The following is a 144,179-nucleotide window of genomic DNA, read 5'->3' on the forward strand; positions in this document are numbered from 1 at the left end:
TCCCCTGCAGGTCTCCCGAGAGAGGCAGGAAGAGGGAGCAGCAGAGGGGAGACAAGAAGGGTCTCCTTGGGGTGGGGGTGGGTAGGGGGGAGAAAAAGCGTTTTGCATGTTGTAGCAAAGCCGCATTTTGCAGCGCAGCACCACGCACCGTCCGCTTTCTTCCCCCTTCCCCCCCCCCGGGGGCGCTCCGCGGCCGCGCAGAGCCGCCTGCAGCCTCGGGGCTTGCGCGGCTCCCGTTTCTTGGGTGCGCGGAATTCCCGCGGCTGCACTTGCGCGCCGAGCACCCCGCCTGCCTCAGTACGGCTTTAGGGACCGCGGCTGCAGGGGGGGGCGCCTTCTGGGGACGGACGGGGTCCGCAGGGTGCCCCCTTCCCCGCGGCTGGCGCCGCCCTCCCCGAACCGCGGTGGTGCCGGACGCGGGGCCGCGCAGTCCCCGCGGGTGTCCGCGCACGTCGGCCAGCGCTTCTCCTCCCGGCTGCGGGTCTCCGCTGCAGGGCCGAGAGGCTGCTGCTCTGCTTGCAAGCCGCCCTCTGAGCAGCTTTGAAAAGAAGAAAAAAAATATAGATGTGTGGCTTTAAACATATATTTACCATTTCATATATTATGTATATTTATGTGTATATATAAGATATGTTTTATTTCCCTCTTCGGAGAAAATAGCAAATCAATGCCACCCTTTCTCCTAAGCATGTTTTCCTTCTAGTAAGGGAGGCTCCACCTCTGCTAGGGACGGATTCGCCCAGCAGTTTTTAGGATAATTTATGGAGCAACCTGATGAGCCTATTGGGCGAGTTGCTCGGTCCTCGCAGAGTGGGTTCCTACCTGTTTGGGTGTTTTATTTATTCCCCCCCCCCCCACTTCCCCTCCCCTCCCCCTCCCCTCCTTCTGCCTGCCGTGTGCTGGGGGGGGGGGGACGGTGGGATTGACAGGGTCGCTATTCCCCAGCCTCTCCGGAGAAAACTCGGGGAAGGGAGAGCGCCTTCGCGCTCATGGATGCGTGGGGGGGCCCGGCGCCCCGCTGGAGCCGCCGCCGCGGGGCCCGGCTGCTGCTGCTGCTGCTGACCGTGCGGTTGGGGAGCGGGTGAGTACGGCGGGGACCCCCGCACCGGCCCCGGCCCCGGCCGCCCGCACCCGCCCGGCGGGTCTCGGCTGACCTACGCGCCGCGCCCCGGGCTGAGCTCGGGGGTAGCCGGGCGGGCTCGGGGAAGGGGAAGGGGGCGGGCTACGCGCCGCCAAACTTGAAAGCCCCAAAGGTGCCGATGCTCCGGCGGCGGCTCCCGGGGGCGGCGGCGGGGGGAGCCGGCACCGGCGAAGTAAAACTTCAGCCGCATCCCACTTGTTCGCTGAGCGAGTTGGCGAGTCCGGGCTCAGCTCGGTGCCGGAAAAAGCGCGTGTCCCCCCCGGCCGCAGGGGGCGGCCCGGGGCAGCCGGCTGGCGGGGGTGCCCTGCGCCCCGAGGAGGAGCGGCGGGGGCTGCCGCCCGGCACAACCAGCTGCCCGCAGCGCCGGCACCTCCTCGCCGCCGCGCCCGCCGGTTGCCGCTGGGAGAGGAGCTGGATGTCGGCGGCGAGCGGCTGCGCTGCTGGCGGCTGCTTCGGGAGAGCCCGGTCCGGCAGCTGGCGGCGGCGCGGGGGCCACCTGGTCGCGGCGGCCCCTCGCTGCGCTGCCCGCGGTCCGGGCGCCCTCGCCGCGCCGGCCGTGCCGCTGCGGGCCTCGGCGTGGGGCGGGCCGCGCCTGCCTGGGCCGGGGCTCTGCGCCAGCCCCAGAAGTTGGAAACGGGCGTTTGAAGGGAGAGTTACATCGGAAGGGCTCCGAGGCAGCAGCGGTGTGGTGCTGCTGCGTGCATGTGTTATCGGTACCCGTAACAACTTAACGACGAGCAGTCTGATCGTTCAACTCCATTAATAAGTCAGAGCTAACCGAACCATTCCACAGGTTATGCTCTCGTAAAAATCACAGAGCTGTACTGAAGGGGTATTTGACTGTTGCCCAGCGTGTCCTTCTTTTTAATGACAGACCAAATTATTATTCTAAGAGGATGTACAAATGTGTAGTAAAAAGGCTAGCAAAAAAAATAATTAATAGGTCTGTTAAACAGTTTTTAAGTGCGTCAGACTCCAGACCCCTTCCCCATACTGAATGACGATTTACTAGCCTGTGAGAAGTGTGTTGATCTCATTTCATCTCTCATCTCTCATCTTCAGAAGGCTGCTGTGTTACCCTGGTCAGAAACACCACTGATCATACTTTTCTTAATCTGTGTCTTTTCAAACCTTGATTTATTATGATAATGTTTTTCAAAAGCATTGATAGAAATCATCCCAGTGCAGTTGTGCATCTTCAGAATGTTTCCTAATGAACGATGAATATTGTACTTCAGGTATGGAAGAAATTATCAAGTGGTTTGAGAGAAAATATGCATGCTAATTTTGCAGTTCAAAGACTTAGTTACAAAGAAGGAGGACTACCTAAAAAAAAATTTAAATTTTTTTTGTTTGTCAAAATGTGGTTGTGATTGCAGGACTAGATGTAGATTATTATGTATACATCTCATTAACAGTAACATTTATAAATAAGTTGATAAGAAGTCTTCCGTGAAAAAAAGAGGTAACTTATATGCATTATTTTATTTTGTGTTCCAGAACATCTCAGATAAAATGGAACCTTTGTATAAATATCCATGTATCTGAATCAACTATTTCCAGGCTTGCCTTTCATTTAGAGGCTACATGGGAAAATGGTGGTTGAGAGTTTTTTCTTTTTGCCTTTTATTTTTTGACCACCAATAGACATGTTTTCAGATCCTGATTCTCTGAAATGTAGTGCATGACAACTCGGGGGGCGGGGGGGGTTGCAGGGAGCTCAGGAGCTGTAGCGCCCTTTAGCAGCCTGCCACAAAGTAGGGTGGAAATACTATTTCTGCTTCTCTGGATGTCTTTCTGTAGTTTCAGCCCAAGCTTCTCCTTGAAGTTCAAGCTAAAACAGAGAAGGCATGCTGTTCTCAAGAACAGATCAGGTTGCACCAATTCTGGCTGTTTTTCTCAAAATATCTTGCAGGAGCCAACACACCTTTTCAACATACACTTTTAAAAGGTTGCAAATTGCGTCACGTTTAGTATGCATTTATGCACCAAGTAATTATTTGTGCTGAGTGAATAAAGTTACTTCAGGTGTAAGAAATGGAGCTAAAGCCTAAGCAAAGACATGGGAAGTTGAGTCCACCTTTTTTAAAAAGAGTTTATTCTTTTAATGAACTGCTCCAAAGCTGTAGTATGCCAGTAGACTGAACTTCCTTCGCCAAAGGGATGCATTGCAGTTGAATGCTGTCCCATAAAACAGTTGTTTCCCCCCAGTTCTGCATGTGCAGCACAAACAGACCAGAACGGCCAATGCACTTGCTGTAACTTCATGTGACAGTATTTTGAAGGACTGCTTTTGTCAATAGCTGACACCTCTTCTGTAGCAGAAACTGGGCTGTGAGCCTTTCTATAAGGTATGTGCAGGCAAAGAGTAGTTACCCAGCAGTCACTGTAGCTCTAAATGCTCGGCAAACCCATTATTCTTCTTGAAATAAAATAAATAGATAATTCATAGGGAAAGCATAAGAGCTGACAGTATAATTAATATTATTTCTGTAGTGCTAACCATACAGGTGCAGCCTAACTAACTTTTTTTTTCTAGTTTATAATGCATTAAATGGTATGTGCTGGTCAACATCCCTAACTATATTGCAAACTTAACTTAATTTTGACCATATCTTCCCTTCAGTTTTGTAACCCGGTGTTCTAAAAAGCAATTCTGTATGCTGCATTGCAATGTACCTGTCAGCAGGTGCAAATGTCAACTAATATTTTCTTTTCCATTACTCTTATATAATACGGCCTACGGTTTCTTCTCATATAAATTCCTGGATCAGAGTTAAGCCTGTCATAACAACATGGGTTTCTTAATGCTTGATAATAGTGTTTTACTGTTTCATTTGAACATCTGTGGTGTTTATTCATTATTATCCTCACTCTTACTTGCTTTGTTCATGATGTGACAGTGAAGAACTGGTTATTTAGCAGTCCCAGTGGTTTAAAATATGGTTTATTTTACTAAAAGTGTATTAATATTTTTTGTTAGTATAAAGTTTAATGAGATATAAATATTGAGAAATATTTTTTGCACATAATTTTCTTACAGTGGATTCAAAGAAAACCTTCAAACTATGGCAATCCAGTAAAAAAAAAAAGGCACTCATAGCAAATTGAACAACTTTAACTTGCTGTTTGTAAATATGCCTGATGTTAAATAAGAGCACCCTTGCTACCAACTCAAGCCTTTCTGAGCTGGATAGAAAAGGTAACAGGTGAGCACTTGTCGGCTTTGGTCACCTTTTTTCTGGATACATGAGTTTGGCTACAGAGTAAATTACAAGGGGGTTGAGGGTTCTGTGTTTTTTTCTTTGAAGCTGTAGAGGAATTGTAATGATCTAGGTTAAATACAATACCTAGTTTCTATGGCCAGTAGGTAGGACTACTTAAGTGGACTTGGCATATGCACTGTTTGAAAGTGAGTTGCCTTGGTTTGTGCTATCAGGTGTATATACTAAAAAAGTAATGGTTGAACTCACAGGAAAACAAAGGTGAGCATCTGCCAAGTTGGGCAAAGAGCCTTTTTTATAGTACCATTTATGAAAGAAGAGTACTAGGGCTTTTTTAATTACATGCATAGCCCTTTCTTGCACTGCGTACTAAACTGAGTGCATATTTAGGTGAAATAGCGGTATCATAACTTATTTGGTAAAGAGCAGTAGAGAGAAACGGTAATTATAAATGACAGAATATAGCAGACTGACAGGAACCTGTCAAAGGGTAGAGGATGACAGTGACACTGAATTCTATATTTTTAACAATTTCTCTGAATGGTAATAATTTGTAAAGAGTAATTCAGGTGCAACTGAATTAAATTGGAGATGACACAGAAGTCCCAATTTTGCATTTTTCACATATGTTTTTAATAAAGTTGAAAATAGTGTGGTGTGTTTAGTGGCCTACCAACCTATGTAAAAACTTGATTCTACATATGTAAGCTTAAAATGGTAAATCATGCAACAGCACTGAACTAGCAGAGGTAACTTGAGCGACTAGAAAGGTCATCAGGAGCTGACCAGACCAGAACTTACTTCAAGGAAGAGCAAAGTCTCGGTGATACAGCAAAGGTGGAAAGAAGTAGTTTCTAAAATAGGCTTTCATTGGTGGGTATTCAAGCCAGTAGGATCTGTTGTGATAATTCAGTCTGATACCAGAATAAACAAAACTGGAGAATTTACTCTGTCTTTTGCATCAGGTTTGTTGCTTCAGTAGAACAGTTCTAAATTTCTGCATAAAGATTTGACGAGAAGAAATCTGATGAAGTATTGTACAGTATTTCCAGTTTGAGGTTTCTCTGGCTTCCAGCCAGTGGATCTTCTGCCTTCTACTAGCTGAAAAAGCCTGATTTTTCCCCAGTGCTACCTGCTGCAGCTGGCTTAGCCACTGGATCCTACGTGCAGCTCTTTGTGGGGAAATCTAGGCCATACCTCTGGTTCTGCAGGGCAACCTCAGGGTGCAGACCCATGGCTGCAGCTGCTTCTCAGGAATGGAGTGCGGTCTGCAGCTCTCTGCTCTTCCACAGGGAAAACAGTCATCAAAGGTCTTCATTGCCCTGTGTGCCTCTGCCAAGTTTTGCCTTGATAAGAACTTAAGGCACCTCAAATGAATCCTGAAAATTCTTAAAGGAATCAGCATTTTGGTCAGAAAACTTCCTGCCGCCTTGCTTTTTCCAGCCTAGTGTTTCATGATATGTTGTAGATCATGTGCTCATAGAAACCTTCTCATCTCTTGGAGACGAGGAGCTGCACTGCAGTAGTATGCCTGGCAGTTGTTGCAGGATGAATGGTCTAGTCCAAAATGAAAGTTTTATACAAATGTATCACAATTGGAGATACTCTACACAGAGTGGAAATTTCCATTGAATTGGATTTACCCGTGCTACAGTCATGCTAACTACTGTTAGAAGTATTTCCCTGGTATATGTAGTTTAAGAGGCAACTTGATAGCAGCTTACATTTTCCTCTCAGGTAAATAAACTGAGCTGCTTACATTTCTTCAGAAAATACTGAATTATTTAACCATTTTGTAAACTCTTTCAATTTTTTCTTTGAGTAGCAGACCTCAAAAATGGGTAGATCATCTAAATATTAGCCTCATTAATGGAAAACACACAGAGAATATTACTTCCCTACTGCTACTTCATAGTTAAGAGATACTCTATCCCAGAATTAGCTCCAGTACTGTTCCAGTGTACCTCATGTTCTCTTTGCTTTCTGCCTTGATCCTCAGTTCCTTTTCCATGTCACTGCATTTACGTCTGATGAGGTATGAATGGCTAATTCTGTGTTTCTAAATTTATATGCAGTTATTTTTCTTATTTTCAGGAAGACAGACAGACACAGTGAATAGGAAACATCTGACGTAACATGAGATACATCCCCTTTGGATTATATTATTGAGGTCTTAAATAGATCATTAGTCCTTTCATTTAATATGGTTTCCTTCTTATTTACGGCAGTGTTCCATGCGGGATTAAGTCTTATTATTATTAATGTAATACTATGATCCAATTTATCTTTCAAAACAAAGTTCATCTGGATGGAATTTGTATCAGCAAAAAGCTGTAGTATTAAGTACTAATTTAGGTGGAAAACTCTGTCACTGTAAGTCAGAACAAATTTTTTTTTACTTCATTTTCCGATGCCATATTTACATTGCAGAATAAATTTTGTAGATGTTTTTTAAAATAAAGTACCTCAGTGTTTTCCCTAGGGGAGAAAAGTACTTGATCTCTCCAGTATAGAGCCATTGAATGTGTGCTGGATTGTATCAGACCTGCTGCAGGTGAGCTGTGGACCTGTACCTTAGGTTCTTGCTCTGCCAACGAGGACCTTCCAGCTGATGACCTGCAGCTTGCATCCAGCAGAGGACGACCCTGACAGCCATAACTTTTAGTCACCATCTGACAAGAGGTGCAATACTCCTGTTGTAAAAGATAAGTGCTATATTTAATACGCAATAAATTACAGTGGAGAAGACATAATTTTGCTTGCAGAGAGAGAGCGAGAGCGCAAGCTTTTTATTAGATGGTTTAGGTATTTACATTAGCCCTTATGGAGTATATTCACCTCTTTGTACAATTATTCATTAATTTAATTGACCTTTGGGTTAGTCCATAATTGCCTAATGGCAGTTACACTGAAATTTCAGTGGAACACATTTGCCATATTTCTCCTGGGGACATGTTATCATTGCCTAGTTATTGTAGTTGTATGGCTTTTTCTATGATTTCAAGCCAGATTCATCTGTATGCCATGAATATGGTACACAATTCAGTGCAAGTCTCTAGTTCTGTGGCTAGTTCAGTCTATAAATATTTCTTTGCCTCCTGTAGGAGTAGGTTGATACCTGCTTACATGTGTACTAGAACTTGAAAGTATTTCTAGCAAGCTTGTTTTTGTGAAATGCTGTAGTAGATTGGTAGTTACATGAAGATTTTGCAGGAAATATGCAACAAATTGTGTTAGAACAAATGTTCACATGAATACCAGAGCTTAAGTGACTGAGAATGTCTTATAAAGAAGAGTGCATCTTAAGTATTTCTTGAGATGCTTGTGACATTTTAGAGTAGAAATCTTACAAAGTTGACTTTGCAATTTGATTAATGTTATAATGACTGTGGGATGGCATTTAATTGGAGTAACTGCTTTTTTTTGAGCTTATAGTTCTCAGCATTCATTTATGTTAGGTTTAAGTCTAGTTCCACTATGGGAAGTGTTTCTTGGATCAAGGCACTTGACCCATCAACAATATATCAGTTCATTCTGAACTTGATGACAATTAACCTTTCATCAGTCAAGTGTAGATAGACGTCTGTGGTCTCTTGTATGGGGTACTGACATTTGGCACACAGATTTATGTGTGTCTGCATGTGATGATCCTAGTCTGAAACTCCCAGGAGACCTGATAGTGCCATGGTTAGTACGTTTCAGGTATCCAGAAAGGTGATGCTTTTTCATCATCGTGTCCTTCCTTGGTAGTTTGAGGTTATTTTGTCCTTTATTTAATACCATTTGTCCCTTTTCAGTTATATCTGTTTAGGCTCTATAATTTGCTGTCGTTATCCTTTTATCTCCTGTTCTCCGAGTCTTCATTTATTCGTTGCTGTTTGGTCTGGATGATCAGTGGAATATGGCTGTTTACATTTCAATTATTTGATTGCATGGTCTGGCCAAAACCCACAATGAAGGCAAAACTTACCAGCTGAGAAGATAAGACTTAGCAATTTACATTTCTAGGTTTCATTCAAATCTATTTAAAATAAATCACGCTAAGAATTTTAGTAGGTTTCAAATTCAGTTTCAGACAAGTCCATACAGTTTATGCTAAGACCTGCTTTATCTTCCTGATATTTTTTTTGTTGTTGTTGTTGCATGCACAAACTGGAAGGCTTTCCTTAGAAGACATCTTGTAGAGGAAGATGAATATAGATTTGTCTAAAAATTTTACAATGAAAACATGCTCTTCATCTCAAAGATTAAATTATAGTTGGCATGAGGGCCCCTACTAATTTTTCAGCTAGCATTAGGGAAGTTTGTGCTAGAAAAAAGAAAGGACCTACTCACTGAAGGTCTTAGGTAAAGAGCTGCATTAAGGTATTGTAGTAATGGTTTTCTCAGAACAGAGGATGAGGTGTACTTACACTGCAAGTGTGCATGCTACACTCAATAAGTTACCTGTTTTTTCTAAGCCAAAACAAAACACACAACACATTCTGCAAGTCTGTAATCAGAATGTGGAAGAATTGATGTGAGAAAACAGAAGTGAGAAGTGTGTCCTATTTCCTTGCTTGTCTGTGGTGAAATAAGAACTGCTGAGAGCAGCAGGAATAACATTTGCATAGCCTTTCCTGGAGACAATTTGTTTTTTTCTTTTATGTTGAAACACTGTTTTTTCCAAGTTCATATGTTTGTGGGCAGGGCTGCTGTTCAGAGGGAGCTGGAGAGGCTGGGGGAGTGGGTTGACAGAAGTGTTAGAAAATTCACAAAGGATGAGTGCCAAGTCCTGCACCTGGGTGGGAAAGCCCTTCTCAGCAGGATGGGCTGGGGACTAGCTGGCTGGGGAGCAGCTGTGCCAGAAAGGACCTGGAGTTCCTGGTGGACAGCATGGCACCTTGGCAGCAAAGAGCCTTGGTCTGTGTGGACAAGTGCACACTCGGGAGGCTGAGGGAAGTGATCATGTCCCTCTGCTCAGCACTTGTGAGACTGTATCTGCTTTGGGTTTAAACTAGAGGGAGCTCAGCAGAGGGCTACCAAGCTGGTCAAGCAGTTCTTGCCCTGTGAGGAGAGGGCAGTTCACCTTGGAGAAGAGGTGACTTTGGGGGACCCAACAGCAGCCCCCAGCACTCATGGGGAGTTGATCAAAGAGACAAAGGTAAGCTCTTCACAGTGGTGCATTGTAAGAGGATGAGGAACAACGGTGGTGAATTGCAACAGGGGAAATACCAACTATGTGTAAATAAAAAGATCACTGTGAGTTTAATTAAACAGTGAAACAAGTTGTTCAGTGGGATTGTGGGGTCTCTGTCCATGGAATTTTCAAAGACCCGACTGGACTGTTCTAAACATCCTGGTCTGAGTTCAGTATTGGCCCTCCTTTGAGTAGAAGTTGAATTTCCCTTGTAAATTGCATGATTTCTGCGGAAAACAGCAGGAATCGGCTTGTTTGTTGGTTTTGGTTTTTTGTTTGTTTTGGTTTTTTGTTTGGTTTGTTGTTTGTTTTGATTTGATTTTGTTTGTTTGTTTGTTTTTTAAAAGTATGATTTGCTATCTTACTTGTGCAAGGTTCTTGCTCTCTATTGTATAGCATAAAAGAGAGGGCTGCAAAACCAGGTAGCTGTCTCCATCGAGATACAAATCTTTTTGTGACCACATATGGAGTTAAAGAGCTATTTTTACTAGGATGGTCAGAGTAAGATCACTATAATAATCAAGCTGAACATGTTTGAGAATCCAGCAGCGCTGAACTGGCACAGAGAATTACCTGTACTTGTGCAGATAGTTATGAGGAAAAATTTCAGTTGACTTCTGGACTGCAACTTGGTAAGAGTAGAGACGGCAATTATACTGGTCTGAACATATCAATATTTGGATGAACTTTCAAGGAGAGATTAACTCTATGTTGTATGAGAAGACTGATGGATAAAGAATATCTGTGATGCTTTTTGTTCAGGTGATACATTTTTTTGAGATCTTTAAAAGCCATTTGAATTAATAACAAGTTTGACCAGTGTAATTTCAAATAATATGTAGGATTATCTGATAGTTGACTTGGAGGAGAGCAATATGTGTGAATCTCAGAACAATCTTCTTTTTAAGAACACATCTGTAATAATACCTGTTGGTTTTAATGTTAAAATTCACATATCTATAAATGTTCTTTGCAGTCAGGTTGTGCCTTTATGAAGTGTTCAGAGTTAAGTCTGCTTGTGTTGTTCAGTAATTTCTCTTCAGATTAGTTTTTGTTATATTAATATAACAGAGATGTTGAAAATCATTTTATAAGAAATGTGATAATGCCTTTAAGTGAAAGGCTTGCTGGGACTAAAATTAATTGTACTGAACTTACTGTGTGGGGGAGAAAATGTTTCATATCTTTCAGAGAAGTACTTCAGAGCTGTCATGACTCAAAAGAGCTTGATCGCCTGATGCTTATGATGTGTATTAAGATATCACAAGTTTGATAGCCTAAACACTCGTATATGTAGGCAACACTTTTCATTACAGGGAATGAACAGCAGGGGTACCTGCTTTTACTCTGTTAGTGTTATAAATGATCGTTCATTTTATTTTAAACAAAGTTTTCCTTACTTAATACTAAGTGAACTTATGCAGCTTATCCTAAAAAAAAAAAAAGAGTTTTATCTATGTAAGAATTTCTTATATTTTTTCCACACTTTTCCTTGATAATTTTACTGCTGACTTAAGGTCCAGATTCATCCCTTCAGTAAAAACTCAGGAAGGAGAAGAGGAACAAGAAACATGTCAGGAAATTATAAATAGCCAGACAAATAGGACGTTAGAGAAGGTGAAGAGCACAAGACAATGTGTGTATCAAAAAGAATAACCCACCTAACAGTATGTGGTCAGCATACTGGAAAAAAGATGTAGGGAATAAGTAACACATACTTCAGTGGGAGAAATACATTTTGACAAGAAAAGAATATGCCAAAGTCTGGCAAGGCAGATGGAGGGGGAAATAGATTGATGAAAGCATCTAAGATGGAATGGGTGAGGGAACAAGAACAGAGATTTTTGTCCATAGAGTGTCTAAACCAATTTAGGAAGGACAGAGATGAAGGAATATGACATCAGTAACTCTGTATTCCACAGGATTAAGAAGAGCAATTAATGCTTTCTGGAGAGAGTATTTTCAGCACCTGCATTTCTTTGTTTGCAGTTACGCTTATTTTCCTGAATGTTTTTGCAATGAATAAAGCATATCAGTGAAGAAGCTGATGATGAAATGTAAAAGAGAGTTAGTTTCTGCAGAAATGTAATAGAATGGATGAGTATGAAGTCAGCCATCAAGACTGGAAGATAAATCTTGAGAGATGTTTAAACCATCCACTACTGACAGCTGGCAGTGGAAGTAAGCTTTCAAGAAAATCTTTTGAAGAAAAATGTAATTGTTTCCTATTCTAGCAGTCATGACTATGTCATCCTGCTGCTGTTGCAGCTGCTGAAAATAAGTAATATTTGTGTGTAAAGATACTACAGTCTGCCTGATGCCCTTGGTTTCGAAAGATTCAAGGAAATATGTAAACATGTATTTTAAATTGCTGACATAAGAGTAACTACTAATTCCTACCATGTTGAAGTTGCATTTTGCTCTCTCTGTAAGGAAGTTTCTTCTGTTTTAGGCACTGCTTAAACTTACCATCCTCCTAGAGATCAGATTATGATCTGGACCTGGTCCTATGCCTTGGTGATTCATGTGACACATGCCTAAGTACTTGCTTTTTTAGATTCTTTATTAGAATAATCACCAGCCTCTGTAAAAACATCTGACTCTGGATTTTGGGTTGTCAGTGACCATATTTTGTGTTTCAGCAATGCTTTAGGTCTTTTTTCATGTGTGGAATTTGGCTAGGTCAGATGACCTCTGTACCCTCATCAATGGGGCCATGAAATACACTTCTTTGCGACATATAAGCATATTATGTTTGGTGTTCTGGAGTAAGCTAGTATTTGGTTAGATGTCTGATGAGTTGGAAACCTTCCCTGGAAACCTTATCTGTCTCAATTGACTTCTTATGAAGCATTGTCTGGTTAAAAGCACTATTTTGACAAACCTCTGAAGCTGTATTGTTCCTAACAAAGTAATCTCCCGTGCTTACAATTTGGGAAACATTACCATTGGGTTTGAAAGTTGAGAGAAACAGTAACTATTATTTTTTTTTTTTAGTACTGGAAAATAAAGGTTAAATTGTATTATACTTAGGCAAAAGGCATAAATATGTTGAGCTGGGAATAGTAACAACTGTCTTTAATGCATGTGTTGTGATTCAGGTAAGTGTCACTGTGCCCTACCCCTGTACCAGTAAAACTCCCAAAGCAACTGCTTTTGTCTGCTGTTGGAGATCTTCAACCAAATGCAACAATACAACCGGTCTTACTGTTTTCATTCGCATGCGTAAGGCAAAAAGGAAAATTGTATGTCTTTTTCAGCTCTTTTGGCATATAAATTATCTGGAACACTGATGTTCCTTCTTTTTTATTTATTAAATTATCATCAGAGTATTTCTTGTATGAAAGGATCACTTTATCTCCAAATAGACAAAGCCACTGTGCAGGGTTGTTTAAACCTCATGGCCACTGAGGGCTTGATTGAGTTGCTTGTGCACAGACATGAAGTGTTGGTGGAGATAACTAAAGTTCCCTACCCAGTGTCTACTGTTTCTCCATATGTTTCTCCAGATTCTCCTCAAAAATCATCTGCATTTCAAGGACTGGCTACCCTTGGGTGTGTTGGGTAGGAATAAGAGCCTGGGAATGGACAACTAAATTTATCCTTAGCTGTGTTTAAATACTCCCTCCGATGCTGTGTGTGTACTTCTGTGTGTAATACTTTGATACACATGATGCAAATAGCAGTAGGACCGTTCTCACTATATCCAATTTTTTTCCAGTCTATTACATAACCTGACACATATTGATTGGAACTTAAAGTGCATGCGGTTGGTTTTTCTCATATGTAAAGAACAAAGACCTATGATACTAATGTCTGAGGATGAGCAAGTTGCCTGATGTTGGAAATACTTAGTCATTAGTCACTTGTGCTCAGGGATTTATTACTCATGGTAGTGTCTCCAATTAGTTGAAGGACAGAGAGTGTAATGAGGGCACTTTTTGCTTAATTACTGTTAACTGTATATGTGCAGTTTACTGTTGAGTTTATGAGGCTGGCTGAAGTGTTACAGCAACAAGTGTGTTAAGGAGTGGGGTTTCTTTCTTGTTTATAAAATCAGGATTAACACCTGCAGTAATAGACGGGAAATAGTGTCGTGCCATGGAATAGTGATGTTTTGATGTTTGATGTCATATTTGTGTCCTAAAACACCTCTCTAGACATTGTGGAAAAGACCTACTAAGTGAACTTTGTGGAAGACAATATATTTTACAGTAAATAGAGAAACGATCAAGTAGTATGTTCTGTGTATAGTGAAATAACCTTTAGATGAACTTGGAAAGGAAAAGAATTCCTCTTTAATTAAGTTTGCCTTTCTTCCTGGGGTTGTGAGATAGAGGGGAAAGTGCTCCTGTTAAAGTGAGGGTGGCGTTAATTGACATTAATCTTCATGGGTTTCTTAGATTTATTTTAACTGCAAAGAAGTAAAAAGGTGCTTGGCCCAAGTTAACTCTTGCTAAATATTTGAACAGCATACCTGAATTTAATGTTTTATTTTCTGGTTTGGAATGAAGTTTTTTGTCTTCTGTGTTTCCTTCTACCCCATTCCAAACCCTGGAGAAAAAGCTGGACTTTGCAGTGTGAGACAGACACACAGAAACTGGGGTCAACAGTTTTGAACCATCTTGTTTTCCAAAGTGAATGTTTGTTTAAAGAAAATGATCTAATAACCTCAGTTAGAACCTGATAACAGAGTTCAACCGATCCTGCTGTGTAAATCTGAAGGGATTTCTACCTTTGAAACAAAATAGTTCAAATCTATTTGGTATGACAAAGATTAGTGATTCAGATTCCTAGAAATGAGTATGTACACAGTGTTTGTCCTGTTGCCTTTGTGTATCTAGGTGCTGTTTTAGGAGAGCTTTGTGCAACTCCCCCAAAAACATCTGGACTGAGAATTCAAGTTGGCAAGTGTTGTGTGTTCTGCTTCACTGGAGAGCATACAGAAGACTTTCTATATATTCTGGTCACTTCCTTTTTACAACCAGCATCATCATTTTCTTACTTCAGTCCTGTGGCTGTGCATCAGTGGCTACAGCTTAGGAATCAAAAGTGTAGAACTGGGTGCCATCAGCACTGCAGAGACATTATAGTCTTTGTTGCATGCTTAGTGGCCTTGGGCACAGAAGAGCTAAAGAGATGGTATTCTGGAAGAGAGATGGGTTAATCACAGTCAATCACCTCTGAAAAGGCCGGTAAGACAGGAATAGAGAGAGTTAAGAATACCTCCTTCCACTGTGTATAACAGTGATAGTCCAGTTAGTCCAGTTCCTCCACATTTAGTTATATTAATTTCTGATCTGTGTTAGTTCCTTTGCTGGTTTAGCTAATGGATTAGTGAGCCACAAGCTCTTCTTAATTTAGTGTACTGGTATGGGAGTCTAGTTTATTTCTTTTCTAGCAGCTGGTACTTTTTTCAGTCTACAATACTTTCTAGGTAAAGCCAGATAGTTCCTTGTAAGTAGTAGGAAGTGTGTGTTTTAAACAGAGACTCTTGTCAGATGCTAAGTAAAGAAATATTGTCTCTAATAAAAGTGCCTCCTTAAATGGATTTGCATAAGAGTGGCTGGAAAAGCTCTCAGATGTTGGGAAGCAATTTTTCCTTCTCCCCCTGGAATTTCATTAACAGCTTTCTATAAGCTACCAGTGTCCTCATCTGTATACCTATTTGCAGTTCAGAGTTTTGAAGTTGGGGGAGGACCAGAGGTCCTCCAGTCAAGCAAGATAGAAAGTGAAAATGTGAAATGTATTTGTATTTTTTTTTTCTTGTTAATTTCAAGTTTATTTACATATAGTAAACAGCAGAAAAGAGAGAAATGGAGACCAGGTTGCTCAGAGAGGTTATGCAGTTTACATCCTTGGGGGTCTGCAAGACCCAACCTGATCAGGCCCTGAGAAGCCTGCTGGGACCTCAGAGCTGGCCGTGCCTTGAGCAGGAGGCTGGACTGGAGACCTCCCATCATCCTTTCCCACCTGAGTTGCCCTGTGAATCTATACAAAAAATTAAGAACTCTTCAAAATGTCAAAATATTCAGGTGACTGTGAGTGAAGGTATCAGGGTTGTAACTCCTCTGGTGTTTAGGAGGGAATGGTATGACCTCTGGTACTTTGACTAAATCTATGCTGTTCTTAATAACTATGGGGAAAGGATATTAAAGCAGGGCAAAACTGTGTCATCATCACTTAAAATTCTCTGCAAATAATTGGGCTGACCCTGAGAGTTAGTTGCTTTGGGTCTATACAGAGCTCTGTACTTTCTGCTGTTTGTGGGATGGAGGACAGAGAAAGAAGAAAAGGTCAGTTTTGTGGTGGACATGTCTCTTTCCTTGGAGAGCTGCTTATAAATTAAGTTTTACTCCTCATCATCTTAATGCCTCTGGGGAAAAACTGGGATTGGCTCTGCATTCTTAAGAACCATAAGCAAATTTATGTGGTAACTAGATGGCATAAAGTGCAAGCAGACCAATAAATAAATAAATAAATACATAAATAAAAGCCGCATGGTAATGAAACATGAAAGAGATGGCAATAGGTAGCTTTGAGGGAAAAAGAGTGTACATTTACAAAACTTAGCTTCCTACTTCTTTTAGTGTTCCCATTAGTGGCATCCTGCTAATGGGAAATGATAAATATTTAATATCTGACATTTCTATAATGCCTGTGTAGTGCAGTAAAGATTAAATATTTTACAGTGCATTTCGATTTAAAAGAATGAAAGCACTTTTAGACCGTTACGGGGGAAGCTGTCTGCGAACCTTGTATTTAGATTGAATATTATTTTCAGCTATAATAGACTCTTGCAACGTGTTTGCAGCAAGCTAGGTATGAAAGTCCCAATATCCAAGCAGTGCCTCTTGTTCATGCTCTGGGAACCTGCTGAGCTGTGGCAAGCTCCCTGTTGCACTTCCCAAATTAAGCAGGCATGCCGAAACTACTGAGCAGTTTCCACAGCCGTGATAGTCTTGATTTTCATTAAGACTTGCTAGTGTTATCTGAGAGGTGATGCAAGGTCTTATGCATACAGACTGTTTTGGTGCATTCCCACAAAGGAGTGCAATAAAAGCAAGAAGTGCCTATTCCATCTCTGTCCTTTCCTGACTTTTTCTTTTCTTTCCTCCTGAAGGCTGGTGGTCTTCATTCCTGTAGGAAATTTACTGAAAAAATCCACCATTAGTTTAATATAGCCAATTGTTTTGGTGTACAATACAAATTGTATAAGGACAATAATTTAATTCCTTTCTTTTGCTGGAATATCTGTGCTTCTGTTAACATTGGAGCTGATTTATATGGATTGCATATGTTCTGTAATAATTGCTAGCCAGTGTCCATTTGTGAAGATAACGTTGTGTGACTGTTAGAGTTACTGCTATCAGTCTGATGCACTTTGCTTGACTTGAAGCCCATAGCAGTTCCCTGAAATAAGCTGGATGAGTAATGTAGATTGCAGACTTAAGCACTGGAGGAATACTTAGGTCCACACTCATTTGATTCAAATGAGAAGAAAACTACTTCCAGGCATTCCTTGACCTTTTGGTGATATCTGAGTGAATCTGCAGATGCAACCAAGGTATTACGAGTTTTTTGTAATTACTTAGTGATTGACTGTATATTGCTGCTTATCTAATTAAAAGATAGGCAATAAATGAATGTGTGTTTTCCTTGTACATTTGTTTCATCTTGATAAAATAGGTCGTTAACAAATGATCTTCTTAACTGAAAGGAATGGTACAGCATTTTAACTGTACCACGTATACATGCAGATACATAATTGACACATGACTGCAGCTTCTGTGAATGTTTAGTCGTAGCACATGGATACGTTTGTTTGCTTTCTTAAAATCGGAATAGAGCTGAATGAGTATACAAGTCTTATTTTCTTTGTATCATAGCTAGAATGGAGGCTATTGGGAAGGAGACACTGTTAATGTTCTTAACGCCAAGATGTATCTATTACCATGATTAAGCATCTCAGAAATATTAGTACCATGATTTGAAAATAAAATACATGTAGGGCAAAGCTTAGGAATTACATTTTTTGTTTTAAAACAGGAAAAGGCTGACAGTGAGAGGATGCCTACTGCTGCTTTATGGGTTTGACTCATGGCTTCAGTTTTGCTGTATGGGTGATGTGTTAATGCCTCTCTTGACATGTTTATTAGCTTACTCTTTCTACTGCCATAAAAAAAAAAAAAAGTTGGTGTTTTAAATAAGGGCCTGCCTCTTTCTGTTGGCACTAGAATGCATCTGGATTTTTATAAGGTACTTTAAATAGTATTTAATATTTTATCAGTTTCTTTTTCACCTCTTGTGTATTCAGTTTCACTGTTCGTTTTGTTTTTTTTCCCCTAACCTTGTTTGTTTTATTCACTCACCACAGAGCTGATAAAGCAGATGATGAGGATGATGAAGATCTAATGGTGAATAAAACATGGGTTCTTGCACCAAAGATTCATGGTGGGGATGTAACTCACATACTGGACTCCTTACTTCAAGGATATGACAATAAGCTTCGGCCAGATATTGGAGGTAAGCCCATAAAATAATTCAGTAAATAGAAGATGTCAACCAGAGATGGTGTGCATTTAGTTAAAGATGGTAAAAATCTGCAAGCAAATTATAACAGCAATAAAATGCAACAGTGTTCTGGAGCTGGTGAAAAGAATGGTATATGGCAGAGTAGATCTTTTAATGTTTTATATACAATCTATTTTTCTTATGTAAAGTATTGCTTTTTGGGGACAGTGGGCAATCTAGAATAAATAATTTAAAAGCAATTATATAGTTTGCTTTGTTTAACTAAGATCTTCTGACAGAAAGAATTGTAGATATAAACCAGCCATGGTTATTTAGAAGTCTGATCTTGAGTCTGTAGGAGTTTATTAGAGAATTATTCCTAGATATTTTTACTCTTACTGTAGAAAATGGATTGTAAGTGTGTATTTTGAGCAAACTGAACTCAGTCTGGTTCTCGTCTTTCCTTAGCTCAGATTTTGAAAAAAAATGATAAGAATCTAAAAATGGAATTTAGGACTATACCTTTTCTAGAGGAATATAGGAAGGAAGACTGCATTATTGTAGATTCAACTTCGCAGCTAGTAGGAAGGCAATTTTTTCTTTCAATAGTCAAAGCATCAATTTGTATAAATATTAAGTGTAAATATTTGGAAGAATCTTGTGTTGAAAACATGGAATACATGAAACCTTGCCAGCTTTTGTCTACCACGTGCATGCTGGATCAAACTAGGAAAAATACTTCATATTCTCTGAGTTTGTTTCCTGACCTGTGAAGGGAGAGGTGGAGGACATAACTATTTGTTAAATACTTGGCATTCCCTATCAAAGGAATGCCACTGAAAGTCTGTGAGCTGCTTATACAATAAAGAATACAATAATCTAGACTTGTTTCATTTATGTAGAACAGAGATGCAATCTCAAACTAAGTACGTTCTTTTGAAAGCTTCTGACAAATTGTTTTCTTCCCCAAATTTCTTAGTTTATTTTATTGTTGACTGTTACCCTGAAGGTGTTGAAAAGCAATTTCTCTTTCACTGTCATAATCACATGTGAATCTCATGAAGTTTTTTGTAAGTCTTTGCCTTCATGTTCATTAAATTGAATTACTGCAAACATTTAGACAAAAAGAAAGATCTTCCAGCATATTTTTCCCTAAATTCTCAGTGTATAAGAGATGTATAGCATTACTTTTTTTGTCCCTCTGACTGCTTGATACAAAAACAGCAAAGTAATTATTAGAGAATAAACTGTCTCCACTAGGATTTCTTCTAATGATTAGCTGGTGGGTGGGGGTGAAAGAAGAGAGAATTTTGTTTCTCTTCTCTCCCCGTAAAACTTAGAAATAAATGGTGAGAAAAATAGAGGAAGATGAGTTCATGCTGACACATCAGATGGATTTAGATGAGCATGGAAGAATTTTGGTGTAATTCCTACTTTCACATTTCTGGTTATGTGCTGAGTCTTGGTAGGGCAAGAACTCTGTCTGTGAGTTAACTCAATGTACAGCTTTTTGGAATCCAAATATTAGTTCCTGAAAGAAGGAACTTGGTTCAAGTTTCTTTCACATAAATGCCCCCTTTCTTTTTATTCTTTGTTCTCTTGATGCAATACTTCTGTACCAATTGACCTTTACTGTCTGGGATCTGCCTCCATCCAATATATTAAAACATAAGGTTCATGAATAATCACCCAGAGTGATGAGAACAGGAAAGATTTGGAAGTATTCATTTTGTTGCCAGAAGAACAAACGTTAAGACTGACTCTCTTCTGTATGGAGGGGAAGGTGCAGGCTTCTGCCACAAGGCAGAGATTTTGGACAACACAAGGTGAAATTTCCAGCTTCAGGTGAAGACATCATATGCTGTCCAGTTGCTTGGGAACTGCAGCAGATATTCAACAGAGAGAAAAACAGAACTGGGCTGTAGTTCATTCACTTTAGTCTGCTTCAATTACATGGATAAAATCTGGTGTCAGAATCCACATCTTCAGAGTATACGTCAGTACTTTTACAAAAAGGTTGTTGAACTGAAATTCTAATTATCTTTCAAAGCAATAATGTCTCACAGAACATTTTTACTATTGAATTACAAATCTCAGTTATAATAGCAACGTTCTTTTGTTTAGAACCTGGACTTTTTGGGTTTGAATACCAGAGCAGAATTTTCTTTTCTTCCCGATGTCGGCACAGAATTTCAGCACCTCAGAGTGAGATAAGGGGTTTCATTGTTAAACATGGAGTTAGTCGAGGGAGATGATGAAGGAGAGCCAAATGAAAATTGAAACACCAGAGGCAATACTGAAATTTAATAGGAGAAAACCACACTCATTTTCTGTTTGTCTCATTCAAATATCCACAGGTTGTAGTGATTTCTTAACTGCTACCCTTACTAGTCTTTAATTCAATTTATGTAGTATACTTTGAGGTGTTTGGAGCGTAAAGAAACTAGTATTAAGGTAACTTCTGCTCAGTATGAAGTAATAGCAGTTACCAGATGAAGTCTCTTATCTGTAGTATAAATACCATTAATTACAATCTTGGAATATTCATATATTAATCAAGCAGTACTCTCACTGCTTGGTACTGTTACTGTTTGGCTACCTGATTTTATAACCACACTGTTTTAGCTTCAGTCTTGCATCAATCTAGCTGTTGTTTTTCAACTTCCTGTTTTTAAAGGAAAGAATTCTGGTGGCACACTCTTACATGTTAGAGATGCTGATATATTAATATTAGCTTATCAAAGTATAGCATATTTTTTTCCAGCTGTCTTATGCCCAGTGTCATGTATTATATGGCTGAAACAACTGATCAGTCTGAAAGTCTAATTAAAAATAGGGAATAATCATCACATATCTATAATTCCAATGAAGTGTTTTCAATCAACGGTTTGAGGAAAGTCATTACTGATAGAGTTTTTAAGAATAGTGAGGATGATTGCTCATGGAGGTAGAGAACTGAATACCTAGAGAAATTTGGATAGTTGTAATTGCCCTATAAGCAGGGCATGTGTCAATAATTGCATCTTCACGCACTAATGTGAAAAGTCACGTACTCAGGGATATAAAAGATACATGAATAAAAAGTGGACTTTCAAGAGACTAATAGAAGCACTTATTCCAAAAAGATAAGGATATTAGGATGATATTTTATCAAACAGGTACTCTTAGTGTAACACTGATGAAAAGTTGATATAGACAGGAAAGGAATAAGCCTGAATAAGCAGGAAAATAGCAAGTAAAGGTAGAAAGGTATGTATTCTGAGCTGAAGAATATTTTATAAGAATTGAAGAAATTGAAATACAAGAGCAAGATGCAGAAGAGCATATGCAGTGAATGTTACAGGTACTGGATGCGTGCACCGCATAGAAAATGATGGAAATAATAAAAGTGGTATGGTAGGAGTATTTGCTAAAGAAGGGTTTCTTTTAAATAAGAAGGTAAAAAGAAGCATGGAGAACAGGGCTGTGCTTTCATCAAAATCACTTTGAAAAAATTCTTCAGAGATGGAGCTGGAAGCCTGCTGTAGACACTTGAGGCCGAATTTTCAATATAGATAGCTGTATAGGTAATGCTCTTAGATAACTGATTGTTGGAAATGTATTATTTCATTAAAAACTATTACAAATTGAAGGCTTCTTTTATTTCTGAATGTGGTAGTTGTCTAATTTACTTGCTGAATAACTCCAAGAAGAGATGCTTCTTTAGGCAATTAATGAGGTGTTATAAAAAACATGCTCAAAGAAAATAAGCCTGGATGAAATTATCAAGAGTGGTCTTAGTTTAAATTAAATAGCATGATAAGTAGTAATAAAAAAAAGGTGATATATCATAGACCTTCATTCCAAAGTGGTGAATTCTGGTAAACTACAGGAGGTGGTTAGTGAATTTAGATGGACTAACACGCTATTGGGTAATGCTGAGAATTGTAGTAATGAAAATGGAGCAATATTAAGCAATAAAAAGTGCAATGTTCTGCACTTTTACAATAATGATAATAATTTCTGTCAGGAGAGGGGGGTTTACAAACTGAGAATAACTGATAAGGAGAGCTTTTCAGTGTAGCAGGCAGAGATATTTCAAATATCAAAATATGAAAATTAGGCCTGGATAAATACAGGCCCCAAAAGAGGCACTTCTGATAGCGAGAGCAATTACTAAAGTAGTTTTTCAATGACTGAGGTAGATTTTTATCACTATGATTTTTCTGATCAAGAGTAAACATTTTTCAAAATACAGATTTTGCTCAATCTGGGGTTCAGAATATACCTGTGTGTTGAGTCTGGGTGGCAGGGTTTGGTAGCCGGGGGGCTACAATGGTGGCTTCTGTGAGACGCTGCCAGCAGCTGCCCCTGTGCCCGATGGAGCCAGTGCCAGTGCTCCGGGACGGACCCGCCGCTGGCCGAGCCCGAGCCCATCGGTGACGGTGGTAGCGCCTCTGGGACAGCGTATGTAGAGATGGGGGAAAGCTGCTGCACAACAGCAACTGCAGCCAAAGTGGGGAGGAGGCTGTGTGAGAGCAACAGCCCTGCAGCCCCCGGGTCAGGGCAGGAGGGGCAGGGGGGCTCCAGGCGCCAGAGCAGGGGTTCCCCCCCAGCCCATGCTGAAGCCCACGGTGGGGCAGGCTGTGCCCCTCGGCCCATGGAGGCTGACGGTAGGGCAGATACCCACCTGCAGCCCGGGGAGGGACCCACACCAGAGCAGGTGGGTGCCTGAAGGAGGCTGTGACCCCGTGGGAAGCCTGTGCTGGAGCAGAGGCCTGGCAGGGCCTGTCATCCATGGAGAGAGGAGCCCAGGCTGGAGCAGGGTTGCTGGCAGGGCTTGTGACCTGTGGGGGACCCACGCTGGAGCTGCCTGTTCCTGAAGGACTGTACCCCGTGGGAGGGACTACCCGCACTGCAGCAGTTTGTGAAGAACTGCAGCCTGTGGGAAGGACTCCTGTGGGAAAAGTTCACGGAGAACTGTCTGCTGTGGGAGGGACCCCATGCTGGAGCTGGGGCAGAGTGTGAGGAGCCTCCCCATGAGGAGGAAGGGGCAGCAGAGACAGCGTGTGAGGGACTGACCACAGCCCCTGTTCCCTGTCCCTCTGTGCCGCTGGGGGGGGAGAAGGTAGAGAAAATCAGAGTGAAGTTAAGCCCGGGAAGAAAGGAGGGGTGAGGGGAAGGTGTTTTTAAGATTTGGCTTCATTTTCTGATTACCCTACTCTGATTTGATTGGCAATAAATTGATTTTCCCCAAGTTGAGCCTGTTTTGCCCATGACAGTAATTGCCAAGTGATCTCCCTGCCCTTATCTCAGCCCATGAGCCCTTCATGGTATTTTCTGTCCAGCTGAGGAGGGGAGTGATCGAGCAGCTTTGGTGGGCACCTGGCATCCAGTCAAGGTCAACCCACCACAGCCTGGGGGTTATGCAGCAGCATCCCTTACTTCTAGCAGTGGTCCATGCCTGCTGAGAGTTGTCTTTCCAGGTCTTGCTCTTTGTTGTGAAGGTCATTCTTGCTCTTGAATTCCAGGCACAAGAGTAATTCGCTATATTTATTTCTGGGACAAGCTGGTCCTTAGCTATGTGCTTGTGTTATGATGCTCAGTACCAGTCAAACCTTTTGAACCAGAAGAAAAGTTTAGTCTGATGAAGAAAAAGTGTCAAAGCAGGAAACCAGAAAGTGTGAATAGATCCCTCTGAATCAGCTAAGCAAACAGGTTCCCTGTGTGCTTCAGTTTCCTTAGGAGCTGATGAACTAGTCCCTGGGGGCAGCTGGCCCTTGGTGCTCTTCTCTCTCTCTCTGTTGAGTATGCAAACTAGTGTCCTCTCTTTTTCTTTTTTACTCTAGCCTGGCTCATATTGTCTTTCAGTGTAAATTCTTAAGGTGTGCAAGCCCTTTCTCCCCATCCATAGAAGATTGTGTAAGTTTACAGTGCTGTTTTGCACTTCACACAGGATGTGTTAAATAGCCTTCTTCCTACTTGTAGTGTTTTCAAGGCTGATACCAAATTTTTGAAGTAAAATGAGAAGCATTCACAGTAGAAAAATCTTCACAAGCCATCTTCTGCTGTTAGCTCTTTGTGGAGTAAATTATATGGATGTCAAATCAGTATCAAGAATGTATTTTCCTCCAGTGTTTGTAATTTTCATGGACTCGTATCACTTCTAGTTCAAGAACACAAGAAGAATGAATTCTTTCCCTAATTCACAGAAGTACTTCGCTCTGTGCCATACAGAAGAATTAAGGTAACAAAACAGCCTTTTCCAATCTTTTTGAATTGGATCTCTTTCTCTGGATCATTTGGGTCAATTAAAATAATTTCAACAGAGGCAGATTTTCACACTCTTCACGGGCTCTTAATAGGTCTAATAATCTTACTCAGAGCAGTATGGAAAAGGCAAATTGAACTCCGTGGCACATTACAGGAGAGCCCTTGTGGCAGATCAAGTATTGCTCACTGCAAGCTGGAATTTCATAAAATTGACACAGCCCCCATTAAAAACTGGCTTGCTGACAGATCTCGAAATTTAGTTGTTAGTAAGGAAATATCAGTGGCTGGGCTGTCTATAGTGGAGTCTCATAGGAAAGTCTTGATCAAGAATAATGATACTTTGAATTATTTCAGCAATTAATTTTTGTAGTAAAGTTGGCAGATGACACAAAGACTGTTGGAAAGGGAGAGGCTGTATCTGCAGAGTAATCAGCTCCTTCAGTAGAACCGGAGATACAAAAGAAAAGGAAGTAGCGGGGAGGAGGCCTGTGGGTCATATTTCAAGGAGAGAGATTCTGCATAGTAAAGCAGTGATTTAGGGGACAATGTAGATATTTTGTGTAGTATAAGATCTTATCTGTGCAACCCCTGAGCACTGTCCTGAAAGAAGTTCCTTTTTGAAAATCAACACAAAATCTGGAAATGTTCAGGCAGCACTGACAACACTTACAAAAATTTCCAGTTCTGGTGTCCACATTTCAAGATGGATCTGGAAACAACGGAGCAAGTTTATGGATTAAATCTGAACAGATTATCTGTAGGTTGCATTTACAGTATGTGGTATGAGCCGTTCAGCATACTGAAGGCAAGTTTCAGAGGTGACCTTAATCACTGCATGTAGGTGCTTGTGTCTGAAGAAAAGGTTTGATATATGGCTAGGCAGTACCGGAAGCTGGTCAAATACTTGAGCCTTAGAACAAAACAAGGTTTCCTAACACTAAGAAGAATTAAACATTTCCTGCTAATATGGGTAAAAAGTATTTGGTTCGGCATTGCTTGACTGATGAGGCAAGATGCACTTTGATCCACCTTCTTGTGTTCTAGTCTAGCAGTGGGGTTGCTGTTACATAGACAAATAGGGTTGTAAAATTAAAGGATATCTGTCTGCGAGATGTGGCATATGTAAAATATATTATAGAGATGTGTAAATACACATATGTATTATTTTTCTTTTTTTCTGTGGATATGAGTTTTTATCCCCAGCCCCCTTCCTTTATGAGTTCTGCAGATACTGAAAACATCTGCAGCTCAGGAAGTACATTTTTTCTTCAGGAAATAAATTGGTTTCCAGAGTCTGTTTAAACTTTCTGTGAAGCATGCTGGGGACAGGATGGTGATCAAGTGGCTGTGCTCTGTGGTTATACAGAAAATCCTTTGTGCAGCCTCACTGGCGTGTCTTGCTGCCAGGGTCAGGGTCAGACAAGTAACAAGATTTGGAATCTGGGAGAATTTCCTCCCAGGCAAGATTGGCAGGGAAAAAGTATCTTAGCATATTTAGGCAATGTATCTTGCCTGTCATTGCAGCTGGCAAGGATGTTAATGATATCATGTTTCTTTTAGTGTGTCTGTTGGAGTTCTAGGTTTTTGAGATTTGAAAAAATCCTCTTAAGATTTTAGGTTTGTTACAGAGCACTTGGACAATCTCTGATCTGCAGTATAAAGAAATAAAATCTGATGACCTAGGGTCCCTCTCTTACGAAATCAAAGTGTCTTTTTGTTTGTACCTTCCTCCTTTTCCATCTGCAGATGGACAGACATGTTTCATTTTAATGTGCCAGAACATGAAAGACCGACCAGCACAGCTTTATTATTAACCTTCTTAATTTCACTGGGGACTGGGGACTAAGACATATGTCCCCTTGTGTCCCTATTCTGGCTGTCCAGTACAGGCTAGAAGAAAATACTTGGTAAACTGATGAAACTAAAATGTATCCTGGCCTCTTCTGTTTGTACCTTTTCCCCCTATAAACCAGATAGAAGGAAAAAAACCTGAATTATCAGTGCCCCTTGTACTTCAGATGTGACTCTCATGGGAAGTCACTTAGATTTTGTGCCATCCTGTAAGTGCACAAAGTAAGAAAGTACATTCTGTGGGAGAAAAACAACTAGTTTTTTTGACTGCCTAGTGAGATTTGTTTCCCTGTGTTTTTAAAAAAGAGTAAGTTTGGAAATGTTTAACTTTTAAATGAGATTTCAATTTGGTGTTTGAAGTGGTGTGTTAATCAAGCTGATGAATGGACATTAGCAATCCTTAGGTGTGCTATAGTTGCATGAATTGAAGAAATAGGTGGCGAAAAGTTACTTTACTTTTGTTACACATTTTTGGTAGGAATTGACAGCACTACATGTTGATTCCTTATAGCTGATAAATACATCTCTCAGACCTCATGTTTGTATGAGCAATTTTTTCAAACTTTTTTTTTCTTTTTATGATTAAGTTTTATGTAGGAAGACAGTTTTGGGTTTGGTTTGGTTTGGTGTTTTTTTTCCTTCCATTACGTTTTCCACCTTTTATATCTATCTTAAATCTGTTAACAAATCACAGATGAGGACTGCAATACAATGTAAAAAAATTATGTTGATAGTTCTAACAATTCTTATGGAATAAGGGAGCCAAATTATATATGAATGAACAAACCAGGGATTTAATTACTCTGAATCTAATAAAAGAATATCAGATTTGTTGTTGTTTTAGTAAATAGGTTAAATTACATTAACAATGTACAGAGTTAATTAAATGTGTAATTATTATGGTTACTGTTTTGTTTAGTGAGAACTACGGTAATTGAAACAGATGTCTATGTTAACAGCATTGGCCCAGTTGACCCAATCAATATGGTAAGTTCTGATTACTGACAGAAAACATCTGAATGATGCTATGGTGTAATATTATGAAATAATTCTAATCTCATTGAAATAAGTTTCTTTTTTCTTACTGTGTATTCTTATGCTATTAGATATGATTGTGGTTATTGCAGGAATGTTTAGACTATTCGGAATTGTAAGTTTTACAATACATTTCTTCTTTAAAAAAAAGATGAGGCTACACAGAGGATGTCATATCAGGTCCTCATTTCGTTAGTGTTGAACATTTTCACTATATTTGTTTATAACTGGTTTATCTCTGGCCCAGTATAATTTCCTGGAGCTACTCTTCGGAGGTTAAGAATAATAACAATTGACCTAGCAGTTCAGTGCAATGATTTATTATTGTTATTCAAATTCATAGAAAAATTTGAAAGTAACCCTTTTGACCTCCTTTTTCGATGTCTTACTTAGTCTTACAGGTCTTCTTCAATGTGTGTGTGTGTATGTGTGGACGCATAGCTGGTTTCTTCAGAAGTTAAGCAGTGCATCTCATCTAGTTTCTGGTAGACCTGTTGAGATCTGGCCTATCTGTATGTTACTGACACTGAAGTAACAGTGCTTACAAGGAAGTTGAGTCTGTGGCCTTTTCTTAAACTCCTTAGATTTTCTGTCATGATGTACATTGTACGAAATGTTGATGTTGGAGGTGTTAGAAAGGCCTTGTTGCATGATTCCTCCTGGGGACCACTGCCCAGGACTAAGACTAGGACTGGTCCTTGGGCAGGTTTGTGTTCAGCACCCTCCTGCCTTTTTCCTTTTCCTCCCCCCTACAGAACTGACGACAGTATTGAATTTGCATGGCAGAGAAGCGTTCAGTCTGAGGCTGGAGTGTGCCAGTGCAGGGGGCTTCTGAGCATTTGATGAAAATACAGCAATTCTAGATTATTATTATTAAGGATCTTGTGGTTTACGTGCATGTCATCATGCTTGGGTGTGGAATACTGACTTTCAGAGGTGGAAAGCCAAGCAGGAAAAGCAGTGTTACTTAAATACTATGGATAAAGATGCCAAAAGTAAATGATGCAGATCTGTGGCAAAAGAAATTCATTCCAGGATAATGGTCTAACAAGCTTAGAGTTGCCATTACCTGGGGCTGTGGCAGGGAAGTCCACGTCTCAGGCCAGGGCTATGTGTGAGGAAATGCATGCAAGAGCAGAAGAGTGATGGGGTGGGGCAAGCTTATCAGTTTCAGTGTCCAGCATAAGTGGTGTCTTTGGTTTTGTCTGTCTTTCTACTGCAGCCTTTCTCTTTTGCTTCTCAGCATCCTATCCTTTTCTGAGGGAACTTACTGTGGGAGCAAAATGTGTGGACAGGCAGCTACGTGTAAGGAGGATATAGCAAATGGTAGAGGCTTCCTTTTCCAGTAACTAATGTAAATCCTTTAGCCTGTGGCCAGTAGGTATTGCATACGCTGGAACTGAAAATGAGAAATGCTTACAGCTTCAGTTTTCCAGTTTTAAAGAACCAGCATGTGGCTGGCTTTGCAGGGTAGCCCTGCCCCATTTCCCATGCCCTGTTCTTGTCTGTGCAACCCCTGGGAAATCTCCCCTCTGCTGTGTACCATCGGGCTATTTCATGTTACTCATGTTACTCCCCACATCTGCTAGTGCTGTCCTAGAGCTGGGTGCTGATGCTCTTGTCATGGCACTAAAAAAAGCCAGTCAGACTGGCTCGTAGTCCATGGTAAGGATAGTACCATGCTGGAAAGGCATATTACTTCATCAGAGAGCAGGATCCTGATAGTTATAATCTGTATCAACTGAATGTTTATGCCTCTAACCTTCTGTTTTCTGTTTTTAAAAAAAGAAAGAGAACAATGAAGCATACCATCAAAGGGTAATAAGGTAAATGTCATTAAGACATACAACTTTAAGAACGATTCTATGTTTTTTAAAAATAAACAGAGAACTACTTAGAAATTCATATTGTAGTCTAAAGGCACTACGGCCATAAAACAGCATTTGCTTTCACTGGGCTTGGACTGCAGGAACCTAGATCATGTGAGCATCTAGCATCACTACAAAGATCAAATGTTTGTGAAAATACACACACACACACACACACACACACACACACACCCAAATATGCAAATAGTTTGGTTAAGGTTTCCAAAACAGAGGTCCTTAATCTGGGGAAAAAAAAAAATAGAAAAAAAATTATTTACAGGTTTGACCCTGTAAGATCTCTTTATGTGAGCTGTTGGTTTCATTAGGAAGGCTCTTTCCCTGGAGTCAGTATTGTTTGAGATTTTTTAACTAATAACCCAAAACTTGCCTCCATTTCAAGGGCTGTCCTTAGCTGTTCATTTGATCGCTTAATGTGAGAACACATACCTGTGATTTCCCCATTGCATTACTCATTTGCCAGATACGTTCCTTGACTCTGGCAAGTGATGTCCTTTAACTGTTTAGTTTGAATACAATATGGCATGATTTAGAGGGCATTTTTTCTAACAGTGATGCTGAAGCAACGTATCAAGGGAGTATGTTTGTCTGAAAGATTCAGAGAACATCTATTATGAGAGGAAATGGATTTATTTTTATGATTCAGTCTATTTTCCTCTTGCTATCTGATAGACTTTCACTTTCATAAAGGGAATGCTTTAAGTGTATGTATGACATTCATTAGAATTTGTTTTTGAAGGCTGTTGTGTTTTGGCTTTCACTAACAAAGATCTACACACAATTCTGGACGGTATAGACATGCCATGCTTAAGAGATGTTTTTCTACAGCGTGTGATCTCTTTAAGCAACTGCAACCTGAGCAAACATTTTTAACGAGCATCTGGATCAGTGGAGTGTTTAGGCTTCTAATACTCATTAAGTCTAAAGATTTTTGAATCTGTCTTTTAGAGCTAACCTGTGCTATGCATTGTGCAACAATCATGTGAAATGCAGCTAAGTGCATTTTTATGGGCAAAGACTTGATCCTCAATAGCTCTGCAGTGGTCTAGGGATTTCTTAGCAGAATTTAGACACGTGATGAATATTTAGAGCCTGGTTTTTCTCTATGTGGAAGCTCATTCAGTTGAGCGCTTAATGTGGATACACTAGGCTTTTACTGCCTTTCTCTTTCCTTTCAGACTAGGGCCAAGATGAAAAAATGCCACTCTGGTGGTACAAGTAGCAGAGTGCGGTATACAGTCCCTGTGTAGAAATGCATGTTGATCCATGTTGCCTTTGGGGCTCATTAGCTTTCTCTGCCCTCTATTCAGCCCCCAAATCCTGTGTGCTCATATATACATAAGGTTTGGTTACTAGTGCCCCAAGGGGAGAACCACACCAGTGCCACAGATTTTGTGGTTTAAGAAGATTGTGTGAGTGTGCAATTCAATGGGTTGGGAAGGGCATGGCAGCCCTCCAAGACATTTTTAGCTTCCATTATATAAGAGAATACCCGATCTTGTAATTTCTGTTTGATCAAAACTCTCATGACAATAAAAGACTGCTACATCAAATGAGAGCAATTTTTGGAGAAGTAATACAGGAGCAGTTCCTCAAGTGAGCAGCAGTATTGCATTATTGCATAAAAAATGAAGAGCGATTAGAGAAGTTTATACTTTCCCTGTCCTTAATGCCTATTGAGTCAAGTTTCATATAGTAAATAGTGGAGCAATGCTTAAGTAACAAAAATGGGGAAAGGGTTAGAAAAAGGCAGATAATTTTTGTAGAGATGCATAGATGTCATTACTGATAGATTAAAAACTAGCCAAAAGAAAATGCTCTACTTGTCAGTCTATAGCTGTCTGTGTATAAGTGTGTACATGTATAAATATGTAAGTTTACAGAAACTAAATTACATTTTGAATTTCCTTTGATTTTTCAGGTGTTTCTAAGTCATGATTTGACATCTTGAAATATTATGATATTGCTATTTTAGTGTGTTTGAGGGCTACAGATTTTTTTCTTCCCTTGCTGTGGATGCATATGATGCTCTCTATTCAGATTTTGTATTTATTAATGGAACTCAGTATTAGAAGCTCCAGACTGAAAATTCCAGGATAAATTTCTAGAACTGCACTTCACGGAAGCAGTTCAGTTTCCTTGTTATTTTCCAATATTTCTGTCTCTTCTGTGGACGATTTAGCTTTGTTGCATGATCTTTTCTAGTTATCCATTGATGACTACTGCGACCACAAGCTGAAAGCCATACTTTGAAGCCTAGCACTCTTATTTTTAACAAGAGAACTAAATCACTGAACAGATCAGATAACTCACAGAATATGCAATGTGATGCTGTGGTACACAGACTGCATGGTCTGGAGACTGTTAGGATACAATATTACCTGTCATATTGTACGATTTGTGACATTTTGTAGAATGTGCTGATGGTGAATTTTAAGTATCCTTTGACTTCTAAATTCCACTGCATTCTCAAGTTGAAGTAAATAGCAGCAGATTTATTTCTTTTTTTTTAAGGTATTCAGTGTGATCAGTATCCTAATGCAGATTGCTCAGTTTCATTGTAATTTTGGAGGATGCTTCATGGTCAGCTGTGTCACTGTACTTACTCTACTAGTCACTACATTTGTATTGAAGGCTTGAAGGTTTTGTACTTATACTTTACAGTGACAGGTAATTTACATTAAGCACATTAGAATGTAAGTAATCACGACCCAAAGACATGTTATCTCAAGCTATCTTGAAATCCAGTACTCAAAGATGCACACCCTTTGTGTGCATTATGCTGTAAATCAGTGTATTTTTAACTCCGTTTTTGAGTGATACTAAATGTTTTGTTACTGAACAAATAGTAACTAGCATAAAGGAAAGATGAGGCTTAGAAAGAGGCAGAAGAAGATACTGGAATTAGGAAGCCCCTCATCCTTGTGATACCTAGGCATGTACTTTAGTTTACATGGGTGAACCATGTCACATTGACTTAAGGATTTAACAAATACAATAGGAAAAAATCCAAAGTAAGAAGTGTATAAAAGGAAAGATATGAACTCTCTCTCTCTCTGCCTCCCTGTCTGTGTGTTACAGAGAGCTGTGTGTCTAAGTGAATGTATTTCCATACAAGAAGCATAAACACAATAAATCACAGTGCTATCCAAATTCTGCAGTGTATAGTAGTATTACAAGACTGGGTGAACACTGCTTGAAAAGGCTTGTCGTGGTTTGTGAACTCCATTTGAAGCTCTTCCTGGAGGTTGGAATTGCTTTCATGTTTGAAGAACACCATTTTGAGGAGGACCATTGTCTCTATGAGCTTTATGATGACAGACTGAAAAGAAGAGCATGAGGGATGCACTTCTGCCCATATTTGGAATTTATGAGGTTTCCTAAGGTTGTGTGCTTTCAGCATCCAAGCACTGGAAATTTTTGGAGAGTCAAGCGTGTGCATTTTATGCAAAATGGTTCAATTCTCTTTCAAATAGCAGGAATATTTGTTCATAAATCAGGACAGAAGTACCAAGTTGTCTTTGAATATTACCTGATTCTTATTGTATGGCAACTTCTTTGGAGTAAGCTAGAATAACAAATTTCTTCCCAACTTACTCTTTTTATTTTGGTTAGGAAAGACAGATTCCCATCATTTTGGTGCCTGTCAGCACTGCAAGTGATCAGTTAATTGACTGTTACTTAGATGAGTGTTTATTTACAGCAGCTGTGTAAATATTCCTTTAGTAGGCTGAAGCATTTTTTTTTCTTTGTTATGAAATATATTTAAGTGTCAAAACCCATATGCATGTTGGTATTTCTTATTTCACCAGCTCTAGGAACTTGAGTAATACTTCACAAGCACAAGTCCATGAATGGTCTGTTGTTTTCTGGAAAAAAAATAGCTTAAATTGATTAGTCTGGCTCTTGCAGACAGCTATTGCAAGATAGCTCTAAATTTGCACTGTTTGGTTTCAGAAGAATTGGCCAAGTACAGGCAATATTCTGCTCATACAGGCTCAGCACAGCAGTTCCTTTGTCGATCCCAGTCTCTGTGATCATTCTGAAGGGAATGGTGAAGGGTGAGGGGAAAAAGGCAGCCATTGTATGACAGACAAATGTTGCAGTAGCTTTCTGAAACCAAACCAGCCCCCACTTTAGACAGCATTCAATACTTGTCCCATTTTCAGCTGCAGTTTACTGATTGCCCCTTAGTAGATATGAAGTCAAGACAGGCATTTAAGGTTCTACACAAGACTCCAGAAAAATCTGTGCTCTGTGCTGTAAAATATGGCCTGATTTCTGTGTGCCGTTTAGCAATGCTGTAATCTAAGGCTGCAGTCTTTTTATGCTGCGGTGTATTCATAAATCACAGAATGATCAGGGTGGAAGGGACCTCTGGAGATCATCTAGTCCAAACCTCTGCTAAAACAGGTTTGCCTACAGCAGGTTGCTCAGGACCATGTCCAGTCGGGTTTTGAATGCCTCCAGAGAAGGAGATTGCACAATCTCTCTGGGCAGCCTGCGCCAGTGCTCTGTCACCTGCAAAGTAAAGACATTTTTCCTCATATTCAGATGGAACTTCTTGTGTTGCAGTTTGTGCCCATTGCCCCTTGTCCTGTTACTGGGCACCACTGAAAAGAGCATTTTATGCAAACCTCTTGGTACTCACCCTGAAGATATTTGTATGCATCAATAAGATCCCCTCTCAGTCTTCTCCAGGCTAAGCAGGCCCAGCTCTCTCAGCCTTTCCTCATCAGGGAGATTCTCCAATCTCCCAATCATCTGAAGACTAGTTCATGCTTTAAAAGATGCTGGTTTTGTATAGGACTGTGGTATCACTTAAGCCACAGTTGGCATGGTTTCATTATTAATAATATTAAAAATCTACTTTGACTTCACTCCCCTGACTTCAGTAGAGTGTGCCAGCATACTGGTTGGAAATCCAGTTTGTATCATCTCAAATTTGTAGCATCCACAGCCAGAGAAATAACCAAACTGCCTTTGAAGTATCTGTGATTTCAGGTGTTAATGCTCTGTATTTGCATAAGGCAAATTTGTTAAAGAAATAGCAGAAGTGCTGAGCTGTGGACATGGTTGGGGTAGAAGGCAATTCTGAAAACTGTCTTCCTTTTTATCTGTTGTCACTCTGCCAGTGTGTTGTTGTGAGAAAGTCCCTTAATTTTTTGTGTTCCCAGTACTTCATTTAAGTGGATGTAAATGTACTTCTTAAAGCTCTTCCTTTAGTACCTCTGTACATGATGTCTTCCATGGTCACCTTGTCTTCTTCTGCTCTAAACTACTTCTTGGCAGTTTCGTACACAAATTCAGCAACCTTTCTGTGCCAGTTGTCTGATATTCCCTGTGTCTCCTTTTGCCCAATCTAAAATACTGCCTTGTGTCCCTCATATCTCTTCACAGGGGTTTAGTTAGATCAATGTGTCTAAATCATAGCTTTAAATCTTCACACTTTTCATCCCTTCTGCACTCTCAGTTGCTGTGGATAATCACTACTCTGTACATCACTGAGGCCTGAAATCCATTTTTCTATGACACGATGGGTCTTAGGACCAGGAGTAAGGTCTCAGTTGTGTTCTTGCAAATTCTGAGTGAAAAAGGGTTTGGTTTTTTTTTTTTTGGTTTTTTAATCCATCCATCTCTTGTCCAGACTGCTATTGTTACGGTAACATATTTTTGTAACCTTTCCATTTGCAGCCTTGCTCCAATCATACCATCTAGAGATGTGCGACAGAGAGAATTTTCCACTATTTCTACTGAGTCATTTCTTGCTCAGGTTCTTCCTCTGTGTTCTCTTTCATCGGACCTCACACAAAACCAGTTTCCTTTCACTTTCAAGGCACTTCAAAGCCTATCCCCAGCCATTTATAGTTGTTTTTTTTCCCCAGGAGGCCACTTCCTATCTCAGATCTCACTAGTTTCTGCTCCTGTCCTTTCAACTTTTCATAATACTTTCTCCCAAGCTGCTCTTTATGCTTGAAAGAAACTTGCCATAAATGTCTGCAAAGCTGCTTCATTGCTTCTCATCGTGCTCCTATATAAACATTTTTTCTTTCTTTTCTTTCTGTGGAGGTTACAAAATATCACAAACAATTATAGTTTTGTTGTGCAAAAATCAGTACATGTAATTCTGACTGTTTTTGGGTACTTTGTTTTGTGTTGCTTGTGCCCCTGTTATCTTTCCAAATCTTGTCTTTTATGTTAAATTAAAATCATGAGCTCCTTGCAGAGGATGTGTATCCCATATACGCAGTATTGAGTGCCTGCACAATTCGGTTGTGATCTGAGATGATCTAAGCCAAGGATAATGTTAATATAAGTACTACATAGTACTGCACTATTCACTAGTGCTAAAGCTAACCCAAACAGTTAACTCCTGCTTTTCCCTCAAAAAACTGTACAGACTGCTTGACAGCTCTGTCATACAGCTTACTGTTACTTCCAATGCCTTAATATTCTCCCCAAACACCTTCTGTCCACTTCTGCTGCAGTTGTCTCCCTTGTGTTTGCCGATGAGACAAGCTATGTTTAGTTCTTTGGCTTGTACCTCTCATCTTTGTGTCAAATAGATGATAAATATTTCGAAGAACATTACACACCTGTTCTTTCTTATAAATTCCTAATCTGCCTGTCAATGTGGAAATTTGTGATGCTGCCTTCCAGTTGTGGGAATAATTCTGCTGGCCCAGATTTGAACTGGGTTTCAGGCAAAAAGGCAGGGGTTGTGCTTTGATTGTTACAACAGTTTGTAACAGCTTGTTGCAGTAGAAACTGGCCTTGGCAATGGCTCCTACATTGCAGGTTTGCATTGCCTCCTTCACTGCTGTGCTCCCGAGGAAAGCTGCTGTCATTTACTGGCCCCTACGATGGCTGGTGGCAGGACCTGTGCTGACACTGCAAAACCTCATCCTCTGTTAAAAGCTGGGCAGCTACAGGAACAGGATTTTTCTGCTCACAGTGCATGCTGTGGGAAGTTCACTTTACAAGGCAGGGGAACGGTCTGGAGTAGCAGACCTGCATTTCTTGCAGTAGTACCTCCAGGCTGTTTACCAGGGAAGTGGACCTGCTCCTGGGAAGTGTTGCCCTATTCCTTATTAGTAGAGGTGACAGCGCTGACAAAATAGCTATTAAGAAATGCAGTGTGCTTTTGCTAGCAAGTGAATGTAAATTCCCTGCCTGATGATCTTGGCCTTCATTATTTTTATTCTGTTGCGTGATTTTAAATTTTGTCAAGTCTCATATATTCTGGATGGTATTTCAGTCTAAACCACTTTTTGTTGGACTGTTTTGGAGTTTGTCATTCACTGGCATACAGTAAGTGCTGCATAAGATTTCACCTTTTTGAATAACAGTAGTGTCTCTATTTTAGAAGGTTACCCCCACAGAGGGTTATGTCCTTGGGGGCAGTAAGTAAACAGAAACTCTTTTAGGAAGTTCTTAACAGTTGTCCATGCTCTTATTTCTTCAGTGCAGCAGATGATTGATATTTGGAATTGCATGACTGCCTCATCAACCAGAAAGCTAAACTGAAAGAAGGTCTGTATTTCATGTAGGATCATGTATCTTACAGGAGCTGCAGGGTAGAAACCAAACCCAGATAAGTCTCCTTGCCATCAGTGTTGGGATTTTGAAGCATTGCAGGAAAAGTATGGAAATGAAAGAGCAAACAGTAACCGTGCAATTAATCTTGCTTTAAAAACAGTCACACCTTACTGAATGGTGAAGTATTGTGTTCCAGACTTCATAGCTTGTTTATAAAAGGGAACTGTAGAAAACTGTGTATGCTTGAGTAATGTGCAGCTTTGCCACTCAGGTTGTTTGTGGGACCAATTTTGACTGCTTGAGCCTCTCTAGTTACATGAAGGTAGTTGTAGCTGCTGAATTTAGAAAGTACAGTTAGCGGAGTTGATAAATCACTATTGACAACCTCAAAGCTGAACCCTTAATCCATACCAGTATTCACTCCTGGGTTTTTAATATATAGATATATATTTATGTCTTGATTTAATTTTTTTTTTCCTGAGTTGTCTTCTCTGTTTTTTCTGTAGTTCAGTGTTTGTTTATGACTGGCAGCAGCTGAAATGTTCAAGTTGCAATTCAAAAGCAAAATAAAACCTTTTGTATAATTTTCAGTGTGTGGATGTATATAGCTGATATGTATATCCTCTACTTCCTCTCCTTATGCTCTCTTCAAATGGCCAAAATACAAGCTGATCAAATAAAAGAAGAGATTTTGCTGAAGTGCTTTAGTTACTTCTCTAGCTAATCTTTTCACTATTGGCAAGATTTTAATTATAGTTTCTAATCTACAAAGCATTGAAATAAATCTTGCCTTTTATTCATATTGTTGTTTGCATCTGTCACTTTGCATGTTCAAAATAAGGACTGCATAGGCACAGATGCCAAATTATGATGTGAAGAGTGATAGATTTTTTTCTGTATTGTGACTATGTAGGTCTCACTGTACTCCCTCACCTTCTGTAGATACAATTTGCCATATTTCCACTTACCCTGTGCATATGTTTTCATAGCATCCTCCAGTGTGATTATCTGTACAATTATAACAATCTGACTGGGTAAAAGGCTCTGGGAGCAGATGCTGTGCACTTCTGTTCCATATATTTCCTGCAGCTCCCACCTCTTCCACAGCTGCAGTACCATTAGTGTAATATTACAGGTACCTGTCAGAACCATTGTGATTTGTTGGTTCTTTTAGATCTCACCCTAAGGTTACTTGGTTTGGATTGCTCTAGTGAGTAAACTAAAATGATTTCCCAAAACAAGAAATTTTACTTTTGCTTCAGTCCTAGCCGTGGGGATCAAGCTCTGAAACCATTGCTGGCCCTGAGGCAGCTCAAAAGCCTTTTTAAAAGGCTTTTAAAGTAATCCACGAGGGAAAGCAACCACATTTTAGACATTTTGTTAAGTGTAGTTATACATCAAGGATAGGTTAAGTATTATAATAAATTGCTTAATAGCCTCTTATTGATGTGCAGACATATTTGGGTGAGGGAAAAGGTAAAGGTTACAAGTATTTATTGGCAGCACACTGGCAAGACGAAGATAAATTGGCTAATGCTTGATGCTTTATTTGGTGTTTACCTCTTAGGAAAGCATGTGGTCACCAGTTTTGTCTATGACTTTTTTGTTGTTTAAACCTCTTAATCAGCATACTAAACTGAGTCTTTGATATTAAATCACGTCTCTTAATGTCAAAGCATACAGGTTGGTAGAATGCTTTCTTTAGTTTCCCATTCTTTTTGTTTTCTGAAAAGTTCCCTGACTGCCTCATGTTGAGTTCCAGTTTAAGGAATCAGAAAGCTGGATAGAATGAAGAAACGTAAGGAAAAATATCTTGAAGCTGAGATAACTGAATAAGGTGAAGTCATGTCACACTTGGTAATTGAACTGAGTTCAGGGGCTCCCTATGAAACAGATTTCTGAATTAGCTTGTTGCACTCCAGAAAACTCCAGGTGCCCTTCAGGTGAAATTTTGAATCTGGGAGAGAAGTGGGGTGGGTTTCTAAGCAAATACTACATGACAAGAGTATGCTTTTATTCATTTTTCTCTGACATTCACTGGTAATGAACTGTACTGCAGGCTTGTAGTTTGCTAACAGTTTTCAGTTCTGAGTTCGGTTTTGGGGCTTTTTATTGCTTTTATGTTTGGCCCTGGAAAGTGAGGCCATTTTTTTCCTGTTCTCAAACAAAATGTGTTGCATTTAACATAATCCAGCCAACAATTTAGCTACTCATTGCTTGACTTCTCCACATTTTTTACTGTGGAGTATCAAATCAATTGTGATGCTGCCAGACAAAATATCCAAGAAAAATGTTTTTCCTGCTTTGTGAGATTTTCCCCATTCTTATTGATATTAAGTTGGAATTCGTGGGATGTGATTTGCACTGAGAAACAATTGCGTAGGATGGTATCTGCCTCCCTTTCTTTTACAGTTTTCCAATAAACCCCCCAATCTGCGGGCCCGTTTTCATGTCTGACTGTAATTGAACTATGCATGACAACAAAACTGATGTTGAGGATTCAATCTATTCCCATACACTAGCTGTTCCTACTTTATTTGAAGTAAATGTTTTTCTTTTTATTAAATGATTTTCTTTCAGACTATACACCTGCTTGTCAATATTCAGTTTGTTCATTGCCTGGCCCTTTAATGGTAATCTCTGATTAGTCACCCTGTTCCCAGCCTTTGGAGTTTGTTACGATCTTTTAGAGAGGAAAGAGAGGGAGGAGGATTGCATTTATCTGTAAATAATTAGGCAGGTGGGCTCTCTATGCCAGCTGTGCAAAAAAGAGTTCATTGATCTAATCAAATGCCAAATATGAGCTAACGTGTACCATGGTTATTGAACCCTGCGAGGCTAAATATGAATAAGCATGCATTTTGCTATAGCTGTGACTAACGCAGCCATAGATTGATGCCATTTTATTCTGCATGGCTATTTTATCATTAGTTTCTTTTGAAAGAGAGAGTAGTAAACCAATTTCTATGGTTACGGAGTGGCATTGAATGGTGAGTTTTATGAAAGACTAATAAAAGTAGTGATAAGAGTGTTAATTTTACCTTTTTGTGAGAAAAGAGGGAAAACAAAATAGTTGCTCAGAAAGACTTGTTGCACTGAAAGAATATTATATAAATCTGGCTGCTGTTGTGCTTGCTCATATGAGATACCTAAACAAAGATAGGGCTTTTATTCATTCAGTTTTGGAAACAAAGTACTCCCAGAAGAGACAGTATAGTAATTTTTCTACCTCATTTTCAATACATTTTAGGGACCCAGATTTTTTTTTCTTAAAAGGGAATATGAAATATTTTAGGAGGTGCAAATTCAAGGGAATTCAGTGTATGAATATATAAAATTTGAAAATTTCAGGCCCATTTCAAAACTACATTTTCAGAAAAAAATCCAACTGTTTTGATATGTGCCTAGCATAGTTTCCTTTTCATAGATGCATTCCCTTTTATAGATGCTCCCAAGCATCTATACTGTCACAGCTGCATGCTGCCAGACTCTTTAGTTGTCTGATCATCCTGTATGCTTGCCTGTGCTTGGTGACTGCTTGGGATCTATTTGAACCTATGCCACCTGGCCTTTTCTGCAGGGAAACTTGTGTTCAGAAAGGAGGCCAATATATATTTGAGTCCGATTTTCACATGCCTTGCACCTCCACAATGTGAGTACATATATGTGCTTGGACATTATGCTAAAGTTCACTTGAATGAAAGATTGTATAGATAAAATGTGTTGAAAATGTGGTCCTATGTGAGATGCATTGTGTGAAGAATATATGCAGCCTCAGGTTGTATTATGGAGACTCAAAGGCAGAGGGGTCTCAGGGAGACACAGGACAAATAGATATGCTGAAGAAGTAGGCAGTAATGTCCACCAAAGCAGATGTTATAAGTGGAATAAATGTTCTTGGGAGAAGTCAGAGGGCACTGATTCTGGGTTCCCTGCTGAAGAGAGGGGTGAACTGCTGCTGCCACCCACCATGAGGCTGCAGTCCACATCTTTCAGGTGGGATGAGTAGTAGTAGATGGTGGGATGCCTTTGGCTGACTCCTGAAAGGAGAGGGTGGTATCAGCTCACAAATGGAGGAAAATCCTCTGCAGGTATGTGTGACAAGGGGCTAGCAGTTTGGATCTCTTGTTTTACATTCAGCAAGCTACATGGAAACAAGTAGTTACTAATTTTATGATGTTAAACTATTATATGTTAAATTATTTTTGAACAGTTATAAACATATCATAAAGGATTTTAACAAAGTTTCTTTTTTTTTTTTTCTCCCCAAAAAGTTCTTTAAACAACTCCTGTAATACATGGGTATGATAAAAACTTGCACATTTAATACTGAAAGGTAAGAGAATACAAGCATCTGGGTCCACTGAGGCTGTTCCTTTGCTTTGTGTGTTCAGAATAATCTGTGAGCTCCTCTTCCTTTTTTATCTTAATTTGTTAGGGTGGTTGGTATTCTATGACAACCTGAGTTTTCTTGCTCTGGGTGCATTTGACTGTGATCACACTTTGATAAATTTCTTTTTCTTAGACAATACAGTGCTACTGTGAAGTGGCTGCTTAGAGTAGCACATTCAAACTCACATTCTACTCTTTTCATACATTTGGTCATGTCTGTGGATTTCACTCACTGGCTTCTTTTTTTCTCCTATTTGTACTCTAAAGGCAACATGTAAATCTTTGTTCATTCTGTTCCATTCAAGGCCACTAAAACGCTTCTCCTCTGCACTGCCTTGGGCTCTTATTTACACTACAGCAAGGCAAGTTTCCTTTCCAGTTGTAACCACTATAGATGAGCACAAAAATTTGAGGTTTAAGGTTAAATAGGCCCTGGGTTTTCACAGGTGTCTTGAACATTGCTTACAGAAATGAAATAATCAGGGACTTGTTTTGGCCTGCAGAATCTTCCCCTGATGACAGTGCTTTTCAAGGAATAAGCAGAGTTTTAGAGCAAAGTCATCTCTAAAATGCAATTTTGATTACTCCTTTTGTTCCTTCTGTCACCCCACTGTTTGCCTCACACACTAGTTACTCATAACCTTTGAGAGCCACTGAGTTACCACAGTCCAGGTGGTAATTCATCTGCCACACATCACAAAGCAAGGGCAACCCTCCCTCTTGGTTATGTATTTCTGGAACCTGTTCTTCTCCCTCCTGGAGAAGTGGGAAAATTGAGAGAGATTTAGGTAGTGCTGTAGTATCTGCCTTGACACTTCTCAAGGGTGAAGCACCAAATTTCACAAACTTTCCTGGAGGATGGATGGTATCAGTTGCGGAAATGAGTGAGAAGCCTGTAACTTGTCCAGTTGGCTGCTGTGATTATTTAAAAGTAAAATGAACACACGCACCCCGCAACCCCAACCAGCAAAGCCTTCCACTTTTAATTTATTTAAAACAAGAATTGGCTGTCTGTACTGTGCATTTTTATTGACTAAGTAAACTGGTGGTGAGCCCTTTGCCTCAAGCAAGAGTTTGAAACGCTGTCTCCTCTCTTCCCCCTTCCCATTCATCCCAAATCTGAGAGGCGAACAACCAACAGCAAGTGTCTACGTCTGCTCTCCAGCTCTTCATCCTTCAGAAGAGCTGCCAAGTTGCCCATTGGAGCCCTCATGGGGCAGCCATGCAAGAAGGATCAAATCTTCCATCAAGTAGAGAGGCTGTTGTTACCCTTAAGGTCAGAGTTGTGTGGTCTGGACCTGTGACAAATACAAGAGTTTCAGAAAAGGCTGCTGCTTTGCTCCTTTGGAGTGCAGGAACCACTGGCTGGATTCTTTAAAAAACTGTTATCTCGTTGCCTCTGTAATGTTTATCTCCCTCAAGTTTTACTGTGTCAAGAATTGCCTCATTAAAAGGCTGTGGGTTTTCCTTTTATTTGTTTGTTTGTTTTATTTTGTTTTTCAGCTTTCTTTTCTGGCCATAAGGCTACTGAGGAGTTTGACTTTCCATCACCAAAGAAGCTTTCTTGAGGCTTTAATATGTAACGTGGAATTGCTTTAGAGAAATTTCCTTCTTGGTTATGATTGTGTGTACTTTTGTGTGTATGTAGGTAGATGTATGAGGCAGATGGTAACAGATAGTTCTGCAAACTGTGGTGTTTACTTCCCGCATACTCATTATTTTTTCAAAATCTGAAATTTCTTGAAGGATCTTAAATTTCATGGTGTAAAGTTTGGTGGAAGATCTAGAAAGTTTGTTCAGCTTGCTTCTTAAGATATGTAGAATATGTCTTAAAAAAATTGTCTAGCCCTGAGGTGTTAAGGTTGCTCTTAAATTTCTGGCTAAGGCCCCAGAGATGAATGCACTGTGTGGGGACCTCCAAGTTACACCAAGCTCCCATCATGTCTCCTCTTCTGTAACTAATCAATGTGTCAGAGGAGGTAGGGGCAGAATGCTGTATGCATCACTCATCAGCCTGTAATGTCACAGTTTGGGGTAACAGGCTGCTGTGTACTCTGCAAATGGTGATACAAAAAATAATAGAAAAAGTGGCCTCAGATTTATATATGAATTAAAAATTGTTGGCTTGCAGACTTTGGTAAACCTATACATAGATATGGTTGTTTCTCTGTTTTTAGGAATACACTATAGATATAATTTTTGCCCAGACTTGGTATGACAGTCGTCTAAAATTTAACAGCTCAATGAAAGTGCTTATGCTTAATAGCAATATGGTTGGAAAGATTTGGATTCCAGACACTTTCTTCCGGAACTCAAGGAAATCTGATGCTCACTGGATTACAACTCCAAATCGTTTGCTTCGAATCTGGAGTGATGGAAGAGTATTATACACTCTAAGGTGGGTTTTTATTAAGTCAGTAGAAAAAAATAAAACTGTTATGACCAGGAATATGAAAATAATGAATATGAATCAAATACTTGGCAGCTCTTTTGTTGTGGACCACAGGAATTTGCAAGGAGTTTAATAAAGGGAAAAAAAAAAGATTATTTGATCATGAAAAGCATGAAAATAGTAGTATTGAAATATATTGCCTAGATAATGGGGTAAAGACGATCGAACGGGTTAGCAAATTTTAATTTCATTTAGGTACAAGCAAGATTAAAAATAGATGTTATATAGTATGTAGCACCATGGTGGTCTGTCACGAAGATACTGCAGATCTAGTCATAAATTGTTTTGCAGACTTTCTATTCTAAATAGTTCAGTATTTAATTTTCACCAAATTATATTCTGTAAGTTAGATACAAAATGCTTCAGATAATAAAAATCGTAAGAAGTTTGATTAAAGCTAAGGCCCCAGTCCTGCATATACTTCTTAACATGTTTACCCTCCCAAGCTGTTAAAATCAACAAATCTGTTCATCCAAATTAAGCATAAGCAAACATGTTGGTGATAATTCTTCTTGGCAAATGGGGGATGCTTGGGCTGATACTAAGTTTTGAGCCACTTTTCAAACAGTTCTTGAAAGGCTGTAGTCTACAGAAAGCATTTTAGGGTCATCTCTCAGCTGTATTAAGTATGCCTAAAAAATCTTGCAACGAATTAGAAGCTGATCAAGAAGCAGTCCATGCAGAGGATGCCATAAATGTGAATATTCTCTTAATGACTCACCTTTTAACTGCTTTCTTTTCATTCATTTATGCTTTTTCATATGCAGGCTAGTTGTGTTGTATGAAAAATTTATAAAAGTCTTCTGTATCAGAAGTAAGAAAATTTAGAATGTTTTAAAAAGATACTCTTTTTTAAAGTATTTTTTCTTAGTATGTTTCATTTGAGAGCATACAACTGTCTCTGCAGAGCACTTTTTAAACAGTTAATTATGCTGGTGTTTATAAAAATCTCTAGACAGCCTCTTCTGTTGACATACTAATATTTATTTTTTTTCTTTTTGTAGCTAACAATTCTAAAGTCATACTTGGACTTTACCCTTTTTTTATCCATTCAGTTTCGATATACAATTTTTTTTAAACAGGGTCTAAGTAACACAAAGAAACAAACAGATGCAACAAAAAAAAGCATGTGAGCTCTCCCAGCGCAGTACGTTAGAATTATTGTGCTAGAGTATGAGATTTGAAGTGCAATGAGCTAGTAATAAAACAGCAGCACAGATATTCACCCAGCACTGCAGTGTGCAAACATCTGTATAGGTGAGGATATGGCCTGAATTTGGCCTAAGGTAGAATAACATCGAGAGGTTCATATGTTGGTTATTGAAGGAACAATAATAGGATCTGACAGTGCTCCAGGTTCATGGGCTGCCCTGTGCCACCACTCTTTCCCTGCTGGTAATTCAGGGAGCAGACGTGGTGATTCTGTTAGTTAGGCTTACTAAGTCTCCTTTAAGGCTAGTCCTTGTCCATCCATTGCACTTATCAGTGATTCCAGGTCTAGTTGTGCTGGTTTTAGTAAAAGTCTGGTTTTGTTTTATTTTTCTTTAAGCGTTTGACTATCCAAAGGTTGAAAATGGAAAGCAAAGGCAATAAAGGCATATACCATAGCTGGCAAATTTGAAAAGCATCTTCAGAGAGATGCAAGTGTTTTATTTAGAAATATGGTGGTGGTGGGGTGTTTCTTCTTTTTCGCCCCAGTATATGGCAAGAAATACACTTTCTCTTATAAACTTCTCTTTTGCCCAGGACAAATTTCTAGAAAGATCCTAGTGACACTTTGTGTAGAATAACTACTTTGTTCACAGACTTAGAGAGCTTTCTGGCAGCATGTGGCAGAATCTTCCTTTTCCCATCCCTTTGTGTCTAGTATGTAAGTACTGCATACAGTCAAGTATGCAAGTGTTATGTTTATTTTCAAGTTGATTTTAAAAGATATGCTGACTTTCTTCACAGTCTTACCAGCAAAGGAACAGGAATTTTAAATGCAAAGTAGGCAGTTTGGAGTCTAACCCCTTACTCCAGCTTCCTAGTGAAAGTTAGCAGAACTGGGTTTTGTATTGGTTGCTTGGAAGCTCTTTGGAAATCTGTGATTAGTATTTACAAAAGCAGTAAGTGATTCAGCTGATACCCTTACAAGTCCTAAACCACTTCTAAAATGTGTGTGAGTTGTCTGATTACTTGAATGCCTTAGACATTAAATGAGCAGAAATACCAAGTCTGCTCTTTCCTAGACACTCTATTGTCTTCACCAGAACTGCTTCCATGAGTACAGAGCAAGCCCATGTCCCCCCTGTGCCCCCTTTCTCTCTCGTGTATATAGCCACCACATAGAGTTATGCCAAATGCAATTTGATTTGACAAATGTGTTCTCCGGAAACTTCCATTGTTTGCTATCATAAACTCCCCTCCTTGCCCTGCCTTCAGTCCCTTCTTTTTATCCCCTAGTTCTGGTAAAGAGTGGAGAGATCCCCCCAAATCAATTGAAATTTTTGAAGTGGTTTGAAATGCCAGTCAAAACGATGCAGGTTGTCAGGTTGCATATGATGATAGTTTTTGTTCTTTGGTGGTGATGCTGCATGTTTCTTGCAGATACACAGTTGGCTATGTGTAACATCCATTAATTGGCAAAATTGATATCCGTACTTGTTCTTTACTATCTAGTCTGAAGTGTCTGGATGCTTGAATATAATCTTTTTTCTTTTTTTTTCCCTTCCTTTTCTAATTAGGCTGACAATTAATGCTGAATGTTATCTTCAGCTTCATAACTTTCCTATGGATGAACACTCCTGTCCACTGGAGTTTTCAAGCTGTAGGTGGTAAAATACTGGTTTTGTTTTTTTTTTTAATCTTTACTTTCATTCAGGCTTTAAATTTCCTTAAATTCTGGCAGCAAGAGAGCAAGTGTTTACTTTTTAAAGTGTTGTAGTGAAGGAAACAACTGACCTGTTTATGCTTTGGTTAGATTTATTGCATTATTTGATGCATTATTAAATGCAGTAACAACTGAGTTGAATTACATGCATTTCATTTAGGTGCAACTTTAAAAATAATCTGTTTGCTTAGGATCTGATACAATGCCCATTCCAGTTAATGGAAATCTATTGCCTTGGAAGAACTTTATTTTTTATGCCTGCCAGACTTGCCAGCTTTGAATTAGTTCCATCTGGTATACTTAAAAGGAAAAATAAGATCAGTCTTCTTCAACCTGTTCCTGGAAATGCTTGATCAGTCTTAAGTCCTCCTCCTTTCAGTGGGACTTATTTATGTGAGCAAGAAACACAACTTTCAGGCTTCATTTCTTTAATATCAAGTATATATTATTTAAAAAAAACACAACAGTTTCTAAGGGAATTGTACTATTACTGGCAAAAGAAACCAAACCCACCTGAACACAGCTAAATAAGTAATTCCTAAATATTAAGCCTAATAGGCAATGAAATCAAACATTAGTGATGCTTTTTAAATTACTGTTTTCATTGAATACTTCCTTCTTGAGTGCTTGCAGCTAAGTGAGCTTTGGTAGCTCCATTGATTAAATAGTAGTGCCACACCAGTGAGTCTTGCTTTATTTCATTTCTGCCTTTTCTGCAAGATAATGTGGGGCAACATGTGAGACACATGAAAATCAAGAAGGTTGCGTTTCCTTAAAGCTGAAGTACTAGACAGTGAATCAGTCCACAAAGATCCATTCTGGGAATGATATATAAAGAAATTTTCAATACACATCAACAGGAATTTTATAAAGATACGTACTAAAAAGTGTCTGTCCTTTTAAGCATTTTTTGGTTATTTAATGATAATGTATAGTACATTTGTGTATTAATTCATAGTCATGATTCTGCAGCAGTTTTTCATATCTGAGTTCCATAATATTGTGTAGATATTTCCTAAACATTTACATTGTTTTTGATCAATCATACACTTAACTAGGCCTAAAACTGAGGCTAGATATTTTGTGGTTAATTTTTAGAGTGTATCAGGTGGATTATAGATTGGCTTTCTCTCTGATCAACTTTATGTATAGCCCTGGTTTAGTTTATAAACAACTTAAGGGATCACAAAACATGCTTTGGTATATACTGTGGCTGAACGCTTGATTTGCTCTGTTTTTTTCTAGATGGATATCCCAGAAATGAAATTGAATACAAATGGAAGAAAACCTCTGTTGAAGTGGCAGATCCAAAATACTGGAGATTGTATCAGTTTGCATTTGTAGGGTTACGAAATACAACTGAAATTTCTCATACCTTGTCTGGTAAGGCAAAATGTTAAGTTTTATTTCATGTAATGTCTTTGTAGAACAAAACTAACAGATGAAGATACAACTGAAAACTATTTTAAAGTATTTTTTCCTTTTTTAAATTATAGGTGATTATATTATTATGACAATCTTCTTTGATCTCAGCAGACGTATGGGATATTTTACTATTCAGACATACATTCCTTGTATACTCACAGTTGTTCTTTCATGGGTGTCATTTTGGATCAATAAGGATGCAGTTCCTGCAAGGACTTCTCTGGGTAAGAATGTCTTTTATCAACCTTGAAGGGTCTGGTACTCCCCAGGAATACAAATCTGCACCAGACAGTAAATCAACCACAGTTTATTCCCCTTCAGATTGTGACCATTGGTCACCTTTCTCTTGAACTGTAAGATTAAGAGTAGGAGGATCCTGCTGTGGGTGCACAGCAGGGCTTAAGGAGGGAGTATTGAGAATGGAAATCTGCAAATCCTGATTCAAGCCTTGTGGATCTGCTGTTGTTCACATGATACAATTTTTCTCTTTTATGTTCTTTTTGTCAGCTCCAGGGGTGGCAATATGGCAGTCATTAGTCTGACAAGTATGATTAAACTTCACTTAGCATCATAGACTTACAGAATCATTTAGGTTGGAAAAGACCTTTAAGACCATCCAGTACAACTGTTAACCCAACACTGCCAACCTGTCACTAAATCATGTCCCTGAGCACCACATCTACACATCTTTTAAATACCTTCAGGCGTGGTGACTCGACTCTTCCCTGAATGTATGTGGAATAATGTGAAATGGTTTTGTCATTACTATACAGGCGAAAACTGTGAAGATCTTTGGTTGGTTGGTTGGTTTTTGTTGTTGTTGGGTTTTTTAAATAATACAAGTTTTTCTTTTAAGCCAAGGATAGGATAGGAAATTTGCAACCAAAGTTGCACTGCAAGCAGTTAAGCATATACCTCACAAAAACTTACTCACTGTCCTGCTTTTACTACTGACAGTGCTGAAGTATGTTGCAAGTTCTGCTACAGAGATAATTCTGTGTTAGTGTCATCTTGGCTGGCTGGTTTAGCATGGTGTCAGTCTCCTGTGTTTGGTTAGGATTCATATGCTGCCTTGGAGAAGAGTTATAGTCCCCACAGAAAGAATGATAGCTGTGTGTGCAGAGGATACACACTAGCAGCTTCGAGCTTAGCAGTGACAGATGCTTTTAGTGAAACTGGTGATGACCGATTCCGGGGGGAAAGTTCAAGAGCTGGGAGTGCATCTTAGGAAGTGAGAGAAGTGAGTTTATTTTCCTCATCCTCAGCTTATAGGATTGTGAAGACCCCATTCCCACATTATAGGAGTGTTCCCTACTAGAAGGGTGAGTCCAAGCTTTAACTCCCTGCCTTTCCCACTGAAACTGAACCACCTGCAGTCAAGCCAAGAAAGCAAGCAAGCAAAAATGAGCATGGCTCAGTAGGCTAATGAAAAGGTAAGGGAAGAAAATCTGAGTCTTGTATCTTTATGCTATTCAAAAGTACTGCAAAGTTTAGTGAAGTGAGCCTAAAATCTTGAATAAATAAGTGAAACTGTCTCTTTGTAGTTTCAAATCTTGATTTAGAAATTTATGAGATTTCTTTGACTGACTAATCGTTGAACATCATTGTGGGTACCATCTGGAAAGATGCTAGCTATAACAGGAACTGTTGTATTGGTAACCTGCTAGTTCTGTATCCAGTTTGTTGTTTTTACAAAGTACTTTTTCTCTGTCATGAACCTAGCAAATTTGCCTTTGATCTTATGGTTAAGCTAGAGTTCTCATGCTCCCACCTCAGCAGTACTAACCTTTATCAACTTGAGATGTACTACAAACATTTGCAATGTCATATTTACAGCTCCCTGCAGTTAACTCTGAGCTCCTTTTGTAAGAACATTCAGAAGCCATCATTTGACAGATTGTAGGATGACTTTTCTTACATGCAGATGTTCTGGTGAAGAAGAAATAGAATACCATTCAAATAGAGACAATTTTATAGAAGGTCTGAGAAATTTAGACAAGAAAGCCAAAACTAAGCAAAGTCCATCATGGCAGGCAGGCGTGATGTGGAAGGTTTACTCCCTGTGACAGACCCCTGTATGCCTTTTGCGTAGTGGAGAGGACTGGAAATGTCCATGTCTCCCTTTGCCCTCTCTGAACAGAAGTCAGTAAGGGGAATGGTGGGTGTGACCTCCCACCTGGAGGCTGTGCTGGGGTCTGGTACACTGAAAAGTCTTGGACCTTTTTCTTCCATATATGTTGAAAGATCCTGACAGATTGTGGTTTCCCAAAGCAAAAGGTTTTCGATGATCGAAGGTGTTTGGACATTTCACTATGCAGAGAAATGCCTCACTGATTTTCAAAAGCATCTAGTGGAAGTGAAGCTCTTTTGGAAAACTCTGTGGTGAGCTGTTTGCCCTTTTAGGCATGTAATTTCATTGGGAAGTCTGTTGCAAAATCAACACCGCTTTCCTGCTGCAGGATCAGTCAGTCCACAGTGAGCCCTGATTCCATGCTTTGACTTAAAAGCCATAGACAGCCATAGACTGGTGTAATGCATTTTTTGCAATCAGCCTGTGCATGTAAATAACAAATTATTTTTGTGTTCAAGTATTACTTTCCAAAGGATAGGTCACATCTTAATTTTGGACTACTATGAAAAAGGCTTTGCATCTCCCTGAGGCATCAAATATAAGAAGAAAATGTTAATACCTCCTAAATATTAAACCAATGAAGAGTGGTATAGTTGAGATTCTGAATACATCATTCTTAAGGCCAGCTTGTTCTTTTAATTAACTTGTTTGTAAGTGAATTAAGGGAAGCATTTTCTATTACTTAAGACACAGTATTGAAAAAATATTTAGTAACTAAGAGAATGACGTAAGAAAGGCCATGAAGGTCATCTAGTTTGATATGCTACATGTCAGAAACAAATAATTGAAAACAGTATTCCTTTTTCTCATATTTTCTGGAAGTTTGAAATAATTGATAAATAGCACACCTTTTGTTCTGAATGTGCCCTTTTGTACATTTAATAATCCAAGAGCCAAAGGACTTTTTTTGTGTTTATAAAATGTGCATGCTTATTTGTACCTGTTTGTCTATTGAATTACACAGATTTTCTTAGTGTCATTGTTTATTCAGCGCGTGTTCAAAATGGGAGAGATATAAACTGAAGGTGAAATGTGCTGCCTTCTGTATGATGGCTGCTGGATCCATAGGGATAGATTTTTGCAATAGCACTGATGTCTGTGGGTGTGATCAGTGGTGAACCCTGCTGTGGCTCAGTTCTTGTATGCCTTGTGAATGAATTAGGGGCTAATTTGAGGACTTTTTGTGACTATGATTGGATTCCTTATACACTTCTCTTTTCCTGTCTTTTTTATGTTCTTTCTCAAACAGGCATTACAACGGTGCTGACCATGACAACATTGAGTACAATTGCTAGGAAGTCACTCCCAAAGGTTTCCTATGTGACAGCAATGGACCTTTTTGTTTCAGTTTGCTTCATATTTGTGTTTGCTGCCTTGATGGAATATGGCACCTTGCATTATTTTACCAGCAACAGAAAAGGGGACAAAGGAAAAGAAAAGAAGGCAAGATCTAAGCCATCAGTAAGTTTAGCTAAACAAGGGGGGAAAAAAAAAAAGCAGAAGCAAAGCAGAATGCTCTTTATTATAGCATTAATTTTGGAAGACTCGTTCTTAAGTAGAAAGGCTAATGTTCAGACACTAATAGTTATTTTGTCTGGTTTTGTTGGGGTTTGTTTTGTTTTGTTTTTTTCTTTTACAGCTGGGGGCTTGTACTATTTTCCTGTAAGTACTACTAATGAACAAAAGTTTTAGATTAGTCCACTCATGTGAAAGAAAGAGACACATGAGAATAAGCTAGAGAGTGGTTTGATACAATATTCCATGCTTCTGTCCCACGCCCAAGCTCTTTGTGCTTCTAGAGCTGCCCATGGAGTATGTGCCCATGGAGACAGGTCTATCTTGGCATGGTGTTTCTGAAAACAGCACCTGGCAGCGAACCATAGATAAGACTGTAGCAGTAGAGATAATGTAAATGGTCTGAAGGTATGAGGATTTGTTTGGATCTGCACCACCTAACTTAGGTCTTACCCCACTAGCTTTGCAAAGGAAGATGTGCTTATTATTGGTCAGTATTCTGACTTCCTTTCACTTCAGAAATTCTACCTTAGGTCTTCTTGTTTCATTTACTTCCATGTTTCTTTCTGGTAAAATGAACCTTCTGCTTTTACAAGCTGATGTTTATATGGTGTGAACCTCCATATACCCCAGGAACAAGTATTAACTCCATCTTAAGAGGCTTTCTGTTCGTGTAGTAAGAATACTGAAACTTCCAAAGAATCTATAGCTGGAAGCCAGTACACATATTTAAAGCTAATCTTTAAACTAATAAAACATTAAAGTAAAGACATTAAATAGCTTATTCGTTTGAACACTCACGGCTTGATTGTAGTCATTTTTTGGAGAGAATAAGAGGAAGGACAGTGTTATAAAGCCCCCTTCCACGTCATTTCATCAAATGAAGCTGGAGTATAGCTGAATCACAATACCAGTTGTCTTTTCTGGGTGAAGGTTGAATATCACCTGTGTAAGTTCAAACAGAAATTGAAATTACAGAATCCCGGACATGGAAATGCAGCAATCCTGTTATGAACCATATCCATCCTGTGGCTGGAGTAGGAAAACCCTGGGGTGCCCATTTTGAGCAGCGCTGCTGTAGGAGGCTGGCTTCCTGGGGCACTGTGGGGCTGCTGTAGCTTAATGCCGGGAAACAAGAGCCCTTACATTTCATACGGTCAGCTGCTCTGAGTGGATCAACTGTGCATTTGGGATAAGGCTAGTGGTGAAGGGCCCTGTGCTGCCTTGTTTGCACATCACTGTGATCCTCAAGGAATCCAGCACAGCCAAGAACACTGGAAAATGTAAACCTCAGACCTCCTTTCTCTTTGCAGTAGAAGCAAGCATGGGCATAATGGAAGGGATGGAAACCAGGCTTTGGCAGGGGCCACGGCTGAGCAGTGAGGATGAATGGTAACAGAGGCTGCAGAATCTGGGGGACTTCCCGGTGTTAGCATAGCAGGTTCATTTTCAGGCTGTTGTTGCAATGAGGTCTCAACAACACTTAGGGAACAGGGAGCTGAAATAGGCCTGGTCTCAGCATGCACGACGAGCAGAAGAGGAAGAGAGGAGGAAATAGTGGTTATTCAAACCAAGGAGATATTAAAGATCAGCCACTGCCAGATCAGAAGCCATTGAAGTAGTTTGCAAGACTTTCCAGAATCTGTTCGCACATCAGCCATTTGTGCAGTAATCTGCCAAATGCTTTGAGATTTTCAGTGCATATGGCAATTGAAAATGTAGAATAATGGTGGGATAGAAACTATGACACCTTTTGGATAAATAGCTGGGGTTTGGTCTAACATTAAAATTACCAACATAATACTCAAAACACTGTTCAGTTGTGATTTACTGTGTTTTTAAAGGATGCTTTTTATTTCAAAGTAGTTGAAAACCAACCATCTTTTCACATAGAATTTTCACAGAAATCTTTCAGCACTTTATGGCTGTAAGACCTTATTAGATAAGAGATTACTCTAAAAAAAGGGGAGATTTAATTTAATATACTTAGATGCAAGGTTTCTAATTCAGTAAATAGGGTTTTTTTTGGTGATGTTTTATAAAAAACCTATAAAATTTCTTGTTCCAAATCAAACAATTAAAAAAAGCCATCTGATTAATGGGAAGTCATACAATCACAAATCCATATTTTTTCTCCGCCCCCCCCCCCCCCCCTTATCTTTGACAAAGACTTCTATTAATTCTTTTTCTCTTGTAGTTATGGATATGTAACTCAAACCCCCAATTTAATTAAAATAGTCAGTTTAATTCCTTCTGATAAGTTCTCATTTACAATGGAAAACTTGCCTTGCATAGGTCCTCTATTTCTATTGCAAAAAGCAATAAAAGCTTATTATTCCAGGTACCGATGCCAATAAGGTACAAATAAATGATCTTGTGAAAAAGTGGTGAGATTTTACAAATGATTACAGTTTTATCTTGCAAAGTATGTGCTGGCATTATTCAAGAAAGGCAGTATGAATTGGCTTATGTAAATCTACATTAGTAAAGATAATGAGTTTGGACAAGAAAGATTAAACTTAATTAGCTGTGGATCTTGTTCTGATCAACATTTTACCTGAAGTGAATGCATCACCTGTGCTATGATCTCCACAGATGATAGCTTTCTTTTGTACATGTATTAGTGTTGATGTAGAATAATTTGGTTTTGGTCCTATCAGAGTGTATTATAAGTGCTTCTTGCTGTACATGGAGTTTTTTCTACAATATCAGAAGGCATGTACATGAATAATCAGCATGTACTACTGTATCTGTGTGTTATTTTTTTTAATGTTTCTCTGACAATTGAATAAGGTCATTTTCTTGTGAGATGTTGGGTTTTTTTCCCATCTTCTGTCACGTTGTCTCTGTCTTACACACATTTTATGTATTCCCTGTAGGTAGTCAGACCTATGATATGGCACTGTCTTTCTGCCTCTCTCAGGCCATCTCTTCAAACCCATAATTCAGTAGCCAGCCTCAGTCCGTGCTGGTGACATGAGCAGTGAAGAGCAGTAGTTACTTTTTCCTCTTTCCGTGGTGTGTCTGAGTTGGGGATTCCTGTTTTACCCCCACTAGTAGAAACAAGTCATGCCAGAGCCAACAGTCATAAAATTGTTGTAAAGCCAGAGTAAGCATAAGTCAGAAATAAGCATCTTTCCCTATATATCTTAAAAAAAAAAAAAAATTGTTAGTTAAAATTGTTTTTAAAAAATGAACTTCTCATATTTTATAAAAGTCAGCCCTGTTTGTAATGCCTCATATTAGGGTAGATGTATGTGATTGCTGTTTTTTTGTATTGTCAGTATTTTATCATAACTGAAAAGAATAATGAGGTCCTTTAGGATGCTAATTAGCTCCCCAGGTCATCACGTCTAAAATAGTGTTGAAACAGCAGTCTGTGTGAAACTTCCTCTGGTAAAGACACTTATTAAATAAAGCTATTTGAAAGTGTGGTGGATACTGCACTGCTTTAGCATCACCCATTGGGACGTTGCGTAAAATGTCCCTGCAGCAACAGAGTGCCTTCTTGATAATGTATTGAGATCTGTGTACTGGCCAAACTAATTCCCTGGAAATTGGGACAACAGCACTCTAAAACATAACAAGAATCTAAATGATGTGTCTTCCTGCTTTTCATCTTTTTTTTTCCCGTATTTTTTCATTTTCTATGAGATATAATTGTTGAAGAGAGATTCTTCTCTACACTTCAATACCAAGTTAGTTCTTCTGACTGCATCCTTTCCTGCTGTGTTTATTCCTTACATGACAAAATATGGAGATGGTAGAAAAGAGAGAAAACAATGTAAGAGTAGTGTTGATGTAACACCTGTCTTCAGTCTGAAGATTGGAGAAGAGATGTCAAAGGTGGGGGGAGTTGAAAGAAAGAGGATTATCGAGTAGTTTAAAAAGTCTGTGAGATTTATAAAGAGAAGAAAGGACAGACAGAGAAAGAGAATGCTTTTTGAAATATTCAGGAAAACAAGGATGAAGAATGAAGAACTGCATGGAAACAAAATAATGAGGGACAAAAGATGCGCTGTGGTAGTGCAAGTAAAAGGAAAGTGAAAAGGCAAAAGCTGCAAGAAAGGGAGTAGTAAACAGTTTAGGTACTAAGCAATAACGCACCCAGATTTTTTCTATGAAAATTATTTATGAATCTTAACAGCTATTACAATGAGTTTTTTAACAGTTTGCAGGAGTGTTCAGTTATGCCAACAGAAACTAAAAGTAAGAATTAAGAGCTGAATTGATCGGTTTCAGTGACTTGAATGGCATTCTAGGGAGTCTTATGTCTTGGGTTTCTAAAGATGAGGCACATTGTTTAGGGATTTAACATCGGAGAGCTAGATGGTGTAGCCTGGCCTTATGTATTTCAGTCTCTCAAACTTCACCAAAATACTGTACTGACCTCATTAGCTTGTTTTTGGTGAAAATGTAGCTTCCAGAAACACATCCAGTCTCATTCTAAAGACTCCAAATAATGGGAGAATCATCATTCCCTTGGTAGTGATGCTTTATAGCCTGCTTGTGGACTTGCTTGTGACCCAGTTGTCAAGCTGTGACTGACTTCAAAATGTTCGTTTGTGTTCTGTAGATGGGATCAGCTAACCCTGTCCGTGTAACTAATTATCCACTATTCCCAAATCTCAGCACAACCCAGTTTTCACTGTGACAGGTGAAAATCATTCATGATCTTTTGCCTGCATGAGCTAATTATATACAGCAGTTCATAATTCACAAAGCTCCTAGAACTGTTTTCTTTAATATTAGAATTTCTATGTATTGTACTGAAGGTGCTTATATTAGTCTTTGCTATGGAAAGCCTGTGGAATTACTTAATGTTAGAATAAAAAAACCCACCAAACCGCTTTTTTTTTTTTTTTTTTTTTCTTAAGAAACCACCTGCAATTGCTGTTCGACCTGGATCAACACTAATTCCAATTAATAACATTAATCATCTCCCTGAACGTGACGATGATTATGGATATGAGTGCCTAGAAGGGAAAGACTGTGCTAGCTTCTTCTGTTGTTTTGAAGACTGCCGCACAGGATCTTGGAGAGAAGGAAGAATACACATCCGTATTGCAAAAATTGACTCCTATTCTCGAATCTTCTTTCCAACTGCCTTTGCACTGTTCAATCTTGTTTACTGGATTGGCTATCTTTATCTATAAATTTCAGAGGTTTGACAAACTCAGAAAAAAAAAAATGGTAATTGAACAGTCATTAACACTTTTCAGTGAGCCATCAAAGATTACAGCTGGTCCAAAATGACTCAAATTGTTTGGATGCTTTAAAAATTTGAAACAACGAGAGGAAATCTGGTGATGTAGTCTCCCTCTTGTGATCAACTATAGAACTGATACTGGTATTTTGAAGAGAAAGTTTAAAAATAAATCTCCCTAAGATTTAACTTGCCCAAACACATACATATTTTTGTCCATCTCTAACAAAACGCAGAGTCAAGAGGCTATGTTATTTAACTGGACAGTTCTGCATAAGCTTTCAGTTTTAATCCTAAATGATAATGCAGATGAATTTTGTAGCATCTCTTACACCTTTACAAAGAAAGCCTTAATAAAATGGGATTATTCTCATCCATTTCATCCATAAGATGATGATTTTATGAATCCCTGATTTTAAAAAAGTTGAAATGGAACATTACTATTTTTCAACCAGCCGTTTGTTCTCTGCTGTATGTTAAAAAGAGTGATTAAGTCATAATTAATCACATTCAGATTTATACAGAATGCAGAGATTAGAGCAGCGAGAAATGGATATATCACAAAAGTCCCAAGGGTAATTCTGAGCTTGTCTTATCCTGACCATTGATATAGGCTTTTGGCTTTCAGCCTTAGATTACCTTTACGTTTGTGTTCCATCTGCATTACTTCACCGTTGTGAGTTCCCCGAAGTTCTCCAAGAAGGCTACAACTTTCAAAAATTCCTACCCAGCTGCTGTTGCTTGCTCATTTCATAGAAACCACACTGATGTTGGCTGAGATTCTGGCCATTAAGCGTAATGCTCTTCACATCCTCTCCATTCCTCTCCTTTGTCATAACTCTGCATTTGATAGAATTTGTATCATCATCAGAGTTTGGAAAACCTGTAACAGTGCTATAGTCATTGTGTTCAAAGCCGCTATGTCAGATCTGCAGCCCTAGGAGTGTGGCGTGTGCCCTGCTCCCCTTGGCATAGAGTATGGTTTTGTAGATTCTGGTTGTTACTGCATATGCTAGTCACTGAGCCAAAGCCAGATGATATGAATTTACTGAACCTGTGTTATGGGTTGCTGTGTAATTACCTCCTTGATATTTGTTTGTTTCTAATGGAAGAGCCCTGTTATTGGGGGTGGGGGTGGGGCAGCGTGTTAAAATAATCCTTATGCATTGCAGATCCTTCTACAAAATGGTATGTATTCCCCCCAAAATCACAGGATCAGTTCTCCAACCTTTTTGTGGTCAGTGTTTCTGTTAACTTTGGTAGCAGTTCTTCAGTAGTAGCCTTTCTGGACTGACTTCTCTGTGTTGACAATTGCTGACTGGCAGTATTTAGTATCTCATTTCTATTTTTAAATCCATTGTCTTCATTATGGGGAAGTGCAGTCTCTCAAAAAGAAATTGGTCTCAAGTGAGCTTGCAAAAGTCACTGTAAAATTAAGATATGCATTAAGGAAAAGTCAGAATTACACAGAAGACCTTACAGATCTTTAAAGAGGATTAATGGAATTAGCATTTGGCTGTAGGTAAGAATGTTCAGTACTGGAGATAAAGACATGATTATTGGCTAATAATAGAAAATTATACATGAAGGACCACCCCTCCCCCCAATATTTCTGTTGAATGTGCTTCCTCCTCTGAATTTCTCAGAAAAGATTAATGTATTTTTATATTCTAGTTGGTACCAGACATAGTAATACATGATACACAATACAACATTACTGCTGTGTTTAGCCCCAGAGTTTTAACAGGGAATGCAAGACTGGGTGCAGTGATTCTGGAAGAAAGTGTGATAGAGAAGATCCCATGTTAATGCAAACTTTTATTTCAGTATTTTGCTGATGAAGTATGAAAGTCAGTGAGAGAATTGGAAAGCCTGCTGTAGAGGTAGGCGGACATTGTTGGTTGTGTAACCTTTCTGAGCACCAACTTCTTCTGACTGTTAGATTGAGCGTAGAACTGTGGCATCATTAACAACACTGGTCTAGTATAATTTCTTGTTTCTTTAGAGTCTCATTTTCAGAAAATGTTCGCTACAATGGAAACGTGTCAATTTTAATTCCATAGTGCAGTTTGATGTTTTTTTGACAGCACACTAAACACATTCCTCTGTGGGAGGGATGGCGGTGGCTTCAGCAGCAATATGTTGGATGTGTACTTGAAAAGCAGTCTACTTGCTATACAATACAAGGCCCAGATTTTGTGAGCTCCTGAGTTTCATTAACTCACCTTTAAACAAAAGGAACTTGAAAGAACTTGGCACTTCACAAGAGGAAATACAAATTTCACAGCCTGCTCTCCTCTGGCACATCTAGTTAGCTTTTTCTGTTCATGTGGTTGTCAGTTGCCAATCAGCCTCCAGTGACTGAATTGGAGAACAGAAAATATCCAGAATTGGCAAGGGATGGATAAGAAGTCTTTCATCTCTAATTTCTATGAAACAATGTAACGGAGTATTAAACCTATTGAACGTTATGGCTGTTTGGCTTATGGGTACACTTGCTTCTGTCTGTTGACAAACTTTTCTGTGTACTTCATTTATTTCTGATGAAATAATTTTGGTCTCCCGTAGTGCTGTGAGTGCAAATAGAAATGGGAGTACAGTGAACTGTAACATGGCATGTAATAAATGTGTTGTTTTAGTCCTATGTGTTTTCTTTCTAATCTGCATGTAAACATTTGATTCCCAGAAATCTAAGTGATACTCAAAAAAAATGGCAAGAAACAGAGAATATAATTACTTGGACTTACATGCTGCAATCATTTTTCAAACCTACTTGGATAAAAGTTTGTTTACTGATAGCTGGAATCACAGTATTTGGAGTCATATTATTCTGACCATCACTGCTTAAGCACATGCTTAAACCTATTTCTAATCAATACTGTAATTAGACCAGGATTCAGAAAAGTGTGTGCTTATGTACTGCCATAAAGAGGGATGCTGTCCTGAATTGATGCCATTAACACATGCTTAATTTGCACTAATTTCAATAATGAGTGTTCAGTAGCTCAAATGATTGAACATTAAGGGTGTGAGCCAGGGCCTCTTCAGTAAGAAGTTTTCTCATTGAAAGAGAGGGACCTAAGAGGAGAAATGCCCATAAAGGCAAAGGAGTGAAAAAGTCCGAGGAAACTGTTTTATACTGCACCAATCTTAGGCATCTCCTGAAATGTATTTTTCAAAAAAAGAGACTTTTGCTTGATATTTCTGTGTTAGTGTTTACAACTTGTCTATTTTAGTAGTGAGTACAGCTCAGCGTGTTATTTTTGGTAAGGTTTTGTCTATGATTGTACCTCACTGATCTTCAAGTGCATGTCTTCCGTGTCTGAATGAATCTGTTTTATGTAGTGGCAGTGCAACCAAAGCATGAGCTCTGGGTAATGTATTTTATATTCACGTGTTGGTGTGCTTCAAAGGCTTTAACCTCACCCGGTTTTCTGACATTCAGACATAGGTTTGTGTAAGACTTTGAAGGAGAAGCACCTGCAACATGGAATTTGTCATTTTTTGTTGCTTATTTGCTATGGCAGTAAAAGATTTTAGAAATTATATATGAACCGTGCTTTGTAATCTGTGAACACCTTTGACCTTTCAATTGAAAGCCTAACAGGAGGGTTCTCAATTTAAATATTTATCTGCCTAAACTAAGATATGTTTTGTTTAATTGCATCAGTCATCATTTCAGTTAACTGCTTCCAAATACCTGAAAATTAGTGCAAATACATCTAATTTAAATTTTAAAATATTTTTTAATATATATTAATTCACTGTACTTTCAGTTATACATTAAATGTGATCTTTTATGTTTGTGAAATAATACTGTATTTTTTAATAATTAAATAGCTATGGAAAGTAGAAAATAATGTAGAATTCCTCAGCTAAAGAGTACAAGGGCAGAAATTAGAAAGAATTACTGTGCTTCCATTCCTGAAAAGCTCTGTGAATGTCTGCATACCCCAATGAGTGTGCTGTGGGGGAGACTGACTCATGGGGAGGGGCAGAATATTCTCCAGGCTGTAGAAAAAGCCTCTGCACTGGTTCATGCCAGGGGCTTGCTAACCAAGTGGTTTAAGTCAATGAAAGGAATAGATCTGTCCTTCCTCTTTCGGTTGCCTTTTCTGCTTCACTTGTACCAGCAATAGCAGTTGTAAAGCCATGTTGCCACATGAATCAAAACCTGAAAATTCATTTTACTTTTTTGTAAGGTAATGTTTCAACCAGATGGGTGAGACCATCTGACTGAACATGCAAGACTATGACCAAGTTCTGGTCCAAGACAGGTGATGGGAGTTGATGGAGTGGGACGCAGAAAGACGACTTCTTGTGATGGGCATATTTTGTTCTGCTGAGAGTTTGCACTGAAAGCTGGTGTGGAGAAAAGGGAAAGATGGGGGGCAGGTCACCAGGGAGATTCCAGAATCCAGTTGGATGGATCTGAGTGACTTTTATTTATTTGTTGGATTTCTCACTGGCATTTGTGAGAACGCTTTTCATTTCCCTGCAACATAATTAGATCTTTTATATATATATGTGAAAAGAAAAAATACTGTGCTTTTCCTGTACATTAATTACAGACTGAATGAGCAATAAACGGTTATCTTGAGTGATCATTCTGGTGAAATACCAGACAGAAATCCAGAAATCAGGTTCAATCAGAAAAAAAGCTTATCTTTTTCTCTCCTTTTATTATTAATGATAAAGGTATTATTAAAACTATTGAGTATTAACTTGTACAGCAGACACTGGGAAAGAGTTAGTGTCTAGGTGTCTACACCACTGTCAGTCCCTTTGAGGGCTAAAACATTTGGGAACGGAAACCTGACTTATACTGCATTCAGTCAAGTCCCTCTCTCCTTCAGGGAGTGGGAAAGGTGGATTTTGATGGCATGAACTAGGATAGCCGGGGTGCTCCAGGGAGATTGGTAACAGTTTTTATTTAAAAGGAAGGGTGAGTTCGGTCTGCAAGACTGTAATTTGAAACAGGGTACATGCTTCCCTTCAGAAGACAGATATGTGATGTGGCTTTCAGAACGATGGGGGAAAAAAAGTGCACCCCTGCACTTAATGTTTATCTTTGCACAGGCGTGATTTCATTGAGCTGATTGTCTTGTTATGGGGCACTGAGGGATTCCCTGTGTGGTGTAGGGGGAGAGTTTTGATCGCGCTCCAGGGCAAGGTGTCTAAATCTTGTCACAGGGCTCAGTATCGTGGGTTTTGTTGTCTTTTTGGATATATTATGATGCTAATGAAAAGGTAGTGAATACTAAAATTTTGACTTTACTTACTAGCAAAACTCACTGAGAAAGCTAGAGCGTTAATGAAGGCTTTAGAGGATTTCTCAGACAGCTCATGGAGATAGGCGGTTAGCTAAAACTGTAGCCAACTAAATATCTAACCCGTTTTTCCGTAGGTGATTTTGACTTGCTAGCAATAGATTGTTCCTTAAAAAACTTTAAAAGCCACGTGATATTTTAAGGAAAATAAAATTAATCTGTAAAATTCCTGGGCTATCTCCTTCCCCTTCCCAGTGACAAATCTTACTTTGCCTGCAAGTTTTGCTTATCGTAGATCAAAATTACTTGAGCCGTGTGGGGAGAGCCACAGGGGATGTAAGACAGACAACCTGTAAACTGATCTACCTTGTTCTTCCCCTCAGTTCCTTTTCTTAAGTCAAGAAAAGAGTTTCAGAAGGGTAGGAGTCTGGCATGTGTAAATGAGGAAGATTTTGCTACTGACAGCAGGGCCTGAGTCGGGCTAGCTGACAGGATCAAGAAAGGCAGGCATCTGGTCGCAGTAATAAGGCTTCTGTTTTGTAATTCTTGGTAGTAGCTGCATTTCCACACATCTCTGCATGCCTACCCGAGACTCAAACGTTTTTCAGGCTGGAAGCAATTCTTTTGAGTGTTTCTGGCTTCATGGAATGATCTTTATCATCAGGGTTTGAGTCTTGCTGAAATCAAAAGAGAAAGTTTCCTCTTGAAGTTTCCCTGTCCAGGCATTACAGGTAGGAGATGCCTTGCCACTAAACATTGGGAAAGTGATTTTCGGTTGATCCAGCTGAGGAGGCAGACGGGCTCTGTAGGGCAGCATTAAGATTGTTTTGTCATTTAGACTTGAAAAGGTTGAAGTCTGTTAACAGCAATGACAAGTACTACCCCTGCAGAGGATATATTACTTTTGCCAATTTGTTATTTAAAAACAAAACCCAAAATGAATTACTATGTGGGTGGGAAGTGAGAACATACTATTATTTCACTACGGATGTCTATTTCCCCTTGAATTGTTTTTTCCTCTTTAGGAAGACAGTAGATAGGAATCTTCTGGCTTGTGAAGACTGCCAAAAAGAGGTCATGGCCATTTTAAACAGGTAAAGTCATGTTTGCCCCTCTGTGCACTGACAGCATGTGAGCAGGAATAATGTAGGCACTTGCACTATGGCTCACATTTCCCAGATAAGTAAATATGGATATTTGCATATTCGCAGGCCCAGAATAAGTACACAATCTGTATTCACACTTTAGTCACTGAAAAAAAATGTTGCTGGTTTGTGCATCTTTGCAGTATCTTTTGTATTTCTCACTGTTGTCCACTGTGACTGCTTAGACTCTTTGTGTCAACATGAAAGGTTGTGTTGTGATACCTTTACATACAGTTTAAATTGCTATAGAATAGAAATACTTCCTTAAATGAAACTGAGGGATCAGAATATGGTGATCTCATGGTCATTCTTATCTTAAAAAATCTAATATTTGTTCTTAACTGCTGTTGCTATAATTTGTATTCCCCTTCATTGAAGTTTTATGAACAATTACAATGCTAAATTTACAGAAATATCCTTCAAAAATAACACTTGATTTATTACATGTCTCAATATTTATCATATTGAGGTTTCATTATTCAAATATACTCTTAATGCAAGTCTCTGTCTCAGCACCTAGAGTTCACTTAGCATTTCAGTGATTCACAGTTTGCCCCTTACATGTGCATCCTTTTTTTTTCATTCTGTTTTGAAAAAAATATGATATTTTTAACTACCTAAGTGAGCATTCATACCAGGCATTTAATTTGATCATTTTGGCACCAGTGGACAATGTTGCAGTATCATGCATCAATGTTCCTTCTAAAATTATCTATTAAAGCCCTTGTGGATAACTTACTGAAAAAAAACCATGGAACATTAAGATAACTTTTGTAACCTTTAGTGCTACTCCTAAGGATTATATATAAAATACATGATATTGATGTAAATTTATTCTTCTGTTTCAATTTTCCTTCCAGAAACCTCCTCAGTTGGGGTAATATTATTATTATAAGTATGCTGATATTTACAGTTCTACTCAGTTATTTGGTATTTTTCCAATAGCCTTGGTATGCACTTATCCATTATTATATTTAATTACCTGGAAACATCAAGGTATCCTCACAGGCTTTTAATGTGATTAAGCTACAACTTCTTCAGCCTCTCTTAAAATACCATAATCTTTTCTCTGCGATGCCAAAACTAAAACATTTGCAGGTATTAAATTGGCTGTTATTTGCTTCTCCATTTTGACAAAGTCTGTCTGCCAGGTTAGAGGGGAACATTAATACTGTCATTTTAATATGTGACAACATAATTAATGAGCATGGCTGCACCAAAAGACTTCAGAGATGATAAACTGATGATGCACTTGGCTAAATCCCGTACAGCTGAGAGTTTGTGAGTGTGGTAGATATTGGTAATGGCAAAGACATATGCATGTATATCCATATGTAGACTAGAAAGCAAGATATGAAAATATACATCAAATCCTTATTGTCCTTTTGACAAGCTCCCCACCCCCCCTCAAAAAAAAAACCAACCAAAAAACTTCTACATGAGACCAAAAAGGTCCTAAAAACCCCATTTAGATATGCACAGTTAGAATGTAGAAATGGTTCAGAAGCTTAAAATACTTATGGCTCCATTTGTTGAGTCTTACGGATTCTTTTTTAATTTAACTCCTTTTTACCAAAGAAGAAAGAGAGGGCAGAAATGTTCTTGTTGAAGAGAGGCATTGATATCACTGAAGGTAAACATGAAAATTCCCTCTTTGGTGAAAAGTTGATTTATAGATATAGGTAGGAGGAAATTTCAGTGCTGAGGAGGAAGTTGCTGTGATTGCACTTGCGGAGTCAATGGATTCTGCACTGTATTTTGAGAACTCTATTGTAACCATGGTAAAAGATCAACTCTGAGTTTCACACTTTTTAGTATACCCTTAGTTTTTTGATGCCTCATTTTCTGACGTGCAGTTTAAAACGTATAAAAAAGACCCACTTTTCAGATTGTGAATGTTTAGCCCTCCCTAAAAATCATCCCCTAAGCTTTCATTTTCATGCACTGCAAAAGTGAGTAACTAGGCATCACTGATAGTGTTTTAAATAAATGTAAATTTTAGCTTGCTATAGAATACTGCAGAAAATTAAAAAATGATACGAAGCTAGGATTTTCTAGCCTTTTATTCTCTCTTGCCTGTGGGATTATGTATGTATGTATTTATAATTTCTTGAAGTTGGGGGAAACATGAAAGCAAATTGAGAGATTTAACCCTATGTTTTTGGGTGGTGTGGTTTTTTTGGCAACAATATACCTCATGCGGCATAGTACATCAGCTGCTAAAAGCTGTTTTTATTTGAGGACTGATGAGACTTTGAAATTGATGATGAGTAATATTAACAGGCTCAGAAAGGAGGTGCTTGTGGCCCTCATTATCAGAAGGGGCTTGGCTGCTCAAGGCTTTGAAAACAGAATTTGTGAAGATTACGGGAGAAAGCTGGGTTATAACGACTTCTAGGAAAAAAAAATATCTCAGAAACCTCTTGACAGGAGAAGACAATTTGAAGGATAGGTTCTATAGCTCGTGGCTGTACTGTGAATGTTAACGTCTATTAAATTGTCATATAAATGTTGCACTAGTCCTTGTGCATTGAATGGAAGTGTGCTTGCACCCTGGTGCATGGCTCGTACAGATGTTTCTGAGATGTAGCCTGTAATCTTCTAAACGTAAAACTCTGAAAGCCATAGTCTTAAAAAATAAAAATGAGTAAAAAACCTCCATTGAATACCATGTGTTCTGTGCAAAATGAACAGATTAGAAGTTTGTGCTCTGATGTCTCTTAAACTGAAAAGCATCAAGAGTTTCAACACTGAACTTTGTAAAGCAGTTGTAATGCATTGTTTTTACTGTATCTGCTGTGAAGTTGATTGGTTACACTGTGAAAAAATAAATAGTGCCTGGCTACTTACTTTCTGATGTTACTTATTTTCCACATGCCATGCATTCTTTTCTCTTTAGGACCAGGATGATAAATAGTAATTTTGGTGAAAATAGTCTCATACGCTGCTCTGACTGAGGGCAATGCCCTTACTTTTAAATTTTTCCTTTCCCCTCTCCTCTTTCCTTCCGTCAATAATAATGAAAATGGAACATCAGTTATCTCATGGAATTAAAGCTCTGGAGCTAAAATTCCACTTTATCAGCTATTTTGGTTGGGACCAGTTTTATAGCTACTGAGAGATATCCTGCTTCTTACTGTGGAGTGGTCCTGCTCTCCCCCCACAGACCCTTCACTTCTGCCGCTGCTGGTGCCTGGCTAATCCCACTCACCTTCCCCTTCCAGTATCTCTCACAGCCATGATATATGGCTCCCTCATCTTTGTCTTGTTTGTCATTTTAGAAAAGGTTTTAACTCTCTATTACCTGTGCCATGGGGCAAGGAGCAGAGCTCACACTGAAAGCACATATTCAGGGGAAAAATCACTCATTATTTTCCTCAAGTATGTTTTGTTCTCTGGCTTTGCTGGCCCACTGCAGAATCTGCCTCTAAGTGTCAGCTTCCTTGTGGGGTCCATCCTGGAAAATGTTTTTAATTCATTCTAAACAGTGTGCGGAAAGGTGATGGAAGAGGGATGCAGTCAACATAAAAACTCTGGGAAAGGAGTCAAAGATGCTTTAAGCATCTCAGAGTTCTGGAAAATGCCAGAGATTTCTGCAGCCTCTTATACATCCTTTTCAAATTAAAGTCAGGAGTCCCAGCAATACCTACATTCCCTTTAGCATCATATGTTCTTTTTTCCCTGGCAGCTACCTCTAGTATTATGTCTTGCCAGCTGTTACTTAAATTATTAAGGTTACTTAAGGTATAATAGAATCTATTTATCTTTTTCGTTCAGATTGTTGATGTCCTCTCCATTGTATGAGCTGTACAATGAACTGTGGTATTTCATAACACCAAACCTCTGACGTTTAAATGTTTTGAATGGCTTTTTAGCTCAAAAGAATCAAAACTCTAGCTTCCACAGTATTGAAGTAGCTGATGAATGAGGGAATTAAGCAAAGCCGTTATGTACAGACTTCAAAGTAAAATCTGTCATCTATATTTTTAAGGTAAGCATTTTTCATTATTACTGTCAATAGGGTGACTTTCAGCAATACATGCCTGGAAGGAGCTAAAATTAATTGATTTCTCATTGACAGGCCAAAGGGTGTTATCGTCTACAAAACTGAGACTGCTAAGGCTTGGGGTGGGCACACGCCTTGCTGACTGAAGTTACTGATTGTGAGTGCAGAACCAGAATAAGGCACTAAATTTTAAGAGTTCCCAACTACATTATTTTAGGAATATCTAATAGTAGATTTTACTTCATAATAATTAATAAACAAAATCATTAGTAAATAAATATCCAATATTATTATTTGCTAATAATATCTGCAGTAGAAATTGAAGAGCTCTTAAGATGTGGATTAGAAGCTTGAAGCATTCAAATGAAACCTGTGGATATTTAAAAATCCTAGTCAAGAAAAAGCAACTGCTGCTTTCCAAAGTAGTAGGTAAAGCTGTCTCTGCACTCTCCCTCGTGCCCTAAGGTCCTGCACTGGGGCTTGTTGTGAGGGAGTAACCCAGCCTGTGTGATGTCTGTGATGCTCTCACCTCTCTGAGAGGGGGACCATGAACACTGAAGTTATTCCACGTTGCAGGACTCTCAAAACTAGCCAGCTGCAACAGGGCTTTTACCATCACATACCAGGTTAACTTCAGTAAGTAGTTCCCACACCTTGCCCTGGCACAGCCACCAATCCCCCACAAGTTTTCAACAGCTCATCTGCTGTTTCTTCATCCTCTTCAGACCAGTCCACCCTGCTTCTTGCCTCTGCTGTGTCCAGAATCTTTCTTTTCTGGGCTCCTCTTCCAGCCAGACTCACCTCACCCATGCCCCCTGCTTCTCCCAGGGCCTCTCCTTGTCTCGCCTACATCTGAGGCACACATCTCCTCCCTCTGCTTCTTCCAGATCTCTCTTCATCCAGAGCTCCTCTTCCATCCCCCTTAGAGCCATTTAACTACTTAGCAGGAACCAGCCACAGCTGCACCTTACCCACGTCAGCCAACCCACCGCCCCTGAAGCCAGCCCACAGCTGTATACTATCGATGTTAATTAATCTGCCTGCCTTCCTCTACAATTCCACACCAGCTAGTAAGCAGCTAGTGTATGGTAACAGCTTTCAGACCCAACTAGATAACGTTGGGAACATATTGGTAACTGAAAATTTTCATAATCAGTTACCAGCCTCTGATGGATTGTGCCAGGTTAGCTGCTACTTTCCTGTTTGCTCATCTATTCCCTCATGTGTGAAACACCACCTCAGGTTTTCCCACTCCTTCTCCTAGTTTAGAGCTATTAGCTACCATCTTCTCATAACTTTCCTCAGCAAATCTGATGCCTGGTTCTTTTCCTTCCGTTAGAAATCACTGTGTCTTCTAAACTTCCAGTGTACCGTCCATCTTTTTACCTGTTTCTGCACCTTCATTTTCTCATTTTCTCGTTACTCCTGGGTTAATTCACACATTCACAGATGAGAACTGTGGAAAGTGAGAGATGATTGTTGTGAAAGTGATGCTGATATAAGAAGTGAGACCTTTCCTCCCCACACACAACCAGCAGTCTGGTGATGCAGTGTATCAGCCTCCTGCTGTCTGAAGAACACCTTGGAGATGGCTGTCTGGTGTGAAGTCATCTGACAAGAAACGGTAAATAAGCAGCAGTCTTTCCTAACACTCTCTTAAGGATGTCAAAAGACAAAAAGGACAAAGTGTCCTTGAGAATGATTTTTGTCTGGGATATAATTACGTGGCCTTGCTGTTGAGGTCAGTGAGCTGTCAGCAGCAGTGTCTTCAAAGCTGGTTGTGTGGTTGAATGCATTTTCCCTATGACATGTTAGGATGGATAAACTCAAAAGTTCATATACTTTACTAAGCTTCCTAACAGCCATGGACCATAGGCACACTGATACCTCAATACTGACCTTATTTCCCTGCTCCTGTTATTTACCATAGAGAGCACTATGCAAAGCCCTAGCTAAAGATTGGTGCTGGGAGCTATGCTCAGAACATGAATCAAAGGTTAGATATGAGGCTTGGACTTTTAAGGTTCTGCTTAAACCTTCTCCTAAGGTTTATGACTTGGACTTTTAAGGTTCTTCTTTTCCTATGCTACCACTGAATCTGTGTGACCCAAATATTTTCTGTTTTGTCTGTTGCCTCAGTTTCTATCCATAAGATGTCGATAATGCTACACGTGGAGCTGTTAAAACTAACACTGAATTAATGAATGCAAAGTACTCAGCTTTTCCTGTAAAGAAGGGCCTGCCAGAGAACAAGAACAAATGATGTTACTGACCTTCGATTCTGAAAAGGAAAATGTATGCATCTCTTTAGTGGGAACTATAGTGATTAAGGCGACAGGTGTGTGCCTGGAACTTCCTGGAAGTAACCAGGAGCAGAGCTACCTGGCCAGTATCCTCTGAATAGAAAAACTCTCTGGAAAGAGATGTGAAACGAAGTACAGTGATATCACTCTGTTGTTATTAATGATAATACACAAAAGCAATTTTTTCCTGCTTATCTGTTGCCTGTTTTGAGTCTGTTGCTGATAACAAAACATGCTATCTTAATACTGGTTTTATTTGTAGTTTGTCCTACAGGCAGTATTGGAAGATGCTAAGACCTTCATAGTTGCAGTAAATTAAGTTGTAGTCACAAGTGCAGCTCAACACTGCCTAAGGTCTGAACAAGGGAAAAAAAATAATCTGTCAGAGAATAAATAAAGTTAATAGCAAAGTTTAGTCTGTGTAGTGAGACTGCTGATCTAATTTTATTTAAAAGTTGACAGGACCAGAGCCTCAGTGTCAGGCAGTATTGCTGTTCTGAAATCAATGGAATTATACTGATTTACAGCTGCAACTGCATGACCAAAATTATTTTATCACTAAGAGCTGTATGTTCTGACATGGATGAGAAGTATTACCAGTGTTTTGCATCAAAGAAGTATTGGTTTTGGAATTACAGCCTTCTCAGCACATAGTAAACTTGTACTGAGAACACACCATCATTGCTCAGACTGTCAATGACTGTTCAGCACTGTACTCATCAGTAGCTGCTACTTAATTGATGAAGTCAGTTGCCTTGAGTACATACGTTTGTGCCTTAACAGCAGAGTCATCTCTACTGAGAACTGGGTTTGAGTCCCTCTATTTGGAACTCTACAGCAATGTGTGGAAGGGCTTTGAAATACTATTTGCTAAAATATCTTCATCCATGTACCATTTGTTAGGTTAGAGATTTGTTGCTGCTTTCTGATAACACAGGGTGCTTAAAATCCTCATATAATTATTTAACTAAATGGGAAAATCTTGTTGTAGACAACCTTCAAATTTCTCAGCACCACCAACAAAGATAAATGTGCTTGTGTTATGATCACAGTATTCCAAAAAACCCATTAAGGGAAGTTATACATCAAAACTGACTTGTCTTCCAGACTACTGGGGATTACTGGGCAGCAGAGTCAGAAGCATGCAGGCAACCATTAATGGTGCACTTGCTATCAGCCAGAGTGTCCTGTGATAAAGGCAGCAGTCATGAGCTTGGAAAAACTTGGATGTTGTGAAGATACGTAGAAAATGAATGGTATTTGACTATGTGGACTATGTAGCATATGATTCAGTCAGTGGGAATTATGAATTCTTTGGTATATGATTACCTTTAAGGTCTATCAGCTTTCTGTACACACTGCAGCCTTTGTGTCCTGAAGCTAACCTCTTAATATTTCTGTTAGCATCGAGCAAGTACCACCTTATTGGTGCCTTAGGAAAGAGGACAGGAGCCACTTTGCCACACATTATTCTCAGAACTTGATCAAGAGCATCACTAATTTCCACCAAGAAAAAGAATTGTTGATTTAACTGCAGTGGAGGGGACACAAAACAGAAGTATCCTTAGCTATGTCCTTTAGATTTTAAGACCAGTTTGCTAATGCTGAATGCATATTTGCCCGTGAATGCTGCACTGAAGGCATGTTTATTTTGTTACAAACCTGTTTTAGACAATGGTATTTTATACCACTGTGTCGAACTAGCATGGGTAGTCTTTGCTCACTGAAGCAGTTCCCCTTTTCTAAACAAGTTTCAATGCCAGGTACACAACTAGAAGCCATACAATAATTAATGAGTTTAAAAGAGATGCAAGTAAATCAAAATTGCCACTATTGCAGAATAGCCTGTATGGCTAAAGCACACCTGAGAGAGAAGGGGCACCTGCTACAATTTAATTTCTCATCCTTAGTTAAAAAAGAGTAACATCTTGTAATGTTTTAACTTTTTTTTTTTTTTTCACTTTTCTTCTCCAATAGTTTGTATTTTGACTTTGTAAATGTTTTTATCACCTCTTAACAATCCCTTTGGTCCCTTATTGCAGCAAGGTCTAGCATCTGGTGATACCATTGCTTCCCACCTCTCACTTGCATTAGAGATTTTTGTGATTTTGTTCTTTCCTGTCTCCTCTGCCCCTCCCCACAACCACTTCCCCCTTGGGGAAATTCAGCTGCATCAGCTGAACTAATGCTCCAAACAAAATCAAACTACAGAGTGATGCTTGCATGGTATTTTGAGCTATCAGGCAGGCAGATGAGCAGCTCAACATTTTAGGGGTCCAAATGGAGTTCAAACATAAAGAAACAGGCTGGAATGGACTGAGGAGTTATGACCTACCACTAATATAAAATTAAAATCCTGGAATTCTTGATTTGTAACAGACTAAAAAGGCAGCTGCATAATTTAGCTCGGGAACGCATAACAATGAAGGACAAAAAGGTTGAGTTTAAAAAAACAAATTGCAGAGGTAAGAGGAACTGATGTGGGTTCCTGAGGACCTCTTGATGTTATGAAGAATGCTATGCCATGCTCCACTGAGATGTGCTTTCCCGAGTGCCTTGATCCTCAGTAGAACTATGCTAGCGCTTTTTCTTTCCCAGAGCAGGGTGCAGTTACACCCTGACTCAGTGCTGGGGTAAGACAGGCAATGGAGACTGTGTTAGGACCTAAATAAGCCCAGCTGCTTGTCTGGTGATTTCTGTGGGCAGGAGGTGCGGGTGGACCATCAGCAGGCTCTGGGCAGCCTGAGGCTGGTGGTGACACACCTGCCCTGCGTGGCACACACAGCCTTAGCAATCAGCTGCTCTACTTTAGCTCTACTTTACCTTTCCAGCACCTCTGCTAAAAGCAGTAGGGAAGCAGGAAGCTTTAAAACATGACAGGCAGACTTTCTGGCATCACTGCAGTCTCCTGCCTTCTGGGAAAAATGCAGTGGTGCCTCTGCTCACAGACTAATGGCTCACAGGGAGGAAGGAAGCTACTACCTTCCTCCCCGCACGCAACCCCGCACAGTCTGCGTTAGCATTTCCTCAGGGCTGGTTGGTGCCGTACTTCAGAATGAAATCCAAAATGGATAACTGAGAGAATATCGATATTCTCCTTGCTTGGTGAAAAATACCAGAGTAACTTAATTTGTAGAATCAAGTCTGTGGAATATCTCCTGGCCAGTGCTTTCAGCTAGCCCCAAATCCTGTATTTTACTGTTCTCCTGGACAAGCTGTTTTTCCTCATGAGCTTCCTCCGTGTTACCACCATTACTGTTTCTCCATCTTTCTGTTTTATCTTGCCTGTCACCATTTTACTTTCAGACTGCTGCCCTTAAAATATCAATCAGTCAGGCTCACAACTGTACATTTTAAATGGATTATAGCAGAGGGGTAAATGAAAATCTCTATATTCTAGGCCTTTCCAACCCCTTGAGGCTCCGGACTGCTTAGAGAAGGGAGAAAGCTTGCACCAAGCTCAGATTAACCTTTCTTTGCTTTGTATTTCTAAGCTCTTTGTTTCTTGATTGAAAATATTCTCTTTGAAGGCTTTCCCTCGTGAAAGGGATTATTACTTGCCTGAGAAATAATAATTAGTTGATAATTTAAACTGGAAATAAACCACCAGTGTGTGGTTCATAGTCCAGCAGAGAAATGGTAGTCTTCTGTACAGTAAACCAAAGCCACATTCTGGTAGTCATTATTCCCTTGGGAAAGGCCATATGAAGTCAACATTTTAACTGGAGACACTTTCACTGGGAAATGGAAAGTGAGGATGCTTCCTTGCTCTTTCTTGCTGTGCAGATAAAACTTTCCAAGAATAGTCTTTTCACAGTTTTCTGCTACAAGGGGCATTTCCCTAGAAAGAAGAAGCAACAGAAAGCAGAAAGATCCAAGCAAAACTTTAAATGTCAGTGGAAGATACTATACCTTTCAATGCATCACCAAATGTTTTAGTCTTCAAGGTATGAAAGTTTGAGGACAATATAGTTAGCTGCTGAACCTATCTACAGGGACTAATGCCAAAGAATATTAGAATGAGGGAAATACTGATTGAAAATAAACTGCCTGAGGTAAATTTCATCTCAACAGTTTTAAATAAAAGGGGAAAAAGAATTACAGTCTACAACTTTTTTTTCTTTTCCTGATTTAGCATGAAACCCAAATAATCTGAAATACTGCTGTCTCTCTAATGTGGAACCGTTGTTACCAGAAAACTGTATTCTGAACATTTTACTCAGATTATTTTTGTTGATCCCTTTGTGATCTGTATAGCCAGCACAGTCTTAGTGTAAGAGACTACTCACAGAAGTGTGTTTGGTGTAGTAGTTCTCATCATGAAAGCTGGGAAAGCATAAGAGCTGTATGAGATGTGAATGGTTCCATTACAGAAAATGAAGGAAAGAGGAATGAGACATTTTCCTGCTCTTTCTGTTTAAAGTGCCTGAAGAGTGACTGGAAAAGGTAGAGACTGGTGTCTTTGCCTTCTCCTTCTCAGGTATGAGTTTCTCAACAGGAAGAGTAGAAGCAGAAATGAGTTTTGTGTCTCTCTGCATGGACTTGAGAAAAAGCTACAGCAATGTAACCAGGAAGGTTATATGAAGCAGCCTGTGAAAGTTTACAATAGAGTAGGAAATTTTTCCGGGACTATGCCAAGGAGGAACAGGGAAAGCTATGCTAAAAGAGACATGGGGTAAGAATTGGTTGTAGAACGAGAGAACAAGTATCCAGGATCCAAAGGTTGGAAATTATGGAAGATGTTTCCTATTCCTTAAGGAACTGTGAGTAGTTGCTTTAAATGGTTGGATAAAGGATATAAACTAAACTTGACAGCTGAACTGTTCAGGTCCTCTCTGGGGGGAGGTGAAGGATTTTGCAGACAAATTTCTTGGGAAATGTTTCAAATGTTTGTTTTCAGCTGCTGGGGAAGGAAGGGAAGGAAAGGGATAAAAGGAAGAAAAAGAGGATGGAAGAAAGGAATGAAGTAAAAATATCTTCAGAGCTACTTCATTAAAAAATCCCTAGTCTCAAAAATTTCATTGTTGAGGAATTTAAGTTACTTGGAATACACATCTCTCTGGTTTAGAAACATCATATGAAGTAAAAAACCACTGTTAAATATGACTTTTTATTATTTTTCTGTTTTGATCTCTTGATTAGAATCTCACTAATTTCAGTTATAGATGGTACTAGTAGGTTTACACAGCACACAGACTCTAAAATTGCTGCGGACACAGCAAACACCAGAACTAGAAGTAGAATGGTTGCTCTACATTAAAGCTAATTAGACTGTAGCACTTTGGCAATGTGACTGTGATGCTCCTGGGAGAGCGGCTGTCCACCTTGCTCAGAGAGCTGGTACCCTTTCACACAGTCATCTGAGGGATCTCTGCTCCCACAGTCCTGTGTACTGTGAGGGCACACAGACACCTATGGAAAGGCTTATCTGAAGAAACTGGCACAAAGCCAAGAGCTGGACTTGAAAACACCAGTAGCAATAGTTTTTGCTACTAGGAAGGTTTTTCTGTCAATGGCATGAGGAATCAGCCCTTCATTAATGTGTTCCAAGCCTATAATTTATACCAATTTTCTTAATAAGCAGGGAATAAAATAGAAGATCAATTCTGTAAAAAAAAACTCCGTTAAAAAACTTACTAGGTCTCACTGTTTAAAAATGTTTTCCTTTATTTATAGTGCATACAAAGTTGTGTTTATCAACAAGGTTCTGAGGAGGCTTCTTCTGAAAGTGATGGAGTTAAATGGCTGCCTAACCATAAACTCCAGACTCAGAAGGTGGAAGCCGTATCCAGTATCTTCTACTTCAAAGCTGTGAAGAGGCTTGAGGAAACTAAGTTCTGGCCTGACGTGAAGCAGAGATATTTGAGGTATAGGAAAGAAGGTTATACAGTTCAGAAGATTAATTATGTGTATGTAAGATGGAGTCCTTAACTTTCTTTGTAGCAAGACCATGATATGTATTATTTTTCCAGCAAGTCTGTATCTTCTATTTATTTTTTCCTTACAAAGAACATTTTTTTTCTTTTTCATGGTGGCAATGCCTTAAAAGTATACTCACTGTGTCTAGGACAGCTGGACAAATCACTGTTAGTTTAATGAAGAAGGGATTTGCTTAAGAAAGATGCTTTAAGGAGAAAAAAATCCATAGTCAGTGGATAACATGGGTAAACAACTGGTGAGGACTGTCTTTCATTTGAGACTGAAATAACAGCTATTGTCAAAAGGTTTATGTTCTCTTAGATACTGCTTTCCAGAACAGACAGATGTTGCTCTCATTGCTGTCTGGGAATATTGAGGAGATTCCAGGAGATTATCTTGTATGACCTACTATATATCATAAAATGGCATTTCATATAGGAATACAGAATCCAAAAAAACACATGAACCTGACTGCATCTGGCTTTCAAAGGAGTGTCTGTTCATAACTTACATAAAACTCAGAAAATGGAAAAGCTACCGTTTAACTTGCTACTGTAGAAGAAAGGTCAGGTTTTCTCACTGTTTTCTTCATTGTTACTTGTTTTCTCTGTGAATGTTGTGGTTTAAAGTACTGGTCAGTATGTTTGTAATGTTTGTGTCTAGAGAACTAATGAACCTGTGCATAGCAAATACATTCTACCTAGAAGGGAACTTGACATTTTACTGCATAATATAATGTAAGCCTCTTTATGATTAAAAAAAAAAAAAGCTCTTTTTTTCAGAGGCATCTTTCTTTGGGCTTTGAATTGTAGTTGGAACTCTTTGTGTTCCCTGAGAGTTCTTCAGTGCTGAGGATGAGCATAATATTCTCTTATTAGTTTAATCAGTGGTCTAGTTGAGAGGAAACCTCTAGTTTCAGTATTTGAATTAACCTTGTATATTCACATGGGACCAATTCTTTCCTTCTGAATTGCTTCCCAATACATCTAAAACTCCTGTTCATGTTATACTTACATGTTCAGACTTAGATTTGAGAGAAGCTCTTACCAGAATTTAGAGGTGGGTAAGGAAGAAACCCCTCATCTGGACAGTCTGTCAAAAAGTCTGTCTAAGACTGTTTATTAAGTGCACATGCTGCAACATGCCTATGATGGAAAAGCACATCCTCAAAACAGTGAACAGATCATTCGTATCCATGAGGTATTCTTGTAAGTCCAACTGCAGGCTGTAGTTTTCCCATGAGTACAGACTATTTTACATTCTGTGTTTCACTTGTCTCATATGCTGTATTGACCATTTTGATTATAATCTGAGAAATATAGCACAGGTTGGACTTAATGCATCAACAAAGTTTTCTTGTTTTATTAACAAGTTTTATTAACAACTGCAACAATGAAAATGCAGCATATGTCTAGAAGAATTTGAAGTTTCAATTATTTTTGCATGACAAATACTGTAAGCAATATATATAATCTTGATGCCAGTGTTAATTTTCTGGTATTCTCTCCAATACTGGATGCTGTTCTCAGAGTCTGAGATCTACATATGCTTCCTTCTAAAGGTGTTTCTTTCCAGAGCAGCTGTATTCCATTGACACAGTGAAACTGTCATTGAGGAAGAGGATTTGCAAATGTATAGAAGGAGACAGCGCTTAGACACTGGACAAAGATTAGGAAGCAGACTTATATAGCAGAACAGAACAAAAACGGAACAGATAATTTTAAAAATACTATGCAAAGGTTGTTTCTATATAGTGTTCTTCACCACTTCATCATGTGTTAATAAAGGCTTCTGAAATTAATCAAGTGATTGCTTAGTACCATGCAGAAAGGAGAGTGATTAATGATGAATGGAAAAAATTCCAGATCCAGGAAGCTCAAAATTACTTAAATACACCGAAGTAGAGTAAAATATAAGTGAAAAATATGTGAAAGCTACTAACTTTATATACTAACATACACAAGCAATGCAGTTTTCATTGTTGCTTCCATTGTGTTTTTTAAATTTTATTTTTTATTTTCCTGTTCTTAAAATCCAGTGGAAGTATTGTGGCATATGTTTTATTGTGAATGGAATACAATATCCATGTCTGTGGCTGACCTCAAGGAAGAAAGATAATACTTTGAGTCTAGTCGGGTTCCTTGCAGAATGTCCAAAGCTTGTTAGTAGCACATCAACCATTAAGCATATGCTTTTTAAATTTTAGGTTTTAATGCTGTTGTAATAAATAAGAGAAAAAATGGCAGGATGCTACCTGGAGTTTCCACTTACTATTTTGTGTCTCTTACAGCTGTCTTTCTTTGAACCATTTTCCACACTGTTCTGTAGGAACAACTTTCTTGCTCTGAACCATTATTTCAGTGTCTTACTTTTGATTTTGCATGCTAGTGATCAATTCTTCCTTGCTATGAATGGGAAATTGGCCATTTAAAATGGGCTGAACACATTTCAATTTTTGATGACTTGTATAATATACAAGTAAAATATATGTTGACTTTGAACTTATAAACATACAATACTCTGTGGAAGAGGTTATCAGATCATTCTGCCCATAGTGCAAAATGCTCTTCTCAACATGTGATATATCTTTGACATGGCATTCCACATTATTTGTTTCAGTTTTTAGGAGCTTCTGTCATGAGTAGCTGCACAAAATTTCCAGTAATTTGTCTTTGCAAATAATCTGGTCTTCAGGCAGACCTGCTGGCTGGAGGTAAGTTACGACGTTTGGCTCTGAAATATGACTCTTCCTGCATTGCTCTGTATGTGTACCCCTTCTAGGGCTGGGGGATGTCAAATGGACAAATCACAGATTTATTAGATTTCTCCTTAGTAGGAAGTTATTGAAGCCTGACAACTCCTCCTGCTGTGTAGATAGCTGTTATCAGTTGTATTAACATCTTTCAGTGACATTTCTACGTGAAATGTTTCTCACAGAGATGTTCACAAATATTTTCAAAACTTGGGAGCCCAGGGTTCTGTCTGCATGGGTCATGGTTGTAGAAGTTACAACAGGGATAAGTTGGAAGTGATTTTTAGTTGAATCAGCTTTAAAATGACAATTTATTCTCCTCCACATCTCACCTCTAAACAGCAGAGCCTTGGAGGACGTAATCCTGTTGGCTGTTCAGAAATGCCTTGTGCCTCTGTGGAGAGCTAAGCTCATCCAAAATTACCAGCTCTTGTTTGGAGCTGCACTTCTAGGCACTAATTTACCCTGACCCTGGTGCAGGAACATCTATCTGTAGAACTAATTAGAAAGCCACAATCCATTTTGCAGGTCCTGAATGAAAGCTCAGCTGGGTTAGACCTTTGGCTTGAACAGAAGGTGATAAATAATGGAGCCAGGGAGAACTGTTTAGGTTCTTATAGAGTTTGCTTTGAACTTAAATTGAATCACAGTCTCTTCGTAGGCTCTAGATGATTTTTTTTAAAAAAGATTCTGCAGTTCACGGAGTAAACACAGAAATGAAAATAGGAAATATAATAGAAATATTAAGTACATTTTCCTTTGCAATTGAAACTGTGGGGTTTGGATAATCTTGTGTACAGTCCTGCTGGATATTACCAAGTGGTTTAAGCTTAGGCTTGATCACATTATAGATTTTTTTTTCTGATTTGATAGTGTAAACCTTTGGGAAAGTAAAGAAGTTTATGAAAGACACACCTGAGAGGAAAGAATCTCAAGTGCTGTTGAGGCTTCTCTTGGGCAAGATAGTTTAAGAAATTCTACTGAAACTCCTTATTAACAAATACTTTTTTAATTCCAATAGTAAAAGATCTCTTTGTCAGAGACAAAGCAGATTAAAGCTGCTTGGGACTGCTGCTACTTCATAGACAGGATGGCTGAGTCATACTTTTACTGAATTACCCTCTGGTCAGCAAGAGATGTTTCTAAGCCAGAGTGCCATCCAGAGGGGATTTGGTATGTGTACTATCCTTTCTTTGGGCTATGCTGTAATAACAATCTTGCTCCTTATGAGGTACAAAGAACATTCTGTACATCTGGAAACCGGAACTTTAGAGAATTGCTGCAATTCTATTATGGAGACATCTGCCATTAGCAGATTGTTCCCGTATCTCTGTCAGGAGTTTTTGTAAGACTGAAGCAAGCAAACAAAACAAAACACAGAAATTTAGGCCTAGTGACATTTACACAAGGGAATCAAGCTGTGAGGATATAGCTTTGGAAAACACTGGGTCTTGTCATTGCAGCATGGCCAGCCATTGTTATTGACCTGATGAACAGCCTTCCTTTTATATTTTTGGTACCTGCATTGTGGAAATGCTAGTAAGCCCCTTTCAAATGTTGTTTTGTTGTGGTGAAGTATCAGGTTTTTCTTTGGTGACAGGTGAAATGCCCCCCTCTGTTTGTAGTGGCTCTGAAAAAATGCTTGTGTCTGTGGTGGGTTCACCCTGGCCAGCAGCTGAACTCCCCCACAGCTGCTCAGCCAGCTGAGGGAGGAGAAGTTGGGAAGAAAAGGGATGAGAAAGCTCATGGGCCAAGATAAAGGCAAGGACATCCCTTGCTAATTACCATCACAGGCAAAACAGACTAGACCTGTGGAAAATTAATTTATTGCAAATGAAAATAAAAATTTAATTATTGATTTGCATAGGCAGAAAAAAACCCTCAAACATTAAACCATCACCTTTCCGCCCTACTTTCCTAGGCTCAAACTCACTTGTTGACTCCAAACTCTTACTCCTCCACCATGTGGTGCAGGAGGGTAGGGAGCCCGTGGTTACCATGAGGAAACAGTGCTTTCTCTCTGCCACTCCTACATCCTCACATTTTCCCTCTGCTCCAGCTTGGGCTCTCCAAGGGCTGCAGTTTCGAGGGTATCTGCTCCGCCAAGACCACTTCTCCACACCTTCTCCACACCTGGCCTTGGTGTTCCCAATGCTGTTTCTCATTCCTTTGTTCCCTCCTCCACTACCTGTGTGGTGTGTTCTGCCCTTTTAAAAATTCATTTTCACAGAGATACCACCAGCTTGTCTGATGGGCTCAGCTGTGCCCAGTGGTGGGTCTGTCAGACCCTGGTCTCTTCCCAATGGACAATCTTGCACGAATTCCTAGCTATGCCTGAAATTAACTTTAAGAAGTAAACTTCGTGAAAGTGTTCAGAAACTTAAAACATTTTATTTTGTACTATGAAACAGTCATGAGAGAAATACAATATGGCATGACTGTGCTGACACCTACTCTCCCTCTTGAAGTCCTCCAGAACCCAAGGAGGGTTGTAGAAGCCATACGTTCCTTACTACAGGAAGTTAAAATTCAGTCAGTCATCTTTATGAATGAGAGTTGCAGTCTGAAAACGTAGTTGTTGATCACCATATAGCTCATCTTCACTGAGTCTCAGTGTACTACCATTGATTTAGATCAGTGATGAATTTACAAATTCTGCAAGTAAACCTCAATGTTTAGAGGTAACTTCTGACAGTCAGGAAGCGACATTCCTTTGGTCAATTTATGTGTGTTTTCCATACTATTAACTTACTTTAACTGCTTGGATGATGTTAAGAATGGACAAGTTACAAGTAAAGCTACTGCTGACAAAACATTGCAATGCAGTCCAGTGACTAACTACATTTTCCTTTGTCAGGAGGAATACTATTTATATCACCTAAATAGTTTTTCAGACCACATTGTTTTGATTTGTCCCTGTAGATGCATGGTACTCAACCTGTTTTATTCAAGGATAACATCTTTCATGGGACTGAATATTTACCATTTAACAAAGTCCGAGCCCCCCTCGATGATGTTTGCTAGTATTATTAAAATGCAAAAGCAAAATTGCTGCTGTTCAGAGTACACCAGCAGGGAAAGGCCAGACTGTTGATCAGCCTGATCCAGAGACACACTGACAGCAGAGTATTTATTTACCATTTCTAATTTCTAGGCTGTCCCAAAAAGTGTCGTTTGTTTTTAACAGTGATTCAAGCCGACATTTACATCTCATCACATTACATTAAGCAATGTTATGATTTGGAGGAGTACTAAGCTATATAGGTAGACTAGACAATTTAAAACAGGAGCTCCAAATGAAAGACGTGGCTAAGAAAAGGCCTTTGAGGTTTAGCACAGCTGCTGCAGGGGGTCGAATGGAATTTGGTCTATGAAGACTGAAATACACCATTTCAGAAGGATAAGTGATCTCATCAGCTTAACCAGGGCCCAGAGCTTCTTCCTGAGGTGCCTAAGTTGATTAAACCTGGCTGAGAGCTTTTTGCATGCATGCAAAAGAGTTATTTCCTAAAGCCTCTTGTAACTGCAGGTTTTAAAAAAGGTCTCATATGAACCAGCACCCTTTTTTTGTAGTTCGCTTTGGCATTTTCTCAGCTATGAGACTGATCTAAACCAAAAATACTACGCACTAAGCTCCCAGCTGACCTCTAACCAGACTTCTATATTCTGATTTTCATTGGTCTCAACAACCTATCCATTTTTTTTCCTCCAGTGTCTTGTTCTTTTCTTTCTAGGGAAGCTTAATATCTTCCAGCTGGTTTTACAATGGACAGGTCTCCTTTTTTAATTTGCCCCTTTGTTTACTCTTGGAAAGATATTTAAGAGGCTCTGGCATGTGAGCTATGGTGACTCCAATGTAGTGCTGTGTAGCAGTTCATTTTAATGAATGGTAGAAATACATTTATATGTTCAGAAATACAGGGAAGTTTGGTGAGTTGTCCTAGGAAACAAAAATCCAGCTTAGCTCAATTGACAAATGTTAATATTCAGCAACAGTTGATGGACTAAATCTGCCCATTCAGAGGATTATGTCAGATGTGCAAGAAGAACTATACATACATGTATCAAAACCCTAGTGACAAACTGAGGAACAAAATAATAGGCTTTCTATCTCTTATATACCTTCATTTGATGATGATGTTACAGGGATGCATGAACCGAAGACAGTGAATTTTGCCTTTCTAGATGCTACTTTCACCATCTCTGATCATCACAACACCAGTAGATCAGCCTCATTCTGAAAGATGTCCTGACCAAATTAAGTCAAAGGGAGGTATTTCCACAGTTGAACAACAACAGAATTAAATGTGCAATATGGATTCCTTCTTTTCTTCTTCTCTTGTGTCTCCTTTTCCTTCTCCAGCCGTATTTATTTTCTACCTGTGTCTCCATTTGCATTCTGCTGACTATTTGGCTGGCAGACTAAGACTTTCTTTAACAAAAATGCTGTACTCCTCCGATTAGCAAGGTGGCAAAAAGAACTGTCTCAAATATCCTTACACTGGCACAAGTTTGCCAGGTCTTGGCAAGGCTAATAGGATCAGGGGCCAGACATTGTAAAGGATTAAGATTCCTGAAGCAGGATTCATGCAGACATTTGGCGCTGAAATCCAAAATAGGGACCTCAAAGTGTATCTCCTTAATCCTGAAGCTGTCTGAAATCAGCAAGACTTAATTTCTGCTAGTACAAAATCAATTCTTAGACAGATGATGTATGTGTTCAGCTCCACAAATCTTGTTCCCAGGTATATTTTCAAAAACCAGAATGTCAGAGGACCACCGTATTTCAGCAAGCAGAAAGGTGCCTTTTCTGTTTTTCATCTCTGTTTCTGTTGCTTCAGCATGTTTATGAAATGCCATCAGGTGATACTGGCCACTCCTATTTAAGAAAGAAGTGTTAGGGGAGGCTTGATGATATTGCAGACTCCTAAAACTACATTTCCTTTTCAGGAGGTTTAATTTATACTGATTTGAGAGTCTTAGGGATTAAAGAGATCAAGAAAAGAGGAAGGACTGTGAAAAATGTTGTGATGAATGTGTTCTTTTCAGCCCATTTTAAATGCCTTGACCCAGGTTAGCCTGCTGGGCTTGAAACCTGGTCGGTTTGTTCTTGATTTTTTTTGCTTTTCAGCTATCTCTGGCACTCCCCATAGTGCCCACTCTGTTGCTGACTTTGGACTGCAAAGCAAGTCTTCAAACTGCAGCTGCAATAAATGAAATTTTATTTTCATAACAGGGATATAGTTACCTGAAACTTACTGGTATGTGAAGCTCAGTCAGTTTAGAAGAGGGTGTTTCTGACTGAAATAAGAAGAGCTGTGTTTAGCTCCCCTCAGCTGTGAATTCCTTTTGCCTGTTGCAAGTTTAGGAGGGCAAAACTATTCTTTCTCTCTCTGATTATACAGGAACATCTTTGCTGCATCTGAGCATCAGTCAAAGACCAATTGCTTCCACACAGGCTCATTTAGAAGTGTCTATGTACCCGCATACAGATAAAGACAACTGATAGAAAAAAGAGAACAGACACAATTTAAAGGCATATTTCTGTGTGCCTGTTTGTTTTCAATTATTGAAAATAATGATTAGAAGATGATAACTGCTAGAATGACAGTGGTGTGGGCAAATAATACTTCCAGCGATCTTGTGGCTGAAAAGTTCCTATTTTTGTAATAATATGGTAATAATAAAGTAACCGACATGCAATTAGGTACCATGAAAAAAATGGAAAAGAGGAATGTTTAACAGCATGATACAAGTAAAAAACATGCCTTCTTAGACACTGCTAGTTCAAACTAAAACCTGTCTGAAAGAGGAAAAAGGATGTTTATTTGGCAAATGACAGTAGAAAAGAATTATCATTAAAGAAGAGACTGCAGTCAAAACTTGGACCTTGATTTCAAATTATCTGGCAAACTATTGCCAGCAGCTCATTCTAGGAACAGACAATGGTAAAGTGCTAATGAAAACTTTTAAAACACCCTATTAATTAAAAGATTTGGAAAAGTAGTAAAGATGTAAATCCTGTATGAAAGTTCAGATTATAAGGAAACAGATTAATGTGGTTGGTTTTTTTTTTTAATAAACTTGTGTTTCCTGTAAAGAGACTCATTCTTTATGTAAATTGTCTGTCATAAGGAAAAGATTATTTTTCACCAGTACAGCCAGCATTTCAGACCTTAGTCAACACTTTCATGTTGTCTCTTGATGGTGTTAAAATCAGGAACTTGGCAGTAAATGTTGCCTCTTCACTGAATCTGATAATGGGGGACCAGGCTGTGTTCAAGGCTGAGCAGGGATTTGGCCAGCTGACTCTGTCCTGTAGTGCCTGTAGTGAATAATGCGATTTGTCAGTGCTCCATGTGACTGTCAGCACTTCTATTTGGAATGTCTTCAACAAAGAGGTATGAGTCTTTCTAACTATAGCTTTGATTTTATTCTAATAAGTGCTTTTATATTGCTACCTATTTAGAACGGAGTAACAAAGTGGCAATGAAAAATAAGAAAAAAAAAAAAAAAGAAAAAAAAGTCCTGTAGAATTGTGTATGCTTCATTGGTAGTTGTAGAATAAAGAAATAAAACTGTAAGATGAATTTGTGACTTTTACTATCTACTAGTTGGTACACAAATGTGTCTTCTAACTTTACTGTAAAACAAGAATAGAGTTTTTGCTTTTTCATCAGGCACATACATGCTTTGCTTGCAATCTATGTCCAGTAACTTAATTTTCCCCCCCCTATATTTGCAAAGACCAAGTGTTAGGCTTAGTAATAAGCTCTAATAACTCATCATAGTTGAAATTACATGATTTATCACCTTGACACTAAGAAATCCAGTAAAAAAAAAAAACCAAAACCAACAAACCCACAACTTTTCAGTATTTTTATAACATTCTCCTGAAGAAATAGGTCAAAATAATAATAATAAAAGAATGACCAAAATGCATTTGGTATGTGGCAAGCATTTGCACTATGAAATTAAATCAGCTCTTATTCTCCTGCATAATCTTACTTGAATTCAGATGCTTAGCAAGATGATCAGGAGAAACAGAGTAGCACAGGTTAATACCTGTCACTTTATGCTTGTTCCATAAACAGTGGTCAGTGGTCAGCTGAGTGAGCAGTAGAGTAAAACCAGTGTCTTCAGAAATACCACTAGGTAGGATGCCTTTAAAGTTGCATCCATTCTACTGCAAGACCAGTGAAAATGAAAGCTGTCCTTGGATATTATGGTATTTTATAAAGTGGACTTTGGATGAAAGAAGCTCCTCAGTTGCACTGGCAAAGTGTCGTGGTAGGTGTAAGTAAGAAAATGTTGGGAACTAAAAAGAGAGGTTACCCTGAAGAATCTGCAGGACAGGCTCATCAGCACGACAGAGCAAAGGTAATCTCCATCAGCAGGCATCAGCTGGAATTCAACAGGGATGTTCAAGAAGAAAATGTTATGTTCTTTTGAAAATAATGGTGACCACTGCATGATGTTCTTTTACAGAACACACATTCATGTTTCGAGATAGTGGTGAGAAAAGTCAAATAACTAAAAGGAAAGGTTTTTAAAATTCAAGTCACACAGTTTAACTTGCTTCCTACACAATCAGTTCTTTTCCTTTTGATTGCTTACTTCTGCATCAATGCTTATATCAACTTTATTTTAATCATCAGTGTCATTCCAGAGTTCTATTGCCCATGAAATTACTGATGTATTGCTTGCAGAAAGTACCATGGACTGGGGTGGAGGGGGGAAAAAGGTATATTGTTCAGGTTCTGCATGTGATGAACAGTGACCAGGAACTGCACAGCCTCTCAGTTGTGGAATCAATGGAGAGGATTTGATTTTTTTTTAAGAATTCACATACAGCCACTAGCTGGACAGGCAGACTGTGCAAGCTGGGTGGTGCACGATCATTCTTAGCCTGCATCACGTGTGACTCCACACTTGCTAGCAAAATGGCCTAGAGCACATAAAAGGTCAGCTCATGGATGAGCAACAGCTGGCTAAAAGCTGAACCCAGATGAACTTGGATCTGTTATGAATTCATGCCCTACTTTTGTTTTCTACTTGGATTCTTCATCTGTATTAAGCTTTCCCTCAGTAAATACTAAAGTAATGCTCAGTTCTCTTTGTTCTTAGTAGGAAAGCAATGCTCGGCTGTTTATACCTTTGACTGCTGCTGGTTGTACTGTAGCAATAAGGTACGCCTGAAGCCCCGTGTGCTTACAAAATTATTGCACAGAGCACTGAAATGAATATTCTCAGAAACAAAAGACCTAGATTATTTTTCCACGCTACTTTCTGTGTTTCTCATCTATTGACAAAACATTTTCTTAGGCAAAAAAGCAGATATCAAATCTAGTCTACTTGCAAGAAGGTGGACTCTTCTCAGAAGTGGTGGACCAGAAAGAAAATGGTAAAGGAGGAAGGCCCCTTGGAGGGGTGAGGGGAAGGAATAGGCAGCTGCAGAGTCCATACATAATTTTAGATGTAGGCTGAATTTTGTGATCAGAAGAAAGTTGAAAATAGGCAAATCTCATTTGGTTTGTAGGTCGGTTAAGATTAATTAAAAATCACAATTTTTCTCTGAATAATCTTTACAACTTTACTAAACTTTACAACTACTACAAGTGAAAAGTCACTGAAAAGAAATGTGGAACCTTCTAAAATCAGAAGAAATAATTATTTGAAGTTTAGAAAAATTAACAAGCCACCAAAAGCAAATAATAGAAACTACTTTCTTAGAAGCTAGAAAGAAAAACAGTATAAAAAATTTTGTCTACAGTTAAAGATTAATGAAAATAATGCTTTTCATTAAGTCTTCTGAAAGGCATAAGAACATCCAAAGTATCCAATATCTCATTATCCAGCAGAGATGTTATTAACAAGACTGTACACCAGAAAGAGACACTGTGTTTTTTGCCTCTACTGTTCTTTCCTCTCACTTCTTGGTTATTTTTGTCTTGTTTCATCTTTAGGAAAATAGGATTGAACTCCACTAACAAATAGATTTTAAATGTATTTATTGTTAATAGTGATAGATTCCTGGCAGCCAACCACATTAAAGTGTCTATAATTGATTGATATGCCCAAACGTTTTTACTGTTGGAACCGGTATAGACTTGTTGAATTTTGGGTGTCATTTTCATTAAAATTTTCATAGTATCTTAACTTGTAGTATTTTCTTATCTAGAATTCCACATTTTCCACACTAGTTCCCCTATAGCCTTTGTTAGAGCAAACCATTGTGTTATAGTGAGGTAGAGAGGATTTCACCTGGAATTCTACTGAGGTTTTGTTGCTTTTATTATGTAAAATCCTTAGCCCAAGGCTCACAAGCTCTCAAGAATTAAAAACTTCTGTTTTTAAGAATATGGGAATGTATGCATGTATGGTACATACATGCACATCTGAAATTACATTATTATAAATAAGTATATATATATAGCTTCATAAACACCTGTGTGCATATGTATGTATATATAATTATAAAACAATTCATGTCTTTAACCCTTCACAACAAAATTACTTATTAAACCCAAATTCTATTTCATGTGGTTCTTCATATGGAGCAAATGTAGCCCTGTGGAGTAAGAAAGAGCATTTGACTTCCAGTTTCTGTCTGTCAGATGTCATTATAAACATATAGTAAGTTTGGAAATAACTGTAATAGTCTTCCTGTGGGACATGGTGGCAAATTGGGTCTGCATGTATATTTAATTGTAATTATTCTGCAAAAAAAATTAACTATCAAACTCCAATTACACCTACACAGCTGTATATATATTTCTGTTTGCCCAATTGAAAATGAATTGTTGCAATCAGGGTATTTTGTATCATCTTAAAATAGTCTGTGCTCATTATCCAAAATGTTGAGGCTACAGCTTTATGACACAAACTGTCCTCTATTTTGCCTTGGCAGGTCCAGTTCATTAAAACAATGTTATCATCATGATCCATTCAAGTCACTAAGCTTTGATACCACCAAAACACCGTATTCACCTATTACCCTCAGCGGTACTGCAATGCTTATTTATGACTAATCAGGCTGCTCTGCAGAAGGTATATCCATGCCAATTACATACTGCCCATTGCATGAAATGTCTAATTAAAATTTCCTTTATAAATAATAGCCTGATTAAAGTCATCTTGCTGGTGGCCACATAGTCAGAGTCATGCCAAGCTCTATGTTAAGTCCCAGGATGGTATTGAAACATATTTCTCTCTGACTCAGTTTGCATTAAGCCATTCTGTATGCCATGAATTCAAAGAGAAAAGGTCGGTCTAAAATCCCTCATATGTTGTCACAGAATTTTAAAGTACTTGTAGGGAGTGCAGCATAATCTCTGGCTTTCTTGGAGTTTGTTTCTAGTTCTCCTGGTTTTCCTTAGAATTCAAGAATTCTGTGTTTTATTCTTAATATTATGACTTGGCTGATAGAAAAGCTACTGGCAAGTTGCATTCAATTACAATAACAGTTATGATTAATGTAAGTGTAAATATGGTTAGTCTCACACCTATGAAAAGGTCAGAGTGACCTTGTGCAAATGAACCTAAATCTCTGTTGTAATGCACTCTAGAATTAGACCGCATTTGTGAAGGTTGGCTAATCCAGATTGTACAGTGGAGATAATTTCTTCACCTCTCTAGGAAACAGGCCCTTTCAAGTGCAAGGACTACACTGTAAGTTACATCCTGTCTGTTCATCACAATCTTAAATTAATTGAGAATATGTACCTTTTAAACTGTGTATTGTATTTCTGAGTGTATAAGGTAAGAATAGTCCACTAGATAGGACAAAAGCTGAAAATGTGATATTTCCTTTCAAATTATCTGCTTTGCTATTGATTTCCTATATAGATTTTCAGATAAATCCTTTTGTCTATCTTCTGCCTTCCATCCCCATTCCAGTCGTGTTGGTATGAGTACTTAGAGCTCTGGTTCAGGTGCTTTTGGGTGCTTGGATACATTCAATAACAGAAGTCATCTGCGCATGTAAGGTACTTGATTTTACCAGTTTGATCTGTGATCCTGTAAGTACCTGTGAGGTGATATTGATCTCACTAAATATTTGTGAGAAACCAGCACCAGTGCACATCACACCCATCACACCCAAACCAACAGGTCTTTTCTCTTGAGTTTAAACATTTCATTAAGGCTACTGTAAGTGATGAGTTGAAACAAATTTTTATTTTTCTATATTTTATTAAGGATAGCCATTTTTTAAAAGTGCTTGTGGTTTGTAATTAATATGATTGTAATAAATATTACACTTTTAAATATAGCTTATAGTGCTATCTAGAGGTGTAGTTCAGCCTGATAAAGCCAGAAGAACCTCAGGTGAAATAATTTGCCTTTGGTAAGTGAGCATATCCCATTGATTACACACCAACAGTTATGCAATACAAGCAGGGGCAATTAAACTAGGTAGATTTAAACTATTTCATTATATCAAACTATATTATGTGGTTAGTGGAAAGAACATGACACATTTAGCTTAGTAATAATAATTTTCCAACACAGAAGTCATTTAATTGGAGATAGATCTAATAATAGTCAGCAAAAGTGTCTTTCCTAAAACTCCTATTCCATTTCAGTTTCAGTCCCTGGAGCTTATGAGGGATGACATTTCAACATCCTTTTTCATGGCCTTTGGCAGGAATAAGGTGGCATCTCATTAAGATAAGTAGAATATGCAGCAGTGAGCAGATTGCGGTCATTTCTGGGGAGCTGCAGGTTTGGAGAAGATCCTTTTCTATCCTTCTTACTATTGAGAAGCTGAAATGAGAGGAACTTTGGCCTTTTTTACCCTTCACTCCACCCTGATGGAAAAGCACACCTGTCTCCATTATGTGCAAACATTACTGCAATTTTTATAATGTTGTGAATAACATTTTGAAACAACAGGAAAAAGCAAAGATTAAACATGAAGAGAGCTGAAGGAATTAAGGATCTGAAATCAACACATGGAGACAGACATTCATTGTCTTCCTATTGTGAGATCTGAAAAAGCCACCAGCTAGCCAAGCACCCATGCCAGTGAGATTTTTGTCCGCAGATTTTTACAAGCTACCATAGTATCAGAAACACTTTTACTTGGCTCTGAGAAGTGCTTCAATAGCATCTGTAGTTCTAAATATCAGACAGAACAGGTGACAGTTCAGTTCAAGGGAGAGTGAGAGATCTCTCCCTGGGATAAAAAAATGTATACAGGGGAAAAGACAGGTTCTTTAAGGGTATGTCTCTATTAGCAAGTAGTGTAGCTTAATGGAAGTGGTCTGTACAGAGAACAGTTGGCCCTGAGGACCTGTCAGCCATGTTATAACCATCTTAGAGGTGATATGAAATAGTTCTAGTCTGATATGCTCCTGGATTCTATTTCCCAGTGTAGTTTTATACAAAAGGATTGTGATGAGGGCACTTCAGGCCCTTCCACAATGCCAACTGAAGTGCAGCAGGTGGTGGTAAGCACAAGATTTACTTCCAAAGTGCAGTCCTCAGCTCCTCTGAAATGCTAGTACAGATGCACTGTCTTTTTCAGTTTTTGGAATGTGCTGGCTAGATCTGGTTATTGATGCTCTGTGAAAGTGGGACATGTGGGTATTAATTTACCAGAAGAAGCTGCTAATCCTTTTATAATTTTATGGGAAGACAAAGAAAACCCAATAAAATTAAAAGTTCAATTTTTCTCTAGAGAAGGTGACTTTATGGAGTAACTGCCAAGAACATAAAATAAACTGAAGAAATTAACTCTGCTATAAAAAAAAATAATATCTTGAATTGTGATTATCTTTAGTTTACATATTTAATTTCAATATGCAGTCATTCTGGTCTTTGCCTATACATGTGGATCTAAATAGGATCTATGGGTCCAGACAGAAGGATATGAAAGTCTCACACTGTGAGTGATACCAATTTCTTTCAAAGCAGATGCTATGGCTGTTCAACACACAAGACTCTATTTGAGAATTTACCTTCTTTCAGCAGATTTTCTGGATGACATTTCAACATCTTGCCTGGACCTCATGAAATCTGTGGGATCAAGTTTTCATTCTCTGTATCTACAGCAAAAGAAAATCAATAGGTCCTGCAGGTATGACTGTATCGTGGTTCATATTCCATTGTTTCTCTTTACTCACTAGCATGTTTAATATGGACACTGAAAGATTCTATATGGTACTGTCACCTGTATGTGCCCCAGCCAACAGTGCATAAAGATATTCTCCTGCAGGGTAGACAGAACAAGGTCTTGATCAAACCTCAGAGCATTTTTACTATATGTAGATGTGGATTTTAAGTAAAAATATACAGCAGACACACATTGGCTTTGAATTTAGAAAAAATGTAATCATAGGTATGCTTGGGCCTCTGGACTCTCAGGATATTATAGATCTGTTAAAGGTATTCTACAGGTAAGACACACACACATATCTAAGACTGATTTTGTCTCTTTTCTCCTACTACTAGAAAACACAAAAAAATTTCAGTCTTGAATTTTCTGCTTTGCTCTAGGCAAAGTGACATGCCTTTCTAAAGCCTTAGGCAAATGCCAAAAGTTGATTTTTAGATGTGGGATTATGAAAAAAAAAAAGTTCTACAAATGAAAGTCTTCTGATTTTTTGCAAAGAGCTAGGTCTTTCCAAATTAAATAAAAACTTTGGGCTCGGCATCCTTGAGTCAGTGCCAGTCCCATTTACTGTGATGCCTCCAGAGGCCTTGTCTATACCCAGGAAGATCAGCTGGCAATTAGAGATGATCAAACAAAACAGCCCAAACCAAAACTATGCATTTCATACTCAGAGTATGAAAATGGTTATATATAAACTCAAATCTGTAACTGAAAACTGTTATAAATTTCATATTTTCACATATGCTGTCTTGGCAAGTAGACTTAGTAAAAGGTATGTTAATGAACTATATTAATGTTTTCAAGCACAAGTATGCAAATGTATGGTGGTGTATCTACAAAACTGGTATGTTTTTCTTGTTGCTAACTTGTAAGTCGGTAAAATATTATCAACAAATAGCAAATCAGAGCTTCATAAATATTTACGTGGAAACTTGGTACAGTACCGCAATTTAAATAGTAATATTAGTACCTACCCTCTGTATTGCTTTCCATTGACTGTATTAAAACCAAGACTACTATTTAGTAATATATACTATATATTAAAAGTAAGACTTAATGTTGTTTTGATGAACTAAACGTTTCTTCAAAAGAAAGCTAAATTTGGTGTATTTCCTACTTACACTGAATTCCAGCAAGCTAGCTAATCTGGCTCAGTTGCTTTGCGTGATGTGGAAATTGTAAGCTTTGTGTTGTCTTTGGGGTATGGCTGATAACATTATGGACTGGAGCATCTCTCCTACCAGGAGAGATTGAGAGAGCTGGAGAACTGTTTAGCCTGCAGAAGGACTGGGGAGTTGTTATCTATGTGGATAAATGCCTCATGGGAGGGTGTAAAGAGGAGGAAGCCAGACTCTTCTCAGTGGTACTCACAGTGAAAGGACAAGAGGCAATGAGCAGAAGCTCAAACACAGCTGAACAGAAGAAAACCTGTTTATACTGTGAAGGTGATCAAACAGGCAAACAAGTTGCCCAGAAAGGTCCATCCATCAAAACATGACTGGTCATCGCCTTGGACAACCTGCTGTAAGTGATCCCATTTGCACAGGAGATTAGACTAGATCTCCAGAGGTCTCTGCTCACCTCAGCCATCCTATGATTCTGTGATCTTTGATCTCTGGTGCATTATTATGTATATGATTGATAGGAACCTGCTCTAGAAATGGTGTACAGTTTAGGTAAATTTGATACTTCCCCTGATTATTGCTGGGAGCCACTCAAATTTTCTGAAGAAGTCAGCCAGTATGTAATGGTACGGCTGTACAAAGACTGGAAAGTCATGACATGTAAGAACTGGGAACTGCGCTGCTCCTGTGTAACCAATTGTATGTGGTAGAACTCAGGCAGAAGCTGCTGCCTGCGGCTTAATGACAGGTCAGCAGGATACTAAATACTCTCCTATCTTTTCTGTTTGCCATGTTGGTTGGAATGATCCTAATTTTTAGCTTCATTGTTGTGTTCTGCATCCTGCTTTTCAGCATCAGACTTACTCCTGGTAAAACGAAGACAGTCACCAAGTTCAGTAAAGCAGGGGTGGTGACTGAATATTACATCTATAATGTAATCACCAAACAAAATGCAGCTGAAATAGACATTGAACTTGATAAAGCAGGTTTACTAGCCAAGTTGGTCAAGGAGATTGCTCCTGATTACAGTGTGGTGGGTACCAGAATATTATTATTGTTGTTGTTATTATCATCTTTATCAATTTTTGTTTTGTTGTTGTGGTTCCATAGTCAATTAAAAGTGAGATTTAACTTTTTTTCAATTTATCTTGTTTGGTCAGACAAAGGGTTAGCTCTACTGAAGCAATGGAAATTAAGAATATTACTTAATGTAAGTTGTTTGTAACAATTATGAGCTGAGTTCTAGAAGTACTTAAAAATGCAATATATTCATTATAGATCAAGCCTTTGCAATAGTTCACCAGCTCTGAGAAGAAAGGGAATTGGAAGATTTCAGATATACATCTTGAAGGACATTAGTTAGTTCTAAGTTATGTAAAAGATGTTTTATGTTTTTTGAGCCTGTGTCAGAGGATGGTAAAAAAAGAATAAACATAAGGGCAACATGAATTGCTTCCACTTACAAGTCCTTTTTTGTTGCTTTTTGTTGTTTTGGGGTTTTTGCTCTTTTTTATGTTAGTGGTGTAAAATATTTTTGGAAATTTTATGACTCTAAACGAAATAGGAGGTCTGAGGTATCCGGCAGGCATTTGATACGGTGTTGACTGGAAAATTCTGCATACATTTATAGAAATTATTATTTCCCTATCAGTATTTCTACCTTTGGTGACATTCAGAAAGGAAATAATTTTGAAAACAAGACAATATTGTTTTGTCTGTGAGCTGCTACTTAGTCCTATAGCAATCAGGAGAAGTTTAGAGCTTGCCTTTGCATTGCGGAATTTAATCAGAACGGTGAAATTTTGATTTAAAGCGGGTATTTCTGTGTCTCTGAATATGGAGGCAAGCCTGACAAGGTAGAGTCAGTTTGTTTATTTAAAGGTAAAACATTTATAATGGATAAAAATACTCTATGCTAATCTCATGTTATATTGTTTTATGTGTATATGTACATATACATAAACATGTATATCATGTGTATACATACATCACAGAACAGGTGTTTTGAGATAACAGGTTAATCTATTCTGTTCAACTCAGCTCTAAAATTTACCTCTTTTTTTTCTTTTTTTTAGTTTTTACAAAACACGTGTTTATCTGCTCCTTCTAATCATCCTTCCATAAGTGTGGTGCATTTTGCTTAATTTTATTTCATTTTTTCAGTTGTTCTCTGTATGTTAATAGTTTCTGGGTGAAAAAAAAAAAATGTTTGGTGATGTTTGTATTGTCAACATTTTTTTGTCCAAATTTCTATTGTCAGCGGTACAACTGTTAGAAACAAGTGTATTACATTTATTGAAAAATTAAAATGAGGTCTGCATCTCTTTGTCATATAAAGTTAGTTGGACTTCATCTGTCTGGCTTCATAGGTCATTTTATATCATCTTTTGATCTGGTTCCTCCTTGCTTAGAGTTCCAGATCAGGAAAAGAATGTACATCTGTAAATATGTACAAACACACACACATATATGCACATACATAGATACATATGCAGAACACTTATTGCTTCTAGGTTTATTCTCTCTCAGCAGTGTACTTTGGCTACTGAAACTCAGTATCAGGGGAAAAACTAATCTTGGGAGAGTTCCAGAAAATTTCAAAAATGTTGTACAGTTTCTTCATCGTATTTATAATATGAAACAAATTAGCCTGTCCAATGGGATCTAATAGTTATTTAAAGCCTTAGTAACGTTGAGTACTAGAGAAGGACATGACAGACTGTTTTTGATTCAATGATGCCAGAGCATTTAACTCATAACAAATAGAATGAGGAAATCCAAGCAGAAAATATTTGTTACAAAGCTAGCTAGTATTACAACCAACATTACAGTCAATAAACCTAATTCTCACTTACCAGAAGGAGAAAGTAATAGGCTATATATTGGGAAACCTGCAAAAACAGCTTCTGTTTATTTAATATAACTGCACATTTGTATTTGTATTTAATTTTCTTTATAGCATCTATCTATTGATTTAAGATGTACTAACATAGAACATCGCTCATTGCAAGAAGCCACTATCTCATTCTGGGTTCCAGAGATGGTAGTTGCACTCCATGCACAAAACAAAACTTTTACCTCAAAGTCCTGCAGTATGTAAACTGTGAATAGTTATCATTTGTAGATACTTATGTTTCCTATAATAACAAGGCATTGTAAAAGACAACGATGAAGTTGAATCTTTTAACTCTTAGAACCATTAGTGCTAATATAAGTCCCTTAAATAATAGAAATACTGTTTCTGGTCCATTTAAAACTGCTGAGTACGTTATGAAAATGAACAGGATAATATAAATCTGCAACTGTAGGTGGCAAGTTTGCAAAGTAATCTGACTTTTATGTGTTGCTTTTCTGGCACAGAGCTGTGCAGATAAAGAAGAGGAAAATAACTTGGCAAAATAGAAGTGGGAATAGGTCATGAAGTTGTTCTGTTTGTTTACCTGGTACACACTATCTAAATAGTAAGCTGAGAATGGCAGAGCCTGCAAGAGGTCTTTCTGGTCTTTATGCTTTTTGTATGTGCAAAACCAAATATGAAGAAATCCAGTTGTGGAATGGATTTTGAAGTGATGGCACAGTATTAATTACAGTATGTAGTGATCAATCTGACATCTTTCAGGTGAAATTGATTTTGGTGGGGAATATAACTACTGTTACCAGTAGTTATCAGGCAGTTGTCCACCCCTATAGGAATGGATGCTAGTACTTCCTTTTGATTAGAACTGGAAACATGACTATGTTTTCAGAATTAATGTTGAATTTCATTAGTACAAGTAAATGCTCTTCTCCTTATTCATGAATACCAGAATACTGAGACCAACCCGCTCTTTATTAAGACTTTAGACTTCATTAACTTATTTCCATTTGTTTTCACTTATGACATACCCAAAGATGTCTCAGAAAAAAAACCAGAACTTGACTGGCATCTCACTGAAAGTGGATCATGGCAACAATGCGTGGCATGCTAATGCTAAACTCAAATCAGGGATAATGCCCTGGTGGACATCAGTTTAGATGATCAGAGTTATGTTTTGAGTTGTGAAGAGCTGAATGACAGCTGCATCTTAATGAAATACACTAACCAAAATGAACCAACTCTCCAGAGCTTGCAACCGAGCTGTGTTGGATGGATCCTCCTAGAGACGTTTTCTGGTGTTTCCCAGAAGGCAGATGATGTGGATGGATTCCACTGACATAAGTGAGAACAGAAAGACCAAGGAGAAGGCAGAAACCTACCTAAGCCAGGAAGAGTAAGCCTACTCTGTTGCCATCTTGGAAACTTGCCCTTCTACAACATTCAGTGCAAAGAACCAGCTATTCATGGTCATCTAAGCAGGACACAGGGACTGAGCTTACTGGTGTGTTTCTCACTGCTTTAAAAGTTCATTGTATGTAACACTCATATCAGGTGCTTGTGTTTTTCTAATGTCTTTATGTTTAAAAGTAATATGCTCACATTGCTGGTGTAAATGCCAACCAAGCTGTGTTTTAACTGCAGTGCAGAGGAAGCTATGGGGAAGTAAATGCTTCTATTTTTACTTTTTCTTTTGAGAACTAGAAAAACTAGAAATGATAAAAAAAAGATTTTTTTTTACTATTAACACATTTAAGTCTCCTTCTACTAATTGATGCCTGGACAAATTTTCCCACTGCCACCTGTCAAAATGGAGAAAAGCAAGTAACAGGTGTCTTGGGGGAAAAGCTGACAATTATTTTTATGCTTCGATTTATTGTTCTAACATTACGATAGCATGCACCTGTTACTATCTACTGGGTATGTTACTTCTGTGTCTGAGGCAAGCTTTCTTCTTCTGTGTCCTATATTAGCTATGGAGAAACTTAAGAGACAAAGTGGAGAATATTCCAGTTTATATTTTGGGATGTTCAGGGCTGAACTGCATTCCTGTGATTTGCAGATGGTTTGGCATGAGTTCTATTCTTGCTGGTTGTCCAAAGCTTGTCCAAAGCACAAGGGTATAAATTTTATTTACTCACTTCATTATTTAGAACATTTCAGCAAAACAATGAATTATGGGCTAGATCTGCAGCTGGTGGTAAATGGACACAGTCCACTAACTTCAGTGAAGATGCATTTGTCCATATTGTCTGAAGCTGTGTTACAATATATTTATAAGCACAAATAGATAAAGGCTTGAAATAAAGCCACAGAAGAAATACAAAATTCTCGTGGTCCTGCTTTTCAGCTTACCTATATGAAATTGCCATTCAAATCCCTTGTTAAGAGACTAAGTGTTAATTTGAAATTCTAAATGTCTGGGTAAAAAATAAACATAGATATTATTCTTGAAGTTCATATATTGGGGCTTCTGTTACAATTTTCATTCTAGTTGTGTGCAGAATGAAATTGGAATAGAGAAACCTACTAAACTCAGTGTTTGTGGTGAAATAGAGACAGATAACAGGAAATTTGTGTCTACATTAGAGGTTTTGCTTTCACCTAGACTTGTGTGGAGGAGTCAGTAATTCCCTCAGATACATGCAGCTGAATTTTTTCCAGGTAAATTTGAATAATTCACACTTCATTGCCTCTGTCAAAGTAAGACTTTTCCTGCAAAAAAATCCATTTTCTTTCTTTGAATCCAATGAAAAAAATAAGGCTCCACAGTGAAGCTCAGAGCACTGTGGAGTGTTTGATGTAGTGGTTTTATAGTCTAACCAATTCCAATTTAGAAATACTCTGATAGTACCTTGGGAATTTCAAGAGTAGTCTACAGTCTGCGAAATGACACTTTGCTATTTGTGTAACTTTAAGGGGGCTTTTGATAATGCAGAGTGCCTCCTATTAACTCAAGACGTTCATGAGGAGGAGGAAGCCTTTCAGTGCAGGGAGTCTGATGTGAAGTGAGACTTCAGTGTTCCTCTTCTTCATGGCTGGGATTTTAGCTGTTAAATATCTTTTGAGTAATTCCCTCTTCAGAATCCAGGGCTGCACATACACAGTCTGGAGTTGAGAAAGCAATCAGTTCCAGGCAATAAAGAAGATGCTCCTGTTGCACAGAAATATGGCCAAGGACTGCAGTCTGGCATATATTCAGCGCAGTAGAGTTAGCATTGTGTGAACAACATTGCACATGAAAATTCAGAAATACCAGCTGGGAGCTTTGCTGCTGTCCGAGCTCTTGAACTTGCTGTACATTTAACATGTGCATCGGCAGTTCTCAGTTCTTACATGATATGTACAGTATGGCTTGCTGATAAAATTGAACATCTGTTTTTTAAAGAAATACAAGTTTCTTCTTTGGAGAGTTCCTTCATCAGGTTTTTCACCATAAGTATCTTGCCAAGAGAATGTATATTTCCCTTAAGAAGTAATGAAGAACTCCTGTAAGAGAAGCTTGTTATCTGTAGGTTTTCCTCACTGTAGCAGGACTACATTTTTTTTTGTGGCAGATAGAGGTCCAGTGGAGCTATGAATGCTCTGTGATTTGGAGCAAAACGATGTTTGATATTGCTTCCATTCTATTACCAGGACCTGTCAAAATGTTAAAAAATTACCTTTCAATGTATCTAAAGAAAATCTGTGTTTTTTTTTTTTTTAATTGCTCTGTTTTCTTTGGCCCTTTAAGCATCATTGAATCATATGCATCATTTAAAAGACTTGTATGAGCTCTCAAATTCCAACTCTTGTGAAAAGAAAAATGCATGCCAGACAAACAAAAGGATTCTTGATTAAAAATCTCATTTTAACACTAAAGGTCTTCTCACATTTCTGGGAAAGATGCTATTCCAGGTTTTTTTTGTTTGTTTGTTTGTTTTTGGTTTTTTTTCTTTCTGTAATGCTTGGGAATGTGGTAGTTCAGGTTGATTGCTAGGTTATTTAAGTTCCTGATAAATAAATTAGTGTAGAATAGATACTATTCTGCAATTATATTCACATTTGCTTCCCTTTAATTTTAAAACATTCGATAATGTTAAGATGAATTTTCTCCTCCATAAACATTTTGGTACTCAATGAAGACCATGTATGCAAAACTTTAAACATATACTGTTGAAGATCAGTATAAAGCAAATTTTTTTATTTCTCACTGCCAGGGAGAAATTAAATGAGGAAGCTCACACTGTGGTGTTTCACATTTATGCTAGATCTGTTGAGACTTCTGTAGCTGGAGAAAGACTGCTTTGCATGCCTTCCCCCTGCCCACGCTAACCTCCTCACTCATAGTCATTCACGTCTCTTCCAGCAACTCCTAGATTCCTGCCAAGTGTCTTGGTATCTCATTAAAGTTAGATTTCTCCTTTTACATTTCCTCTTTTTACAATTCCTCCCTTTTGCCAGAAACTGTCAAGGAAGATAAAGTATTTAATGGTCCTACTTTTCCAGCAGTGGGAAATGTGTTACTGCCATTGCTCTGTAGTGGCCACAACAATGTAGAGAGCTATGTCTGAAATCTGATCCTGATGTTGAAATGGTGCATAGCTAACTGTTCACTCTAAGGCATTTTGTTTTGAGAATATAGTTTTTTCTTACAACATCCTAAACTGTTACATGTTGAATTGTGGTAAAACATAGCATTGAACTGAAGTGTTTCTAGCATATTTCCATGTCAGAAATCTTTATGGTACTATCACAAATATACATGGAAGAAAGAAGCCCTGTCTGGTGCCTGTGCAGACAGCTCCACTCTCCCTGTTACAAGCATCACTATCACAGGGTGCCCGGTACTTGCTTCATGCATCATCTAATCTGTGGGAGCTGTTGCTTTCTTTTCCTTCTATTTGCACTTCAGTTTTAGGTCTCTTTTAACAGGCTTAGTGCGTTCTGTGATTTCTCCGCACATGGAACTTGACTTTTGTATTTGAAAAGGAGCAGGGGGAACGACTAAATAATTAAAACTTGTTGCTGAACATCTGTGGAGTGATACCTCCTTCTCCCAATCTCTGCCCATGACCTTACCTGCTTTAGGTGTTCCCTTGCTACCAATGGTAAAGATCTTAAAAGATTTGCATTTCTTTGCTTTCAAAGTTTCTTTTCCCACACTCACATTCACCAGATAAAAGCAATTTCTGCACATACACAGCATTGTTCCTATCCATCTTTCCAATCTACTGCAGCCCCATTATTAGTGTCATGACAATTATGCACTCAGCATTCTGCAAAAGCTCATAATTTTTTTTAGGTTTTTTAATCATTATTATCGTAGGTTCTTTGGTTGTTTGGCTTTTTTTTTTTATTATTTTTTTCATAAGATACCTTTACTTAGATATGCAAAAATGTCTGTTTTGAAACTTCCTCAGCTGCGAATAGACTTCAGTGCAACATATGTCTGTCAGAAGCATACAACAGGCATAACGGCTTCTTGCATCTTTCTATGTGAAGAACTGAATCCTATGATGACTCCATAATTGTTGGGCAGAGGTGGGTGGAAATGTGGAGAGCTGGGAGTGGTTATCAGTGCTAGCAATGAATGATTAAACTTCTGTTCCACTGAAAGATAAGGAAGAGGTGATACAGTCTCCTCCAGTGTGCTGTCTGACATACTAACCTTGTTTGGTCCTGACTGATACTGAATGCTGCAGCAGAAAATTAATCACTGGCAGCTAAATATCTTGCTCATTCATCAGGATGTGATGTACGGGGATAGCCACTGCACTGTTCACTCTCTATGTATAATATAATAAGATCTTAAAAAAAAATAGTAAATTACTTTTACTCCAATAATTGTACAGCTACCCAGTATTTAAAAAAAAAATAAATAATAATTGTATTTGATGGTTAACAACACTTGGAAATGGCTCCAAGGAAAATGAAGGCTAGTTCTTAATGACTTTTCTTCTTTCAAGAGCAAAGATTACTTCCTTTCTTAGGGCAGCCTACTTTGCTCTTGCAGAATAACTGCCAAAGTTTCTGTCAGTGACTTCAGGCTCTATTTTGGTTTCCTTCTCATTCATTCAATACATGTAGAGATGAACTCATAATGTATATCATAAAAAACCTTTCATAAAAATCTGAAAAGATCTTGATGTGGGTCATTTTAATAATTTTATGAAACTTATACCTTTTCCTGACTATCTCAGTGATCGTTTTTGTTGTTATGATAGATTAAAAGATTGAGGAGGTTAATTTAGGGGGGGAAAGTTAGTTACTGAAAGAATAATTGAAATCTAGATGGGATCTGATACTTTTAATAACAGAGGACTAATTAATAATGTCTAAGTCCAACACTCTAGTAAAAGAAAGAGCAAGCATTGAATAATAACTAACCTGTGGTAAAACAGCAAAAGTATGGCTATTCTTTTACCATCTTCTTGCAACTGGCACGTCCAAATTTAACCTCATTTACTATATCTGATCCACAGAAAGAGATTCCTAATCCTATCCACTATTTAATTAGAATCAAATAGTTTTCAGGCAGGTTTTCAGCTTTGCTAGTTTGCAGAATATAAGGCTTAAACTTTTGCTGATGTCACGGAATAAGCCTTAGCTTTAACATGCCTCAGTCATATACAATGCAAAAAATACCCCCTTTCCCCAGTGTCCCTTCCTCACTGCCCTCTGGCTTGACAGCTGGTACTTTGCCAGGACACTGACAATACATGCAGCACTAAAGGGACGAGTAAGATTATTTCCAGCCTAAACGGCAAGATTCATCAGGATAAAGCCACTATTAGAGCTATTAGGACTTGCCAGCTCTGGTTCAGCTACAAGGTTTGTATCTCACACTGTAACAGAAGATTTTCTGGTTATCTTTTGCTGATGAATATTTTGTCTAATTCTCAAAGAATGTACAAAGGTGGTTTTTATTTTAAATCTGTATTATCAATATTTTAATCTTTTAATTATTTTATTCTTTACTTTTTTCAATTTAGTTTTTTTTTTTTTAGTTTGCTTTCTTAGGGAAAAAATCTTTTAACAGATAACTGTTTAAACTTTGACCTTCATAATTTCTTCTCAAGGCTTAAAGATGCCACAGAAAGATGATGTTAGCCAGATTAACCCCTGGTGCAGTGTGTTATCTCTTCTATTAGACAGCTGACGGATGACCCAGCAAATGTAACTTGCAGCAAGTTACGCAGTAATCATTTGGGCAGCTAAAGCATTTTAGGAAGGTCACTTAATAGGCTTTTTCTCATAATGCATCTGTATTTTTGTACAATTCATGAAATATTGCATAATATTACTCTTTGATGGGAAAATCATTAGACCTGAATGTTCATTTATTAATGTGTCGCCCATCGAATGAGTTGAGAAAGATGATAATCTTATTGTGTAATCTCTGGCATTAGTAAATCTTTAATGGATATTAAAGGTGCTAATGAACACTTTTATAGTGCATTAACACTGCTGATTTTCTTTGTCCTACTCATGATCATTATTCCATTTCTCTACATCTTTCTCTGAATCTGAAAGGGTGAAAAGGTAGGAGGTGTAAACTATCAGCATGCACATCTCTGAAATGTTCAGCCAGCCAGTCTCCTCTCCCATCATGGCTCTTCTGGACCAAATGAGGTGCGTTTATCACTTATCCTCTGTTTGCTTTATTCTGGGGTGATGTGGTAGATCTACTGTTCTTCTACCCAAGGTACCTTTCTGTCTTTCACTTTCTTTTCCTGATAGATCTTAACTAAACTTGAGCTTAATGTGTTATCTGAAAGAACTGAACAAAAATGTCTCAATTTTAAAGTTCACATTTAGGAAAAAGCAGATGCTGTATTCTGCTGTCATTTAAAAACTATAGAGATAATTTAAAACACTTGAGCTCTTTTGTCTCCTACAGTCTCTTTTCTCTAATAGTGATTTTAAGGATAGGTCACATTTAACTACCTGTCTACAATTCCAAAAGTTTATAGCAATGATAATCTTTGGGGATTATGCTCCAAAGAGAGCTGTAGGGACCCGGGGGAAAATACTGCAAAAGCTGCCTTCTTTCACCTGTTTGTGAATAGGGAGATGATTGCCAGAAAGGTCTTCTTCCAAGTAGACTATGTAAGACTTCATTGGTGACTTTGAAACTCAGTTTCAAAGTGACTTGAGACTTTGAGTTGAGACATTGGTGACTGCAACTCCACATGAAGTCAGAGTTGGATAGGAAAACTGGATGTTCAGAGAGGTTTATATTCTTGAGGAAAAGAGGTGATCATTCTCCACAGTCAATGATGGGGATTAGCCCCAGTGGGCAGCTCAGTCCCACACAGTCACTTGCTCCCTCCCTCCCACCCCTGCCAACTGCAATGAAGAAGAGAATGAGAAGGGTAACAGCAAGAAAAACTGTGGGGTGAGATAAAGGCAGTTTAATACATACAGCAAAAGCTGTGTGTGCCCTTGACCTTCCCTTCTTCCTCCTTCTTTTCCCTAGGTTTTATTGCCAAGCACAACGTCATACAGTATGGGATATCCCGTTGTTCAGTTGGGCTCAGCTGTTCTGGCTGTGGTGCCTCCTGACTTGCGCACTCCAGCCTGCCCATGTGGTGGGGCAGCATAAGGAACAGAAAAGCTTTGATGCTGTGCAAGCCCTGCTCAGCAACACCTAAACCATCACTGGGATATCAACACTGTTTTGATCACAAATCTGAAACATATCACTATACCAGCTACTACGATGAAAATTAATTCTGTCCCAGCCAAAACCAATACCTCAGGGTTGTGATTATCTTGCCCCAAGAATCGATTGCTCTTTGTGAGCATTTAGTGTGAAACAGAACTCAGAGGTGGTTTTACATTTGGTAAGGCAAAACTGTAGAAGAAACCTGGAATGGAGATTGTCATTGAGATTGTTATTACTAGATTAAGTGTTGGGGCTCCTATGCAAAACTGGACAGTGTTTCCTGGGGAAGGAAGAATGTTGGTGAAATACCCTTTAGGATTTCAGGACTTCCTACCCAATAGCACCAAGGCATGACTAGGGATTAGCATACCGGAAAGCAATGTCGCATAGAAATATGTGGCATTGTGATGCTCTTAGCAGATACCGTCAGCTAAAATGTTAGTGTCAATAACTACCCTGAAACAAAACTTTGGGGTGTCAGAAGAGTGCCATTTTGAACAGAGGGTTGTTCCCAGGTGGTGGTGTCAGAATTGCTTATGCGCCGAGCGCACTCTTCATAGGCTTTGAAGAATGAAATTATTCCAATTAATTTGTGCATCCTGGTGAGAAATATCCAGACCTGTGTCATCTACAATTTCACTTCAAAATTTGAGTAATAAAGGTCTGAATCTTTTATTTGTGCAAACTAAAGTTGGTAAATTGCACATTAGTTTAGCTGAGCTTTTGGTGGTATTTATACATTGGGTAATGAACAAATCAGATTATTTTTAGACAAGAACTGTAATAACATAACTTTCTGTTTTTTCAATTTTAACAAAAACATAAGATCTATATTGCATTAGAAGTCATGTAAAATAGAATTTTCCTACTGCCACTCAAATTTATTGAATAGAATTATCTTTTGTTTGAAAAAAATATTTTGGTTGAAAAACACACAACAGCTCTCCCCATGGAAATGCTTTGGGCCAGTGACTTCTCTTTTTCAATTATACAGCAGACTCTGCCTCAGGTTTGAGTAACAATGACTTATAATAGTCTGCAAGGTGAAAAGAGGATTCTTTTACTTACTGAGCCTAATGGAAACTTATTGCCCTGAGTTACATTATTTCTTCTTAAAACACCTTTTCTTCCATAGATTTTTAATTGTTTCTGTCCACAACACAAATCTTTGGCTGAAAGACATAAATTATGCGGGAAGGTACCACTGTTTAGCTTTAAGGTTCTCTACAATGGCATTTTAAATGAGAATTCAAACTAAGAGAAGAGGTATTTTTATTCAAATGTCTTCCTTCAGTGTGACACACTATTATAAATAACATTAATATTCAAACCTAACGAATTATATTTAATACAGGGATAAATCATCATAAAGACTGGGTTCCTGAAAGGTATCAAGGCAGTTAAAAGGGTTGCCGCTTGTCCCACTCAGTGCTACCATGAGTGGGTTTTCAAGTACATGGCTGTGCAGTGACCCACATACCCTCGCATGTGTTTATCAGGCTTCCAGTCAGGGGAAATTATTATTACATTGCAACTGGGGAAACTGAGCTAGAAAACATTGTGATATAATGAAAATGGAACAGCAGAATTTAATTTTGAAAGCCATTCTGAACTTTGTTGCATTCACATTAAAAAACAAATCAACACCCCACACCTCACCCCCAAACACCCCAAAACCACCTGGAGCTGTCCTCATCTAAACAGGACAGGTGGTGGAGACTATCACTGGCCACCGTGGGGAACAATTGCAAGCAGTCAGGTCAATAGGATGCTGGAACAGCTCTGCCCCATTTCCGTGCTTAAAACTAGAAGTAGTTTTGGGCTACAGTCTCATCCAGCTTGATTTTGAACATATTCTGGAGAGAAAGGAAAGGTTATTTTGTTGAGCTTGGCAGCTCTCATTGAGCTCATGTGTGACTGCTGGCTGACCCAAGGGACATAATTTGTAGATATGGAATATCATTAGGAATGACAGTGACTCAGTGTGTAAGCTCCCGCTTTTGGCCAGTTAAGATTTGAGGCAGAAATGTAACACCTCCCAGAAAACATAATTTATCATCATTACTCTTTTGTTTTTATTTTTTACATAAAATAAATGTAAGCAAACAATTCATTGTTAGGAGCATGCCAGTTCAGAACTTGGAATTTTTAAACCAATAGTATAGTGTGATAAAAACAAGTTAAATTAAGCAGAAAATGCTGCTGATAATCAGGGGCCATGTACACTTTACAAAATGAAATAAAGCTGAAAGTATCTGAAAACCTTTCACTTCTGAGCAGAAGCTTTATTTTCCCTATGAGAAGCCAGCGTTTACTTCAAACACAACTTACCAGGTCGCTGTTAGTTTCAGTGCAGTTACACTACTGATAACTTTGATTTGTGAACATCTGGAACAATTATTCCTTCTTCTTGACTGAGCAGTGCATAGCACAGACCTCAGGCAGGTATTAGTAAGGACACCAAGCAGTATTAATTGTATACTCTCCACACATGTCTCCAGAAGCATAGCACTCTAGTGGAGTAAGCAAACAGAATTTAGATTTCATTGCTGGCAAGGGAATTAGCTGGAAATTTAAAACCTACTAGGCTATAAGCTGGCTACTAGTACTCTGAAGTGAAATCTTGGGCTTTTAATTAAAATATTTTATCCTACTGTGCAAATCTGAGGTACTCATATATCCTGGATGATGTACATTGTTCTGAACATCTGCCTTTCCCACACTCCTCCCTTCTCAAAAAGACTATGATAAACCCAGAAAAAGTTCAAAGAGATGTAACAGGGGTGATCAAAGATATGGAGTAATTTTCTACAAGGAATAGGTGGGAAAAATTGGACTCCTTGCTTAGAAAAGAAATTGGAAAAAACATGATAATAATCTATAAAAACATAAAGATCTTGGGAAAGATGCATTTCACTATTTTTTTCCAGTACAAAAGCAGGGGGCCAGATGAAAGTATCTATACGTTTGTGCAAAAGAAACTAAAGGAAGTGTATCTGCCCATGATAGCAGAGCTATGGAGCTCCATGGCATGACATGCTGTGATTTTTTTAAAGCTTACACAAGTTCAAAAAGCCATTAGGCAAATCAGTGGAATTCACAAGGACTATTAATACAAACATATCCCTTTTCACAGAGTAAGTCCTTGAGCTGTAAAATATTGGAGGCTGGGACTGTGTTCAGGGAAAGCATTGCTGCCTGATTGCTCTGTTCTTGTATTCTTCCCTCAGCATCTGCTCCTGACCACCACTGGGGATAAGACATGTGTGGTGGGTTGGCCTTGGCTGGACACTGGGTGCCCACCAAGCTGCTCTGTCAATCCCCTCCTCAGCCGAACAGGAGGGGACAAAATAAGATGGAAAAACAAAACCTTGTGGGTCAAGATAAAGGCAGTTTAGTGAAGCAATAGCAAAAGTTGTGCATGCAGAAGTGGAGGAAGACAGAAGATGTTATTGTCTACTTTCCACCAGCAGAAGATGTTTGGCCACTTCCCAGGAAGCAGGGCTTCAGTACGTGTAGCGGTTGCTCTGAAAGACAAATGTAAATAACAAATGCCCCCACCTTTCCTTCTCCGTTCTCTTAGCTTTTATATCTGAGCAGGTGTCATAAGTATGGAATATCCCTTTGGGCACTTTGGATCAGTGGTGCTGGCTATGTCCCCTCCAAGGATCTTGCCCACCCTGGGCCTACTGGTGAGAGAGGTGTGTGAAGGGGGGTTGGAAATGCAGCCCCGATGCTGTGTGAACATGCTCAGTAGTAGCCAAACCACTGGTGTGTTGTCAGCACCTTTCCAGCTATACAAGCACAACACTGTGAGCGCTGCTGTGGGGCTCAGCCAGACCCAATACCACATGTTAAGCAGAGGGACCTTTGGACCCAGGACAGTCATTCCTATGTAAAGAGGTTAATCCTGTTGCAAGGCTTTTTTTTTGGATAAGAAAACCGTAAAAAATAATAGGATACCATAAGCCCCAGGAACATTGCCTCAGTATCCCTATAAGGTTGCCAAGATACTATATGCTTCATTACCTACCTATAGAGACAATTACACCTCTGAAAGGAAGGAGAAAATAGGCCATCAGACTAGAAATGCTAATCCAACGCTCTCATAAGCTCCTAATTACAATTGAGGAGCAATTATTAATAATTTAGTACTTCAGTTAAATTATAAGAGTGTGAACTGAAGCAGTGTCCCACAATTCTTGTCACTTATTAGTAATGAGGAGCATGTTTAAATCAAATGTATAAGGCTCAAAATATAGCATTGCTTTCTGTGATATATCAGTTTAGGAACATCACTGGAAAAAAGCATTGGTGAAGGAAGTTGTGTTTTCATTATTGTTGAAAAAACAGAACTTCCATTTCATGTAACAACCTAGTACTTTTTTCCCTCCTCTTCCACATGCAGTCACTGAGAGTCTAAAAGACAAATTTCCTTTTCAGAAGGTCGGTGCGTACTGAATGCTCTCTGACTCAGAGATGGCCTGCTAGGTCACATAGCAGCCTGGATAAAACACTGAAAGAAGTGGGGTGGCTTTCCTTTGAAAGCTTCACAGCATTCTGGGATATAAAGCAAGATTTATTTTTCACTTTCCAAATTTCAATTAGACAGTCCCTTGCTATCTAATTAGGAGTTTTACCCTTCCTGCTACAATTCATCCTAGATGATACCTTGCACTTACAGAAACCCAATTATTCTGGATTAGCACCTTTCTATCAGTTTCACATCTAGTTATCGCAAAGCAACGAGTGAAAAATTCACTTCTGGATTTTTTTTCAAAATTCTGAAAATTTGGACACATTTAGAATTAGAAGCAATGTCATTTCAAATGAAAGCGTGCAGATCAATATCTCACTACAGCAAAAAGATCTCTTCTTGAGAAGGTGGTGTTGATTTCAGAAATGAAGATTTTGGCACTAAGAGGAAGCTATTAATTTCAGGCTGACTACAATAAATTGGTTCAGAATGGGCATTTATTACTTTTGGGAATAGAAAGTACTTTGTATTTGTTTTGTGTGAGGTCTGAAAAAATGCTTGTCCCTTCCTGAAGACACACAGTAGCAAAAGAAACAACAACAACAAAAAAAATTTAAACTGGATGAATGCAAAAAACTCACTGTTCTTTTTTTTCCCCAAGGATTCTTGGCTGGTTACAAGTAATGCCTTGTTTCCCAGCCTCTTGCAGCCCAGAATGCCTTCCAGGATGAACCAGGTACATACAAGGAGAAAAACAGAGTGCACAATATGCCAATCATTCTGGCTGACACAGCAGCTTTATGGAAACTTGCTTCTCCCCCAGCAGTTTCCATTACAGGTATATGGAAATGCAAAGGAAAGTTATCGAAGCACTGTGCAAATGAGAGCATCGAGGAGACCTGTGTTTGTAGTTCACTGTGAGTTTTGTCTGCATTTCTACTCCCAAGTAGCTGCCTAACTACCCTTTAGCATATTATTCTAATGTAAATTAATTTTTCACCCATTAAAATGTTGATGTAATATTGAAAGGATGATAATTCAGAGGACATATAAATCTTGTTTTCCTGCAACAATCTCCTGGAAAAAGTTCTGATAATCTGGAATAAAAAGAAAATATAACTGTTGTGTATTGGTACATATAGTGTATACAGAAATAGGATCGCATTCGTTACTTTTGAGTAACTGTGAACAATAACTAGAGATGCTGTCCTGTGAATCCTGTTGCTGTGAAGGCAGCAAATGTTGAGGTCTCTAAATTATGAGCTGAAGTAATTTGTAGCAAATAATACTGAAAATTTTGCCTAGCAAATTCAGTGTGCATATGTACCTAAAGATATTCTTATGTAGCAGATGCTGAAATGGGTGGAAAGTAAATTGGCTTTACACTCTAAATGAGAAGATTTATTGGCATTTTCAGTATTGCTTGTGGATCAGTTGTAACTAAAATATTTAAATCCATTATTTTATGATGTTAATATTTTAATACAATACATCAGTCGCCAAAGATTTTATATAATTGAACATTACTTGAGATGATAATCTCTCATTGTGAGGCAGGAATGAAGTAAATATTTCTGTAGCAGTTCATTTTAGATGAACTACTAAAGAGGAGGAAGCACTGTTGTGGTTCTTTTAAATAGAAACATTGCTGCAATCCTAACACAACATTAATAATGTTGCTATGGTAATGGTTTGAGAATTGCATTTGCTTTCGTCTTATACATGCTATTTCAGAAGGCAGCAGGGATATCTCTAGGTTTGTGAAGTTTTCTAAACGTCAGACTTGGAACTAAAAGACTGACAGAATCAAACCACCTGCCACATAATAACCATGAAGAGTGTGACAGATTATTTTCTTCTGCTTTCTTTCTCCTTCATCCCTTTACAGATTTCATGGAAAGTTTTTATAAGGCTAGTACACTCAATTCCATCACATAACGAATCAGCTGTACAATGCAAAGTATCCCTGCCCTCCTCAAAGAATATTCTGTGTTTAGAACAGAAGCCTTATATATAATGTATTAGAATTACATTCAATTTCCTTAGCCTGGAAATCAATGTTAAAACAGTGTTAAAAATTAAATGTTGGAAGTTATAATTTTGCTAACCCATCTGATTGCACTATAATTTCTTGCTAATAAATAGTTGTAAATATAAGTAACAATTCAAGTAGGATACATAGATCTCTAGGCTAAGAAGCAAAACTCATTGCACAAACTGTTTAAAGAGTTCTGATGGAATTTGTCAACCATTCTGTACACTTTCAGAGAAAAAAAATTGAAGGTCACATCTTCAGCTGGCAGTACTGCTATTTAGCTATATAGGGGAACAGCACAAACCAAAAATTTACAAAACAATAGCATTACTTTATTTTTTTCTGGTTGAAGGATGTATTGGAAATCAACATCAGCTGCTTCAGGTGTGAATTAGATGCCTGCTTTCCCTATTCTCAGAAAGTCCTCTGCTCATATGCATCAGAACAGGAAAAATATGTATTTAAACCCAGGATCTCTGCTGTCTTAATTCACATTAAATTTAGTTGACCAGTAAAAATGCCTTACAAAACGCAGTATTTTCTAGCATTGTAAATATGTGCCATGAACTACTGTGTGTCTTTTTGTAATTACTGCCTCTGTAACTAGCACTAGAAATCAGCAAGGAACCTACAGGGAATTCTTAGAAAGAAAACGGCTCCAAAAATCAGATTTTCTGCCTTTGAGTATTTCTAAAGATTGATTTTGAGTAACTCCTGCTTCTTAGACTCAGATCAAGGTCAAGACTTTGACTGTTGTGTCTGAGTGTGACAAGAAAGTAGTTGTTCTGTGAAGCTAAAAATGTGAGTTTAAATTTCAGAGATACCCCGGTGACTCTACAGTTTATCTTTACAGACCAGTTAATCCACAACAAATGAGGGAAATAATTTATGACACCACTTTCTTCCTGGGAAGCTACTACATCAGAGCACACAAACACTTGCAGATTAAACTCACAAAGGTTGGCTTTAGCCTAGTAAGGTTAATTTCCTGAGGCCTCTTCACACTTACAAAAAGGAGGTAACTATCTAGAGCGGGACTCGGCACAGGATCCCTCAGCACAGAACAAGGTTTTTCAGTCTTGGAGTTAGCATGAGGAAATCACTATGGTGTAATTGTGCTGCACAATTCCATGCAGACAAGCATTTACAAGCCTATGCTTTATTCTCATCCAAAAATGCAAATTCATATTTAAAACCACCTGATGAAATCAATTGACCTGTTTTTCACTGATTATGCCAGAGATTTCATACTTTATTTTGTTGAGAAACTCTGACAGATAATACTCAACTTTCTCCTTTACTTCTTGGATATCACTGAATTATTTGTAAAAGGTAGTTCCAGTTTCCACTTGTCAGTACTGTATCTCTTATTCTGGGAAGAGTATACTCTTCTACTATAGACAGTTCAATCATTATTTTGACTGAAATAAGACAAATAAACAGATGAAATGAAACACAGGTATCATCCTGTAAGAAAGAGACACAGTTAACTATCACATATGCAAAACCAGAAACCTTGCCACTTGGAAACAGACAGATAAATAAATGACTAGGGATAATTACACTGCCAGCAGCTGAATTTATCGTGAACTTTGTCAGCTAAAATGTCATTCATGTCTCAAATGGCATAGTCAATTAAATCAGCTATAAAATATGCAGCAGCTGTCGAAATGCTTTATTTTTACCATTTTGGGTTAAGTACATTGTTAAAAATCAACATTTCAAACCAGTTAAGTCCATTACAAGAGCAGATGCCTTCTATAACTAATTCTGCAATGAAAGTTTCTTTTTTCCTCCTTTAAATATGTCCATCCATACAATTCTATAGTGCACAATCAGTAGCACAATTAGTAAACCTTTTTTCGAAACCTTTATGTATTCTGCTCCTTATGACAGCATAAATAGCTGCAGCTACATTTACATATAATACGAAGGAAAATGGTGGCAAAACCACCATTCACATCTCTCTTCTTCTCAAAATAAGCTTATGCTGAGAAACAGGCCCAGTATGTCGTATATCCAAGTAAGCCCAAGCTGGATGACAATTATCACTTTAGTAAACCATATATAGAACAAGAGAGACAAAACTTGTTATCTACATTCTGTATGAAAAAGCTACAGCTATGGGATAAGAGGCTGCAAGAACAAGTATCTTGTGGACAGTTGACACTGAGGGACACTTCTTAACAAACAGTTAACAGCATATTAAAGCTGCTTTTCTAAGGAAAAAAACCAAAGGCATTCATAAATAAAGGAACTATTGTCCTTAATTATCCTCTAGCTGCCTGTGCACTAGTTTTCCCAAGGGACAACAACAATGCAGATGGGTCATGTTTAATGGGCACATTACTCAAAATAATACATACTTTCTACAATTCATGTGTATACCTTTGTATAACCAAAAGGACATTCCAGTCTGGGCTAACTCTAGAAGAAAGATACGTAGGAACAACTTTTGCTTCTGTTGCAGTGATGTCAGGTACAGGCCAATAAGAAATGGGCTTCTCTCTCCACTTCAAGTCATGTGGTGACCTCTGCAATCTAAGGCAGTGGTCACCTGCCTAAGTAGAATAACTTTCTCCAAACTGTCATTTTCAAAGTGGATCTTATCTTCTTGTAAAGCACAATAACATTACAACTTGCTGCCATTTGAAATACAAATGATCAGCAAAGTTCACCAACAAAAGTTCCTTACCCATTGTTGGGACAAATTAATCCCCCCTCCCATCACCTTCCCCCAAAGACCAGTGAAGCAAGGGCTAGTGAATGCCCTTTAAGAGTGCTCTGCTAATCTTCCAAATTTGAGATGCATTCAGGGATTTAGAATGCCTCAGTCTAGAAGGATCAGTAAGCAGTTATGCAGCTGATCCCCAGCTATCCCTTTCCTATGCCCATTAACTAGTTTGGCTACAGTTTAACTTCTAGAGAGCCAGTCTTAATGGAAAGAAATCAAGAGAGAAAGAAAATCTATCATTTCCTCTGATAATTGTTTCGCCACTCATTAATCAGCATTAAAACTGTGTGCATTTTCATATTGGATTTGTCTGGTTTTAACTTCCAGACATTGGGTTTTGCCTTTCTTTTCTTTTACAGCTATTAAGTGCCTTAGTAACAGATTTATTTTTTTTTCTCTAGGACAGTGTGAAGCCACTGTCATTAACTTTCTTTTGCATAAACTGTAGTGATTGAATTCTTTATATCTCCCACAGGAAGGCATTTTCTCTAGCCTTTGAATACTTTTCTGTACCCTTTGTGATTTCTCAGTAATGTTTTTGTGTAGCATGAAACCCCATTGCTACTCATTATGCTTATGTTGGTCTTATCATGCCATAAGGAGAAGTGAAAATCACTTCCCTGTTGTTACTGTGTAATCCCAGTCATATTTTTTTCTTTCAAAAGCATCTAAAAATGTTTTTTAAATGTGCTTTTGACATTTTCTTCAGTACATATTCAGGCCCTCATATTGCATATGTCTAGTTTTGTCTGTGGTTGAAAAAAACCTGCATTCGGTGTGATTGACCACTATTTATCACGATAGAAATATAGCCCTGTCTTTTGTACTGTCCCTACCGCTACTTACAGTGCTACCACCTTTTGTTTTACCTGCACGGTTTATATATAATAGTCGTTCAGTTAATTCAGTGAAGTGCTGAATGTACTTCAAACACGGTATTTATCCCTGTAGAGAACCTTTGGGTTGTGCTTTTCTGCCTCACTTTTAAGGAATATTTCTCAACAGCTGTCAGGTACACCTTTCCTAATCACCTGATGTGCTTTCACAGTGCTGTGTAGCACTAACATTTTAGTTGGTACACTGAACGATAAGCTTAATTTGTAAAGAACATGAAGTGTTCACAGCAGGAAAAAGAATTGTTTTGAAGATTTTGTGCTTTCAGGACTTCTCAGGCTTTCCTCTCCCATCACTGACGTAACGGTCTGAGCCATGCCTTTCTTCCTCTCTCTCTTTCACCTCTTGGTTGATCCTGGCAGCAAAAGCTCTCGTAGGTGCTAAGGTAATGATGCCACTAGCTTGGTAAGAGCCATCCCACCCCTGTCAAATACAAGTGCTCTTCCATCCTGCTAGTCCAATTTATTTTATACCTAAAGATCTAAAGATAAGAGTCCCTACTTTCCATTAGTAAACTAGTACTAATTACGCTTGCTTTCTGGTAAAACCAGATTAAAGGAGGCAGGCCCTGTGCTTTGCCTTCTCTCTGTACCCAGGCTGTCCTCTTCTTGAGCTTCAAAGGCTGCTTCTCTTTCTCACTGAACTAATTTATCCTGACTTCTTAATTTTCTCTTTCCACAGCTCTCTCATCACCTTCCTTCTTCCAGTGTCTCCCACTATTCTTTTTTTGTTTCCTTTCACTCCCCAGTAGGCTAGACATAAATGCTTCCTCCACCAGGATCTGCAGCAGGTTTTGCTCCCTGTCTCCACACATTTACCGTTCCTCACAAGGAGTTCTTCTTGAGTTTCTCATCTAGGAAAAGAAAGACCCTGCAATGAGTAATGCCAAATTCCCATCAATCCCTACTAATAGATAATAATACTCTCAGGTGCAATTGAGGAGATGGAAGAACCTTTCAGATGGGGAAAATCTGTGACAAGTGCAATCAGCAACTTATTATTACCAGGCTCCAAGTCGGTTAGAAGCTTTTGCTTACTGATGTGAGATTAGTTAGTTTATTATAGTGATCTAGGAAGGTTCCAGCAAAGGAAAGGCACAGTTTTTGCTATCTGCAGACTACTGAAGAAGCTGGTTTCAAACATGCCTCCTTCCTTCTATCTCCTTCTTTCTTTGCCACTCTTTTATTCATCTAATTCTTTTCTTCTTCCAGCTTGGGAAAGGCAGAGTGGGTAAAGATGGAGGGAGCATGGCGTTTGGTAAGCTCTGGATCAGCAAATGCAATAACACAGGAAAGTGTTTTCTGTGTCTGTACATTCTTATCCCTATTTCCCTCCAAACTTTCATTTACTTGATGCAATCAGGGGCTTCCTGAACTTGGAGAATTTGATTCTGATCTTGTTCAGACTGAGGCAAGCAAGAGTTGCTTTTCATGGAATTAAATTAGAGGAAGATTTAGGCAACTAACATTAGAATTAGGCTCATACTGTTCATCCAGACTTCTGTTTTCCTGTTAAATTGGTTAGAGGATCTTCCTCTGAATTTCTGTAATCCTGAGAGAATCTGCAGTTCCTTTGGAGTCATAATGTTTTTGGATTATTTTCCTTAGTGTGTTTGATGTGATATGATTGCTAAGACATTTAATTTCATGTGAATTCTTTGTGACCTTACCCCAGGATACCATGAACCTATTTAACTTTAATTGAATTAATGAACATATCATTCAGAGTTCTGTAGTGGAAAAAAAGGGTTTCTTTTTTCTTTTCTATTTTTTTTTAATCTGTAAGGTAAGAGTCCTTTTCTGAAACAAACAAAGATTCTTCTTGCCAGGCAGGAGCCTGTAGTTATGCTTATTGCAGTAGTTACATCCACAGATATTAGGTGCTTAATACAGAACTTAGATTTAATCTTTGTATGTTCACACAAAGTTACAATCGTGAAACCTCAGGCACCTGCCACCAAATGCTAGATGTGCCTTTCCGTACCTTTTACCTCCACAGGTTTTACTTTGATATCTAAAAATTTATCTGTTCATTCCCAAAAGTCTTCCATTTTGACACCAATGCCATTTTCCCATTTTCAACTCTGAAATTTAAGGCCAGTAATATTTCTTTGAGAAATAAATGGCTTTTTTTTTTTTTTTTGGCTGCTGGATAAAGGGAAAGCAGCAAGAAAAGAATTTGCAATGTGTTCTCTCTGAATCACGTTTAGATAAGTGCTTAGCATATAATTTAGTTTTCTATGAAGTATAGATTTGCCTTTAAATGCTGAATTCAGTTATGAAATGCAATATTTATGATTAGTTGTAATATCCTCATTTTTAAAAAAGTAAACACACATACAATATAAAAGAAAACAATCTTCATCTGAAGCTTGGCTTTAGCAGAATCAATATTTAGAAAACTGTCTACCACTGTTTAAACAAAATATTCTGATACTGCATTTGAAGTAGTATTGGACATAATATATTCCAGATGTTTTAAGTAATTTAAGAAAACCATGTTAAAATCAGTATTATGCCACTAATATAAAGTTCTTCAAGTATGCACTGACATTTTAATAGAACTCAGTATGTAATACTTAAGAACAATTCATATTCAGCCCTTGGTCTAGATTCAATATTGAAAATATCTTTAAAAGTTGATTTTTTTGTCAAAGGTTGTGGCTGAATTTGATAAAAGTAATTTTATTTTATTAACTCAAGAGATTAAGTCAGGTATCTGAGAACTATTACATACCAATGAAAGAAATATATTTTAATTTTTTTCCAGTTTGTCACAATTTGTTTTAAGGCAATATATTTATGACCAAAGAATGTCTTTTAATTTCTGAGTGGTAATTTGCCATTTTAATGTCCTAAATTTCATACTGAACAAGATCATATTGTCCTAATTTTAAGATTACTGCATTAAAAAATACTGGCTTTCAGAAACAGAAAGTCTCCATCCTTCATACTCATCCTTCCTTTAAAAAAATTTACAAGATTCTACATAGACTCACTTGATGTTCAAAGTAATTTCTAGTAACTGTATAACATTCTAATATCCTTCAATTACACAGTGCTAGCCAGGCAGATTGTCCATTGTCTGCTAGCTGAAATTAAATATATTCCGTAATTTTGAAAGTTTTCTGATGACTGAGAAAAAGTGATTGTGTAACAAAATATTCAGTTTTCAAGAGCAAATGATAACTTACATACAATGTACCTTGCTGTCTTAAACAGATCATTAGTTGGACAATTAGCTAGAAGCAAAGCCATCCTCCTTTGACACTGATTTGTATATAGAACAGCCCATCTTCCTTGTTTGCAACCAATGACAGTTTGCCAAATTTCAGGCCATTTATTTTTAACACACCTTTTCTTAATATGATTACTATGTTACTGTTTTAAAAATAATCAACTAGACAGAGTATTATTATTCTTTCATCTGTATTTTAAATAACGTGTTGGAAATATTTTAATACTTTATGTCTTAAGACAGTAGCAATCATAGGGAATTAATTTCTTAATCAATTTTTAATTGTTTCCTCCACTGATAGTGTAAGTGCAGTTTCAAAATACACAGCTAAAAATAGGTATTTACAAATGTAAAGGGAAAAAAATTCTAATCCTCTGTCCTACACCAAATAAAGACCGAGTTACCTTTAACACACAAGCTCTGGTTTTTCTGGGCTGTGCAACAGCCTCCTGAGTTATATGAGAACAGGCTTAGGATACATTAAAGAGAGCTAGTTTCTGGTAAAATTCACACCAAAATTACCACTTTCCCATTAAAGACATCAGATTCAACAAACAATTTTACTCGAATAAAAAGTATGTAGAGACCATGGCATTTCTAGGGCTGTTGATTTCCAAGGAGTGTGCAGTTCTCATTAATTTCGACTACACAGAACAATATTTCAGATAAAGTATAGTAACTTGCCATGTACAAATACTCTTCAGGGGAATTACTAAAGATGAATAAGTCAATGGCATTTTTTATTGGTTAAGGCCAGGCACTCAGATGAGAGAAAGTCAGGCAGAATCTCTGCTCCAAGTAATATTTTGCTGTTCATACTAAGAGGAATGATTTCAAGAGGAAGAAAGCATCACACTGAGAAGTGGGAGCAAGTGTAGTCCCTCAGGAAGGAGATGATGAACGTTTGTGTACAGGCTACAGTCTGGAATAGGTACAACCACATATGGAGAAGTGGATGATTATCATGTTCAGCTATCTTTTGTGCAGGTGGGCAGGCCCACACCAAGCAGTCTTGAGGATCTAAGCACTGTAAAAAATTGTCAGGTAATTTTATCCATATACACCTCTTTTTTGTTGAAATTTCCTATTTTCTTATCTTCACTAGTAGTTCCTCTAACTTAATTGGAAAGAAAATTTTGTAACGTTTTGTACTAATAAAAAGCTTCCAACTAAGCACACTAGTGGTTTCTTTTGGAGGATGGCAAGTTCCTAAACTAACTCTTCTGCTAACAAGGAGGAGAAGGGAAGAGACCTCTTCACAAATCAGTATTACCATTCATACTTTCTTGTTGATTAATAGCTGTATTGTGGCTCATCGTTTGCTGGTGCTATTTACCTTTTGCTTGACACAGAAAGTGGTTTGATGATTGTGATACTTTTTTTTTTTTTTTTTCTGCATGGGAAATTGCTCTGCACAAGAACATGACACCCAGTAACAGTATATTTTGTTAATTGATTTTAGTTGTGCAAGAGAGAATCCTGTCTGGTAGTTTCCACTCAGACTTCTAGCATCAGTGCAGAACCAGGTCCATTTTTTATTAATTTTTTTTTAACAGGCTCAATAACATTATTACGAGAATCATGGACACTGTTACCATATGTCCTATGGAAGTTAGACCATGATGCACTGCAAAACCTAAAATAATTGTCAAAGCAATTTTCTGGAGCTCATTTGCTTTTCCCAGAAGACTGGGAACCTGTTATTTACATCACTTCAAGAATCTGAAAATTTTCCAGTGGTGTATTTATCTCCATGACAAACACATCTCATTGCATTTCTTCTTTATCTCCTGCATCTTCTTTAGAAGAAAGGAAACAGTGTGGTTAGTTAGTGTGGTTAGTGCACTGTTGTTTGGGGTTTTTTTTCTATTGTTAGTCTGAAATACCTGTTTTTCTGTGTCATGTCTCTATATTATTGGAGGCAAGGTCAAAACTATCTTTGAACATAAGATGAAAAAGTTGTGGCGCATTTTTATTTCATATGGGAGTTTGTTCTACAATCATGGAATATCTCCCAGAGGAGTCTTCATAGTTAAAGATGCATTGTTCTAATATGCCAAACAACTTTGATGAACTTGGGTATGCCAGAGCTCTAAGCAATCCTAAAGCTGTAAGTCATCCTTTAAATGTCTTTGATTCAGATCTTTAAATACCCTGAAAGTATTTTCTGTTGCCTAATTAATTTGTTTCAGATTAATTATGTGTGCTGGATGGCAAGTTTGAAATTTTTAGGGGGGAAAAAAAAGGGCAAAGAATTCACTCAGTGTTCATGCTGTCATTGAAATGGTAGTGTAGGCTTCTGAAGCACATTCAGCACTTTCACTAATTCTGCTAGTGCTGTAGTTAGTTCCAAAGTGCTGTTGACTTCAGCACGAACAGAATTAGTAGAATGTTGGTAACTTCTGGGAAAACAAAAAAAGAATATTTACAAATAGAAGTCTAGCTTGCTGTTACTTCTTATCTTTCAATTCCTGCTTTCAATAAATTACATATGACTTGCCTCAAGTGATGTTCAACCATGAAACTGAGATCCAAACCAGGATGAGTTTAATGGGGAAATTAAGTTCAAGTAAGGATAAAAAAGGAAAAAAGATCACTGTCGATGCTTTTCCTGTCTATTGACTTGCTCTCATTTTTCCCACAAAACTCAATCAAAACTTATGGAAAAATCTTAGCTTTTAAAGTATTGATCTATGTGAGTTTCTACTCTTAATTTCAGTTGAGATCATATGTTGGAACTTTAAGAAAGTACTTTAATACTCTACTTTACTGGAAATGTCAGAATGAATTGTGTTCTCAGCTTATTTATGACACAATGTTTCAGGTAGCCCAATTAACCAAACCTTTCTTAAGATTTAGGTCCAAACACTCTGTCCTTGCACGGGCAAACTTTCATTATGATCAATCTTCTGAAGTAACATATGTGTGAATGTCTCTCTGCAAGTCCAGCATGTCAGGAGCGACTCAGTGCCACCAGGAATTTAATTTTTTCAAGGAATATGTTGCTGTGCTAAATTATTTGCTAAATGATTGATCTCCAAGATGCTACCCAAAGTTGTCCAAAAGAAATAATCAAGTCTAAATGGAACTGAAGCAGCAGGAACTCCAGTGTATCTTCGTAAGACTATCATATATTAGTGAAAGTCACAATATATGAGGAAATCAAATTCTAAATCTACTGAGGGAACCACTCCACTGATTAAAATGCATTACAAATTCAATACTAAAGTTCCCTTCCTTCCTAACGGTAGATTGATTAGGAATTTATGAGGGGTCTCTCAGATTAAAATTATTACAGCTGTATAAATTATTTGCTTCACTTCTTGTTTCTGTGCAGAGATATTTCTGTCTTTTTCTTGGTTAGCTTTTATCTTTGTTTTCCACAAAGCAATTTTGCAGAGCCAGAATTAGGTTAAACCCCATTAATGACTATGTATATAGAGCAGTTAGCCAGTTGGAATGAGTTCAGTGTTGGAACGCTCTGTATTTTACAATTGTTAAGAGCTGGCATGCAAGGAATTATTCTCCATGGAACTGAGGTTTTTTTGGCAGCTTGCCTAGCTACTCCAGCACCTCACAGCAGAAAAAAAAATTCTCAGCCTGATACTTTCCATGGGTGCTTCCTGGGCACACTGAGAGCGTGCATACACTGTGCAGAGTGATATTGTCTATCCTAGCTAGATTTCAGTGAGAATCTTTACAAGTAGCAAACTCGTCATCTCTGCAGTCACCTTTTCTTTCACACAGTGTTTTCTCTGGCTCAAGAAACTGTGGGGTGTTGGCTGAGTATGATGCAAACACACCAAAAATACCAGGAGCATCCACTTAGTTCAGAACAATGAGAAGACAGTAACTTTATGTCATGGCACAGGACACAGTCCACTGTGCAGATAAGCCCTTGATTGTGGTAACAGCTGTGCTGAGGACAGAAAATGTTAATTGCTAGATACTTTGTGTGCTGAGTGAATGGCTGAGGAGGGGGTGAAAAGAGAAGAAAAGTGGTGTGCCAGGCCACGCTGTCTGGAGGCTGAACCACCCAGCTCACAGTGTAGAGAGGGCACTGGCCCTGTGAATTGCATGCTCTTTGTTATATAGTACCATGATTTCCACAGAAGGATGAGGGGTCTCTGCCACTAGCCTAGAAACATCTGACCATTACAGTTTTGATATTCTAGAATAGAAGAGAACAGGAAAAATAGAGTAGAGTAGAATTAGAGTAGAGTAGAATTAGAGTAGAGTAGAGTAGAATTAGAGTAGAGTAGAGTAGAATTAGAGTAGAGTAGAATTAGAGTAGAGTAGAATAGAATAGAGTAGAATAGAGTAGAGTAGAATAGAATAGAATAGAATAGAACAGGACAGGACAGGACAGAATAGTTCAGTTGGAAGGGGCCTGCAACAATCATCTAGTCCAACTGCAAGATGTTTTATTGGATTTAAACTCTCTTGGACTAGGAGGATGCTGAACCAAGATGTCCTGCCTCTTGTGTGTGTACTGTCACTAAGCTGCCCCCCTGCCCCCAGCCATAAGTTCCCTGATGGAGGCAGTGGGATGAGTCTAGGCTACAAGGGCTTGTGCTGACACTGCCAAAGCTCCTGGCCACCAGCAAGATCCTTGCCCTGTGGCAGCCTGACACAGTTTTAAAGGCAATGTATAGACCTGTGTTTATTACACAGCTAACCTCATTATCCCCAAATATGACAAGGCACAGAGAGCTCAGAAGCAGGGATGCTGGTGTTTGCCTGACGGGAGCCAAGGGCCTCTTTCCACAGACTACAGCAGTTTAGAGTGTGTGCAAATCCAGGTATTTTGGGAGCTTTCAAATTCAGCTCAGGAGGTACCTGACGAGTGTGTAGGTACTTCCAGGATTGGGCAGCCATTGGACAAGTGATGAACGGTTTAGGACTTAGCTCTGTTTCTGTTACGTTGTTTGTTTGTTTGATTTTTTTTTAATCTAGCCCTTAGAATTTCCACCTCCAAACAATGGAATGGAAGGGAAGAAGTTGTCTGAGTCATAATTAGCAAGTTAATCTGCTCTTCAGGGTGCTGCAGCTATGTCTTTTTCATTCTCTTTGATGTTCCATTAACTAATTATTGGAACACGTGACAAAATCTGTTTGCTTTCACATTAAGTTATTTAATGTGATTAGTACAGCAGTAAATTGTCTTTCAACATTTTTCTTGCTGACAGAGGTCTGAACAATAGCATGCTGGAGCTACTAGAAGTAGGTGGAGTTAGAGGCAACACCTTTCCCCTCACCAGAATACTCCAGGGCAAATAACTTTATTTGATGTGTAAAGTTAAATAGTCTTCTATTAAATAGTCATATCATTAAGTTACCTTCCCCCATTCCTTTTCAAATATACTCTTAAAACAGTGACTTTTACATAATCCATTAACCAGGAAAACAGAACTATTTCTTGTTACCCTTTCATCAATGTATATGTGAAAAAGATTAATGTTGTTTGTACTGCAGACGTGTTTGTCTGTCTTTTTTTTTTTTTTTTTTTTTTTTTTTTTTTAAGGTATGAGTAGTTAGTTAGAGCACTGCTTTGATTTTTGTCTGAGAAACACTTACAAATATATTAGCTGCTTTTGCTTTGGACTTTAATTCCAAGTAGGGAAAGATTTTTTTCGAACTTCAGAAAATGTTTTTTATTTCAGAACTCTGCTTATTCTGTGGTGAAAGTAAGATGATCTGAAAATGTCTATAAACCACAAACTTGGAAGCAGACAGTAGTAACACGATGCAGAATTTTCCTTAGTCAGGATTAGTGCATTAACTGTCTGGCTACTCCACTGTTGGATCAGTTCTGCTTGGCTTAAACACAAAAAGATTTTAATTTGTCTTCTACCTCTGTCTCATTTCAAAGAATAATCATTTACATAAAGTGGACCACCATCATTAGTTAAGAATAAGACTAAGGGCTCAAATCCTTCATCTGAGGTACATTTCTGAGCTAAGTTAGCCTATCATATGTTTGGCAGGGCTGACAGGTTATAATACAGGACTTGGAAGAGTCTCATGATCTTTCAGAGTGACATCTAAAAGCTAGGTGGGAGATCTGTAACTTTAAATTACTGTCTTGGTATATGAAAGGAGGGATGGAGGGCATGCCCATGCAGCAGGTAGGCTATGCCCCCAGTCCTCTTTAGTGGCTTTAATCCTTCAGGATTGGATCCTCCCAACACCTCTGAGGGACCGCTGGATTTTTATGGTGCTTTTCCCAGTATCTTTCTGGAATAGAGAAAGCTTTCCCAATTACCAATAGATGTGTAAAATATTTCTTGCTTTCCTGCAGGCAGGGATGTCAGCTGCCCATCTCCAGTGCCTGAGGTATGCATTCTGCTTGTCTTTAGACACTTTGCAAATTATGCTTGGGATTTAAAAAAAAAAAAAAAAAAAATTAAGATGTTTCTAGTGCTCTGACATTAACTTGTCACACCCCCTGGAGAGAAATGTTTTTTGTAATTCAGTTACCTTGAAGTCATATTTAAGCTAATTCAAGGTAAAATGCATCTTAAAAGTATTAAGCTCACAACAGCTAAATAGACAGACTTGCTACAACTACTTATAAAAGTCAGAGGTGATGGGATGAAAATTCTCACTCCTTTGTCCACATAACTTCCTAAAGACTTTTCTAACACCCATTTAATCAAGAATTTTTTCTTTCTGCAAAGCTCAGATCTCCAATTATATCCAATACAGAACTTCTCCGAAGCATGCCAGCTCTTACTTTAAAAAAAAAACCACAACCAACAACTCACAATGAAATCTCATTCTTGAAATCCATTCAGGTAAGTTTAATTTTTCTCTATGAAACTTTTAAATTTCTTTCCTATTCACAAGACAGTCTTACCATCCCTCTTAATTAGTGTCAGTTCCTATCCTTACAGAATAAGATTTTTGCAAGACCAGATGTCATTTCCTGTGCGTGACTGAGCAGTTAGACAGCCTTTTGTCCCAGGAGGGATCAGTCCCCTTCTTTAATAACTCAAGATACATCTTTCAGTGTGAAATGTCTTTTCTGCTGAATCTTATATTTTATAGCAACAGGTACTTTAATGAAAATACTTGACACAAAAGTCTAAATGGATGAATGGATTGTAGCTCGTTAATGAATTTTAATTAAAAACAGGCATGATGGTAGGTAACCTCTTCAGAATGGCAATAGGCTGTTTAAGGTGATTAATCTGGACAATTTTCTTCTAAGGCTACTGTAAAGGCCTTTAATCTCTTTGTGCCATTCCCTCTTTCCACTATCACTTGTTAGTACTGTACTTCCAAAAAAACCATTAGGAATTCTACGGAAAGGGCCTTAAATAAGAGATACCTGGAGTTTGGGAGGAAGAGGCTTTCTTTGGGTAAAGAACCTTAGGTAAAAAAAGGCTCTCCTATGGGCAAGGATGTTGTCCAAGGATCCTGTCTTGCTTTGCATTTCTTTATGTGGGGATTCTGCACTGTGGTTTGAGTTTGAAAATCTAAGTCATAATGGAAACCACATTGAGGATTAGTTTAATCAGTACAGGCATGATTTCAGACTAGAGGTTGATTTTCACTGTCATATCCTCCAGCTGTGGAAACAGATCCAAAATCGTGGAATCCTGTCCTGAAGTTATTACTTGGGAATGAATACATTATTTTTGATCAAGCACTCGTTATAGAGAAGCCAGCTACCCCCGTAATTCTTTCCGGTTTGGAGATGACCAGTCAAAAAGAGCCACTCCCAGATTCCTTTTGTTCATAACCGAGAGACTTTATAGGTGGGTCCAGTGTTCACCAGAATAAGGCCCTCACACTCTGTGACTGGATGCTTATAATTCAAGTGTGGGTATTTACTTGACCCAATATTTGATATCTTGATCGGTATTTTGTCTTTTCCTCATTTCTTATGCATCACTAGCTGGAAACCCTGATTTTACACGTTGTTAGCTGGGTTTATTTTTTGTGATGATTCTTTTCCCCACTGGCTTAAAAAATTGTTGTAGTTAAATTGTTTTTTGTTCAGTATTCCCAACTGACGCCAGGTGCTTGAAAAGTAAGCCTCCTGCAGAGGATTTAGTTTAAGTCACTAGAGTCACAGATGAGAACACTGGGGAGAATACAGCCACTGGTCAGACTGGTGCAGACATCCTATTGTATCCTATTATTAATTGCTTAGTAAATAAACCTGTAAAATATTGTCATTTAGTTAATGCATATGTACACTTTCCATTTTGAAGCTCCTCCCTGTCTTGATTTATTGGTAGAGGACTAATTTAGTATGCAACTGTGAAACACATGGAGCCAGGATTACTCTTTCCACTTGAAAATAAGAATTTTTGATAGTTTCTGGAGCTAGAAGACTGCTCAATTTTCTTCATCACTGCTCCTTATGTCACACATCATAACCATAATCTGTTTATTTAAGGGTGAATTAGGTTTTCATTAGCAACTCCAGTGTATCACTTTATCAGCACCAATGCATGCATTCAACACATAGAGCATCTCCTATGTAAATCGCTTTAGCACTATTGTATATTGCTGAGTTTTTATAACGTGAAACATTTAAGCCTAGATAAATTGAAATTCTGAGGAAGACAAATGTGTACTTCATCTAGAGGTTTTTACTTTACTTTTTTACACCTGGAAACTGAAATTGGGAGCTCTCTTCTAGGTTTCTTTTGTATCTCTGTGTGTGTATAGGACAATGTACACATACACACACACACACACACAGAGTGTTACAAATTAAGATCACAGTTTTTTCCACTATCAACTTAGCTCTAAAGCACAGGAATCCCAAAGATTAACACAAAGGGATTTCCTGAACTTGCAGATGGGACCTGGAGAACAGTGAAACTGTGACTTTTTCAACAGATCTTTTGCACTACAGACACAAAACCTTCCTTAGGGTGCATCCTTTAAGCTATATAAGACTGTAAGAGATGACAGGAACTGACAAGAGAGGTTGTTATTGCATTGTAGCAAGGAGATGTAGAGTCAGAACAGAAGAAACAAGGAGAATAGGAGGAGGATTCTAAATTCTGAGTTTTCTGGCAGAATTTGAATTCTCTTGAGAACAGAGGCAGGAAATTACCATTTGAGAGGCAGTGACATGGTAAACTTCCTCAAGTGTTTTGGATTTTTCAGGAAAAGACATATTGAAGATGCAGGTAGTTTCAAGTGAGAGGAAACGTCACTGTAGGTTAAAGACTTCAGCAGAGGTGACATAAAATCTGTAACACAAGTGTACCAAAATGAGCAAACACCTCACTGATACTTTTTAGTGAAAGGGCAATTAAAAAAAAAATGTTGAAAGATTAAAAAGTATTCTAAAAATATTACAGCAAAGATAAACTGGAGTGCAACATCTAGAAAGAAAAACATTGGTTTGGTGGTGGGACTTCTTTTTTGCTGAACTGTATGCTCGTGAAGCTGTATTCCTTCTGCTACACCTTCAAAAAATGCTGTACAAGTTCAAATGACTAATTGTCTAATATTCTGAAAGAAAAAGAGAAAATGGCCAGTAATGATGATACATCTGTAACAGCGCTCATAAGGTTATCCAAACATTTTATTTTCACAAAATCCATACAAGGGAGCTAATGTTTCCCTGAGGGAAAGAAATTAAGCTGGACAATAGCCTTCTTAGCAGACAGTCATATGACAAAGAGTTGACCTGGTGTTACGGTGAAATCTCTAAAACATCCTGTTGATAATATTGTCCAAAGATGTATGTGTTGTATACTACTAAAAGAATAATATATATGGCTCATGACAAATGTGAAGTTCTATTATAACATTTCTCAACAACAAAATGAAATATATTGCTAATGCACTAACAGCCAAAGTAGAATAAAATAAATTTGCATGAAAAGGTAGGTAGCTGAATGTGAATTTGCTGCATGGCACTAAAGATTTAAGCTCAAAGGTCTGATTGATAGTCACATTTTATGGATTTCACTTCTAGTAAATCATTCTGCTTACTGCTACAGCTTTTTCTGTTGCTGGGTGGCAGGTTTTAGTGGTGTTTGAAGAATGAAAATAACTATACAAGGTGTTTAGATAGAAATAGACAGTTACATTAAAAAAAAAAAATTGGAAACACACACACACCCTATTATATAAAAAGAAGTAACAGATAATACCGGACTAAAAGGAAGAAAAAACCCAAAACATTAAAACTAAATAAAATGTATTCATTAAATAATAAAATCAAGCTCCTAAAAGTGAATATAAACTGGTTCAATAAAATGAAACAATTCACAAACCCTATATAATCAAGCCTTTGCCTCAAATTCTGTTCAGTTATGATTGCCAATGTAAAAAAAAGAAACCAAAAAACAAATAGAAGTATTAACATAAGTCAAGGTTCTTACACACATTATTCTGTTTATGGAGGGTTTTTGAATATCAATCTGTTATTCCATAATTAAATAGTTCTGTCTTTTTAATGCTCTATTACATTTCATTATTATTTAATTTTGTTACCTCTTTTGGACTAAATTATTTTTCCTCCAGTGATCAGTAAAAATATATCTGCATTATTCATGGATTTTACTACTTTTTTTACAAACTTTCTGTGTTTAACTCTTACTTGCACATAAAAATCCTAATGCTTTTGTCTAGGCTATAACAATGAACTTTAAATCCTAGTTTTGTAAAGTTGTGGCCCTACCAAATCTAATCACATTTGTTAAATGTTTGCAAAATCTAGTACTCCTCCAAAGTAATTTGTTAAGATTTCTTTGTCTTGCAACCATTTTCTTGTTATTGTCACACCAGAAAAGGTGCCACTCACCAAAAGCTGTGTTTACTTGTGAAGAGGAAAAAATACTGCAGCGTCCTGCTGTTACTTGGTTAACTTGAAAAACACTTTTGAAAAAGTATTCTGAAAATTTACCTTTTTACTTATGGTGTTATCTTCACTGCCATCACCACTGCTACACTCACACCATACAAAATACTTTTCTGTTAGATACACAAAATTACAAGTTCAGAAGATGGCAAGTTCATTTTTATATCTGTGACTGGTAACCAAGGTCTTTACTGGAGGCAATTTAGTCTGTGGTGATAGCGTTTGTTGCCAAATTGCGTCTTTTTCCCAGGTGCTGCAAGCAAACTACTCTATACCACCGTACAGGTCCATGCTGTCTCTGTTCAGCTCATCAGGAAGGTCTCTTTTCTCACCCTACTCAAGAAGTGGAAGTCTTCCCTTTCCCTCCATGTTAATTTGGAAGCATTATACAAACATTATTATGGTTCTGGTTCCTGATTTATGTGCAAAACTATTAGAAAATAATACTCATGTGTCAATTGGTAGATAAAAAGCCCACAGAAGGAACTGGTTTGAACTGTAAAGCGAGAGGAGCTGTGGGAGCCCACATACTAAGCACTCAGGTTCATAACACAGAGGTTTCTGTTATCTCCGTCCCTTTACAAGGGTTTAAACAAATTGGTCACACTAGTTCCACATGTAAATAACTTACCTTGACTGTCCCTCACTGAAGTTTCTGAAAAAGGCAAAATTTCCAGGAGTCTTAGTTTTGTAACTTGCAACTTGTCACGTGTTGCTTTTTTCTGAATGCAAGAAAGAGAAGATGGTAAAAATGCAAATATTTGTTAAAAGTAGCCCTACTTTAAACCAATGCCTCAAGGGGCACATGGCAGGAAAAAAGATCTGATGAAACATGAAGATTGGGTATTGTAGGTTTTCCACTGTTAGTTTAGGCTTCAGACTAGTGTTATGTTACATTTAATGTATTTCAGAACTGTGAGATAGATAACTCCTCCTCATTTCCATGTTATCCATAGCACCTCAAACGACATTTTGATGATTCCTCTTACCAGCATGCATTACCTCATTGGTGATATAAGTCTTCTCTGAAAGTGTTAGGCTTTTCCTGCTGGATGAATGCTATAGATGCACTATGATGCTAACGCTCCATGTGTTAAATAACCTGTCACCTTTTGGTGCTGATTGTTGTTTGTGGCTATAGTGCTTAATTACAGTCTATGCTGCTAAAGGTTAACAGCTGAGAACAGTAGAGACTAAATTATCTGGTAGCTGTTTTGGCCAGGTGATAAATGTGAAGCTGAACTAACTTACTCCCCAAAAAAACCCAAATAAGTAAACAAACAGCCTAACAAAACCTATCAACTGTAATCATGCTCTTACAATGGGAACTGTAGGCAGCTTAATTAGCTTCTATATTATAACCATGAGGCTAGACTGGACCACATCTACTACCCATAAATCTTTCAACCGAATATAGAAAGGCAAATACTACTACCCTGAGTTACTCTGACTTAGAAGAAGTATCCAGACCAGAAGCACCCAGTAACATGAATGTATTTTCAACACAATGTTCCACAGAAAAGAGTGTCAGTTTTCACAGGAGTCCTTCACTTCATCTAAAATACCAGCATGGAAACTATTGGAACAACAACAATAAAACTTATTGTTCTCTAATACCTCCCTGGAAATAATGTTTTGTATCCCCATTCTGGCTATCAACTTGCAGAACAGCATTATACTAGCCCCTGTAGTAATGCATTGTAAAAAATGTTTTCAGTTTAGAACAGGAAGTACCTTATTGCAGTTTTGCATTGAGCGTAATGTCCTGTCAGAGATCTGGTAAAATTCCTGTTTGGTTATTGGGCAGATTGTCGGGCTGCATCCTCTAATCCACTCTTTATAGGAAGCACACTAGATATTTTCTGCAAGCCTTTGCAAAATTTAAAGCATGAGGCTATTGTGTGCACTTACAGCTTGACTTGCAGGGGGATGGTAAACAAAAACTGACATTACATGGTCATTACAAAAAGGGCTTATTCAGATAATCACAGTTACCATGAACGATCTGTACCTCCATTACAATAATTTAGGAGGGGAGCGTATAGGAAGATGGTAGGGACAGAATTCTTTGCAGAATTTTTATTTAGCACCCATAAATTACATTTTGCCTTCATAGTATACTACCTCCTTGATTATAAAAGTACGTGCCTGCCTTCTCCCATGAAAGATCCCTGTGTCTCTCCCTAAAGTTTCTCCATCTGGGACCTGTTGAATTTCTTTTTCACCTCTGTGTCCTGCTGCTATGTCCAACCCCCACCTCACATTTCTTCTCTTTCCATCAAGAAAAAAAGGGGATAGTTATTTGCCCATCTGTAATGAACCCCTTAATGCAGGGATTACTAATCATAACTGGAGTGTTAAATGTAACGCTTCTCCTTTGTGGACATGTTTTGACAGTCAGATGTTTAGATGCTTTGTCAGAAAAAATATTTGTTTACATGTAGATATGTGTGAAAATTTCAGCTGTGCAAAATTCACAGTATTCATGAGAATTTGCAAGTTTTGTGTACGTTCCTCAAGTCTTCCCTAGGTTCAGATGACTTTGGTATTGATGTTTCCAGCATCACAGCTAAGCTCATGCTTAAATATATTTCTAGTTCAGGGCCTTAGTTAAGATACAGCAGAAGAGCATAATAAATAAATGGAGCAAGGATGAACAGTCTTAATCATTTATTGATTGTATGAAACTTGAGCTATTTTTCATTGCAATTCTGTGTGCATAAAGCTTGTGTTTAGCTGAGAAAGATACTCCTGACAGAGAAATCATTCATTGTTAGCTACACAGTACTTGCAAACTCTTTAAAATTCACTTGTTGGGGAATACTTTTCCATGAAATATTTATTAAAATGGGTGCTTTTCCAAGTAATTGTTCTGGGTTTTGTTGTTTGTTTGTTGAGGGTTTTTTCTTAGTTCTCATATTTATTTAATTACATTAAATCAAAATTCATTTCATAAGCATGAAAACCTCTCACACTTTGGCTTTCAACAAATAATACTGCCTAAACATGATTAGAAATTATTGATATTCCAAAATGACTATTGGTATGATTTACTTGAAGATTGAACATCTTTCAAACTCGGTAGTGTATTTTGAACAATGCCATTATGCACATTAAGTTCTGATATTTAACATGAAAATAAAATCTCTGTTGTTCTCTACAGGCACCTCTGAAATGAAGAGTTTGCTCCATGTTACCAAGGAAACAGATCTTTGCAAAGATGTAAGGCCACTTTGATGTCATTGTAAACCACTAAAGTGGAAATCTTTAACGTTTGTCAACCTCTTGAGAGTAAGCGGTTTGCTCTAATCAAAATGAAAATAAAATTATTCTGAGCATGTAGAAATGCAGTATTCTTGAAGCAAGCATGCTCACTGGGAACCACACATCTTTTTCTTACAACGATTCAGGACTAAAAATAAATCCGATTACAGTTTATTGAAAGATACATGGATATCTAAAGCCTACATATTCCTGAGATTTTTGTTCCTGAAAATTTTAAATGACACATGTATAACAAGTTAAAAACAGTATATTATTCAGTTCAGCTGCATATTGTGAATAGCTCAAGGGGATAAAATATGTTTATTTTTGAAACTTGCCAAGAGTAAAATGGTTGGAACATAGAGGGGGGAAAAAACCCCCAACCAATAACTACTGCTGTTCAGGGCTACCCTGTAGTTCTGGAGAACAAGCTAAGTCCTTTTGTAAAAATGAAATGGCCTTGCAGGCATTTGTGCTTAGGGGATGAAATGATTGAGTAAATCACAAAAATAGTAGAAAAGATCTATGGGGAAGGGGGGTAATCTCATTTGAAATATAAAGCCACGTTTCTCTGAATATGGAAGGTCAATTTCTGCTTATCTTTCCTACAGGAGTTCAATATAGTAAAATCTTACACTAAGACAGCTAGCTATTTAATGCTTCTAAAAATAATTCTCTGGCAACGGTAGCTAGAAAGGGGTACCAATAGACATATGTTAAGGTAGCATTTTATTTTGAGAAATCTGGACTGTAGAATTGAAGGGAAATGTTAGAAAAAATAACATCACACTGACATCTCATCAAGCCCCATAATCTTTCTGCTTGATCATGCTGCTCTCAATGGAAACAGCTGGATTCACGATGAGGGGGAAGACAGCAACAAGGCTGAAAAGTACTTTCAGGGAATGGGAAAGTTAGGGTAAGGGAAGGTAAGAGAAGGAAAATGGAAGCAAGTTGGATGGAAGAGGGGTGGAAGCAATGAAAGCAGATGAGGCTTTAAGGAGACATAACCTGAAGCTATCAGCTGTAGAATGCTCGGAGACAGGGGATGCATCCACAGATGAGATACAAATAAGAACCAAGCAGCATTAGAGGTGAAATAAATAAAAGATACCAAGAACTGGTGGGAGTTAAGTGCCCTTGCTTACCAAGACAGTACGGCTGGTCGTACGTGGTTGGTTTTGTCTGTTGTCACCTGCTTCCTCCTTGTTTATTTTGTTGACTGTAACGTAAAGATAGGACAGTAAAACACTTATCCATTTGTTAAGTACATTCTACTAAATCAACACCTGAATACCTGAGTATGTTTTTATAGCTCATAATATGATTAAGGGACTACATGCTTTTGGTTAAGTAATAAATTTACATCTCTTCAATACCATCAGCAGTATTAGAGTCACTGTATGTATTATTGTCGCAGTCTGACCTTACAGAGATGTTAGTGTTATTATGAATACTGCTTAACTTCCTTAATGTTTTATGAGGGCACTTACTATTAACAATACTTACTACCTTTTTTACACATACTCAAAAAGAATTAATAATGGAATATTAATCATATGCCCTTTTATGCTAAAAGTAAATCATTACACATATGTTTCTTTTATACACTTACATGTGCTATAGCCTCCTGACAAGTACCAGTAAATGACTTGTTACTCTCTGATTGATTTCTTCTTGTCCGTTGAAATAGCCATTATTGTCTACAGCCAGAATATAAGCAACAAAGCCATGACTCTATACAACAGGTCTATAAATTTCATTTTAGCCATATACAATTACACATGTATGAAGTTTTTCTATGAGACAGGGGAAAATACTACCTCTACTCTGCTTGGTACTGATAAAATAGCATTTTAAATACTGCATGTATGATAACTCTTGTGCAAGAGTTACAGAAAGCCTATGTTAATACATACTGGAAGATCTTCTTTTCACTAGCTAATAAAAAACAGTGCTCCAAAGACATTATTTTGTTCTTTATAGAAAAATTGGGAATGAGAGATAAACGACAAAGAAGAAATATATATTCTCTAGGGCAATGGTGACATAAAACCAGGAAGGAACTGTTGATTAAAAAAAATCTTAGGCTGTAAATCAAAAGGATATTCCAAATATCAAAGGAAAAAAGTTCTAAGATAGTCTTCCTACAGGCATAGTGGGAGCAAATAGCTGATGAATTTTACAGTGTATCTTAGTAAGTTTCTTAATCAGATTGTCTACAACTACAAGAAATGCTCTTTGATCTGTGAAATCACTTTCAGCCATTTATTCCTATTTAATATAAGAATCTGATTAGAAGGTATGCCAGAAAATCGATGCGTAATCAATAGCAATCATATAAGAAATGCAGGCTTTATAAATGTACACACACAAAACAAGTCTGCAATATTTGCTGCCTGTGCATCACATATACATACATTGAGCTGTATGTGTAAAAATACAAATTCCACCTTGTAAATGAACATAAACACCATGAGGTTAATATGGACTGAATTTTAAATATATAAATATTGGCTGGGGCTTACCCCAGTTTTAGCTGTTTAAAAGCTAGGCCTCTAGTCTACGTCTTGGCTCCTTCTGGGCTCAGGGCAGGCAGCCCTGGCAGCGTATTTGTCCCACCTGCCCTATACGTCTATTTCAGGGTGAGGTGAATTCTTTTCTCTTTATCCTAACCACAGCCTTAGCTGGCTAGCTTCAATTAAACATCTCATTTTAATTACTGTCATAAATCAGTGATTTCCCTCTGGAAACTGTAAAAGGAACATTTGAAAATCCCACACAAAATGTAGTGCCGGTACTTTGCTTTTAGTTACGGTTACTCAGCTAGGTGTTGAGTTAGTATCCACAGTAAGACATAGCGGACTACAGTCAAGAAAGCTTTGCAATGAATTAAAGATTTCAGCTGTGTGGGATAGCAAGGAGACTGACTGACAGCTCCATACTACCTGGTGCAGGCAGCATGTTGGCAACATCCACCGATAAGCTGAGAGCTTTCTGCTAATAAAGATGCAGCCCAGCATAAATCCCTAAATTGTTTCCCACAAGTCAGTCAGCGGGCAGTGGATCACCTACTCTAATAAGCAGAGTCTCCTGCAACATGAACTGTGCATCTGTGCTAATGAGGGCTGGTTGGAAGAACTTGCTCCTGTAGGACTGACAACTAGATGTGATCTGCATATCCAAAGTTCATGTTTCCCTCTGATTCTGGGGGAAGGAGGGCACAGTGTAGGATCAGTTCTTACAGCTCTGCTTCTATTCTGACAATAAAAGTGCTGCCAGCCAGAGATGATACATGTGCACCAGGCTATGATACAAGGTAGTTCATAATGATGTATAAAGGCACTTCTCCCCTTGGCTGACTACTACAGTCAGTGTATTCTATAGGGGGAGGACTGGTGATAATAAAGGGAACACAACACTGGGAACAGCTTTTTGCAGAGGAATTCCAGTCATATCAGGTGTCAGTCACCAGCCAGTACTTTTTGCTAAATATATATTGCAGGCAGCGTTCAGCTTGCAGAGAGTAAAAATGGTGAAACATCTATCACTCAGGTCCTTTTGAAGCTGTGCTCTGAAATGAAATTTAAAAACCCAAGATACTCTGATTTCTATGTACATACATGTATAGCCATGCCATGAATGTGTGTAGGTAAATTACTTCTCAAAATGAGCCCTGTCCTATGTTCCTCAGTGCTTTCTGGGGTTTGATCTTGCTTTTGCCCTTCAATGCCGTCATCCTTTTGGGGCAGGGAGTCCATGACACATTCTGTTCCTCATTTTAGCTGTTTTGTGCCAGTCTGCAAATGAATTATGAAACTTTTGCATGTTAGGGGCAGATTCTTTCACCATAGGGAAATCCCTCATTAGCATAAGGCTGCCACTTTCATCTGTTTTTCCCCCATCTTTGTTCTTTCTCCTGCTATAAAGGGCTTGGACAGGGGAAGTTCAAACACCTTGGAGTTCCTAAGATCCCTCTTTGGCATCAGGTCTTTCAGCAGCTATCACTGCCAACAGCACATCAGCCAGCCGCTGTTTATAACACTTTCTCTGAAACTCATCCTGGTGGTTTTCAACCTGGAGTTTGTGGATGTTACAGAGGGTTGTAGACCATTTTATGGCTTCTCCCATGCAAGTTACTGACCCTCTTTTCCCGTTCCTGTAGAGCAAACAGAAACTCTACTTCTAGGGCTGCTGTAACTCCCGGGTGGCAATACAGAAGCATAAATGCTTTCCACTTTAATGAAGAAAATTTGATTTAGGCTCTTTGCTTTCTAAATTCACATTCTTGGCTGCTCTATACAATATTATAGAGAAGAGGTGAAAACATGAGGTCGCTTAAGTGGAGTAGTGCTTGTTGTTGCTTCCTTGTTGCAGTTCTAAACTGCAGATCTGAGCAATCAATTAGTGCTGAAATGGAACATCATGTTCCAAGTACTAAAATAAAAAAAATGCAAACCTACCTCATTTTAAAGCAACAAACTGTAATTTAAAAGTGAGTGGATCATCTTCTGTTAGTTGTAATTCAGTCCCAGCTCTGACACACCTGCAACAGCAATGAAATTCCAGAAATCACTATTATTTCTTAACCACCAACATTTAAGTCTGTTTATTTCAACTTCAGAAAACAATAGCAGGTGCTAATGGCCTTACAGATTTAATCCTCTAGCTAGTAGTGTACTTTGTTTCTAATGTTGTTGGGGTACAAAATTCTTTTAGCAGGTAAGTGTTTCTGCGGTACAGATATTTCTAGCTGGAAAAACGTAAAGTAGAAAATCTTGTAATGTACATGATTTGCATTATATTAACACTTTGTGCTGAAAGACTAGTGTACAGAATGTTATGCAGAAAGAATCAGATGACACCAAGGAATGGAGTAACAAAGAGGAAAAAATTTAATGAAGTAGTAGTACTACTAGTAAATTTGAATAAATCATTAATGAAAAAGTAGTGCCTTTTGCATGAGGGATTTTTGTTCCAACAATAATTTCTGATGTAAACTTCACCACATGGAAACCTCTTTGCATGGATATAACATAAAAGAGGAAATTTAATGTGGTTAGTGACAAAGGATAACTTTAAACAACCAGTACAATGTGGACTACAAAAGGAGAATTGTAGTCATAGCAATCCAGCGAGATACTTCTAGTGCATACAGAGAAGTATAAACTATATAAATGGATATAAAGTGGCCAGGAATAAAGATAAGTTAAAAACACCCAGAATGTTCTTTAGAATATTAGATGGGTTCATCATCTTTTTATGGCACTAATAGAAAACAATAAGAATGAAAAAAAACCCAACCAAACAAGAATACTGGCTTTAAGTTTAAGCTGTATAAATTAATGAATTTATAAATTTATATTAATGAATGTATAAATTTAATTTAAAAATTAAAATTTCTGGAATAATAAATCACTAGATCCAAGGATTAAGGAGATCCCTTCCAGTCATATATGTTCATTTTGAAAATGCTAGAAAAAATATCCTTATATGTCAAAGATAACTGCACCTTTATTCAACAGTGCATGCACCCAGAGTATGATATGACTATTTTAAGATACCTGAGGATGAATCGAAGACAATTCACATGTTTTGTTTTTCAAAGTGAGACAATGGAAGCCTTGGGACCAAATTGAAACAATTATCTTTGAAACTATTCCTAGGACATGGCCTATTTCTGCTGTAATATATGAAACAACAGATTTCTACAACATTCAGCTAGAAGTCTTCTAGTTTCAGAATAACTTTTTTCAACTTCTTAAGGTAAGCTTAGACTTCTAAGGTTGCACAGGATGCAGCAAAGATTGTGGAAATGAGGGATCAAGCCTATGGAACAGCAGCTGATTTTCGTTGTCTCCTTGGTGTTTCAATTACAACAAAGATCCTTGAATCAGATCAGACATTTCAGCAACAAAGGTCAATCTTTTATTAAAATCACATTCAATTCACCTCAGTCCAGCTGAATAGAAAAAAGCTACAAATTTAGTCAAACTTACCTTTAAAAATAAGTAATTGATAAGTAATTACCCAAGTAAGAATGCTTGGGTATTTCAGGACCAATTCACCAAAAAATAGAGACACTGCTAGTTAAGTCTGGTAAATACATCTTTGTTTCTGCATAAGTTATCCTACAAAGATCGCATTCAACATGGATTTGAAGTGAAAGATTAACATCTTAATAGCTTCATAACAACTCTAATTATGGTAAAAGGTTGAAGACAGGACCTTTTCAGGAACTTCAGGAACTCACTCCCAGTTCTCAGCAGTACAGTCCATTACTCAGATGACAGAAAGATCACTGACTCAAGCACAAGCTCATCTCAAACCCTGACAGCTCAGCAGTTATTATAGCAGGGCCCTGAGGGCATTAAAGTTGTAACAGCCCTGACCAGCCTCACCTGGGTCTCTCCACACCCTGCCCATGGGTTCTCTCAGCTCCAGCCCTGGGCTATCTCTCCCTGCCTAACCTAACCTTCTTTTTTGAGTAGCTCTTCCCCATCCTACCTCATTTTGTTCCTGACTGGACTCCTTGGTCAGATGCTGGGCCATTACTTTACCACCATCTGTGGCTGCAGAGAGACCCTCTCCCTCACTGGCCAGCTCTGCCTGCTGTGCCTAGGCTTTGCATGACTGTGTCCCAGCATACCCTCACCTCAGGTCCCAGCTCCTGGCCTGGAGGAAGCAGATGGTTTTTGCTGCTCCCTGAGGAGCAAGTCAAAATTAACCACCTGATTTAAAACAACAATAACCAAATTAAAAAAAACCCAAACAAACAAACCAAAGTCATTGGAGCTTATATTGCAAGGAGGTACTGCTTTAACACTGGCTTGTGTTAGAGCATAGCTTGAATGCTTGGTGGGACAACCCTGGCTCAAGCACAAATCAGAATAAAACTGTTGAGTTACAACTTGGAGGTTCTGCAAGAAATGTTCATCTCAAGGTGTATTTTCCCTAAACCATGGTTTGTTTTGAAACCTTTCAGAATTGTAAGTAATGTTTTAGTTTTATTTAAACAATGATTAAATAGTATAGGATTGGGGCTAAATTTGTATGCTATTAATTAAAGGAGTAACATGCATTCATCTTCTAGTTCACGTATCCCCTTACTTAGCAGAGGATTGCTTCCTCTGGCAAATAAGCTTGTATTCTACTTGAGTATCTTGGTTATTTTAGTTACTTAATTTGTCTTTAAAACTGGAAGTTTGGGGTTTTTTGTGTTGGGGTTTTTTGTTTGTTTGTTTTGTTTGTTTTACTTCTGATTTACCTTTGGTTTCTACAAGTATTGAGCTATTGTCCTCAGTGCACAGCAAAATCTTAGTTCAAATTTAAAACATTCCTGTGTACTGCAACAACCGTAACATTTATAAATTGCACTGTTCCTACCATAACATTCACAAGGCTGCTAGCGAAGGGTATATGAAATGAGTTAAGAGTACATGTGTCACAGCAGTTGAGACTTTACCTCTAAAAGACTCAAGATTTTACAGGATATTCTGCCTTTAATAAGATCACTGAGAAGGTTTTAGTGATTTGTCAGAGAGTTTTAGTATTTATTATTGATCAAAAAACACAATGTGAGAAATACTGGACAGGTGATTGCACAGGACAGTAGCATCACACTGGTGACATTAGTGTCTACAGCTGTTTTCTGAGTAAATCATCTCACGTCCTAAGTTAAAGTTGCTTAGGGACAAAGTGGCTGAAAACAAATCTGCACAGTATAAAAATCATAGTAGAAAGTCAGAGGAAAATTCACTCTGAGCAATGGAGGAACACACTATATCTCTGCAGTATTTTTCTCAACACATTTTATAGTCTTGGTTCTTAGTGTGTTCTTAAGGGTTCAAAGTTATTTATATACTTACTGAGCCAATAGATACTAATAAGGATGAGCAATAAAGTCTATGAGTAGCCATAGTCACCTCCACCTTTCTGATGCTTTGGGAAGTGCTAACTCTGGATTTGTTTCTGGAGTGGGCTGTTTATTCTGAGCTGACCCATCCTGCTCGTCAGGTTACTGTGTTAGGTCTCTGCTGATATGAAAGGTGTTTGCTTAATAATTAGCCAGGACATCAGAAGAACTTCCCCATAAGTGAGTGTTTGCTTTGTGATTTTTTTTGTCTCGGACTCAGAATGCCTGGTTTTGTGGTATAAATGACCGCAATGAAATGAATGAAAGCACAGATGACTGAACTGCAGATTCATCAGCATAGTCACCAAATTTCAGGTTGAGACGTTGTCTTACTATTCTGAAACTGTTACTGCTGCTGCCTAACAGATTTTAAACTTGCTGGCTCCCTGACTGAGTCTGTTGCTGTTTCTGAAGCACATTGTTTCCATGTCCACGTCAAACTGTTATCTGTTATTAGAGTAATAGGAGGAAATGGAAAACGATAGTTGCAAGTTTTAGAAGCTGTCACAATCATGTCATCGTTAATTTTGATTTATTAATTTTTATTCTGGAAACATCTCTGTAAAGGGTAGGAAGGAGAAGTCAGAAAAATGTCAGATCTTATCAAAGAAAGAGAAGATTATTAAACAGGAGAAAGGAGATGAAAACAACAATTTAAATGCCAGTACCAATGACAAGTTTGTTAACCTGCACAGTCCGTGACAAATAAGAACAATAGGGATGGGGTAGCTGTGGAGGTGGAAGAACCTCAGTCAAGTTTTGAAGCAAAAATACAGAAAATAAATCTTCATATCTGCAAATGATGCAGGAGCTCTCCTTCTCTCTGTCTACAGATGGGACTGCAATCCATGAGTGTGCCTTTGTACGACGCACTTCAGACAGCAGTGTTCAGGGGTAGTCTAATCCAGCTTCTTTGGGGATGTCTTACTTTTTTTAAAGTTCTGGCTTGAAATAAATGTACTCCTAAAAATATTCAAGCTATCTAGTCTAAAAGTAGCTTCAGATATGACTAGTGAATTGTTGTTACAGAAAACCACTTCATTGTAGGCTTTCTCTAGGGTTGAGATGCCATTTTCTTTACTAGAAAAATTCCCATTTAACAGCACTCTCAAGGAAGTTTCCTTTTTAACTTTAAAAGTGTCAGACAAATATTAAATGTTACCTATAAACAAAGCAGTGCACCAGTGGGAGGAAGAAGCAGAATACTTCCTCCATCTCATTAGCAGAGGAAATTTAGAAGCATACTATTTTTATGGTTTGCCTTTTCAAAGAGGTGTAACTGAACTGAAGCAAAACTTTCCAAGTCTCTGTTATCAGTAAAGCTAAAATGATAAGAACTATTTAACATTTAATATAAAGGTCAAGCATTTAAAAAGGATAAAATTTGCCCATATAATCGTTCAGTAGGAATGAGTTAAGGAAGACTTGGATTTGGTTGCAATTGCATGAGGTTCAACAAGGCTCTGTGCCGGGTCCTGTATTTGGGTCACACCAACCCCACACAACGCTATGAGCTTGGTGAAGAACTGCCTGGAGGGAAAGGACCTGGGGGTGCTGATTGACAGCCAGCTGAGTTTGAGCAGTCAGTGTACCCAGGTGGCCAAGAAGGCCAAGAGCATCCTGGCTTGTATCCAAAATGGTGTGGCCAGCAGGACTAGGGCAGTGATTGTCCTGTACTCAGCACCGGTGAGGCCGCACCTTGAACACTGTGTTCAGTTTTGGGCCCCTTATGACAAGACAGACACTGAGGTGCTGGAGCGTGTCCTGGTAAAGGGTCTGGAGCACAAGTCCTATGAGGAGTGGTTGAGGGAACTGGGGGTGTTTAGTCTGGAGAAGAGGAGAGTCAGGGGGGTTCTTACAGCTCTCCACATCTACCTGAAAGGCAGCTGTAGGCAGGTGAAGGTTGGTCTCTTCTCCCAGTTAACAAGCAACAGGACAAGAGAAAATGGTCCCAAATTACACCAGGGGAGGTGTAAATTGGATGTTAGGAATATTTTCTTCACTGAAAGAGTGGTCAAGCACTGGAACAGGCTGCCCAGAGAGGTGGTGGAATCACCATCCCTGAAGGTGTTTAAAAAACAGGTAGATGTGGTGCTTAGTGACATGGTTTAGCCGTAGACTTGGCAGTCCTCAGTTAACGGTTAGACTTGATGATCTCAAAAGTCTTTTCCAACCTAAATGATTCTATGATGCTATTACGAAGAAAATAAAAATCTCAGAGCTAATACTATCCTCAGGACAATCGCCTTGGTAAGAGCCATTCCATTAATTGGAAACTGGATCTATCCTTCTACTCCTTAGGCTAAGCAATGATACCAGTCAGTCTTTAAAAATGGGATTTATTCTAAGCACTGCCTGCAGGGTATGACCAATGGAGCATTTCTTTGTTCTCAAAATAGTGTGTCTTTCCAGATAGAAAATACAGGATCTGCAGTCAGTAGCAGCATCAGACTCATCCTTGCAATATTGCTACTCACTTCTAAAGATGTCAGCTTATAATTGGCCAGAATATGCTACTGAAATGGGCAGCCAGACTTCCTGGTTGTAAATTAGAATAACATCTGTCTTTTCAACTCACTTTGGCAAAGGAAGCATGCACAATATTTTGTTATTCCAGAAGCCCTTGAAGCATGAAGAACATGAAGTTCCAATGTACTGGAACTGCTTTGTTCAACTGATGATGTGAAAAGTTGATTTCTTACCTTTTTTTTTCCTCTGACATTTCCCTGTCCTCCCACCCCCTGTCCCCATGTCCCCGTCCCTGTCCCGTCCTGTCCCTGCCCCCCCTCCCCCCTTGTTTTTTTTCTTTGGCAATTTTGGTGAAGCTTTCAAAGTTATTTTAAGACAATCTTCTCTTAGTTGTTATACTGTACAGAAATCCTTCCTCCATACTTTAATTAAGTTCTTAAAACTAAAGCTTTCATAAAATTGAAAATGTTCTTTTCTCTCCAAACGATGCTGGCATGTGTGTGTGATGAGCTCAAAAAAAAAGTGAGACTTTAGAAACACACAGTATTAGCTCCTAACATTTAAAGCCAAGCAAAAATTTTCTTCCTAAAGTGAAGAAAGGTACCTAATACAAAAGCAGAAGTGGTGTGGTTCTTCAGCAAATACCAGTTTAATTTTGGTATTTTTTTTTTTTTAATTTAAGATAAACTGAAGGGTTTAAAAGGGCAGAGGAGGAGGAGGAGGTAAGATGGCCATATGTGCAATGAACCCAAAGAAAGTCAATTGTAAAGGAGCACTGAAAAAAACCCCAAAACCTAGTTGCACTGAGGCAGAGGTAATGTCACCTAAACTGCTGGAAGTCCTGAATCCTTCCAGAAAGTATTTTAGGATCTGCTTTAGCTGTTTGTAGTCCTCCCCAGCTGCAATGTTGGGGTGGACTCAACACTGACTACCTGTATTTGTCAAGGAGCAGTGGCCCCTCTAAAACCTGGGGGCTAAGAATAGATCCCTGAGTGGACAGGGATGGCCAGCAGATCTTTTTTTTCCTCCCCTCCACCTTCCTTCCAGGACGTTTTCTATATACAGTTTTTCACTACAGGTGGGAACACCGTGTACTTCCAGCTGAGGCTGAGCTGAAGTATTTCAGGTGCTGTAATACCTTTGAAATGTAGACCTCCAGAAGTAACTAAGGACAGTGTTCTTTATGGTATAATATTATTACATGTGACACTTCCATGACAGAAATCTTTTATGCACTTTTAGCCTATGGCAATATGTTATGGAGAGGAGAATTTACTGACATATCCAGGAAAAGAAAGGCGATGCATAAAAAATTGAAATGACAAGGCCAACAAGTTTATTTCTTAGCTTTTGTTGCATTATGATAAAAACAAACTGTTACGCTGCCTGCAAAACTTCTTAGGGTAAGCAATGCCTGTTTCTTTCATGTTCTCTTCAGTACACTTTAATATTAGCTTTTGAACCTTACTCTTCTCAGTAGAATAGAATGAAACATTTTGTAGTTTGATCACTAAATAACCCTCTCTGCTGTCACTATATTTTGGATCCTCTGTGTGTGTTGGCATGCTTTTTTGTTTGTTTTGGTTTTTAGATTGTTTGTTTGTTTACGTTACCCTCCTGCCATCCAAATCCAGGAAGTAATAGTACCACAGCAGCAGCTTCCAGGGCTATTTCTCTAGCAAGAAAGGGTCTTTCCTTTAGTATCTACATGCTTTCCCCCCACCAAGCCCTCTGCAGTCACCACTGTGCTTTGTCTTTCCACTTCAGTGACCTCTGTCTGCCTTTCCTGGAAAATACTTAACTGCAAACTGAAACATGTATGATCAGACCCTTCCCTAACTAGGTTTATTAAATGGAGGGTTCATGACTGTGGAAGATGTAGGTTATTGTTCTGATTAGAACTTTGCTTTTTTGATTCTCTGTAGAAACTTCCTTTTTTTTTTTTGTTTTTAATACACCATATAAAACCTTAAAATGGATAAGCATTGATAAAATCACTATGATTGGGTATTATTCAATGAATTCTATGGGCCATTTAAAATAAGTCTGCCTAAAATATGATTAAAGATTTGAAGTGTAAAATTACGGGCAAAACAAAAATTAAATCTCTGAAATGTATCACACCCATGTAGCAATAAACTGGATATCTATTGGGTCCTTTCCTGTTCTGTTTTTTTGTTGTTGTTTTTTGTTTTAACAACATGAAAAACCTATTCCATGCAATACAATAGAGAACTAGCTAACTCACAGCAAGCTCCTGAAGCACTATCTTGTATGCTCTGTCTTGTGCCCGTGCCATATTTTAAATAAGTGTGTTTGATGTTGATGTTCCTTTTTTGTTCTTGCAAAATCCACCACAGAGATAAGAATACGTCCAACAAAAGCTGAAAACATTTCTTTCCTAGTCATGGCAGTCACACTGCATCATTAGAAATTTTTTTCCCCCGCTAATGATGTATCATTTCAAGTGATGCATTCTCAATAGGGGAATCAAAATCACTTATGTCAGGTTTTGTGGTTGAGAGGCAAGATCAATAATTTCTCAAAGCATCATGAAACT

General features: G+C 38.3%; 1 protein-coding gene across 4 annotated transcripts; it reads left to right on the forward strand.

The window, feature by feature from the left end:
• Window positions 1-784: 784 nt before the first annotated feature.
• Window positions 785-59,356, forward strand: GABRG1 (gamma-aminobutyric acid type A receptor subunit gamma1). Of its 4 annotated transcripts, none has more exons than XM_056350387.1 (9): window positions 785-1,081; window positions 17,922-18,070; window positions 27,081-27,148; window positions 43,191-43,411; window positions 46,192-46,274; window positions 47,583-47,720; window positions 47,834-47,986; window positions 51,143-51,354; window positions 56,286-59,356. In XM_056350387.1, the coding sequence occupies exons 1-9, from the start codon at window positions 990-992 to the stop codon at window positions 56,562-56,564; spliced, it is 1,395 nt and encodes a 464-aa protein (XP_056206362.1). In that variant the 5' UTR covers window positions 785-989; the 3' UTR covers window positions 56,565-59,356. The 4 variants fall into 4 exon arrangements, with proteins under 4 accessions (XP_056206362.1, XP_056206388.1, XP_056206379.1 ...); XM_056350413.1 differs by lacking the exon at window positions 785-1,081 and adding an exon at window positions 40,896-40,957 and having other exon boundaries at window positions 18,047-18,070; XM_056350404.1 differs by lacking the exons at window positions 785-1,081; window positions 17,922-18,070; window positions 27,081-27,148 and adding exons at window positions 40,200-40,273; window positions 40,896-40,957.
• The last annotated feature ends 84,823 nt before the right edge of the window (window positions 59,357-144,179 follow it).

This window comes from Falco biarmicus, chromosome 1, assembly GCF_023638135.1.
Source record: "Falco biarmicus isolate bFalBia1 chromosome 1, bFalBia1.pri, whole genome shotgun sequence".
Lineage (NCBI taxonomy): Eukaryota > Metazoa > Chordata > Aves > Falconiformes > Falconidae > Falco > Falco biarmicus.

What these genes read in the sequence shown, in the direction of transcription:
- GABRG1 (XM_056350387.1), top strand. Translation starts at nt 990, where the DNA reads ATGGATGCGTGGGGGGGCCCGGCGCCCCGCTGGAGCCGCCGCCGCGGG. An exon ending in GCTTCGGCCAGATATTGGAG is followed by an intron (nt 18,071 to 27,080) that starts GTAAGCCCATAA and finishes TGTTTTGTTTAG; the next exon opens with TGAGAACTACGGTAATTGAA. An exon ending in AGAGTATTATACACTCTAAG is followed by an intron (nt 43,412 to 46,191) that starts GTGGGTTTTTAT and finishes TTTTCTAATTAG; the next exon opens with GCTGACAATTAATGCTGAAT.